Raw genomic sequence first — 144,179 nt, forward strand, 5'->3', positions numbered from 1 at the left:
GGGATGCAAACCACATGACTGAGCAACATACCCTCTTTGAGTCCTGCTAATATTTTCACCCCCCCAACAATTTTTACCCTCTCAGTTAGCTTTACTGCTTTCAACTGATAGTTTAATTGCATCCTATTCTTCAGTTAACAATGATACAAAGTATCAACAATGTATTCCAGCTTTGTCTCATTTCATAAAGCATTTCAGTGTACAGTGATGGATTTTAAGATAAACCATGGCAAAACTTAAACAGTAGGCAAAAAGGCCCTTGAGTGTGTTGGAGAACAGAGAAGCCTGGAGATGCATGGCTCCCTGAAAGTGGGATCACTAATGGACAAAGTAGTGAAGGCATACACCTGTATGGGATTCTTGCCTTCGTTGGATGGGGCATTGAGTAGGGATGTCAAGTTACAGCTGTTCCAGATGTTGGTGAGACCACACCTGGAATAGTATTGTGAAGATTTGGTTGCCATTCCAGAGGAAGGATGACAGGGTGCAGGAAAGTCTCTCAAGGATGTTGCAGGGACTGGAGGGCTTAAGTTATGAATAAAGACTGGATAAGCGGGGACTGTGCTCTGGAGTGAAGGAGGCTGACCTTCATGGACCAAAATTGCATTCCATGTTAAAATTAGTAATTTTTAAAAAAACAATTCTATGTTCTAATAATTTTGAAAGAATGATTGTGTCACAATTATATCTCGATATTTACGTCAACAATATTTTTTTTCAAAACGTTCACTTCCTGAAAAATAATTGGGGATTATGATAAACAACTTCAAGCTGAACACAAAGATAATTTCAGGTTTGCTCTATCACGTAGGAAGTTGGAGAAATATGAAATTGACTTTTATTGAATTTAATGTGTTTGATCACATAATGATACTGACAACAAGCTTTCAGGTTGACTGCACAGGGTTTGTCTTGGTTACCAATTTTACAAACGAAGTAGAGCTCATAGGTTTCCTTAATAAGGACAGTTATGCTGTGTCCTTGAGTCTTACGTGTAGATTTGCCACAGATGTAACAGAATATATCACAGCTGTCGCAACATTGATGAGATATTTTTACTGTATTGAATCTTCCTGAAGACAATATTGTATATACGTATGTAATTGTCAAATTTTTTGGACCACTTTTGGACAAAAAAAAGGGGGATATACTTTTATACACATCAAATTTTTGACCTTGTGAAGTACCTGGATCATTGAAGGTGTTGGGAGTTCAGGTGGACAGGACCAGGTGGTAAGTCTGCTGCTGGGGCATCGGGAGTAAGGTTGGGTGGGAGGCCAGAGCATCTGGAGTTTGGAAGGCCGGGCTGAGGATCCGCTGTTGGTAGCTCAGATAGGCAGGCAGCTGGGGTGTTGGGAGCTTGGATGGGTGGGTAGCCGGGGTGAGGATACATGGTCAGGAGCTCAGATGGGTGGGCAGCAGGGGTGATGGGAGCTTGGATGGGGTTTTGGGAGCTCCGGTGTTGAGGCCAAAAATAGAGGGGTTGACTTTGGTATGCTTCGAACAAAAACACCTGAATTTTGGAACAGAAAAGGGGGCATCAACTATTACAAGGTATGAATTATTACATGAGTATATATGGTAAATGCTATTGTTAAGTAGACTCACTGTGCTATTGCCTGAAGAACATGTGCATCAACATGCATTCAATTTATATCAATGTAATGCACAGTATCTGTATGTGTGAGCTGCTTTTATAACCTGTCTCATCTATCCTGACTAAGGAGGCCCAGGTTGTGATAGTACAGATTCTATCACCAATGTGTATATGTACAGATTGTAGTGTAGGATGACTGTGATTGGCCGAGAGCATAGCCACACTTACTGGCACATCTTAAAGGGTTGCTCCTAGCCAGACCAGGTCATTCTGGACTGGTCGACCTACATGTGATATGCTCCAGTCTTCTAGTTAATAAAAGCCTTGGTTTGGATCAACAAGCCTTTGATTCTTTTGACGTGCTCTACGCAGGTGTAAGGCAACATTTGCAAAGCAACTGCATTGAGTGAATGCCCATGCAGGCTTGGACTGACCAAAGCAACTTACTTTGTGGCAATATATATAACTTTAGCAAAATCAAGGAGTTGATTGTGGACTTCAGGAGCGAGTCAGGAGAACACAACCCAGTCCTCATCGAGGGCTTAGTAATGGAAAGGGTCACAAACTTCAAATTCCTGGGTGTTAACATCTCCAAGGATCTGTCCTGGAGTCTCCATGTTGATGCAATCATGAAGAAGGCTCGCCAACGGCTATACTTTGTGAGGTGTCTGAGGAGATTCGGTATGTTATCAAAGACTCTCAAAAACTTCTACAGGTGTACTGTGTAGAGCATTCTGGCTGGTTACATCACTGTCTGACATGGATACTCCATATATTAGGACAAGAAAAAACTCCAGAGGGTTGTTAACTCAGCCTGTGACATCACAGGCTCCATCAAGGACATCTACATAAGACGGTGTCTTAAAAAAGCAGCCTCTACCCTCAAAGACCCCCGCCACCCAGACCACGTCTTCTTCACTCTGTTACCATCAGGGAAAAGGTACAGGAGCCTAAAGATGAGAACTCAGCGACACAAGGACAGCTTCTTCCCCACTGCCATCAGATTCCTGAATGAGCGATGAACCAAAGACACTGCCTTACTTTCCATGCACATTATTTTAATTTTTTTCTATATTAGCATTGTAAGATTGTTCACAATATGAACGTTTGCTCTATGAAAGCTGCTGCAAAACATTGAATTTAGTGACTTGTTCATGACTATAAATCCTGATTTTGATATACTAGTAAAATATGACAGGAAATCACAAAACTAGGTAATATCTAACAAATAGAATGTGATAGGAAGCAGTTAAGGTGATCAGCAGGTCAAAATCTATAAAATACACCCAAAAATGTTTAGAAAGCAAAATTCTCATTGTCCAGTGTATCCAGCATACTTGGACATTATGAATGAAGATAAACCTTGATGTCTATCATTTTTTGAGGGGCGTAGATGAGGTGGATCATCTTAGTCTTTTTCCAAAATAGGGGAGTCTAAAATCAGAAGGCAGAGGTTTAAGGTGAGAGGGAAAAGACTTAATGGAACCCTGAAAGGAAAGTCTTTCACACAGATGCTGGTGGCTGCATGGGACAGGCAGGCAGAAGAATTGTTATAATTGGAAGATTGAGAAGACATTTTGGGCAGATTCATGCAAAGAGAAGGTTTTGAGGAATATGGATGTCATATTGGCCCAAGGGCTTTTTGTTATGCTGATTACTTTAAGAATCTCTTATCGCTCTGTCATTATTTACATGCTTGTAAAATAATTTGGGGTTCACTGTTACGTCGATTGTCTTTGTTCTCATGCGATTCATTTGACTGCTATTTGTTGCTTCTTTCTGTTTTTCTCTCTCAGATATCACTGGAGTTTTTTTCTGCAGTAGAAAAAGACCATTTCAAAGGTGAGGCACCCATGCACAATAGGTTTCTCTCCCTTTATCCAGCAAACATCCACAAATGTGTTAGCTCTGCCACGGACTCCAGACTGCCTGAGTTCTTTTTCGAGGATTTGGAGGCCTTGTTGAGTTTCATCATATCCTCCATCCCCAAGGAGGCTCTGGCTTTAATTTATGTGTCACTTGTGGGAATGGACTTGACCTGAGCTGCAAAATCTTTCCCACTCATGTTCACCCATGGTTCTGTGACAATTTTCCATGTCACTCTTACAGGATAGGAACCCATAGTATTGACCACCCCTTCCCTCCACACATCCTGCTTGACCTGCTGAACTCTTCCAGCAATTGCTTTTGCTCCAGGTTCCAGTATCTCCATTCCCTTTGTCTCCTTTGGTTCCATTTTGCCTCAAAATTAGAATCTGCCTCTACCTTGAAATTAGCCCTCTTGTAACTTTTGAAATTCTCCTACAGCACTTATTGACTCTGATCTTCTTTACCAATCCCAACCACATGCTCCATGATTGTTATGGTTAAGTATGCTTGGATATTGACACATACAGCATAGATGGAGATAGATTTGTGAACATCAACATTTATTCAAATTTAACATTGTTAAAAGAAAATAAATCATTTTAACATGGAATGGAATTTTGGTATACTACAAACAATAACATATATATGAAAATATATTTAGATCAGCATTGTTACAATGCAAAGTTCAGTTAAATATAGAACTGAGAATAAGGCCTCCTTCAGATTCCACATAGCTGCAATGCAGATATTTGTTCATGAGATCCACTGGTTTTCAACCTTTTTCTTTCCACTCACATACCACTTTAAGTATTCCCTATGGCATAGGTGATTTGTGCTTAAGTGAGTGGGAAGAAAAAGTTTGAAAACCCCTGTTTTAATCATCCCTCATTGACTCGTCATGTGCATGGTTTCATAGCTCCAAAGGAAATGGGCCAATGACATTTTTTCTCAAGCCAAATAATTCAGTAGCAATCGGGTCTAGAGCAGGGGTTCTCAAGCTTCCCTTCCCACCCACATCCCACCTTTCTAATCACAGAGCCCCGATGGCAGAGGGATGACTTCAAGTGAGTGGAAAGAGAAAGGCTGAGAACCACTGAGCTCGCAATAGTAATTTGCAGCATCACCCAGGAGATGAGAGGCAATTCAGGAGAATAGAATTCCCACCATTTCAGGGGCACTTTACCAGGAGAATACAAGATGTAATTTCGAAAACCTCACTCACGATGCGATTCAACTCGAGTACATAATAATGTAAACATACATAGAAACAACCAACACCCTTTAAAACGATGCAAACCTTCCTGAACAAGAAGACTCCAAACAGCACACCACCGACATTCCTTTATAAAAGAACTCAGGTAGCTCTGCATGTAACAATAGGCAGAAAACCACCTTGTCAGCTGTCAGTCCAGGTAGGTACCATTTTAGCCATCTACAAATATGTACATAATTTAAAATTAAATAATCCATATATTAAAAAGAGTGTCCATCTCCTTCAACGAAGAGTCGTCGGTGTTATTTTCTTCCATAGTAGAATACTGCTTCATCCCAGAGTTACATCCCGAGCGGTTGATTGGCTTCCCTTTGCCTCCAGTCTGGGCCGAGCACCCGCTCTACCAGGGTCTCCAGAGGGCCGTCACCTCGGCTTTCACGTCCGTTTTGGCGACCGACTGGTGAGGAGGGGGACGGGCGAGAGAGGCTGGGCCCACGGGAGCTCTGTGGAAATGGTTCGCCAGTTTCTTCTGAACGTCCGCCTTGCTCTCCGGGGAGAAGGTAAAATGCTGTATCTCCTGCAGGCAGCGCGAGTATCCCTCCTTGAAATTCTGAGTGAGATTCTTGTTACACGTCACTGTGGATGAGAGAGCAAGGAGGGGGTTAAGAGGGGTGTTTAAGGAGTAACTTACACTGCAAGAATCTAGGCATTAAAAGTTCCTTTTTACTGCAGCAATTCACCCATCTCTTCAACCAATATTTAAAGCCCGAGGTACCTGCAAGCATCCGCTGACTGTGAAGTTTCAGGTAGTTCACGGTCATTTCCAGGATGTCAGCTTTCTCCATCTTCATGTTGGACTCTCCATTCTGAAACTCCTCGCCCAGTAAAGCCCTGAGTTGACCGATGCTGCTGTTTATTCGATCTCGGCGTTTTTTCTCGATAATTGGCTTCATTAACTGGAAAAGGGTGCAAAAATCAACGTGAGCGACACCGAACCTGGAAACGCGTCCCCCTTGGTTACAAAAAACCACGAAAGCCACTTACTTTGTATTTTTCTTTCCGCGTGGCTCTTTCCGCCGAATATTCTTTGGGGACAGCGCCAGACGTTTGAGGAGCCATGCGTTGTAGGAGGAGGAGGAGGAGGAGGAGGCCACCGCCGCCGCCGGGAGCAACGTTGGATCGCCGTGTGACTCGCTTCGGTCAGAGCATCCTACTGGGACAAGCGCCACCCCCGCCTCTATTTATACCGCCTCTTGTCCAGAAGGCAGCGTGTGCCTGCATTTTCGCGGTGTTTCCCACACTCTGTGGCCAATCATTACGGTTAGAGTGACAGCACAAGCTTTTCATTTTCTAAATGCTGAATTAAGGACCTTTTTTTTAAAAAAAAAGCTTTTGTCTGTGATCGTCTCTGAGGACCATCTGGACGACACGCATGACACAGTAAGTCAGAGGAAATTACTCTCATCGGAGGTTACAGGAGCCTGGGAAAGATTCTCCCGTCATCGCTGAGCGGGGGAATTCTATGCCTGTCCTGACACCGCTGGGCTCATTCCAAAATAATCCCCACGTTGGCTTTGAAGCAATAAGACCGATGTAATCACAAATGTTCTCGCGTGGACGAGTGTCAACTTTGAGCACACGAACTTGAAATAAATTTCAAAATAAGACTCTTCCTGTGAAATGCTAATTTCGAATGATCGATCTGCCTAAGATTATATTCGTTCTCAAGGAGTAATCATTCAGATTATGGTGATTTCAAGCGAGTTGCGGATTTTATTGAAAACTTCTTTCCAACTCTCCCCGGCCCCAGCAGAACTTTAAATAAAAATCAGTGCTACTCCAAACCAATCCTGGTTCAACCAATACGTTATCCAACCATTCATTGATAGATCCAACTTTATCCAGCTTTCTTCATCGACAGATGGGTAGCAGTTGCAACGGAAGTTAACCTAGCTTTGTTGCTGGATTACTGGACCACTGGGCCAGAGACACGAGTTCGAATCCCATCACAGCGGCCAAGGAATATAAATTCTTGGATTTATTTCATTCTGTGAAAGGAAGGCGAACGCTTTTAAGAGAGATGGGCTACGGGATATTCCACGATAATACGTTCTTTCTTACCCGCTCTGGACCACATGTGACTCCAAACCCACCAAATATAGTTCAACTGTCCCCCTAATTCAGGGGTAATCGACAAGGGGTTGTGAAGAGAGCCTTTGGCATATTGCCCTTCATAAATCAAAGTACTGAGTACAGGAGTTGGGATGTTATGGTAAAGTCGTACAAGACATTGGAGAGGCCAAATTTGGAGCCTTGTGTGCAGTTTTGGTCACTTAACTACAGGAAAGAAATCAATCAGATAGGAAGAGTGCAGAGGAGATTTACTAGGATGCTGCCCGAACTTCAGGAATGGAATTACAGGGAAAGGTTAAATAGGTTAAGACGTGATTCCCTGCACCGTAGAGGAATGAGGGAGATCAACAGAGTAAATGTAGGTAGGTTTTTTTCCCCACTAAGGGTAGGTGAGATACAAGCTAGAGGACGAGTTAAGAGTGAAATAGGAAAAAGTTTAGGAACGAGCTGAAGTGGTGAATGCAGGCTCAATTTTAACATTTAAGAGGAATTTGGACAGGCACATGGACGGGAGAGGTATGGAGGGCTATGGACTGGGTGCAGGTCAATGGGACTAGGAAAAAAGGGTTGGGCACAGACTAGAAGGGCCGAAAGGGCCTGTTTTCTGTTCTGCAATTGATCAATGGCAATAAATGGCGGCTTTGTTAGCGGTATCCACGTCCATAAAATTTTGGAGCAAAATATGGCCATTCAGCCCATCCACTCTGTTCTGCCATTCAATTCATTTCTTTTTCCTGTCAATCCCATTCTTTTACCTTCTCCCTATTACCTTTGACGCTCTTACTAATCAAGAATTTATCAAATTCTGCTTGAATTATACCCCAAAGACACCCGCCTGTGGCATCGAATTCTTCCGATTCACGAAGAGTCCTTCTGAGTCCACCCACGAATAAGTTAGAAGGAAACGATTTGCAAGCATACTTTGAACGCATACAAGATAATATTTGGTTGGACACGTAAAATAAAAAGGATAAACAATTCAGCAAAACAGATTCTAGCAATTTCTGAAGCATAGTTGCAGTTCAGCTTTGTTTTGCTGGAAATAATTTGAATTATGTTCAGCAGAAGTAAGCCATTCGGCCCGTCATGTCGCCCCGCCATCCCATCACGAGCTGATTCCATTCTCCCACTCCCCTGCCTTCTCCCCTTAACCTTTGACACCCTGATGATTCAGATACCAATCAAGCTCTGCCTTAAATTCTCCTCACGATCTGGCCTCTTCAGTCTCCGGCGGCAGCAAATTCCAGAAGCCTACCAACTCTTTAGGCAAAGCAGTTCCTCCCCATCTCTGCACTAAACGGGCGCCCTTCAATCCCGAGGCTCTCTTAGACTTCTCAACCACGGGAAACAACTTTGCCACATCTGCTGGAGCACCCCCCCCCCCCCGCCCCCTCCAATTCTTCTGAACTCCAAGAGCGGGCAGTACGATATGTATTCATTTGATCAGCTAAGTACATTTGGTGACCGACAAAAAGACGGTTAATGCACCCTAACTCTATATCAGAATAACCCCCAAGAGCATCACGAAGACAAATTTCTCTTCCCCCCACCCCCTCCTCCCCCAACATAGATCTCTCTGTCGACTGGCACATTCCTTCTGCAAAGGGACAGGGCCTCATCTGTTTCATTATAAGGAAATAATAAGCCAGTGAATTTGTTGGTTCTGAAACGCAGGAAATAGAAAACAATCCAGTTTTCGAAAGGCATATTGCCCGAAACTTTCCGTAGTGGGTGTTTCCCCGCATCGTGACAACTGAGATGTAGTTGGCAACATCATCAACATGAAACAGTTGTACAAGTAAATATTTCTCTTCAGAATGTGTTTGAATGTACTTAATCAGTAGGACTATTTAAATGAAGTTCTCAATTATATAGTTAAATTGATGGATGGATTTGTGTGGGACTATAAATGTGTGTGTGGTTGTGTGTCTGTGTCTGTATCTGTGTGATTTTGTGTGTGTGTCTATGTGTGTCTGTGTCTATCTGTATGTGTGGCTGTGTGTGATTTTGTGTTGTCTGTGTGTGTCTGTGTCAGTATATGTGTGTATGGCTGTGTGTGATTTTGTGTGTGTGTGTCTGTGTCTCCCTGTCTATGTGTGTGTGGCCACTGAAACCGGTTCTGGAACCCGAGGCAGGATTAACGAGGGGTTTTCACGCTCTGCCTGGAGGTTGACAGCGGGCAGGACAGGAAACGATGTGGCGAACATGGCAGAAGTGATTGATTCATCATGGCAAATTGACGATGGCTAATAAAAGCATTGTGTGTGTGTGTGTCTCTATGTCTCCCTGTCTATGTATGTGTGTGTGTGTGTGTGGTTGTGTGTGTGTTTTCGAGAGGCCGCAATATTGTATCCAGTCGTGGGAAAGTCGCTTGCTCTGCGACATAGTATTTTGTCAATGTTCCGGATCCATTTCACCAAATGTTCTGCATCTAGTGTCCGAGTAAATGACATGAGCCAAGTCTCCGCTGAAAAACACCAGCTGCATGCGTTCTCTTTGTTTCTTAACACGTGGGAAAGAGGCAAATCCCGCGATCTCAGCGCCGCCCATAATATCTGGGGTCAGATTAACAGGATGAACAGCTATATTACACAGGAACACCTGCACGGATTTTTTGTGTGTGCGTCAACAGCTAACACCACTTAATTCACCTGTATTAATTTTAATGGATCAACGCGACAACAAATCACACCTTCAAATGTTGCAGGCTACATTATTTCATAAAGCCCACTGCTTCAATGCAGATTGGAGTTGTCTATTATTTCAGTATCATATTTTCCCTTTGCGTCTTTGAATTCAGCAAATCATTGAGGTGGCTGCGATAATCCGGCGCAAATTGATACTCAGCGAGGCAGCTGCTGGGTACGGCAGGTGAAACACTCCAAGCATTTTGGAAGGAGATCTAACGAAGGCTCAGAGTAACCCACCCCCGTCAGAAGCAGTTGGCTCGACAAAATGACAAAAGAGTCTGGAAGTAATCCTGGTTTCCAGTCTGGGACGGCCACTGAAACCGGTTCTGGAACCCGAGGCAGGATTAACGAGGGGTTTTCACGCTCTGCCTGGAGGTTGACAGCGGGCAGGACAGGAAACGATGTGGCGAACATGGCAGAAGTGATTGATTCATCATGGCAAATTGACGATGGCTAATAAAAGCATTGTGTGTCTCAGCGCGAACTGGCGTGAACAACACACGCATGCATGTTTTCGGGATGAATTGGAGGAATCAGAGGCGCTTGAAACGTGTTGCTTTAAATCAGTGGTTTTCAATCGTTTTCTTCCCACCCACATCCCACTTTAAGTAATCCCTCTGCCTTCGGTGCTCTGTGATTAGTAAGGGGTTGCTTAAGGTGGGATGTGGGTGGGAAGGTTGAGAATCACTGCTCCAGACGCGATATTTTGCCTGAGAAGCATTGTCATTGGAAGGGAGAGGGGGAGCCAGGAGGGGTTTGGGGGGAACCAGGGGCTGTGGAGGGGGGACCGGGGGAGAAGGGGAAGGGAAAAAGCGAATGGAGGTGGGGGAGGGGGGAGTTGTAGCGTGAATAAAAGCTCTCACGACTGGAGGGAGATCAAACATAACTGAGGATAGGGTTTAACAGTAGTTTTTAGAAGGGTTCTGGGTTTCGGCGGGAAACCAGGGTGACATGTGGGCAGAGGGGGGCGGAGCCAGGGCCAGCCATCGGCACAACACCCTACCAGTGAATCCCAGTTCACTGCATTCTCTCCTTCCTGTATAATTTCGGGTCTGTGAATGAAGACAGAGAACATGGGGTTAGAAACAAGTGGTTAAAAAAAAATACAGTTATTTACAGATTTAAGCAGTCTAGGGGTCTGGAGATCCTGGTGGAGCACCTTAGTACTCAGGGGGCCTTGGGTCTCCTGGTCCTCTTGAGAGGGAGGAGAGGCGGGCTGGGTCTCCAGCTCAACGATGGAAAGGGATGCACTTTCCTTCTGAACTGGATCCCCCGAGGCCCTGACTGGGAGTGGTGAGATTGAGGTCTATAGCTCGCAGGGCACCTGAGGCAATGCACCCTCTGTTCTAGTGGGTGCCAGGTCCCTGATGGAGACAGTGTCCTCCCTGCCATCCTAGTACTCCACGGGGTTGGTTTTGCTTCTCCTCATGTACTTCTTAAGAAGGACTGGACCAGGAGTAGTGAAATAGGCTGGGAGTGTAGTTCCCAAAGCCGACCTTCTTTTGAAAGTGAGTAGGAGCTCATGAGGAGTAGCGTTGGTCATGGTAAATAGTAGTGACCGGATAGAGTGGAGCGTCATGGGGAGGACATCCTGCCAGCGTGGGTCTGGAAGGCCTTTTGACTTCAGGGCCAGTTTGACAGCCTTCCAGACTGTGGTGCTCTCCTTTTCAACCTACCCATTCCCCCAGGGATTGTAGCTGGTAGTCCTGCTGGATGCGAGGAAGAGAGAGAGAGAGAGAGAGAGAGAGAATGTAAAGAAGATAAGGGTGAGACAGATGGGAGAGGGAGAGAGAGTGAGAGAGAGGTAAAACCCACATCCCATACTTTTGTTTTTCATTCTGGAAGGCTGATTACGAACTCCTTATTTGGCACAGACAGAGAAAGACTACTAACCATTGGGTAAGAGACATGACCCTGGTTAGCGAACCCCAAGTGAATCCAAAGAAACCTATACTTGTGTGGTGAAAGCTCGCTTGAATGTTCTGGAAAACTGGAAGTTAGTCTGTATAACCCACAATCCACGAGGCAGACTATTTTGTGGTGAGACGAGCTGCTTGTGGCAGTGATTCTGACTGTAATGGAGTCCTCATGCTTTGCAAAATGAATTCAAACAGCACAGTGAAATTATGCAGTTGTGTTTATCAATGAACCTCTGGTCCATTTTAAAATTGAAGTGCCAGTTAATGAAGTAGACAAAGGTGACGTAGTCAAACAATAATCATGGCTTTTATTAGCAGAAACTAATGGTACAATAATGAAAGACAATGGGTGTGTAGACAGTTATACCTAAGGGGAGTGTCTTTAATGGTAGAGATAAATCATGGCCAATGTCAATAAAGCAAGGCTAGGCAAGTGGAAGACTGACAGCTCAGCATAGATTCACCACCCATGGTCTCTCCTTCTCTATTTCCTCTTGCTGAAGCTGCTCTGTAAATATTTTGCTCACTTTCACCTTAGTTACTATCTTCCTAAATGATCCTGTGAGCTGTTGGAAATCTCACCACATTGTACACTCTATGCAGTCACTTCTATTGGATCTCTCCCAATTTACATTTCTAGCACCATCTTGCTAAAGAATTATACCTACACAAATTAATGAAATTATAATCAGATTTCAATGGTGCCATATTACACACCTTCTTTGTTAGATCAAAGTAGGTGGGCATGTTTGGATCCTCCAGGAGGGTTTGCAGTTGGTTAACTGATCTGTAAATCGAAACACAGAATGAATTGGAAATTATTTATCAAGTTCTGAACAGTCTGCTGAATGAGTAAAATTCAGAATCAGAATTTATTGTCATGAACAAGCCATGAAATTCGGGGTTTTGCAGGAATGTCATAGAGCAAACATTCACATTATAACCATCTTATGACATTGCTATAAAGAAATAAAAATAGTGCACAAAAAGCGAGGCAGTGTCTTTGTTTCATTGATTATTCAAGAATCTGATGGCAGCAGGGAAGAAGTTGTCCTTGTGCTCGTCTTTAGGCTCCTGTACCTTTTTCCCAATGGTAGCAAGTGAAGAGGGCATGGCCTGGGTGGTGGGGATTTTTTTTTAGGATTTAAGATACCACCTTGTGTAGAAGCCCTTCACAGAGTGAAGTCTGGTGCCCATGATGTCGCAGGCCAAGTTAACAACCCTCTGGAGTTTGTTGGCTGCTGACCCATCATCTGTTATGTGTTGTGCGCTCTTTTTTATGTGCTTGCTCCCCCTAATGTTAGAACCTGGCTATGCCACTGCTGTCAATCAGCACGTGTGCTCAAGGAGCCAAGTGGCCGAGGCTAAACCCCAAATTGTGCCTTAGGTGATGCCATTGCAGGGGACACATTCAGTCTCTTTACTGATGTTTATATTCATATGTGGGGAAAAAAAATATTTCCTCGGTGTAAACTCAGGACACTAGCCTCCAGATTATTGCCCTGTGCTTTAGAAAATGCTGCCATTCTGTGGATATCTTACTATAACCTGTGAAGCCTTGAGGTTGAACTGTGTTGTTGAGTTCATTGCTGTTGCCACCCCCCTCCCCACCCTCCACATCTAAAGGAAGTAAAACGTGAAAGTCTGGGACACCGTGGTAGAAGTAGAAACACAACACAGGGGAAACTCAGCAGGTCAAACAGAGTCTTTTATAGAGAAAAGGCAAAGGTGAACATTTCGGGCTGAAGCTCTTCGCCAACCCTGTTTGACCTGCTGAGTTTCTCCAGCAGTGTGTTTTTACCTCCACATCTAAAACTGGAAATGTGGGTTGGAGGTAGGTACTGTGTTGATGGGGGAGAAGGAAGAACCAAGTTGCCCAGTTTCTCCTTTCTTTCTTGCATTCTCTGAAAACCTTGAGAATTTTAGAGCAAGATTTGCTCGCCTTGCTTTTTGCTACGATACCACCACACATTTTTCCACTGATAAATGTTGCAGTCAATACACTTCTCTTATATTCCGCCTAGTTTAATATTCTCAATCTCAGTCATTTATCATTTGCTTATTATTTTTTTCTAATCTTCAGCTGCTTGACAGTCTCCCAAACTCACTTAATTCCTTCAGCACTTGAAAAACATCAACTAAATTAATTGTGAGGAGTCACGTGATGGAGTAATGGCCGGTCAGGGAATTCCAGCCCTCTCACGAAAAGTTTTAAAAAAAACACACAAAGCACAAAGGTACAAGATTAAAATTTATAATAAAGTAAAAATAAAGGTGAGAAGAAAATGGCAGCGAAGAGAGAAAAGTCAAAAACAACGGGAAGAAAAGAGGAAGAAAGAATGTAGGAAGAAGAAGGTGAAGGCCTTACCTGTCCGAAGAGGCCCGCCGTGGAGAAAGAAGCGCGCTCCCTCAGGTCAGTGGAGGTCCCGGGCTCGGGACTACAAAAATGGCTCGCAGAGCCGAGTAAAAGTGCGCAACCGCGCATGAAAAAAAACACACTGACGGGAGGGGGGAACAGCTGCGGAGTCGATCTCCGCAGCTGAGAGAGACATCTGCAGCACAGCAGCAGGTGCAGAACACAGACAATAACGACAACAAGAAAGAAGAGGGTAAAAAGAAAACAAGGAAACAACAGATGGTCAACCCAGAGGAAGAAGAAGAAGAACAGAAAGAAATGGAAGAAGAAGAGAAAGGCAAGACAATGGATGTATCTTTTTTAAAGAATATATGGAATCAGTGAAAGAATGGCAATTACAAGAATTTAATGAGATAAAAAGAAGAATTAAGAATGCAGAAGAAAAAATGAATAAAATAAAAATGGCCATGTCAGAGATAGGAAAAAGAGTGGAAAATATGGAAGAACGAGAAACAATTGTAGAAATGGAAGTAGAGGAATTAAAAGAGAAATTAGAAGAATCTAATAAAAAAGTTAAAGAGGCACATGAGCTGTTAGCTCAGAAGATAGATATAATAGAAAACTATAATAGAAGAAATAATATAAAGATAGTGGGCCTTAAGGAAGATGAAGAAGGCAAGAATATGAGAGAATTTATAAAAGATTGGATCCCCAGGGTCCTAGGAAGACCAGAATTACAGGAAGAAATGGAAAAAGAGAGGGCACATAGAACTTTAGCCTCGAAACCACAACCGCAGCAAAACCAAGATCCATTTTAGTAAAATTCTTAAGATATACAACAAGAGAAAATATATTGGAGAAAGCAATGAAGAAAGTAAGAGAAGACAAAAAGCCACTGGAATATAAAGGTCAAAAAAATTTTTTCTATCCAGACATAAGTTTTGAACTCCTGAAGAAGAAGAAGGAGTTCAATACAGCAAAAATGATCTTATGGAAAAAAGGATATAAATTTATGTTAAGGTACCCAGCGGTACTTAAAATAATTATTCCAGGGCAACAAAACAGACTATTCTCGGATCCAGAGGAAGCAAGGAAATTTGCAGAACAACTACAATACAAGCAGAGAGATGAAGACATGTAATGAGAGTAAAAATGACCACGAACTATATGTATGTGTGTAAAGGGGTATATGTGTGTATATATATAGTGTGTTTTATATCGGAGTGGCCTTCTCCTATGCAGGTTTCTTACCCGGGCTGGAGGGGTCTGCCTCCCCTCCTAGGTCGGTCCAAACTGCCCGGACCAGAGCCGAGGCTGCCGCTGCTTTCCCTGTGCCCGGACTGGGGCCGCCACCTCCAACTCTCTGCCCGGACCGGGGCCTCCTCCTGCCTCACTCGACCGAGGACGGGGCCGCCGCATCCCCCTTGCTCCTGCCCAGCTCGGGGCCGCCGCTGCCTACCCTCTGCCCGGACCGGGGCTGGGGCTGCCGCTGCTCTCCCTGTGCCCGGACTGGGGCCGCCGCCTCCACCTCTCTGCCCGTACCGGGGCCGGGGCCGCCGCTGCTCTCTCTGTGCCCGGACTGGGGCCACCGCCTCCACCTCTCTGCCCGGACTGGAGCCTCCGCCTGCCTCACTCGACCGAGGTCAGGGCCGCCGCCTCCCCTTTGCCTCCCCCTTGCTCCTGCCCGGATCGGGGCCACCGCCGCCTACCCTCAGCCCGGACCGGGGCCGGGGCCGCCGCTGCTCTCCCTGTGCCCGGACTGGGGCCGCCGCCTCCACCTCTCTGCCCGGACTGGAGCCTCCGCCTGCCTCACTCGACCGAGGCCGGGGCCGCCGCCTCTCCCTTGCTCCTGCCCGGATCTACGATCCAAGGACCTCGCTGCCACGTCCCAGCTTGCTTGGCCATGGCACACGTGGTGTAAAGTGTGGGGCCAGTACTGCGCACACTGCACTCCACCTAAAAGCTCCTTTGCGCAGGCCCGAGGACAGGTTCACGTCCTCCCCCTCCACGTCCTCCCCCTCAAAAGATGCTCACAAACTCAAGCTAGCATGCTGGAACATCAGAACCATGCTAGACAAGGCTGACAGCCACCGACCTGAACGTCGGTCTGCCCTCATTGCACATGAACTCCTCAGACTTGACATCAACATAGCCGCTCTCAGTGAAGTCCGCCTGGCAGATGTAGGCAGCCTCCAAGAACGCGGCGCGGGCTACACACTCTACTGGTCTGGCAAGCCTTTGGATGAACAACGCCTATCTGGTGTAGGCTTCATGGTCAAGAACTCCATTGCCTCCAAACTCGAAAACCTTCCGACAGGCCACTCGGACCGGATCATGTCCATGCGACTCCCCCTTCAAAACAAGCGTCGCATCACCCTCATCAGTGTCTATGCTCCAACCCTCCAGGCGGAACCAGCAGAAAAGGACAAGTTCTACACTGATCTGCGCAACCTCATTCAACGCACCCCTACAGCCGACAAGGTTGTCATCCTTGGCGACTTCAACGCTCGCGTCGGCAAAGACTCAGAAACCTGGCCAGGAATCCTGGGCAAGCATGGCGTAGGCAAGTGCAATGACAATGGGCGCCTCCTGTTGGAGCTCTGCGCAGAACAGCGGCTTGTCATTACAAACACCCTTTTTCAGCAGAGGGACAGCCTTAAGACTACCTGGATGCATCCCCGATCCAAACACTGGCACCTCGTGGACTACATTCTGGTGCGAGAAAATGACAAACGAGATGTGCTCCACACCAGGGTCATGCCCAGCGCGGAATGCCACACTGACCACCGGCTGGTTCACTGCAAGCTCAACCTTCACTTCAAGCCAAAGCCCAGGAACAGTAAAGCCCCCAGAAAGAGGTTCAATGTTGGAAACCTGCAGTCAGACGAAGTGAGAGGAAACTTCCAGGCAAACCTCAAAGCAAAGCTCGACGATGCAATCCGCCTCACGGACTCGTCCCCTGAAACCCTCTAGGATCAGTTGAAGACTACCATACTGCAATCCACTGAAGAGGTACTGGGCTTCTCCTCCAGGAAAAACAAGGACTGGTTCGACGATAACAACCAGGAAATCCAGGAGCTGCTGGCAAAGAAGCGAGCTGCCCACCAGGCTCACCTTACAAAGCCGTCCTGTCCAGAGAAGAAACAAGCCTTCCATCGCGCATGCAGCCATCTTCAGTGCAAACTCCGGGAGATCCAAAATGAGTGGTGGACTAGCCTCGCCAAGCGAACCCAGCTCAGCGCGGACATTGGCAACTTCAGGGGTTTCTACGAGGCCCCTCACCCCAAGTCCAAAGCCCGCTGCGCAGCTCAGACGGCAAAGTCCTCCTCAGCGACAAGATCTCATCCTCAACCGATGGTCAGAACACTTCCAATCTCTTTTCAGTGCCAACCGCTCAGTCCAAGATTCCGCCCTGCTCCAGCTCCCTCAACAGCCCCTAAGGCTAGAGCTGGATGAGGTCCTCACCCAGGATGAGACATATAAGGCAATCGAACAACTGAAAAGTGGCAAAGCAGCAGGTATGGATGGAATCCCCCCAGAGGTCTGGAAGGCTGGCGGCAAAACTCTACATGTCAAACTGCATGAGTTTTTCAAGTTTTGTTGGGACCAAGGAAAACTGCCTCAGGACCTTCGTGATGCCACCATCATCACTCCGTACAAAAACAAAGGCGAGAAATCAGACTGCTCAAACTACAGGGGAATCACGCTGCTCTCCATTGCAGGCAAAATCTTCGCTAGGATTCTCCTAAATAGAATAATACCTAGTGTCGCCGAGAATATTCTCCCAGAATCACAGTGCGGCTTTCGCGCAAACAGAGGAACTACTGACATGGTCTTTGCCCTCAGACAGCTCCAAGAAAAGTGCAGAGAACAAAACAAAGGACTCTACATCACCTTTGTTGACCTCACCAAAGCCTTCGACACCGAGAGCAGGAAACGGCTTTGGCAAATACTAGAGCGCATCGGATCCCCCCCAAAGTTCCTCAACATGGTTATCCAACTGCACGAACACCAACAAGGTCGGGTCAGATACAGCAATGAGCTCTCTGAACCCTTCTCCATTATCAATGGCGTGAAGCAAGGCTGTGTTCTCGCACCAACCCTCTTTTCAATGTTCTTCAGCATGATGCTGAACCAAGCCATGAAAGACCTCAACAATGAAGACGCTGTTTACATCTGGTACCGCACGGATGGCAATCTCTTCATTCTGAGGTGCCTGCAAGCTCACACCAAGACACAAGAGAAACTTGTCCGCGATCTACTCTTTGCAGATGATGCTGCTTTAGTTGCCCATTCAGAGCCAGCTCTTCAGCGCTTGACGACCTGTTTTGCGGAAACTGCCAAAATGTTTGGCCTGGAAGTCAGCCTGAAGAAAACTGAGGTCCTCCATCAGCCAGCTCCCCACCATGACTACCAGCCCCCCCCCCACATCTCCATCGGGCACACAAAACTCAAAACGGTCAACCAGTTTACCTATCTCGGCTGCACCATTTCACCAGATGCAAGGATCGACAACGAGATAGACAACAGACTCGCCAAGGCAAATAGCGCCTTTGGAAGACTACACAAAAGAGTCTGGAAAAACAACCAACTGAAAAATCTCACAAAGATAAGCGTATACAGAGCCGTTGTCATACCCACACTCCTGTTTGGCTCCGAATCATGGGTCCTCTACCGGCATCACCTACGGCTCCTAGAACGCTTCCACCAGCGTTGTTTCCGCTCCATCCTCAACATTCATTGGAGCGCCTTCATCCCTAACGTTGAAGTACTCGAGATGGCAGAGGTCGACAGCATCGAGTCCACACTGCTGAAGATCCAGCTGTGCTGGGTGGATCACGTCTCCAGAATGGAGGACCATCGCTTTCCCAAGATTGTGTTATATGGCGAGCTCTCCACTGGCCACCGTGACAGAGGTGCACCAAAGAAGAGGTACAAGGACTGCCTAAAGAAATCTCTTGGTCCCTGCCACATTGACCACTGCCAGTGGGCTGATATCGCCTCAAACCGTGCATCTTGGCGCCTCACAGTTCGGGGGGCAGCAACCTCCTTTGAAGAAGACCGCAGAGCCCACCTCACTGACAAAAGACAAAGGAGGAAAAACCCTACACCCAACCTCAACCAACCAATTTTCCCCTGCAACCGTGTCTGCCTGTCCCACATCGGACTTGTCAGCCACAAACGAGCCTGCAGCTGACGTGGACATTTACCCCCTCCATAAATCTTCGTCCGCGAAGCCAAGCCAATGACAGATATAGTGTGTATACATGAATGTATGCATATTTAGAGGAAAATATATAGAGTATAGACAAGATTAATAAGGGAGGGAAAGGGAATAGAGGAAATAAGGAGGGAATTAAAAGAGTGACCTTTGTTACATATGAAATTGAAATCTTTTCTGGGGGGGCTGGGTGGGGAGGAGTTACGGTCACTACAAAATCAGTTGACGTTTGCAAGTGAATTCGCAAATCCAAATGGAGAGGGGAGATGTGGTTGCCCGACAAGGGATAATGGGCAACTCAGGAGGGGGAGGGGAGAATGGGGTTAAAGAAGTTTTAAATAGGAGAATAAGGAAAATGTTTGATGTCTTATAAAGTGTTCAAAACAAGAAAGCAGAAATGGATAAGAAGGAAAGGTGATGATGGAGAAACGGAAAGGGAAGATAAACAAAGTATGAAATGGCTACACTGAACTATATGACTTTAAATATTAACGGAATACATAACCAAATTAAAAGGAAGAATCTGCTAAATTTACTGAAAAAAGAAAAAATTGACATAGCATTTGTGCAAGAAACACATTTAACTGAATTGGAGCACAAAAAATTAAAGAGAGATTGGGTAGGACATGTAACAGCAGTGTCGTATAATTCAAAAGCAAGAGGAGTAGCTATATTAATTAGTAAAAATATGCCAATTAAAATAGAAGAGGAAATAATAGATCCAGCAGGGAGATATGTAATGATAAAATGTCAGATATATTCGGAGTTTTGGAATCTACTCAATGAATATTCACCTAACGAAGAGGATCTAAAGTTTATGCAAGATATTTTTTTGAAGATAGCAGATACGCAAGGGAACATATTAATAGGAGGGGATTTCAACCTGAATTTGGATTCAAATGTGGACAAAACTGGGAAAAAATTTACAGAAAGAACAAAGTAACCAAATTTATAATTAAATCGATGGAAGAAATGCAACTTTTGGATATATGGAGGAAACAACACCCAAATGAAAAGGAATATTCATATTACTCGGGTAGACATAAAACGTACTCAAGAATAGACCTATTTTTGTTATCAGCTGGTATGCAAAATAGAGTAAGAAAAACAGAATATAAAGCTAGAATATTATCGGACCATTCACCCTTGATATTGACAATAGAGTTAGAGGACATCCCTCCAAGAATGTATAGATGGAGATTAAACTCCATGCTACTTAAAAGGCAGGATTTTAGAGAATTCATTGAAAGACAAATTAAAATGTATTTTGAAATAAATACGGAATCAGTGAAAGATAAGTTTAAACCATGGGATGCAATGAAAGCGTTCATTAGTGGGCAAATAATAAGTTATGTAACCAAGATGAAGAAGGACTATAATCAGGAAACAGAGCAGTTGGAAAGGGAAATAGTAAATATAGAAAAAGAATTAGCAATGAAGGAAGATACAACTAAAAGAAAATTGGCAGATAAAAAAATAAAATATGAAACACTACAAACATATAAGGTGGAGAAGAACATAATGAAGTCAAAACAGAAATATTATGAACTAGGGGAAAAAACGCACAAATTTCTAGCATGGCAGCTTAAGACAGAACAAGCTAAGAAAATGGTATTGCCATCAAGGAAAAAAGACAAAGAAATCACATATAATCCAACGGAGATCAAGGAAAACTTTAGAGAATTCTATGAACAATTATACCAAACTGAAAACGAAGGGAAAGAAGGGAAAATAGATGATTTTTTAACTAAAATTGAACTACCAAAATTACAAATAGAGGAACAAAATAAATTAACAGAACCATTTGAAATAGTAGAAATACAAGAGATAATAAAAAAATTACCAAATAATAAAACACCAGGAGAGGATGGATTCCCAATAGATTTCTATAAAACATTTAAAGATTTATTAATTCCTCCCCTCCTGGAAGTAATCAACCAGATTGATAAAACACAAAGCTTACCAGATTCATGTAAAACAGCAATAATTACAGTAATACTAAAGTAAGGGAAAGATCCACTCGCACCAGCGTCATATAGACCAATATCATTACTTAACACAGATTATAAGATAATAGCTAAACTATTAGCAAACAGATTAGCAGAGTATGTACCTAAAATGGTAAATCTAGACCAAATTGGATTTATTAAAAGAAGACGCACAACAGACAATATTTGTAAATGTATTAACTTAATTCATGCAGTAGAAGGGAGTAAAGCGCCAACAGTAGCAGTTGCTTTAGACGCAGAGAAGGCCTTTGACAGAGTAGAATGGAATTATTTATTCAAAGTATTGCAAAAATTCAGTTTACCAGAGAAGTATATTAATTGGATTAATTGGGCAATTGGCAAAAGTGACAGTAAATGGATATATATCAAAGCAATTTAATTTAAGCAGATCAACAAGGCAGGAATGCCCACTATCACCCTTATTGTTCGCGTTAGCTATAGAACCACTGGCAGAATTGATAAGAACAGAAAATAATATAAAAGGGATAAAAATAAAAGACAAGGAATATAAAATCAGTTGATCTGCGGATGATGTTAAAGTATACTTAACAGAACCAGAACTATCAATAAAAGAATTATATAAGAAATTGAAGGAATATGGAGAAGTGTCGGGTGACAAAATTAACGTAAATAAAAGTGAAGCAATGCCAATGAATAATGCGGATTTCTCAAAATTTAAGAAGGAATCACCATTCAGATGGCAAATGCAAGCAGTTAGATACCTAGGTATACAAATAAATAAAAATCTCGGCCATCTATATAAACTCAATTATTATCCACTAATGAAAAAATTACAGGACGATTTAGAGCATTGGAAAGATTTACCATTAACACTAATAGGAAGGATAAACTGTATTAAAATGAACATTTTCTTAAGGATATTATACCTATTTCAGGCATTGCCAATACAGTTAACAGAGAAATTCTTCAAGGAGTTAAAGAAAATAATAAGGAAATTTTTATGGAGAGGGGGGAAACCGAGGATAGCACTAGATAAATTAACAGAATGGTATAAACAAGGAGGCTAACAACTGCCAAACTTTAAAAATTATTATAGAGCCGCACAATTAAGATACCTATCAGATTTTTATCAAACAAGGGAAAAGCCAGATTGGACTAGATTAGAATTAGATAAAATAGGGGAAAAGATACCTGAACACATATTATATAAATGGGATGAAAAATTGGTACAAGGTAGGAGTTCTCCAGTATTACATCATCTCCTCAATATTTGGAAGAAGATTCATGTAGAAAGGAATAAAACAAATTACCAATTACCAAAACTAATATTGACGCAAAATAAGTTACTCCCTTTTACAATAGATAACCTTTCCTTTAGAGAATGGGAGAAAAAAGGGATCAAAAGAATAGAAAATTGTTTTTCAGGAAATAGATTATTATCCTTTGAACAAATGAAAGATAAATACAATATAACTCAAGATCGAGTGCTGGCATATGACCAATTGAGATCCTACTTGAAGGACAAATTAGGAAGCAGTCTGAGGTTACCAGAGGGAAGTAACTTTGAATATGTGATTACAGATACAATGATAATCAAAAGATTTATAACAAATATGTATATTAAACTGCAAGAAAAGGAGAATGAGGAAATAAATGGTAAAACTAAACAAAAATGGGAACAAGATTTAAATATAAAGATAAAAAAGGAAACATGGGAGAAGTTATGCTCTGGAACGATGAGAAATACAATAAATACGAGGTTACGTATGATACAATATAACTGGATACACAGGCTATACATTACACCTCAAAAGTTAAATAAATGGGACCCAACAGTATCTGATAGATGTTTTCGATGTAAAAAAGAAATGGGAACAACAATTCATGCAATCTGGACATGTGAGAAAGTAGAAAAATTTTGGGAAGATCTAAACCAAATATTAAATAAAATTACAGAAAACAATATACCAAAGAATCCAGAGATCTTCCTCCTAAGTAACATAAAAAACAAAGAATTTGGAATTGATTTGGATGGTGCACAAAAAAGATTTGTTAAGATAGCTCTAGCCGTAGCAAAAAAATGTATTATGTCAACCTGGAAATTGGAAGATAATTTGAAAATACAACAATGGTATATAGAAATGAATAAATGTATTCCATTAGAAAAAATAACATATAGTTTAAGAAATAATATTGAAATATTTGAACAAATATGGGAGCCTTACATGAAACACAATAGAGAAAACCTACCGGGGACATTCACTATCTAAATTAACGAAAGGAGAAGGAAATAAAAAGAATTGACTCAGTGGAATTTCTTGTTTATTTTTATTGAATGACAACATTGTTTGACTGGTTTAATGTATCTTAGATTTTGTACTTTAAATGGATGGGGGGAGGTAGGGAGGGTGGGATGGGAGGAGGGAGGGGGAGGAAATGGCACTGTATATATTTGAAAAGGAAAATGTATGTATCATGGTCAATGTGGTTTATGGTGTGAAAAATAAATTTTTTTAAAAAAAATCTAAATTAATTGTGAGAATGTAAATTCCTGCAGTTTAGCCTACGTGAGTGAACTAACTGTTATATATAAAGGAAACTTGGGACTATTTTATGCTGGAGCATGAACACTGTAAGACTGTAAGAGCCTTATCATACTTGAGTGGTGAGCATGCTCAGTGAGACACATTGTAAGAGCCGCATCACATTTGAGTGGTGAGCATGCTCAGTGAGACACATTGTAAGAGCCGCATCACACTTGAGTGGTGAGCATGCTCAGTGAGACACATTGTAAGAGCCGCATCACACTTGAGTGGTGAGCATGCTCAGTGAGACACATTGTAAGAGCCGCATCACACTTGAGTGGTGAGCATGCTCAGTGAGACACATTGTAAGAGCCGCATCACACTTGAGTGGTGAGCATGCTCATTGCGACATTGTATCAATACATGACCAGTACCTGATGTGAGTAAAGATTTGTGCTTCTAAACTTATAAGGTTTTCTTAGTATTTATTAAGACCTCCGATGGTACAACCGAGGACATAACATTAACATCCAGCATCCGGGCAACCAGTGATGTAAATCAGAATCAGGATTTATTGTCATGAATAAGCCACAAAATTTGTTGTTTTGCGGCAGCATCACAGTGAAAACATTAATATAAACCACCTCACAAAATAGATAAAAATAGTGCAGGAAAATGAAATCAAAGTAAGGCAGTGTCTGTGGTCCATTGATCATTCAGGAATCTGATGGCAGTGGGGAAGAAGCTGTCCTTGTGCCGCTGGGTGCTCGTCTTTAGGCTCCTGGACCTTTTCCCCAATGGTAGCAGAGTGAAGAGGGCATGGCCTGAGTGGTGGGGGTCCTTGATGATAGAGGTTGTTTTTTTAAGACACCACCTCCTGAAGATGTCCTCACTGAGTTAACAACCTTTTGGAGTTCTTTTCTTGTCCTGAGCGTTGGCAACCAGAATGCTCACTTGTAGAAGTTTTCGGGAGTCTGTTGACATACCAAATCTCTTCAAACACCTCACAAAGTATAGCTGCTGGCGAGCCTTCTTTGTGATTGCATCAATGTTGAGACACCAGGGTGATCCTTGGAGATGCTGACCCCCAGGAATTTGAAGGTCTTGACCCTCTCCACTACTGAGCCCTCAATGAGGACTGGGTCATGTTCTCCTGACTTTCTCCTGAAATTCACAATCATCTCCTTGAGTAAAATGTTGCTGTTGTGTCACCACAGATTTATCCTCTTCTTTATTGGGCTTGATTGACAGACTGGTGTTCAATTCACCAGACCATCAACATGGCAAAGGAAGTATTCTCTGGAGAACTTTGGTGCCAATATGGACTTTAGGTTGTGCGACGAACAATTTTCAGAGCATTGCCACCATCAATCATCCAAACTGGTTGTTGAGCCTTCATTTAAAAAAAACTATTCCAATTTATTGTCAGAGAACATACATGACAACACATACAGCCCGAAATTCCTTTTCCTGCAGACACAGCAGAATTACCACTAATTGGTAGTGTGGAAAAAAACTGTACACAGTGTAAACATGTAAGCAAAGAACTGTAAGCAGATAACAAATGTAAACAAACTGACTGCAATACAGAGAGAATTAAAAAAAAGAAAATCAATAGCATGCACAAGTCAGAGTCCTTAAATTAGTCCCTGATTGAGTTTGTTGTTGAGGAATCTGATGGTGTAGCAGCTGTTCCTGAACCTGGTGGGGTGAGTCTTGTGGCACCTATACTTTTTTCCTGATGGTAGCAATGAGAACAGAATGTGTGCTGGGTGGTGTGGATCCTTAATGATTGCTGCTGCTCTCCGATGGCAGCATTCCCTATAGATGTTCTCAATATTGGGGAAGGTTTTGCCTGTGATGTCCTGGGCTGTGCCCACTATGTTTTGGAGGGCTTTACCCTCAGGAGTATTGGTGTTCCCATACCAGACCGTGATGCAGCCAGTCAGCACACTTCCCACCACAGCTCTGTAAAAATTTGCCAGGGTTTCTGGTGTCATACCAAACCTCCACAAATTCTTGAGGAAGTTGAGGTGCTGACGTGCTTTCTTCATGATACCATTGGTGTGTTAGGTCCAGGAAATATCCTCCAAGATAGTGACTCCCAAGAATTTAAATTTGCTCACCCTCTCCACCCCTGATCCCCCAATGATCACTGAATTGTATCCCTCTGGCTTTCCCTTCCTGAAATCAAAAATCAGCTTCTTGGTTTTGGTGACATTGAATGCAAGGTTATTGTTGGGGCACCGTCCAGCCAAGTTTTCAATCTCCCTCCTGTCTGCTGACCCATCCCCTTCATACAGGCCACTTCCATGGTATCAGCAGCAAATCTGTAGATGGTGTTATTGTCGAACAAAGCTGCACAGTCGTAGGTGTAAAGCGAGTAGAGCAGGGGGCTAAGAACACAGCCCTGTGGTGCTCCACTACTGATGGAGATTGTGGAGGAAAAGTTCTTACCTATCCTCCCTGATTGTGGTCTGGATGGGAGGAAATCCATGACCCAATTACACCGTGGGGTGTTCAGTCCCAGGTCTTGGAGTTTGCTTATAGGGGATGGTGGTGTTAAATGCCAAACTGTAATCGATAAAGAGCATCCTGATGTATGTACTTTTGCTGTCCAGGTGTTCCAGGGCTTTGTGTAGAGCCAGTGAAATGGCATCCGCCCCATAGACCTGTTGCTATGATAGGTGAATTGGAATGGATCCATGTCACCCCTCAAACAGGAGCTGATGACGATGATGCATTATTAAACTTCTGTTGTTTCTCTTTCCTCAGGTGCTGCCTGATCCTTTGAGTATTTCAAGGCTTTTTTGTTTGTATGCCCAAAATTTCTGCGGTAGGTTCTCAAAACACCCAGTGTTGTGCAGGGGTTGTGGACCAAGTAGAAGTGGCGAGTTGCCGCTTATTTGGCAGGGAATTTTTTTTTAAACTTCCAGTCGCATCAGGAAAAATTCATTTCATGTTAGCCTATTAAAATCCAACGATGCAACTGGGATCTCAAGCATTTCCAGCGTGATGGATGATCGGCAACCTGCAATGCTAACCCCACTTTACCTTCAAAGTGTTTCCTCGAAGTTCAAACATTTCCAGCTTTGATTTCCGGGTAGAAAGCACACTCAGAAGTTACCGCTACACCCCTGTCACATGGCATAAACCATACAACTGAAAAATACGTGATCATTCCCCACGATCTCAATGGAAACACATTCGTCATTGCTACAGATATCAAGTGCCTGCCCACTTTTGCAACTGCGCAGGATGAAAATCTTTTTGCTGACAAAACACTTCATTCAATAAAAAACAGCATTTATTTATTGGTGTTATTTCCATGAATGGAACAGGTATGTAACGTCTTGTGCTGGATACAGAGGCGCTTCAGTTCTTCCCAGAGTTTTCCTCTTCCAGCCCTGACTTACCATTGTCAAATCCTTTTGCAAACTCAAAACCAAAACTTGCACCTAAAATTCAGAGAGATTTGAATGGGCGTGGGCAGTTCCACATATTAGAACATTTATTGCTGGGATGTCCTCCCTCTCTTAACCACTTAATTCCTCCTGCCTGTAGGCCTGTGCTCTTCCCCTGGCAGGAAGTTACAGGTGGATAAGGGAGGGAGAGCAAACCGTTTTGCACCCTCCTCTCCCACCCCCAGGGCTGAATTTCACCTCATGATGACTAGCTTGAAAATTAAACTTCCAACTTTCAGAGAAGTATTTCCCCACTCCTTTGTCATACGATCATTAGGTATGGGACCAGGAGATACATTCCCGGTCATGGACTCGCCTCTTACCCAGAACTCCCCAAATAGGCAGACAATTCCTTAAATTTATTTGGTGAGACTGGCTCTGCTGCCTTCCTGGGTAGAGAATTGCACAGATTCTACTCTCTGGGAAAAAGCAGCTCCTCCGCATCTTAGGATTCTTTTATTGCTCCTGACCGTACCTTTCTCTTACCATTTCCCATGCTTAGTCCAGTGAGATTTTTTAACCGAATATTGTAGTGCTTTAATATTATCATGGCTGTAGAATAAACATATTAAATCTCATAAATAGAACCTGCTTAAAATTAGGAATAATGGTAGTAAAATAGAAAAGTCTGCAGATACCGTGATTGAAGTAACACAAAGCTGGAGAAACTCAGCTGGTCAAACAGTGTCCTTTAAGAGTTAATAATTTAGGTGGGGATTGCTGTTCAGTGCAGAGACAGTAATTGAATAGGGAGTGCAGGTGGGAGTAATTAAAGGAAACTGGTTAGGATTGGACAGTGCTAGTGGTCACATTGGGTAGTGTATTAAAGTAAAGGAAAGGTTTTTGGGAGTGACAGTGAGTGAGTGGGAGCACAGGTTGAGGACGAGTCACTGCACATTAAGGTAAGATAGTCTTTATTACTACTTCATTGGGGTAAAGGATGAGTGTTAGGGCTGTGTGTTGTTGGGAGTGCCAGATGTGGGAGGTCCTGGAGTCTTCCAGACTCCTGGATGTCCATATCTGCATGAGGTGTGTCAAGCTGCAGATTCTTAGGGACTGTGTTAGGGAACTAGAGCTGCAGCTTGATGACCTCAGGCTGGTTAGGGAAACAGAAGAAGTCATAGATAGGAGTTACAGCCAGGTGGTCACGCCAGGGCCATGGGAGGAGGAAAGGTGGGTAACAGTTAGGAGAGGGACAGAAAAATGTAAGGTGCCAGAGAGGAGCCCTATGACTGTAACCCTCAGTGTTAAGTATGCCTCTTTGAGTACTGTTGAGGAGGACATCTAGTTGGGGGGAGCAGGGTGAGTCACGTGATGGAGTAGTGGCCGGACAGTGAACTCCAGCCCTCTCCAGAAAAGTCGGAAAAAACAAAAGAAAACACAAAGGCACAGAAATAAAAGTTAAAGAAAAGTGAGTATAAAGGTGGAAAGAAGATGGCGACAAAAAAAGAAAAATCGAAATCAACGGTAAGAAGAGAGGAAGAGAAGACAACGGAGGAAGAAGGAGAAGGCCTTACCTGTTCGAAGAGGCCCGCGGTGGAGAGAGAAACCCGCTCCCTCAGGCCGGTAGAAAGTGGACTACAAAAATGGCTCGTTGCGCCGAGAAAAAGTGCGCAACCGCGCATTAAAAAAAACACACCGACGGGAGGGGTGACCAGCTGGGGAGTCGATCTCCACAGCCGGCAATGACAGCTGCAGAACACCTGCAGCAAGAAGAGAACACAGAAGACAATGAAAACAAGAAAGAAGAGAAAAGGGCAACAAAGAAACAACAGATGGCCAACCCAGAGGAAGAGTAAAGTGAAATAGAAGAAGGGAAAGGCAAGATAAAGGATATACTTTCTCTTATTAAAGAAATCATGGAGTCATTTAAAGAATGGCAAACACAGGAATTTAATGATTTAAGAAGAATAAACAACACAGAAGAGAAAATGAATAAAATAGATATGACCTTAACAGAAATGGGAAAGAAAATGGACAAGATGGAAGAGCAGGAAGCAGCAGTAGAAATGGAGGTAGAGGACTTAAAAAAAGAAATTAGAGGAATCTAATAAAAAAGTTATAGAGACACAAGAACTGTTAGCTCAGAAAATAGATATAATGGAAAACTATAACAGAAGAAATAACATAAAGATAGTGGGCCTTAAGGAAGATGAAGAAGGCAAGAATATGAGAGTTTATAAAAGATTGGATTCCTAGGATGTCCAGAACTACAGGAAGAAATGGAAATAGAAAGGGCACATAGAGCATTGGCCTGTAAACCACAACCACAACAAAAACCAAGATCTATTTTAGTAAAATTCCTAAGATATACTACAAGAGAAAAGGTACTGGAGAAGACAATGGAAAAAGAAAGAGAGGGCAACAAGCCACTGGAGAACAAAGGGCAAAAAATCTTCATTTATCCAGATATAAGTTTTGAACTCCTGAAGAAGAGAAAGGAGTTCAATACAGCAAAGGCGATTTTATGGAAGAAAGGGTATAAATTTATACTAAAGCATCCAGCGGTATTGAAGATATTTATTCCAGGACAACAAAACAGACTATTCTCGGATCCAGAAGAAGCACGAAAATTTGCAGAACAATTACAAAATAGACTGAGGGATGAAGACGTGTCTTCTTCTCTTTGGCTTGGCTTCGCGGACGAAGATTTATGGAGGGGGTAAAAAGTCCACGTCAGCTGCAGGCGCGTTTGTGGCTGACCAGTCCGATGCGGGACAGGCAGACACGATTGCAGCGGTTGCAAGGGAAAATTGGTTGGTTGGGGTTGGGTGTTGGGTTTTTCCTCCTTTGCCTTTTATCAGTGAGGTGGGCTCTGCGGTCTTCTTCAAAGGAGGCTGCTGCCCGCCAAACTGTGAGGCGCCAAGATGCACGGTTTGAGGCGTTATCAGCCCACTGGCGGTGGTCAATGTGGCAGGCACCAAGAGATTTCTTTAGGCAGTCCTTGTACCTTTTCTTTGGTGCACCTCTGTCACGGTGGCCAGTGGAGAGCTCGCCATATAATACGATCTTGGGAAGGCGATGGTCCTCCATTCTGGAGACGTGACCCATCCAGCGCAGCTGGATCTTCAGCAGCGTGGACTCGATGCTGTCAACCTCTGCCATCTCGAGTACCTCGACGTTAGGGGTGTGAGCGCTCCAATGGATGTTGAGGATGGAGCGGAGACAACGCTGGTGGAAGCGTTCTAGGAGCCGTAGGTGGTGCCGGTAGAGGACCCATGATTCGGAGCCGAACAGGAGTGTGGGTATGACAACGGCTCTGTATACGCTTATCTTTGTGAGGTTTTTCAGTTGGTTGTTTTTCCAGACTCTTTTGTGTAGTCTTCCAAAGGCGCTATTTGCCTTGGCGAGTCTGTTGTCTATCTCATTGTCGATCCTTGCATCTGATGAAATGGTGCAGCCGAGATAGGTAATGGCGGAGGCCCCGGTCCGGACAGGGAGTGGGAGACGGCGGCCCCAGTCCAGGCACAGGGAGAGCAGCAGCGGCCCCGGCCCCGGTCCGGGCGAAGGGTAGACGGCGGCGGCCCCGATCCGGGCAGGAGCAAGGGGGAGACGGCGGCCCCAGTCCGGGCACAGGGAGAGCAGCAGCGGCCCCGGCCCCGGTCCGGGCGAAGGGTAGACGGCGGCGGCCACGATACGGGCAGGAGCAAGGGGGAGACGGCGGCCCCGGCCTCGGTCGAGTGAGGCAGGCGGAGGCCCCGGTCCGGGCAGGGAGTGGGAGGCGGTGGCCCCAGTCCAGGCACAGGGTGAACTGCGGCGGCCTCGGCCCCGGTCCGGGCAGTATGGACTGACCTAGGAGGGGAGGCAGGCCCCTTCAGCCCGGGTAAGAAACCTGCATAGGAGAAGGCCACTCCGATATAAAACCTACGACCCAAGGACCTCGCTGCCACGTCCCAGCTTGCTTGGCCACGGCACACGAACCATGGGTGTAAAGGGTGGGGCCAGTACTGCGCGCACTGCACTCCACCTAAAAGCTCCTTTGCGCAGGCCCGAGGACAGGTCCACGTCCTCCCCCTCAAATGAAGACGTGTAATGAGAGTAAAAATGACCACGATTGATATGTATGTGGGTAAAGAGGTATAAGAGTGTATATGTATAATGTGCATACATGAATGTATCCGTATTTAGAGGAAAATATAGATAGTATAGACAAGAATTAATAAGGGAAGGAAATGGAATAGAGAGAATAAGGAGGGAACTAAAAGAGTGACCTTTGTTACATATGAAAAGTGAAATCTTTTCTGTGGGGGCTGGGTGGGGAGGAGTTGCGGTCACAGCAAAATCAGTTGACGCTTGCGAGTGAATTCGCAAACCCAAATGGAGAGGGGAGATGTGGTTGTCAGACAAGGGATAAAGGACAACTCAGGAGGGGAAGGGGAGATTGGGGCTAAAGAAGTTTTAAATAGGAGAATAAAGAAAATGTTTGATGTTTTAGGAATGTTGTCTTATAAAGGGTTTAAAATAAGAAAACAGAAATGGAAAAGGAGGAAAGGTAATGATGGAAAAACAGAAAGGGAAGATAAAAAAAGTATAAAATGGCTACGTTGAACTATATGACTTTAAAAATTAATGGCATACATAACCAAATTAAAAGGAAGAAACTGCTAAATTTACTGAAGAAAGAAAAAATTGATATAGCATTTGTGCAAGAAACACACTTGACTGAATTGGAGCACAAGAAATTAAAGAGAGATTGGGTAGGACATGTAACAGCAGCATCGTATAATTCAAAAGCAAGAGGAGTGGCTATATTAATTAGTAAAAATGTGCCATTTAAAATAGAAGAGGAAATAATAGATCCAGCAGGGAGATATGTAATGATAAAATGTCAGATATATTCGGAGTTTTGGAATCTACTCAATGTATATTCACCTAACGAAGAAGATCAAAAGTTTATGCAAGATATCTTTTTGAAGGTAGCAGATACGCAAGGGAACATATTAATAGGAGGGGATTTCAACCTGAATTTGGATTCAAATATGGATAAAACTGGGGAAAAAAATTAACAGAAAGAACAAAGTAACCAAATTTATAATTAAATCAATGGAAGAAATGCAACTTTTGGATATATGGAGGAAACAACACCCAAAAGAAAAGGAATATTCATATTACTCGGCTAGACATAAAACATACTCAAGAATAGACCTATTTTTGTTGTCAGCTAGTATGTAAGATAGAGTACGAAAAACAGAATATAAAGCTAGAATACTATCGGACCATTCACCCTTAATATTGACAGTAAAGCTAGAGGACATCCCTCCAAGAATGTATAGATGGAGATTAAACCCCATGTTACTTAAAAGGCAGGATTTTAGAGAATTTATTGAAAAACAGATAAAAATGTATTTTGAAATAAATACGGAATCAGTGGAAGATAAGTTTATACTATGGGATGCAATGAAAGCATTCATTAGAGGGCAAATAATAAGTTATGTAACCAAGATGAAGAAGGACTATAATCAGGAAACAGAGCAGTTGGAAAGGGAAATAGTAAATATAGAAAAAAAATTAGCAATGAAGGAAGATACAACTAAAAGAAGAGAATTGGCGGATTAAAAAATTAAAATATGAAACACTACAAACATATAAGGTGGAGAAGAACATAATGAAGACAAAACAGAAATATTATGAACTAGGTGAAAAAACACACAAAATCCTAGCATGGCAGCTTAAGACAGAACAAGCTAAGAAAATGGTCTTGGCATCAAGGAAAAAAGACAAACAAATTACATATAATCCAAAAGAAATTAAGGAAAACTTTAGAGAATTCTATGAACAATTATACCGAACTGAAAACTAAGGGAAAGAAGGGAAAATAGATAATTTCTGACTAAAATTGAACTACCAAAACTACAAATAGAGGAACAAAATAAATTAACAGAACCATTTGGAGTAGTAGAAATACAAGAGATAATAAAAAAATTACCAAATAATAAGACACCAGGAGAGGATGTATTCCCAATAGAATTCTACAAAACATTTAAAGACTTATTAATTCCGCCCCTCCTGGATGTAATCAACCAGATTGATGAAACACAAAGCTTACCAGATTCATGTAAAACAGCAATAATTACAATAATATTAAAGCAAGGGAAAGATCCACTCTCACCAGCGTCATATAGACCAATATCTTTGCTAAACACAGATTATAAGATAATAGCTAAACTATTAGCAAACAGATTAGCAGAGCATGTACCGAAAATGGTAAATTTAGACCAAACTGGATTTATCAAAAAAAGACGCACAACAGACAATATTTGTAAATTTATTAACTTAATTCATGCAGTAGAAGGAAATAAAGCACCTACAGTAGCAGTTGCTTTAGACGCAGAGAAGGCCTTTGACAGAGTAGAATGGAATTATTTGTTCAAAGTATTGCAAAAATTCGGATTAAAGCATTATATAAGGGACCGTTAGCGAAAGTGACAATAAATGGACATGTATCAAATCAAAGCAATTTAACTTAAGCAGGTCAACGCGGCAGGGATGCCCACTATCACCTTTATTGTTTGTGTTAGCTATAGAACCACTAGCAGAATTGATAAGAATAGATAATAATATAAAAGGAATAAAAATAAAAGACAAGGAATATAAAATCAGTCTATTTGTGGATGATGTTGTAGTGTACTTAACAGAACCAGAACTATCAATAAAAGAATTATATAAGAAATTGAAGGAATATGGAGAAGTGTCGGGTTACAAGATAAACGTAAATAAAAGTGAAGCAATGCCTATGAATAATGCGGTTTTCTCAAAATTTAAGAAGGAATCTCCATTTAGATGGCAAATGCAGGCAATAAGATACCTAGGTGTACAAATAAACAAAAATCTCGGCCAACTATATAAACTCAATTATTATCCACTAATGAAAAAATTACAGGACGATTTAGAGCATTGGAAAGATTTACCACTAACACTAATAGGAAGGATAAACTGTATTAAAATGAACATTTTTCCAAGGATATTATACTTATTTCAGGCATTGCCAATACAACTGACAGAGAAGATCTTCAAGGAGTTAAAGAAAATAATAAGGAAATTTTTATGGAGAGGGGGGAAACCGAGGATAGCACTAGATAAATTAACAGAATGGTATAAACAAGGAGGCTTACAACTGCCAAACTTTAAAAATTATTATAGAGCCGCACAATTAAGATACCTATCAGATTTTTATCAAACAAGGGAAAAACCAGATTGGACGAGATTAGAATTAGATAAAACAGGGGAAAAGATACCTGAACACATATTATATAAATGGGATGAAAAATTGGTACAACATAGAAGTTCTCCAGTATTACATCATCCCCTCAATATTTGGAAGAAGATTCATATAGAAAGAAATAAAACAAATTATCAATTATCAAAACTAATATTGACGCAAAACAAGTTACTCCCTTTTACAATAGATAACCTTTCCTTTAGAGAATGGGGGGAAAAAAGGGATTAAAAGAATAGAAAATTGTTTTTCAGGAAATAGATTCTTATCCTTTGAACAAATGAGAGATAAGTACAATATAACTGGAGATACAGCGCTGGCATATTACCAATTGAGATCCTACTTGAAGGATAAATTAGGAAGCCGTTTCAGTTTGCCAGAGGCAAGTAACCTTGAATATGTGATTACAGATACAATGATAATCAAAAGATTTATAACAAATATGTATGTTAAACTGCAAGAAAAGGAGAATGAGGAAACAAATGGTAAAACTAAACAAAAATGGGAACAAGATTTAAATATAAAGATAAAAAAGGAAACGGGAGAAATTATGTTCTGGAACGATAAGAAATACAATAAATACGAGGCTACGTATGATACAATATAACTGGATACACAGACTATACATTACACCTCAAAAGTTAAATAAATGGGACACAACAGTATCTGATAGATGTTTTCGATGTAAAAAAGAAATGGGAACAACAATTCATGCAATCTGGACATGTGAGAAAGTAGAAAAATTTTGGGAAGATCTCAATCAGATATTAAATAAAATAACAGAAAACAATATACCAAAGAATCCAGAGATCTTTCTCCTAAGTAACATAAAAAACAAAGAATTTGGAATTGATTTGGAGGATGCACAAAAAAGATTTGTTAAGGTAGCTCTAGCCATAGCAAAAAAATGTATTATGTCAACCTGGAAATTGGAAGATAATCTGAAAATACAACAATGGTATATAGAAATGAATAAATGTATTCCATTAGAAAAAATTACATATAGTTTAAGAAATAATATTGAAATATTCAAACAAATATGGGAGCCTTACATTAAATACAATAGCGAAAACCTACCGGGGACAATCATTACCTAAGTTGATGGAAGGAGAAGGAAAGAAAAGAATGGACTCAGTAGAATTTCTGGTGTATTTTTGTTGAGTGACAACATTGTCTGACTGGTTTAATGTATCCTAGATTGTATACCTTAAATGGATGGGTGGGGGGGGGTGGGTTGGGAGGAGGGGGGGAGAAAATGTCACTGTATATGTGTGAAAAGGAAAAAGTGTGTATTATGGCTAATGTGATTTATGGTGTAAAAAAAAAAAAAAAAAAAAAAAAAAAAAAAAAAAGTTGGGGGGAGCAGTAGTGGCTGTGCCTCTGGCACGGGGTCAGCCCCTGTAGCTCAGAAAGGTAGGGAAAGGAAGAGGAGGGCAATAGTGGTAGGGGACTCCATAGTTAAGAGGACAGATAGGGGATTCTGTGGATGCAGCAAGGAGAACTGGATGGTGGTTTGCCTCCCTGCTGTCAGGGTCTGGGATGTTGCTGCTCCTGTCCTGGATATCCTAAAGTGGGAGGGACAGGAGCCAGAGGTCGTGGTACATGTAGGTACCAATGACATAGGGAGGAATAGAGAAGAGGTCCTAAAAAGTGAGTACAGGTAGTTAGGTAGGGAGTTAAAAAGAAGGACTGCAAAGGGGGTAATCTCCGGATTACTCCCTGTGCCATGTGACAGTGAGAATAGAAATAGAATGAGGTGGAGGATTAACACGTGGCTGAAGGGGTGGAGTAAGGGGCAGGGTTTTAAGTTTCTGGATCACTGGGACCTTTTTTGGGGAAGATGTGACCTGTACAGTAAGGATGGGTTACACTTAAATCCCAGGGGGACCAGAATCCTGGCAGGGGTATTTGCTAGGGCTACTCAGGATCCTTTAAACTAGAATGTTTGGGGGGAGGGAGCAAAATAGTACAGAGCAGTAAGGAGAAGGTTAGAATGCAAACAAAGAAAGTTTGTAGTAAGTATTTGAATATGGATGGGCAGGTGATAGAGAAAGGAAATGCTCTGGAAGAAGATGAAGGGCAATTAGCAGGAAAAGGAAATAATGTTGTTATTAAAGATGAGGGAAAACAGGGATTAAGAATTGGGAAATCTCTGAAATTCATATATTTTAATGCCAGGAGTATTGTAAAAAAGGTGGATGAGCTGAAGGTGTGGATTGATACTTGGAAGTATTATGTGGTAGCGATTAGTGAGACATGGTTGCAGGAGGATGTGATTGGCAGTTGAATATCCCTGGGTTTCGTTGCTTTAAGTGTGATAGAGTCGGCGGGGCAAGAGGAGGTGGTGTTGCATTGCTTGTCAGGGAGAATATTACAGCAGTGCTTTGGCAGGATAGATTAGAGGGCTCGTCCACGGAGGCTATTTGGGTGGAACTGAGGAGTGGGAATGGAGAGGTTACACTTGTAAGGGTGTATTATAGACCACCCGGAGGGGACCGAGACCTAGAGGAGCAAATCTGTAGGGAGATAGTGGATATTTGTGATAAGCATAGGGTTGTAATTATGGGAGATTTTAATTTTCCACATATAGATTGGGAAACACATTCTGTGAAAGGGCTGGATGGGTTAGAGTTTGTGAAATGTGTGCAAGATAGTTTTTTTACAATATGTAGAGGTGCCGACCAGAGAAGGAGCAGTGTTAGATCTACCGTTGGCAAGTGGGATGGGTCAAGTGACGGAGGTTAGTGTTGGCAAGCACTTCGGGTCCAGTGATCATAATGCCATCGGCTTCAATGTCATTATGGAAAGAGATAAGTCAGGGCCAAGGGTTGAGGTTTTTGATTGGGGGGAAAAGCTAGATTTGAGGAGATACGAAAGGACTTACAGGGTGTGCATTGGGACAATTTGTTTTATAGGCAGGATGTAGTAGAGAGATGGAAGTCTTTTAAAGATCAGATTTTGAGAGTGCAAAAGCTTTATGCTCCTGTTAGGTTAAAAGGAGGGGCAAAAGGTTTGAGAGAGCCGTGGTTTTCAAGGAATATTGGAAACTTGGTTCGAAGAAAAAGGGAGGTGTACATTAGGTATAAGAAGCATGGAATTAAGGAGATGTTTGAAAAATACATTGAATGTAAGAGGAATCTTAAGAGAGGAATCAGGAAAGCTAAAAGAAGGTACGAGGAGACTATATCAAGCAGGGTGAAAATTAATCCAAAAGGGTTCTACAAATATGTTAATGGTAAGGAAAGCGAGAGACAAAATTGGTCCCTTAGAGAATCAGAGGAAAACTGTGTGTGGAGCTTAGAGAAATGGGGGAGATATTGAACAGTTCCTTCGGTATTCACCAAGGAGAAGGATATTGGGATATGTGAGATTTAAAAAAAAAAAAAGCAAATTGGGTAAATATGGAGAATATAGTGATTACGAAAGATGTAGTGTTAGGGCTTTTGAGGAATATAAAGGTGGATAAGTCTCTGGGACCAGACGGGATCTTCCCCAGGACATTGAGAGAAGTAAAGGAGGAAATAGCAGAGGCTCTGACGGTAATTTTCCAAATCTCATTAGAGATGGGGATAGTGCCGGAGGATTGGCGTATTGCGCATGTGGTTCCGTTATTTTAAAAGGGTTCAAGGAGGAAGCCTGGCAATTATCGGCCTGTAAGTTTGACGTCTGTGGTAGGTAAATTAATGGAGAAAGTTCTTAGAGATGGTACTTATAAATATCTGGATAGACAGGGTCTGATCAGGAGCACTCAACACGGATTTGTGGGCGGAAGGTCCTGTTTGACCAATCTGATTGAATTTTTTGAAGAGGTGACTAGGAATGTGGATGAGGGTAGCGCGGTGGATGTTGTCTATATGGACTTCAGTAAGGCCTTTGATAAGGTACCACATGGAAGGTTAGTTAGGAAGGTGCAGTCTTTAGGTATAAATTTTGAGATAGTCAAATGGATTGAACATTGGCTGAAGGAGAGAGGCCAGAGAGTGATAGTGGATAATTATCTGTCAGGTTGGAGGCCAGTGACCAGTGGTGTGCCTCAGGGATCTGTATTGGGCCCATTGTTGTTTGTTATATACATTAATGATCTAGATGATGGGATGGTGAATTGGATTAGTAAATATGCAGACGATACTAAGATAGGTGGAATAGTGGATAATGAAGAAGGTTTTCAAGGATTGCAGAGGGATTTGGGCTGCTTAGAAAAGTGGGCTGAAAAATGGCAGTTGGAATTTAATGCTGATAAGTGTGAGGTCCTTCATTTTGGTAAGAAGAATCAGAACAGGACATGCGTGGTAAATGGGAGAGCATTGATGAATACAGAAGGGCAGAAAGATTTAGGAGTAACGGGTACATCGTTCCCTGAAGGTAGAAACTCGTGTGAATAGGGTGGTGAAGAAGGCTTTTAGTATGCTGGCCTTTATCAATCATTGCATGGAATATAGGAGTTGGGAAGTGATGTTGAGATTGTATAAAGCATTGGTGCGGCCTAATTTAAAGTTCTGTGTGCAGTTCTGGTCGCCTAATTATAGGAAGGATATAAACAGAGTGGAGAAAGTGCAGAGAAGATTTACCAGAATGTTACCTGGGTTTAAGCAGGGAGAGATTGGGCAGATTAGGTCTTTATTCTTTGGAGCGTAGAAGGTTGAGAGGGGATTTGATAGAGGTATTTAAGATTATGAAAGGGATAGACAGAGTGGATGTGGATTGACTATTTCCGTTAAGAGTAGGAGAGATTGAAACAAGAGGACATGAGTTAGGGGCAGAGGTTTAGAGGTAACATGAGGGGGAACTTCTTTACTCAGAGTGGTAGCAGTGTGGAATGAGCTTCCGGGAGAAATAGTGGCGGCAGAGTCAATTTTATTATTTAAGCAAAAGTTGGACAGGTATATAGATGAGAAGAAGGTGGAGGGTTATGGTCATTGTGCAGGTAGGTGGGACTAGAGAGGAGTGTTTGGTTCGGTGCGGACTAGAAGGGCCTAATGGCCTGTTTCCGTGCTGTAATTGTTATATATGTTGTGTAGCAAAGATAAAGATACAGAACCAATGTTTCTGGCTTGAGACCATCAAGGATTGAGCAACATTTAGGCAGGTTCAGGAACAGTATGGTTAGAGGGAGGGGCAGGGGGAGGAGCACAGTCCCACAGACAGGAGATAATAGATGGATAAGGGAGGAAGGGCACATCAGCAAATGGGGGGGGGGGGGGGGAGTCACGACATGAAAGGAGAGGGAAAGTGGTGGAGAAATGGAGGAAAGAAGATAGAGATTTGACGTAGAGAGGGAGAACTAGGAGTAGAAGTTGATGTTAATGCCATCTGGTTGGAGAGTGCCCAGACAGAGGTGTTGCTCCTTCAATTTATGGGTGGACTTGTTTGACAATACATGAGGTCATGGACAGACATGTCAGCACTGGAGTGGGATGCAGAATTGAAGTGGTTGGCCACTGAGATCCCTGTCACTGATGTGGACTGAGTGATGTTGCTCAATCTCTCCAATTAGAGAAGGCCACACTGGGAGAACTGGATGCAGTAGATCACTCTCGCGGATACACAAGTGTACACAAGTGAAGTGTTTGCTTTACTTGGAAGGACACTTTTCCTACCACAAGATAGAAACACATGATCCTCCGTAATTTCTGTCACCTACAGCATGATCCCACCACCAGACACATCTTCCCCTCTCTTCCCCTCTCCACCTTCCTTAGGGACCACTCCCTCCGTGACCCCCTCATCCATTCATCCCTTCTTATTAATCGGCCCCTTGGCACCTTCTCCTGAGGCCACAACAAGTGCCACATTGTGTTCACACCTCCTCCCGCACCAACATTTGGGGCCCTAAAGATTTACAGTGAGCCTCGGGGTTTCCAACTCAAACTCCAGTACTGAACCCCATAGAACAATTACAATACAGAAACAGGCCCATTCAGCCCTTCTAGTCTGCGCTGAACCATTTTCTCCTAGTACCACATCCAGTCCATAGCCCTCTATACCTCTCCCATCCATGTACCTGTCCAAATTCTTTTTAAATGTTAAAATTGAGCCCATATTTACCTCTTCATCTGGAAGCTTGTTTTACACTCCCACCACTCTCTGTGTGAAGAAGTTCCACCACATTCCCCCTAAACTTTTCTCCATTCATCCTTAACCCATGTTCTCCAATTTGTATCTCACCTTTACTCAGTGGAAAAAGTCTATCTACATTTACTCTGTCTATACCTCTATCAAATCTCCCTACATTCTTCTACACTCAAGGGAATAAAGTCCAACCTGTTTAGCCTTTCCTTGTAACTCAGTTCCTGAAGTCCGGGCAACATCCTAGTAAATCTTCTCTGCACTCTTTCTAACTTGCTGATATCTTTCCTGTAGTTAGGTGACCAAAACTGCACACAATACTCCAAATATGGCCTTACCAATGTCTTATACAACTTTACCATAATATCTCAACTCCTATATTTTGATTTATGAAGGCCAATATGTCAAAAGCTCTCTTAACAACCCTATCTACCTGAGACACCACTTTCAGGGAATTATGTTTCTGTATTCCCAGATTCCTCTGTTCTACTGCAGTCCTCAGTGCCCAACCATTTACCATGTGCGTCCTTTCTTGGTTTGTCCTTCCAAATGAACATCACCACTTGTCTGCATTAAACTCCGTCTGCCATTTTTCAGCTTATTTTTCCAGCAGGTCCAGATCTCTCTGCAAGCTTTGAAATTCTTCTTCACTGTCCACAATGCCTCCAATCTTAGTGTCATCAGCAAACTTGCTGATCCAATTTACTACATTATCATCCAGATCATTGATAGAGATGACAAACAACAATGGTCCCAGCACCGATCCCTGAGATCCATCACTAGTCATAGGCCTCCAGTCTGAAGCAATCATCCACCACTATTCTCTGACTTCTCTCATCCAGCCATTGTCACATCCAGTTCACTACCTCACCATGAATACCTAGTGTCTGAACCTTCCTGACTAACCTCCCATGTGGGATTTTGTCAAAGGCCTTACTAAAGTCCATGTAGACAACATCATTCATCAACTTTCCTGGTAACTTCCTTCAAAAACTCTAGATTGTTTAAACACAACCTACCATGCACAAAGCCATGTTGATTATCCCTAATCAGTTCCTGGCTATCCAAATAATTGTATATCTGATCTCTTAGAACACCATCCAGTAATTTACCTACCAAGATTACTTCTTAAACAATGAGACAATGTGAGCTACCCTCTAATCCTCTGGCACCTCACCTGTGGCTAAAGACTTTTGAAATATTTCTGCCAGAGGCCCTGAAATTTCTACATGAGTCTCTCTCAAAGTCCGAGGGAATATCTTGTCAGACCCTGGAGATTTATCCACCCTTGTTTACTTTAAGACAGCAAGAACTTCCTCCTCTTTAATCTGTATAAGTTCCATGACCTCACTGTTTATTTTCCTTACTTTCTCACACAGCTGTAAACTGTGTGTGGGGTGGGGGGGAGTGCTGCCCAATTAACCTACACCCCCCCCAGTACTTTTCAAATGGTGGGAGGAAACCAGAGCCCCCGGGGGAAACCCACGCAGACACGGGCAGAACGTACAAACTCCTCACGGACAGCGCAGGACTTGAAGCCCCTTTTGGGGGTGAGGTGGTGGGTACAGAATAAATGGAATAGAGATGATCCCGGGATCAAATGGATCATGAGTAAAACACCGTGAGTGTAGTAAAAACACAGAATGCTGGAGAAACTCAGCTGGTCAGTGTCCTTTATGCAGCAAAAATAATTATGCCTCATCAAACTGGCCCATTTGCAAATGTATTTAAGAAAGAAAAATCGTCCTTATTACACAAATGGGCCTTCAATGCATGAGATTTACATGACCATTGAAAACGTGCATTTCCCTTCCGTCCGATACCAGGTGAACACTTCCAAAGAGGCACGTGGGTCAAGAACAGAGTGGAGTTTAATTCGGTCTAAATCAATGAGGTTATGAGAGATGAGTAAAACTAATATGAAAATATGAAAGATGAAGAAAACTAGTATGGATATATGTGTAATGAATAAAGCCAGTATGAATAGGATAAGGATAGATAATAGAATGTAGGAAGTAAAGTTGGTCTGAATAAGATAAGGGTCTTCTAGCCTTAGACAGAATTAGCAAGTTCTGCATGTAAGAAGTTAGTAAGCCCTGAGAGTCGGGAAGGTGTGAATAAGGACAATGACATGATGGGACACCGACAGGATACCCCCTGGTCCTCCAAGTTCACAGAAACAGCACATAGGCAGACAGGATTGCCTAATGCCAAACTCATCCAGGAGGCAGAAGAATGTAAGGGGGAGGGTACTTCTGCACTGAAATAAACTGTATAAAAGTTGGATGAGCCCCAGTGTATGTGTGTATTCCCAGGGTAAGGGGAAGCACCCAACTTTGCATTGTTGTATAATAAATGTTCTTTGTTCTCAATTTTTGTCTCGAGCAAATTCTGTGAAGGTACTTGTTTCTCACAAGGTCCTTTGATTGAATTCTGATTTATGATCAAGTGAAGAAGTGCTTTCTGAAGCTATTTTTGTGTGTGTGGAACTAATGTGGATAAGTGAAGGGAAGAAACGTCTTGATGTCATTTTCAGCGAACTGTTGCTGATATTGTCGATATTTGTTGTTGTTATCGATTGCGGAGGGCGGCGCGGATTCAGGTGCAATATCATGTTCCGGAAAACCACAGGAGGTTCTCGGGCATCCAATTGGCTCTGCTCTTCGTTCCCCCAAGAACAAAACTGTTACTTCCCTGCAACCAATCAGATGTCCCGAAAGCAAACCATTGGAATGCTGCAAGCGCACAGACAGCACGGCCCTGCCTCGCTGGGGACCAGGAACGGTGACAAGGTTTCAGCTCCAAAATCAGTGAAGATTTTTGAAAATGTGTCCACAACATTTGCCCCCTTGGCAAAGTTCTCGGTGGGTGGTTGCAGATGACGAGCGCATGAGTCAGTCTCCATTCTGATAGTAACCCAGGATCAAATGGCTTCTCTCCTCGGATTTTTAAAGGGAGTAGTTGAAAACTTTAGCAATTAAAGTTAGGAAATGCATATTTCATTAGGAGAACTCCCTATATCATTTCTCCACTAAAGGAAGATTTTTTTGCCATGTCAGCCAGACATCTATTAATTGAAAACTATGTAATTAAACTTAATATGGTGCACTTTTTTTTCAACAAGGGCATGACCTGATTAATGAAGCATTGGATTTCTTGAGTAATATTTACATTTAAAGGTAGGTAAATTCAATGGATATTGGAGCTGGAATTGGATGAACTATGGATCATTTGGAAGGCTGAGGAGAGTGATACAGGAGTTGCAGGGAAACAATCACATCAAGGAGACAGGAGGAAAGAAGCAGGGTGAGGGAAAGGGAACAGGAAGGAAGTTCAGGGCCATTCCCCTCAATGACACATATGTCATTTTAGACACTGTCGAGGGGGACGACCAACCAGGGACAAGCTGTGGCAGGCAGGTCTCTGCCACACAGACCGGTCCTGTGGCCCAGAAAGGGAGGGAAGTGGCGAGATGTAGTGACAGGGGATTTAGTAGTGACGGCAACAGGTATGAGCTTCTGTGGAAGAGTTTGAGAATCCCGGATGGTATATTGCCTCACTGTATCTGATTGAGTTCACAGCATTCACAAGAGGGAGGGTGAGGATGTGGGGACCAATGACATTGGTAGGAAGGGTGAGGAGGTCCTGCAAAGAGAGTTCAGGGAGTTGGGTGCTAGGTTGAAGGATGGGACGTCCAGGGTTGTGATCTCAGGATTGCTATCCATGCCATGTACCGATGAGGTTAGAAATAGGAGGATAATGCAGCTTAACATGTAGCTAAGGACATGGTGCAGGAGGGAGAGTTTCAGGTTTCTGGATCATTGGGTTCTCTTTCAGTGACGGTTTGCATCTAAACTTAAGGTGGATACTCTGGGAGAACAAACTAGATTTCCAGTGGAACGGGAACCAGAGTGGCAAAGGAGGAAAAAGATGAATATAGAGACAGAAATCAAATGGTTGTCCATGATGGAAATCATGTCCTATTTCAATGCAAGGAATGTAGTAGGAAAGGCAGATCGGCATGTGGAATAATGACATCGTGACCATTAGTAAAATTTGGTTGCAGGAGGGGCAGGACTAGCAGCTCAATGTTCCGGGGATGCACTGTTGGGCATGTGAAAGTGTGAGATGGATGAAAGGGGGACACGTGACATTGTTCTGCAGAGAAGATATCATAGCTGTGCTCAGACAGGACTCTAGGGCTCGTCTGCTGAGGCTTCCAGGTGGAGCTAAAGAACTGGAAAGGTATGACCACATTACAAGTCAGCGAGAATTGGAGGAGCAAATCTGTAGGAAGTTAGCGGACAGCTGCAGGAAACATAAAGTTGTGAAGGAAGGTGACAAACTTTCCACATTTTGACTGGACTCCCATACTGGCTGGCTTGGAGTTTGACAAACGTATTCAGGAAAGTTTTCTAAATTAATATATCAATGTTCCAACTAGAGAGAGTGCAATAGTGGATCTCCTATTGGGGAACGAGACAAGACAAATGACACAAGTATGTGTAGGGGAACATTTTGGGTCCAAATTTATTATGATTGCACTCACAGCAGCGAAAAAGTGCATCATGATAACTTGGAAAATGGAGGCAACCTTAAAAATACAACAATGGTACATAGAAATGAACAAGTGTTTCCATTAGAAAAAATTACCTACAATCTAAAAGACAAATATACTTTATTTTAACAAATTTGGGAACCATACATAGAATATGTTAGAAATTGCTGATTTCAGACCTCTATCTCTTAAAATGATACAAGTACTAAAATATTTAAATATAGAAATATGGACAACACAAGGTTTTTTTTTTCTTCTTTCCTTTTTTGTGTTCTTTTATTGTTCATTTGTTTTTTCTTTGATTCTAACTTTAAGTTATGGGGGTGGGGAGGGTGGGAGGAAGGGGGAAATGAAAAGGAAATGTCACTGTGTATATTTTAATGATCAACACTTGTGTATATATTATTGATACAGTTCATGGTGCAGTAATAAATAAAAAAAAAAAAATTACCAAAACAAACCCCAAGCTATTCTATCAAACCTCAAGGGAGGCCAGTGCAGAAATTGCAGGGGCTCTTGTTAGCCAGAAGTGAGGTGCAGAAGGATTGAAGGGCAGCTCATATGTTTCTGTTTTTTTTTTAAAAAAGCTCTGAAAATAATCCAGGGAAGTATAGGCCGATAAGCCAGCCTGACATAATATTAGGTGCATTGTTAAAACATGTTCCAAGACATCGGATTTACAGGTATTTGGTCAGTCAGAGACTGATTGGCGATAGTCAACATGGCTCTGTGTTTGGTAGGTCATGTTTAAGAAATCTTAGAGTTTTTAGAGGAGGTTATCAGGAAAGTTGATGAAGGAAAGGCTGTGTATGTTGTTTGAGGTTAGTCAAGAAGATACAGTAACATGTTATTCATTGTGTGATAGTAAACTGGATTCGACATAGGCTTTACGGGAGAAGCCAGCGAGTGGTAGTGACTGATGGCCTCTTGGCTGGAGGCCTGTGACTAGTGGAGTGCCTCAAGAATCAGCACTTGGGACCATTGTCTTCTATATAAATAACCTGGATGATTATGTGGTAAATAGGATCAGCGACTGCAGATGACCCAAAGATTGGAGGTGTAGTGGACAAAGTTCAACATTCAAAGTTCAGATTTATGTCACAGTACATACATGACATCACATAAACCTGAAAATCTTATACCTGGGGTCAAAGCAGAACTACCACTTGTCAGTAGCGCAAAAAAAGTGTACACATTGAAACAAATAAAGAAATGTAAACAAACTGACATTGCAATACAGAGAGAAAAGCAATGAAGTTCAAAAGTAAGAGTCCTTAAATGAGTCCATGATTGAGTTTGTCATTAAGGAGTCTGGTGATGGAGGGGTAGCAGGTGATCTTGAACCTGGAGGTGTGAGTCTTGTGGCATCGATACCTCTTTCCTGATGGAAACAGTGAGAACAGTGTATGTTAGGTGGTGTGGATCCTTGATGATTGCTGACGCAGTGTTCCCTGTCGATGTTCTTGATAGTGGGGAGCGTTTTGCCTGAGATGTCCTTGGCTGTGTCCACCACATTTTGCAGGGCCTTACGCTCAGGGATATTTGTGTCCCCATACCAGACCATGATGCAGCTGGTGAGCACACTTTCCACCACACATCTGCAGAAATGTGCCAGGGTTTCTGGTGTCACACCAAACCTCCGCAAACTCCTGAGGAAGTAGAGACACTGATGGGCTTTCTTCACAATGCCGTTGGTGTGCTGGCTCCAGGAAAGATCCTCAGAGATAGTGACACCCAACAACTTAAATTTGTTCACCTTCTCCACTTCTGATTCCCCAATGATCACTGGATCGTATACCTCTCGCTTCCCCTTTTTTTAAAAAATGTTTTATTTTTCACACTATGAACCATACTAACCAAAATACACACAAACATTTCCCTCTTGAATATACACAGTGTCATTTTCTCCCCTTTTCCCCCTCCCTCCTTCACCACCCCCCCCTTCTGACCCACTCATCATTCAACTTATATGATACATTAAACCCATTAAACAATATCATCACACAATGAAAATAAACAAGAAATTTGTGTCTTCTACTTTTACATACTGGGTCAGTTCATTTCGTCTTCTCCTGTCATTTTAGGTGGTAAGAGGTCCGCGGTAGGACTTCTCTGTTGTGTTCCATGTACGGTTCCCAAATTTGTTCGAATACTGTGATGTTATTTCTTAAATTATGTTATTTTTTCCAATGGAATACATTTATTCATTTCTATGTACCATTGCTGTATTCTCAGGCTATCTTCTAATTTCCAGGTTGACATAATACATTTTTTTGATACAGCTGAGGCTATCATAATAAATCTTTTTTGTGCTCCATCCAAATCGAGTCCAAGTTCTTTACTTCTTGAAGTCAACTAATCAACACCTTGGTTTTGGTGACATTAAATGCAAAATTGTTGTTGGTGGACTATTCAACATGCTTTCAATCTCCCTCTTGTATGCTGACACTGAGGAAGTCCTTCAAAACTTGCAAAAGGATCTGGACCAGTTGGAAAATGGGCTGCAAATTGGCCAATGGAATTTCATGCAAACAAGTATGAGATGTTGTATTTTGGAAGGCCATACATGGTAAACGGTCATGGACTGAGGAGTGCCATTGAACAAATAAATATGGGAATACAGATACATAATTCCCTGAAAGTGGGATCACAGATAGTTAAGATCATTAAGATCTTTGGCATATTGGCCTTCATATATCAAAGTATTGAGTATAGGAGTTCAGATTTTATGGTAAAGTACCTTTGTGTGGTAAAATTTGGATTATTATGTGCAGTTTTAGACACCTAACTACAGGAAAGTTATCAATAAGATAGAAAGAGTGAAGAAAAGATTTACTAGGAAGTTGTGACTTGAAGAACTAAACCTCAAGGAAAGTTCTTTAGGTCTTTATTCCCTGGAGTGTAGAGGGGAGATTTGATAAGGGCCTGCACAATTATGACGGGAATAGATAGAGTAAATGCAAGTAGGCTTTTCCCACTGAGCTTGGGTGAGATCCAAACCCAATGATATGGATTAATGGAGAAGGGAGAGGTTTAGGGAACAGCTGCCCTGAAATGGTGAATGCGGGCTCGTTTAACATTTAAGAAAAATTTTGGAAAGATACATGAATTGGAGAGATATGGAGGGTATGTATTGGGTGCAGATCAGTGGAACTAGGAAGAATAGTAGTTCTGCACAGGTTAGAGGGGCCAAAGCATCTGTTTGTTTAGTGCTGCAATGTATTATTTATATCGACCTCTAAGATTCACCCAATAAAGTCGTTTATGTTCATTAAAGAGGCACATAGTGGAACTGAAGGCAAAAATATTGACATGTGGAAACGGGAGACAAGGAAGCCAGAAAGTCTGCCGACACTGGAGTCACCCAGCAGGTTCTGCAGCATCCATTGGGAAATACGTGTGGGGCCTGGGGATCCAGCCGAATGATTGGTAATCCTTTACTTCCCACGGATGCTGCGGTTCCTGCTGAGTTTCTCCAGCACCGTGCGTTTATTGGCCAAAGAATGAACGTTTGTCAGGAATGTGGTGTCTGCTGCAAGGATCCTTTGGCCAGTCATGAAGCCATTAGTTTCAAGTTAATTATGGAAAGGAGGCCGACCGATGGGCGATGTCCGAAGTGCTGCAGATGTAACAGCAAATTTGCAGTGTCTAGAGATAGACTTTGTGGTCAGGTGCTGTTGAATCCCGAGTATTAGTCAGGATGGGAGGAATATTTGAAGATTTTCCGAAGAAATCGTACAACACGTCGCTTTTTCACAATTATGGCCGCCGGAAGTAATAGCGCACATCGCGGACCATTGCATTACCGCAGAACACCGCCAGATGGCGCCAGGGTACAGGTTATATACACGGTGGAACAGAAACAAAGAAGGGAGATCACACTCCTAACCCCCACTTGATCTCCTGTTTCCTGCTTATTGAAATATTACTACATGTATTACTATTAATGCACATGGGGCAAATATGAAGGTACTTTCCACTTTTGACCAAGAATGGTCAAATTAGGGATTTGCTCGACAAATGTATGTGACACAGTATGAAAAATTTTATGTAACCTGTGGTGAGATATATTACCAGCTGCAAAAATCTTGACTCGTGTAAACCCCTTGTAAATGACTTCAAATCCTTCAAGTTTTACTCTCCAAAAATGAAACTTCTGAATTTTTCTAGTTTACATCTCGTTGCAGGCTTGGTTAACATGCCAGCCACTGTGTGGGTCAATACAGAAGGACCACTCTGCCCTTGTTCAGCTGATCTCTGATTAAATGAGAACGGAAGTCAGTATGCTTTGATCTCTGCTGATTGACCAGATTCTTGGAATCTTCAAAGATCAAAACTGGTTCATTCTGGCATCCCTCAACATTGTCACCCAGAAGTTGTCAAGTACAAGCTTTTTTGCACTGTGGCTGCCAAAGCAAGATACTCTGCCTCACACGATGAAAGTGCTACTGTGGGCCATTTTCTAGATTTCCAAGCTATCAGGGCTCCATTCTTGGTCAAACTAAAGCAGCGACTACGCCTATCATCTGTGGATGAGGCCCAGTCTGCATCACTATAGCCTATCAATCTAAGGCCGCCTTCACATTTTCTGTAACAAAGTTCACAGTTCAGTGTGCCTTTCAAATATCTCAGCACGTGTTTTGCAGCAACCCAGTGTTCTTTCTGTAGTTTTGACAAATACTGGGAGAGCCATGTTACTATCCAACAAATGTTTGGCCATGTGCACGTCATTGCATAGATCGGCTACCAATGACCTCCCGGTATTTTCCAGGGTCAACTTTGTCTTCACCATCATAACCCTGACCACCAAGTTTCTGTTCTGATGGTGTAGACCTGGGTTTGCTATCGCACATGCCAAACCTCTCTAGTACCTTGAGGAAATCTCTACTGGTTCATCTTTATAACACCATCTGATTGTGCAAAATCTAGGCCTAGAAAGTATGACAACTGATCTAAATCTTTCATTTTGAACTTAGCTTTCAACATATCCTTGGTTTCATTCAACACCTTTTCACTGCTGGATGCTAGGATGAGGTCAACAACCCATACAAGTATTACAAACCTGTCAGTATCAGACTGTTTGATGGAATTATTCCAATTCCTGCCAGATTGTTTCAGTCTGTAAAGTGACTTGTTCAATTTGTACACTAACTTTTCTCCATTCTTCGGAGGATCTTCAAAACCTTCTGCCTGTTCCATGAAGATCTCACAATTGATAAGGAGCATTCAAATGGGCTGACTTGACATCCATTTTGTGCAGGACTTAGATAATTTTGAGCCACAATCGGCATGAGTGTTTGCAGAGATGTGAGATTTTCAGTGGGAGAAAATGTCTCCTGAAAATCAATACCTTTGGTCTGACTGTACCCATTTGCTACAAACCTAGCTTTGAATGATTGAGTGCCACTGGAATCTTCTTTGATAGTATATATGCATCGACCCCCCCCCCCCCCCTCCTTACTGCAGTCCTGCCTTCAGGCAGTAGAGTCAATGTGAATGTACTATTCCCCTTGAGAGATTCCATCATTCATAGCCATTTCCGAATTTTTACACTCATGAGAACTCATCATTTCACTGTAGGTTTGATGAAAAGCTGACAGACACCCTGTAGCAGTAATTGATACTACACAACATTTGATTATCTTCAAACTCTCTCTCATAGTCATCCAGGTAGGCTGGAGGCCTTCTCTGTCTCGCTGGGTAGACTGTATACTATGTTTGGGAGTTTTCCCTTTTCCTTCTGACTCCTGTGATTGGGTATTTGAAATCTCCTCTTTAACACAGGTCGCCTCACTACCAGGCTGAATGGGAACAACCTCAGGTCCTACAACATCTGTATTGCTACCCCTTATCATTATAAAATCATTATCACGTTCAAGTAGTTCAACATCATTTGCATCTCTCCTTGGGAATTTGACAACCCAGTGTTTCATGACCTTTCTGGTTTCTGGGAAATGGACCAAGTATGCTGGGCTTGACTTGTTGTACCCCACAAAAAACGCCCTTCTCGCATCTTGTATCCAGTTTCCTTTTCTCTTGCTTGTAAGCATAGCATTCAGACCCAAAAAATTCTCATCTTAGCCGAATTTGGCTGTTTGCCGGTCATAGTAAAGAACGGGGTTTGTTCTAACCTGTTACTGTAACACCTGTTTCTAATATGCGCTGCTGTAGCATAGGGCCACAATTCTTGAGGCAATCGAGCCTGAATCAAAAGATACCTGCCCATTTCACAGGGTGCGCCATTCCCTCTCAGTGGTCCCATTTTGGTGAGGGGAGTAAGGAGCAGAAGTTTCATGGCGAATCTTGTGCTTTGTTAGAAGTGCCTCAAATTATTTTCAGGTGAATTCCGAACCGTTATCGGACTTCATGCATTTCACCTCCCCCATATGGGGCAGAATCCGCCGGAAATTCTCCGTGGCTTTACAGGGCCAACCTTGCTTTTCAAGAAGTTCACAAACACCAATCCCGAATCGTCGTCTGTAAAGGCTGCAGCGCACTTGAAACCCTCAAATGACTCTGGTTCAATCAGACCAGCCAGGTCTGTGTGGACCCACTCTAATGGGACAGACGAGTGTGCAGCAGGCTTTCGACTCCTTCCTTGGGTCATCTTACCAAGTATACATACACTACAATCACTTCATCCCACTTACAACTTTCTAGTTTCAAAATTACAATGACCGAGAATGTTGTGCCACTCTTGTATGTCACAGGTGCAACTGACAAACACCTCCGAGCCAAAATCAGCTTGTCATCATTACAAGTAGTGAGTTAATAGAATTTACCAGCCTTCTCACTTGCAAACTTTGTACCGACTTTGTACATTAACTCAGCTGCATTAGGCTGAAATGTCACACTCGCTCTCCTGTCAGTAGCAACCTGGACGGAGAAAATACCTTGCGGAAAAGACGGAACGCGTTTTTTAGGGTGGCCTTAATAGGGGTTCCTTCAGCGTCCACAATTGCAATGTTCACCCCTTTTCTGCGCAAGATTATTGGCTTGGATACCGTTCGCGAGCTCAGTAACGTGTTCATCAGGGCGGAATGTCTTGTCAACCGTGGCAAATGTCGACCCATCTGCAATAATGTGCGCGGTGACGCCACAGTCCACCAGCAGTTTGTGGGAGCGTGTAGAAGGTGCCTCGGCGACTGTGCACAAGTTTACTTCGCAAATGTTCGTCCTCTCCGTCGACGACTTGGCTGACCTTGTCTTTTACCTGAGCTGCGATTTTCCCCTTTGGCTTTTTGCGACCCGTGTTGTGTGAGGAAGTTTTGCAATAACTGCCCCACAGTTTACTGTTCTTTGCTTTGGCTCCGAGCAATATGGCCCTTTTGACCACGTGTGAAGCAAGAAATGTCCTTGGGCTGACTGGGTCTGGTGACCGCAAGTTTTCATGTTCATAACTGTGTCGCAGGTTAGAACAAACCCTGTTCTTTGCTTTGACCGGCAAACAGCCAAATTTGGCTAAGATGAGAATTTTTGGGGTCTGAGTGCTATGCTTACAACGGCTCGACACCGTTCAGTCTCCTCAAAGTTGCATAAGCTCTATTTGGAATTCAGTGAAAGTCTGTTATTTTTCCCTCTGTGTCACAACCACCACGAATGGCTCGAAGGGCTCGGGTCGCCCCAGGGCGATGAGCAAACTGGCCGACACAGCCCGGAAAACGCGGTCAGCGACCGATTGATCATTGGGCCGAGCCAACGATGTGGTGACTCTTGACTTTCCAGAGCCACGATGATGCTGTCTCTACATTTTCAACGCTTTCCGGCCATCGTCAAGCATCAGAGATGGAGAGACTTCGGTCATCGAGAGATCGCATCAGTTCTGCAAAAGCCGCCTCCTTCCTCTCAGCGTCGACGGCGAGGACCGTGTCCTTCAACTTCTGGAGTTTCATGGAGCCGAGCAGTTTAACTCTTCATAATTCCGTTCATCCCATCGAAAACAAGGCGTGCTCCCCTTCCACTAAGAAGCCCTCTGGGCCCATTGCCTTTTGAATCCCGGGTATTAGTCAGGATGGGAGGAATATTTGAAGGTTTTCCGAAGAAATCGTACAACACGTCGCCTTTTCACCATTCTGGCTGCCGGAGGTCATAGCGCACATCGCGGACCCTTGGAGTCCCGCCGAAGACCGCCAGAGGTTACATCCACGGTGGAACCGATCACACTCCTAGAAGGTGCACGAAAAAAAAGCTGCCCTTTGGTGATTCTCCCAGGGGCAACATTTTGAAGGATTAGTTGCAGTGAGAACTCTTAACCACACACTCCCTTTACCGGTCTGGAACGAACCAGCGGCACATCTTCGAATGCAGTTCCTGCTCCAGGCCTTCCACCCCCACCAACAGTGAAAGGAAGAGGTTTCAAGTTCTGCAAAACAACGACGAACCAATGTTTCAAGGGTCATTTGCGATCTGCGACTTTAGTTGAGTCGCAGAGGGACTTCTCCCACAGGAACAGGTCATTTTGGCCCACGAACCTGTGCCGTCCTATGTTTTGGAGCCCCCGTGGAAAACCCAGACAGGCACGGGGAGAATGTACAAACTCCTGACACATCGCGCAGCATTGCACTAACTGCTACACCAACCCCGCCAAAATGGGCTTCTCACATCTGTTGTGCAGTCAATCGGAGAACTTGACTCAGAATCATTATGCAATTAAACATAAGGCATTGGTGAGGCCAAATTTGGAATACTGTGTGCAGTTTTGGTGGCTGAATTACAGGAAAGATATAAACAGTGTAGAGAGAGTGCAGAAGAGGTTTGCAACCCTGTTGCCAGGGTTTCAGGCTTTGAGTTACAGAGAAAGGTTGAGCAGGCTTGGGACTTTATTCCCTGGAACAAGGAATTATGAAGGGGACAGATAGAGCCAACGTGGATAGGCTTTTTCCACTGAGAGTGGGGGAGATTCGAACAGGAGGCCATAGTTTGAGAGTAAAAGGGGAAATGTGAGGGGGAATTTCTTCACATGGTGGAGGTGTGGAATCAACTTCTGACAGAGGAGGTAAGTTGGATAGGTATATGGATGGGAGAGGTATGGAGAGTTATGGGCCGAATGCAGGTGGGACGAGGTGGGAGAAGATTTTCAGCATGAATTAGTAGGGCCGGACTGGCCTGTTTCTACACTGTAAATGGTTATATGGTTAAATTCAATAAAAGTTCATTTAATGTTTCTCCAAACTTGCTATGTGCAACAGCAAATTTGAAATGATCTTGTGCTCAGCTTGAAGTTGTCTATCATAATCTACAATGGATTCTCATGCACAAACCTCTTGGGGGAAAAAAATTCTCCAGTACACTTGATTGTTGAAATGTAAGCACCATGGAGCTTTATGATATTTCGATGCCCCTTTTTCACAGAACGGGGTTTTCAAAAACATTTCATTTTGATTCAAAACGCCAATTCCTGCTGCCTTGATACTCTGAATTCATCCAGTAGGGTGTGTTTAGTTTAAGATTACAGCACCTGTGATCTGCTGCATGTCTCCAAATTTAAAGACATTTAAATGATGCCACGTTCAGCGACACCTAGAAAATATCTGCTATTAAACGTTTATTCTGAAGGGCGATGAGCTCCACTGCTGGACCTCGAAATTAGACGCAACATCATGCCAGGCCAAAATGCTGTTGATCATGTGGAAGAGCACACATACAGTTCGTTCTGCAGAACAGTGTTACATTCAAGAACAAAGGATATGTTTCCTGCAACCAAAAAGATGTCCCAAAAGCAAAGCTGATATGATACGCCCATACTGCTCTTCCTCGTAGGAAATAGAAACAGTGTTTTAGCGTAATGACTTTCCACCGCAGTCCTCAAAATCAATTTTCTGCGAGAATATACCCAGGTTGCTGTGGGAAAGGAGGGGGAGATAGCTGGGGCAGTAGCCATGATCTTTGAATTCTCCTTGGCCACAGGGGAGGTGCAGAGGACTGGAGAATGGACACAAGTGTTACAATCAAAGGTAAACCTATGGAACACACGAGAGACAAACAAATTTCAGATTTATTGTCAGAGTACATACATGATATCACATACAACCCTGAGATTATTTTTTTCCTGTGGGTGCAGTAGAACTACCACTAATTGGTAGTGCAAAAAATAAACTGGACACAGCATATACATGTAAACAAAACATTGTAAACAGATAATGAATGTAAATAAACTGTGCAATACATAGAGAAAGAAAAGAAAATCAATAAAATGCACAAGTAAGAACCCTTAAATGAGTCTCTGATTGAGTTTGTTGTTGAGGAAAAATGACAAATTTGTTTAATAAGGTAATAGGGAGAATCCTGGGAATTAATGAAAGGTTAACCTGAGATCGGTGGTGTGCAAACTTTTGGAGAGGATTCTTAAGGATATGGACATTTGGAGAAGAGGTGTCTACTCAGAGAAAGTCGGCAAGGCTTTGCCTAATTGAGTTTTTGAGGATGTAATAAAATAAATTGATTAAAGTAGGGTGGTAGATGTGGTCTATATAGATTTTAGTAAGGCATTTGACAATGTTTCCATGAGAGAATCATTTTTAATGTGTGCATTAAAAATTAGCTTGCTTGTAGAAAGCAGAGAGTAGTGGATGGAAAGTATTCTGTCTCGAGGTCAGTGACAAGTGGAGTTCAGCAGAGATCTGTTCTGGGATCTCAGCTCTGTGATTTTTATAAATAACCTAGATGATGAAGTGGAATGATGGCTCACTAAGTTTGGGGACGATATGAAGGTTGAAGGAGTTGTGGGTGGTGCTGCAAGTTACATAAGGATATAGACATGATGCAGATTTGGACAGAAAAGTTGAAGGTGGGGTTCAATCTGGATAAGTGTGAGGTGATGCATTTTGGAAGGTCAAACCTGAAGGCTGAGTACAGGGTAATGGTTGGATACTCAAGAGTATGGAGGAACAGAGGGACATTTTGGTCCAAATCCATACATCTCTCAAGTTGGTGGGCAGGTTCATAGGATAGTTAAGAAAGTCTATAGAATTTCTGGGCTTCATTAATGGGGTATTGAGTTGAAGAGTTGAGAGGCCATGTTGCAACTCCATAAATCTCTGGTGAGACCACACAAAGAATTGTGTTCAGTTCTGGTTGCCTCATTACAGTGTGACAGAGTATTTAGAGGTGTTTTAGGAAGGAATTGTTAGAGCAGGTTACACACAAACATTTTAAAACACAGAATATTTGCAGAACTTTTGCAGAGTGCTTTTTGCAAAAAGAGCAACAAAGTTGCAGCATTCAGCTTCCCTGGGAGAGCATGTGATTTTTGCAGGGAGAGAGAACAGTTTTGCTCTCAGAGAGGGAGGGTGTGAAACAGAGAGAAAGGAGACAGAAATCAGTTTCAGAAGGACAAAGCTTGAAAACTTTTGGAAGACTGCCTGGTCAAAGGAGAAGACTTGCTGTCTGAAAGGTGACCTGAAAGAAGGAGCATCATCTGGAGAACCCTGAAGGGGGCAGGCTTTGTCAGCAAGACTGATTAAACAGGAATCAGGTGCGGATGTCCTGGATCAAAAGGAATCTCTCTCTGAAGACCAACAAGAACCCTCCTGAGTGGTAACCATTTGCCTGTTAAACACCAAAGCCTGGTGAACTCTATTAATGCTAACTTCTGTGCACAGTACAAGAATTGCCTGTAACCAGTGAGATTGGACTATGATGCAAATAACTTTTCTAAGCTTATATGCACATTACACACATCTGTGCTTAGTATTAGAGGGGGGGATTAAGTAGGTTAAGTAAGTTTATAGTGATAAAGTTTAATTCTGTTTTCTTGTTCAAATATAATTTAATTTACTTACTTTAGTTTAAGTAACTCTGTGTTGTGGTGCATATCTATTGCTGCTGGTTTTTGGGGTCCTCTGGACTCCATAACAATAGGAAGATTTTGGAAGCTGTGCAGAGAGTGCAGGTTTACCAAGATTGCCTGGATTGGGAAATACATTTTGAGTCAAGGTTAGCAGAGCTGGGACTTTTGTCTTTGGAATGAAAAAGGATGAGTGGGGACAAGAGGTCAACAAGATTCTGAGAGGCACAGATAAGGTGGACAGCCAGTGCCTTTTCCCCAGGGCAGCAATAGCAAACACCAGAGGAAATCTCTACAAAGTGAAAGGAGGGGAGTTTAGGGGAGCCATAAGGAGTAGGTTTTCTACATAGAGAGTTGTGGGTGCCTGGAATTCCTTGCTAGGGGTAGGGTGGAGGCTGAAACATTAGGGGCATTTAAGGGACTCCTTGACAGGCACATGGATGAAAGAAAAACAGGGGTTATGAGGTAGGAAAGGTTTCATTTTTGGCAGGAATATATAGGTTAGCACAACATCAAAGACCAGCTTTTATTATGCTGTAATGTCATTGTTCTACATTTTACTCTGAAAACCAGTTATTTTGAAGGCAGATAATGTTTCTAAATCTTAAGCCCACAGCACGTTGTGGATTAGCGATGTGCCAGATGGATTAAACTCACTAGTTGCATGTAACTTCAGCAAAGTAAGCCTCCAATAAACCGGCCCCAATGTGGAGGAGAAATAACCCTCCAGCATCAAATAGCTTCTCCCCTTGGGCTTTAAAGGGACCAGTTGAGAACTTGGGTGATACACTAGCACATCCTTTCACTGAGAGACGATCGTAGAGCTTGAGAGCAGCCGTAGGGCTCAAGCGCAAAATGTTGGTTATGTAACTTTATTTTTGCCACAATGAATGTTTAACCTGCTGAGTTTCTCCAGCATTGTGGTTTGACATAATCTTTCACTATTCATTACATTTTGGAAATACATATTTATTGGGAGAACTGTTCATGTTAATTACCAACCGTAAATAAAATAAATGTGGCATTCCAGTAATTTCATATCATGTCAGCCTGGGTGAAACACTGCAAGTTTATAATTAAAAATAGAACACAACTTCAATATAGGCCAGTAAAAAATAAGCTTGACTGATGAAGCAAAAAGAACTTCTTGCACTTTACAGAGTATATCTATGGATCTCTCAGGAGCACCTAACAAAGTCCTTTGTGTTAATTAAAGAGGGACCTTGTGGAATTGAAGTCAAAATATTGACATAAAAAGGCAAAGCATGGAAATTGATCAGGATTTGGCTTGTGAAATGGTGAAAGATGGCAGCATAATGTCGTGTAGAGGGACACGACATTGTAATAAATCACAAAACAAGTCAGTTTGCAGTTGCGTCAGGTAATCAAGAATACAAAGGGAATGTTAGCTTTAATTGCAAGAGGGATTGAATTTAAGAGCAGGAAGGATCTGTTGTAACTATAGAGGGTACTGGTCACACCTGGAATACTGCATGCAGTTCTGGTCTCTCATTTGAGAAAAATATAGACTGGCTTCGGTGCTGATGCAGAGGAGCTTCACCAGAGATTAGAGGGTTAGGCGGTAAAGAGAGATTGCACTACCTGGGACAACATTTGCTAGAATTTAGAAGAATGAGGAGTCTTATTAGCACTAAAAAGGAGGTCATGCTTTTCCCAGAAAGTAGTGTATCTGTGAAACTCTCTGCTCAAAGAAGCAGAAAAGGCATCCTCATTAAATAGGAGTGAGATAGATTTTTGCATAGTAGTGGAATTCATGTCAAATCCCCTTTATTGTTCATACCATGCTCGCACAGTAAAGACAAGATAGCATTTCTCGAGGACCACGGAGCGCATTTACATAAACATAATTAGAATAGAAGTTAAACACATTAAAATATGAAGACATATACAGTAGCAGTCCACAGTGCACTATCCACATCTGTTCTGAAAGTTCAGGAGCCTGATGGCTTGGGAGAAAAAACTGTTGCCCAATCTGGACGTGAGGGCCCGAGGGCTACCAGACGGCAGAAGGGAGAACAGTTTACGTGAGGGGTGTATGGGCCCCTTCACAATGTTTATTGCCTTTCGCCTGCATCAAGTGTTTTCGATGTCCTTCGTGATAGGAAGGGAGCCCCCAGTGATCTTTTCCACTGACTTCACTATCCTCTGCAGGGTCTTGCTGTTCGAGGTGGTGCAGCTTCCAAACCAGGCGATGAAGCAGTTGCACAGGATGCTCTTGATACATCCTCTGTAGAATGTAGTGAGGCTGGAGGGTGGGAGATGGGCTTTCCTCATCCTTCACAGGAAGTAGAGGAGCTGTTGGGCTTTCTTGGCTAGGGAGCTGGTGTTAAGAGACCAAGTGGAATTCTCTGCCAGGTGCACTCCAAGGAACGTGATACTCTCTGACCTCAATGGTCGAGATCTTTTGTTTTATTAATGTTCAAATACAGGTTGCTGGCTCGGCATCAGTCCTTTGGCGACTGCACCTCATCTCTGTATGTTGGCTCATCATTCTTACTAATAAGCCCCACCATGGTCAGGTCGTCAGTGAACTTGATGATGTGGTTCCAGCTGTGTTTGGTTGCACAGTCGTGGGACAATGGAGTGAACAGCATTGGACAAAGCCCTGGGTGGGGTTGGGGGAGGAGTCGTGCTCAGTGTGATGGCCTTGGAAGTGTTGTTACCGACCTGGATTGCTTGATGTCTCCCTGACAGGAAGTCAAGAATCTCATTGCACCGGGAGGTGTTTAGACCCACCAAGCTCAACTTCCTTATCAGGTACTAAGGCACGATTGTGTTTAGGCGACTGGGAAAGGCGACTACAAGTAGCTGAATCCATGGCCAAATCAGCCGCGACTGAGATCTACAAAGAATAATGGCTTGAAGAAGAAATGTTGCATGAAAATAATGTAGTAGATCCAGTGAACTGCCAATAGTCAGGCATGCATAGATTCTGAGATCAGCTGGGAAGAACTCCGCATTCCACATCAAGGAGATGAATTCCCACCAGAATATTTATTCTTCAGATTTTACTCAAAAATAAGAATTTTCTTGGCTCTTGATCCCTTGCAAATCATATAATATTGCCCAGCTTGCCGAGCTGGGATAGGGTCAAAATTACATTTCACATTCTTCTGTGTGATAGTCATGGGCAGAGAATTATTTGAGAAGACTTTTTAAAATGATCTTTCATGAGGGCACTGATTGTCTCTCTCCAATAGACAGGTTCAATTGCATTCTTTTCAATCAACCTGTTAGTGCTGTTGGATTCTATCATCTGGTCTTTGGACTGTGTTGTTTTTGTGGAACGCTGCATTTTAGTATCTGAATATCGATTTTTACAGTATTTTCCTTCAGAAGAGAGCTCTTACATCGTGGATCTTTAGTCACTCTCATCAAATTATCCTGATGTGTTTTCTGGTGCAGAAATGAACAGCCTCTTCACTGATTTTAATTATAGTGTAGATCAGTGCAGTCTCTGGATGCTGTTACGAGTCCAGAGGACCCCAAAACCCAGCAGCAATAGATATGCACCATGACAAAGGGTTACTTAAACAAAAGTTGCTTTTAATTATCTTTGAACATGAAAAGAGAATTAAAGTTTAACTTATCTCTATTGACTACTTAACCCCCCTCTAATTCTAAGCGCACATTTATATATGTGTATATAAGTTTAGAAAAGTTATTTGGTTTACTGTCCAATCTCACTGGTTGCAGGCAATGTCAAAACATCATTCAAGAGGGTGAACCCTCGCAAACAGTCAGCTTTGATGGTGTACCAGATAGGGGACTGAAAATCTGTGGCAACCAACTAGCCGGAGTGTTCATGGACATTTTCAACCTCTCATTGCTGCAGTCAGAGGCTCCCCACACCCTCCCCCCATTCCCCCCCCCCCCTGCTTCAAAAAGGGATAATTGTTCCGGTGCCCAAGAAGAGTAATAGGAGCTGTATCAACAACTATCAGCCAGTAGCACTAACTTCTTCTGTAAGGAAATGCTTTGAGAGGCTGGTCATAGCCAGAATTAACACGTACCTAAGCAAAGGTCCGGACCAACTGCAATTCCCCTATCATCACAATCGCTCTACAGCAGATGCAATATGGCTGGCTCTCAACTCAGCTCTTGATCACCTTGAAAACAGCAACACCTACATACGGCTGGTCTTCATCAACTACAGCTCAGCCTTCAACACCATTATTCCCTCAGTGCTGGGCAAGAAGCTTCAAACACTGGACCTCTGGATTCTGGAAGACCACAGTCAGTACGAATTGGAAACAATGTCTCCTCCTCACTGACTATCAACACACATCCCCAAGGATGCGTGCTTAGTCCACTGCTCTACTCATTATACACCCATGACTGAGTGCCCAGGCATAATTTCATTGCAATCTACATTTATCGATGACACCTCAGCTGTTGGCAGAATCACAAACAGCAATGAGGAAGTGGACAGAAGGGAGGTAGATCAGCTTGTTGAATGGTGTAACGACAACAACCTTGCACTCAACGTTAGCAAAACCAAGGAGATTGTAGACTTCAGAAGGAAGTCAGGGGAACATGACCCAGTCCTCATCAAGGGCTCAGTAATGGAGAGGGTCAAGAACTTCAAATTCCTCGGTGTCAACATCTCAGAGGATCTGTCCTGGAGCCTCCATATTGATGCAATCACAAAGAAGGTTTGTCAGCAGCTATACATTGAAGAGATTTGTATGTTACTGAAGGCTCTTGAAAATTTCTACAGGTGTACCATAGAGAGCATTCTACCTGATGCATCACTACCTGGTATGGAGGCGCCAACTCTCAGGACAAGAATAAACTTCAGAGGGCAGTTAACTCAGCCTGTGACATCACAGGCACCAGACTTCACTCCATCGAGGACATCTACATGAAGCGGTGTCTTAATTAAGCAGCCTCTATCCTCGGACCCCCACCACCCAGGCCGTGCTCTCTTCACTCAGCTACCATTGGGGAAAAGGTACAGGAGCCTAAAGACGAGCACTCAGCGGCACAAGGACAGCTTCTTCCCCACTGCCATCAGATTCCTGAACGATCGATGAACCAAAGACACGGCCTTACATTTTGTGCACTAGTAATTATATTGTTTTATAGTAATGTTGTAAGATGGTTATAATATGAACGTTTAAACTGTGATGCTGCCATAAAATACCGAATTTTGTGACTTCTTCATGACAATAAATCCTGATTCTGAAGTATTTTAGTCCAGCTATTCTCAACATTTTTTCATCTATCCCCACACCACCAAGACTCTGTTCAAGGTTTATGGGCCCCATTCCCCATGAAACTTATCTCTTTCTTCTTTCTTTCTTTGGCTTGGCTTCGCGGACGAAGATTTATGGAGGGGTATGTCCACGTCTGCTGCAGGCTTGTTGGTGACTGACAAGTCCGATGCAGGACGGGCAGGCATGGTAGCAGCGGTTGCAAGGGAAAATTGGTGGGTTGGGTGTTGGGTTTTTCCTCCTTTGTCTTTTGTCAGTGAGGTGGGCTCTGCGGTCTTCTTCAAAGGAAGTTGCTGCCCGCCGAACTGTGAGGCGCCAAGATGCACGGTTGGAGGCGATATCAGCCCACTGGCGGTGGTCAATGTGGCAGGCACCAAGAGATTTCTTTCAGCAGTCCTTGTACCTCTTCTTTGGTGCACCTCTGCCTCAATGGCCATTGGAGAGCTCACCATATAACACGATCTTGGGAAGGCGATGGTCCTCCATTCTGGAGACGTAACCCACCCAGCGCAGTTGGGTCTTCAGCAGCGTGGACTCGATGCTGTCGACCTCTGCCATCTCGAGTACTTCGACGTTAGGGATGAAAGCGCTCCAATGGATGTTGAGGATGGAGCGGAGACAACGCTGGTGGAAGCGTTCTAGGAGCCGTAGGTGGTGCCGGTAGAGGACCCATGATTCGGAGCCGAACAGGAGTGTGGGTATGACAACGGCTCTGTATACGCTTATCTTTGTGAGGTTTTTCAGTTGGTTGTTTTTCCAGACTCTTTTGTGTAGACTTCCAAAGGCGCTATTTGCCTTGGCAAGTCTGTTGTCTATCTCTTTGTCTTATCTCTATTGACTTACTTAACCCCCCTCTAATTCAAAGTGCACAAGTGTGTAATGTGTATTTAAGTTTAGAAAAGTTCTTTGGTTCACAGTTCAATCTCACTGGTTGCAGGCAATTCTTGTACTGTGCACAGAAGTTAGCATTAATAAAGTTCACCAGTCTTTGGTGCTTAACAGGTTACCACTCAGAAGGGTTCTTGTTGGTTTTCAGAGAGTTTTCTCATTCCTGCACAGTCTCTCCAGTCTTGCTGACGAAACCTGCCCCCCTTCAGGGTTCTCCAGATGATAACCTCTTTCTTTCGGGTCACCACAGAGTTCTTTCTGTTTCTCCTTTTTCAAGGGAAACACCAGACAACCAGTCCTCTCCTTTGACCAGGCCATCTTCCAAAGCTTCCCTCAGTCCCTCTGGAACTGAGGTCTGTGTCTTTCCTCTCCCTCACTCCCTCCCTGAGAGCAAAGCTCTGCCTCTCCCTCTGCCTGCAGAGATCACATGCTCTTCCAGACAGCCACCTGTTTTCCAGACAAAGCTGCTGCTGTATGTTGCTACATTGTTGCCTCTTGCAAATAACAGTCCATCATGAGTCTGTGAGCACTGGGCAAAAATTCTGTTTTAAAGTGTTTGTGTGTGACCTGCTCTAACAAATCTTTCCCAATTTCTCTCCCAAACTCTATATACACTGTCACAATGCTTTGTTGCTCCTACTGATGAGGGCTTTTTCAGTTATAAAATATAGATTTTTCCTGAAGTAGCCTTCTAAGCCTACTTTGAGACCTCATTGACAGAAGCGAATATTTAGATAATGTAGTGCTCAGATCAGCAGTAATTGGTATTGGCCATTAACAGTGCTATGGGCATCCGCAACAGTGCAAGTGGTGCGACACCCTAGCAGACAAACGCAGCTTCGAAGGTGCCAGTGCTTGTACAAATGGAGTTTCATTAAAGTCCAGTACTTATCTCTCTGCTCCGTCAACACATTGGTAATGACAAGATGTCTTTCCAAGTATTAATCTTCTGGAGGGATCAGGTGTTCTATGAAATCTCACACTTCATGATACATTAGGGTGACAGGGTCGGCCTCACGATCAGTGCAGTGTCTTTACAGCGCCAGCGATTGGGACCGGGATTTGAATCCTACACTGTCTTTCAGGAGTTTGTACATAAGACATAGGAAGTAGGAACAGAAGTAGGCCAAAAATGGCCCATTGAGCCTGCTCCGCCATTCAATAAGATCATGGCTGATCTAATTTATGACCTAACTTCACCTACCTGCCTTCCCATATCCCCTAATTCCTCTATCATGTTTTTCCCCAGGGCCCCAGTTTCCTCCCATGGGTGGGAGGAAAGAGATGGGGGGTGGTGTAGGGTAATGGGGTGTAAATTGGGCAGCATGGACTCATGGGGCTGAAATAGCCTGTTACCGTGCTGTATGTCTAAATGTAAAAATTGAACTATTTTCATCCCAAGGTCCATCAACTTGTTTTGTGGAAGTGAAAGCATTTAATGCAGATATAATTGCTCATATGAAACCTAAAAAAAACCCCCACAAAATAGAACAGTTATAGTTGTCAAGCCATAGAGCCCTCAAGCATGGAAACAGGCACCCAGGATGAGCTTGTCCTGGCCTCTTTAGTTGGTCTTATGCTCGTATTTGACCCACTCAAATCCCCTAACATCCTATTCTCCTCACCTTATCGTCTTAGATTCTCCCATTGCAGGGAACAGAGGGTCACTATTCACCTTATCAACAACCCTTATGACTTTGTACATTGTCAGAAAGATCCTCTCTCAAAATCCTTTGATTTAGGTAAATCATATCTTGCTTTTCCAGTCTTTTTTCAATAACTCAACTAGGTATAATCCTGGCAACAACATTATAAACCTCTCTGGGCTCTATCCAACTCTATAATCTTGCCAAAAGCTGGGTGAATTGTCCTTTCTTTCTGATTCTATCAATCATTTTAGTAATTTTATTCACCTGAACATTTTACATGATGCTATCGGCCCTATCTCACTGTTATCAATAGAATGGGCAAGAAGGGGACTTCAGTGGCCAGGGTGATGGTTGTGGGAATTGTAATTACAAACACTGCTCAGGGAAACTAGTAAAGCCCACTCACCAGTTATTGATCAGGCTGGAGGACAGTGAGGTAACCGGTCTAACGTGGATAGGTCCCACAGAGTGAATGGTGACGATCTGGGGATAGTGATGGAGCAGAGAGATCTGGGAGTGCGGGTGGTCAAAAGAGCGTTTGGCATATTGGCCTTCATCAGCCGGAGATCTGGAGAGGCCACGTTTCCTGAGGCGCCATTTAGTGCAATGTATTCAGTCACAAGCTGGAAAGTTGATTGAGCTGCGTCACGAAATGATGGAGAGCGTCGAGGAACGCGGTATCATTTGTGTTTAACAAATTCAGGTTGTTTGATACATACAGACATACAGCACGGTCACGGGCCCTTTCGGCCCCCTATCCTAATCGAATTTCAACCTCGGTATGTTTCGAACGGTGGGAGGAAACCGGAGCCCCCGGGGAAAGCCCATGTAGACAAGGGGAGAACGTACCAACTCCTTACAGACAGCGCGGGATTCGAACTCCCGTCCCGATCGCCGGCGCCGTAAAGGAGTTGCGCTCGCTCACCGCGCCGCTCTTTATCTCGTGTTATTTCATCGCCATTTTCTGCTTCTTCATGTCAAATTTACCAATCTGAACTACATTTGCCGTGTTTGCTTCGCTCTCTTTGTTTGAACAGGAACCGAGAATTGGGAACCTTCCAGCGATCTATTATGGAATTGGGAAGCTTTGAGTGATCTTGTGGAATTCGGAACCTTCCAGCGATCTATTATGGATCTGGGAAGCTTTGAGTGATCTATTATGGAATTGGGAACCTTCCAACGATCTATTATGGAACTGGGAATCTTTCAGTGATCTATTATGGAATTGGGAACCTTCCAACGATCTATTATGGAACTGGGAATCTTTCAGTGATCTATTATGGAATTGGGAACCTTCCAACGATCTATTATGGAACTGGGAATCTTTCAGTGATCTATTATGGAATTGGGAACCTTTGAATGATCTATTATGGAAAGAACTACAACCTCCACTTCGGCAAAATACACGAATCAGACGGCCTCTACTAACAGTGCAGTCAAAGTTCTCTGTTCTAATAAGTTCATCGCATTCAAATTTAATGAAAAATTATATTAATGCGAGGCCAGTGGCCTCAGTGCACCGCGCCTTCCACGTCTTTCTCTCTCAGCTACATTCGTACTTCAGGAAAAGTCTTGAGCTCACCGTCTTTCTCCTTCTGTGGCGAATTTCATCCTGCCTTGTATTATCCAATCACCTTTTCCTTTCCTGACTGAAATGTCCCTTGTATAGTGGAGCCTAACAAAGAAGAGGGAAACTGCGGACTTTAACCTCTGGTTCAGCTGATACTTTTTGACAAGGGCCAATTCGTCATCCCATCAGCATGTTGGTTGCCACGCGTATGCGTGAACACTCGGGTTTGTAATCAGTACTCATCCGCCCATATTTATCTCTCGTTTTATATTCCCGCAAATTATTCTTTACGATAAATTCCTTTCTTCCGGGGGGAACAGGCAAGCCGAAATAACGATTTCATCACTCTGCACAATCAAAGCGACATTTTAGGTTCTGGTCTCCAGATCATCCAAACAATTTTCCCATCAATAAAATATTTAAAGCATGAAGTTTGTGCTTCTCGTTGATACAACGGTTTGTAATGGGATTACATTTCTTAGGGAAGCTGACAAAAACGTTTTGCTTGGTGTATCTGCTCTCTCTGGGTGCCGTGCACAATTTAAGTCTGGCCGATAGATTGTAAACGCAGCACATTAGCAACTCATATAATTTCTGTTTGAACTGTTGTGCCAATATTTAATTAAAAAGATGGAAAATGTTTGTCTTCGTATTTCGGAATCTAAGCTCGTAGGTTGAGGACTTTTTTGAGTGAAACACGGCAGGCTGGAGACACTGTGATTGTAGTAAACACACAGAAACGCTGGAGGAGCTCGGCCCGTCTTTATATCTCAAGAACTGCCTGCCTGGTCGATGCTTCAAAATTCAGATTTAGTGTTAAGACACCAGGTTTCAATTCAATATCTGGTGTAGAATCTATGCGGCAACCGGCGCCTCCCGCGGGGTTGATCGCTGTGCTCCAGGCCACAACAAGCCCCAATCTCAGGTCATGCGTTTGTTCCTGCCGTCCCTGAATTATCTCGTATTGAATGACAGAGGGAATAGATGTGTCCGAAAGTAAAGCGGCCACTGTTTTGTGCATTTTTAAGTAGCCAGAAATTCAAAACCAAACCCCATCAAACAACTGGCAACATGTAATTGATGCCAACCGGCACCATGATTTGCCTTAATCAGGTGACATCCAGCCCCACGATTCATAAGCGAGTCGAAAACAAGCTGAGAAGCCACTTCAGTCAGAAAATGTGACCTTGCTTTAACACCAGTCAATTGAAATGGGTTGTTGCATTCGGGTGGACAGTGTGTTGGTTATTTGCGTGACTTGTGACTTTAATCGGCACTTAATTTCTTCCGTGGGAAGTTTCGCTGATGTTTTCATTGCAAATTATTGAACTGAACGAGCTGACTCCTATTTTGTAGATTTAAACGCAGAAATTACAGTCAGTCAGTCGCGTTCAACGACCATCGCGCTGGGACAAAACGATCCTGCACTAGGCCTGGGGCCAGTTTAGAGAATGACAACGTTTACTGGTCATCATCTTCATGCTTCCCGGTTCTCGTCTGTTTTTGGTCCAGCAAGAGCAGCGTGAGACGAGGTCTGGGAGTTTCAGGAAGGTTCCCCGGCTCCGGATCGGGCAACAAGGGATCTTTCACAATATTAAACGTACAATCGGTGGGCGCCGCAGACTATCATTGCGCCATAATATTGGGAAAAGGAACAAGGTTGAGTGTTGGCAGTAAGTAAAATATATTCTTTCTGAGATGACGTGTGAAAATAATTAATTGAATTACAGTGGGCAATTTGTTTCTCCGAAAAGTTTCCTTCCTGGAAACAGTGGGGATTATGATCGACAACTTCAAGATGAACAGAAAGATAATTTCAGATTTGCTGCATCGTGTTGGAAGTTGGAGAAACATTGGTTTAACTTTGATTGAATTTACCGTCATCTTGACGCTGGCACATGACGTTAGTTGAACCGACCCAAAATGTTTTGCCGTTGATTTTTCGTTTGTATTCAGGCCCTAATAAGCTTTTCCTGGTTAAACCTTTCACCATGTTCGTTGAGCAGCAGAGAACTCCAAGTGCAAATGCAGGAAGTGAATTTTCAGAGACATGGTTCTGTGTGCTTGAGGTAGACTTAAAATATGGCAGGAAATCACAAAAATAGGTGGGATCTGTTTTGGGGCGACACGGTTGGCGTAGTAGTTGTAGCAATGCCTTTATAGAGCCAGACCAGATTCTGAATCCCACCTGTCGGTACCGTCTGCATGGGGTTTCCCCGGGGGCTCCAGTTTCCGCCCACTGTTCAAAATGTACTGGGGGGGGGGGGGTTGTAAATTAATGGGGTGTAAATCCGTGCACGGATTTGTGGGCCGAAATGGCCTGTTACAGGACTGCAGATCTAAATTTGTTTTAAAATCTATAACACTTGTAAACTGATGAAGGAAAGGTTGGCGTAGTGGGTGGCACAATTAGCCTAGCAGTTAGCACAACGTTGTTACAGCGCTAGCGATTGGGACTGGGGTTGCAATCCCGCTCTGTCTGTAAGGAGTTTGTACGTTCTAACCATGACTGCGTGGGTATCCCCTACAGCTCCTGTTTCTTTCCACCGTTTGAAAATGTACTGAGGGTTGTGAGTTTTTTTAAAAAAAGGTGTAAATGGCTTATGACAGAGCTGCACGTGTAAACATAGAATATGGACAATGACAGCACAGTACAGGCATTTCTGCTTTCGATGTTGGACCAACCCATATTCCATTTAAAAAAAACACTAAAACCTCCCTCCCCCGTAACCTCTATTTTTCTTTCATCCGTGTGCCTGTCTGAGAGTCACTTAAATGACCCTAATGTTTCAGCCTCCACCACCATCCCCGACAATGCATGCTAGGCACCCACAAACAACTCTTGTGTATATTTATTTTTTTAATCTTACCCCTGACGTCTCCTCTAAACTTCTCTCCCTTAACGTTTTACACATGTCCTCTGGTGTTTGCTGATCCTGGCCTGGGAAACAGGCGTTGGCTGTCCACCCTATTTATGCCTCTCATAATCTTGTAGCCCTCTGTCAAGTCTCCTCCCATCCTTCTACACTCTGAAGAGAAAAGTCCCAGCTCTGCTAGCCTTGCCTCATAAGAATTGTTTTCTAATCCAGGCAGCGTCCTGGTAAATCTCCTCTCCACCTTCTCCACAGCTTCCACATCCTTCCTATAATGAGTTGACCACAACTGAACACAAAATCCCAAAGCATTTGAGCAACATTCAGAATCATATGGCCTTGGATTTTCTGTTAGCAAAACAAGGTGGCACGTGTACCATTGTCGGTTCTGACTGTTGCTAGTATATTCCTAATGTAACCACTAATATTTCTGTTATTATTCAGCATGTTTCGAATTCTGTTCGTGAGCTCCAGCGTCTGGGTATTGTGGCCAACAAGGATAGTTTGAGCCTTGGTTGGAATCCTTTTTCATGGTTAACTGGTACATTTGGGGGGTTGGGCCACACTATTCTCCGTTGGTTGCTCCCTTTATTGCTTGTTTTTGTGATTATTGTAGTTTTGATTTCTCTTTTACGCTCTTTTTGTACTCTTATGCTTGTCAAGTCTCGTGTCTGACAGCCTGTGATCAAGGGGTGGAATGTAATGGAAGATTCATAAATTAGATCAGCCATGATCGTATTGAATGGCAGAGCAGGCTTGATGGGCCATTTTTGGCCTACTCCTGTTCCTACTTCCTATGTTCCTATATTCTAACCTGCTTTTTTAATTTGCAGCTCTGGGTTCTGCAAGGCTAAGAACCTGCTTGTTTTTAGAATCAGCAGACATAAGCTAAATTCCACCGAGGTGCCAGAGATGCTGTTATCTGAAGAAAGGACACCTGTGTACCAAGAACATTTAATCTTCCTGCTTGTTTTGGTCACAGACTGTCAGAAACCTAGCCTTGATGCAAAATAAACCATTGTATTCAAAGTGATAAGCTGAAAATTATATTATTTGTTAGTAGTCTAACATGCTAGCTTGCTCACTTATCTTTCTTGCTGTGCTGGGAATAGGTGCTTGGGTAAGCACTTTTTGGGTAATATAAGCCATGGTCCCGCTGCTGAAGTTTGAGACTCTGAGAGGTGACATCTCTCAGCAAGAAGAACTTCTAGAGTCCAGCCAATGTCCCAGTCAGGGGAGGTGGAGAAGCTGCTACCGGCGCCCTGACAACCTACTACAAGTGTGCAGTCATTGCCTCGCTTCGGCAGTTGGGACCAGTCCAAGTGTTGATAAGTATAGTTGGGAAGGGCTTGCATATTGTAGTGTGAAATCAGCATTTGAATTTGTAATAAACTTTTGTATAATCTGAACTACTCTCGGTGTGTGTGTCTATTTTCTTTCGGTAGCTCAAACACTGACCAATCTAAAACGAACAAAGTGAGAGGTACAAGTTTACCCAAGACAGTGATCTTTAAGGTAAAGGTTCCATTATTGGAACATAATACTATATTTAGAATGTAACATACATGAAATTCTTTAACATTTTGTCTACTGTGAGGCAGACTGAGAGCCACCACTTCGTTCAGCGCCCCTCACAAAAACCTACAGAACCTGGTGTTCCCAGGTAGTCTCCCCTTCCAAATACTGAGCCTGCTTAGCTTCTGAGGTGTATTCAGGCTATTAGCAGCTTTGTAGAGATTTGTAGAGTTGCAACATTATCTCTCTACTCCTGAACTCAATCCCCCTATTAATGAAGCCCAGCATCCCATCTGCCTTTCTTCTTAACTATCCTATCAATCTGTGTGGCGACCTTGAGGGATGAATGGATTTGAACTGCAAGGTCCCTCTGTTTATCCACCCTCTTAAGAAACTGACATTTAATCCTGTATTCAGTCTTATGGTTTTTCCTTCCCAAATGCATCATCTCGCACTTATCAGGATTGAACTCCACATGCCACTTTTCAGCCAAATTTTCATCCTGTCTCTATCCTCTTGTAACCTTCAACAACCTTCAGCTCCATCCACAACTCCTCCAACCTTCATATCATTCGCAAAGTTACTGACCCATCCTTCCACCTTTTCATCCAGGTCATTTATAAAAATTGCAAAGAACATGTGTCCCTGCGGCCCCTCCACTAGTCACTGACCTCCAGGCAGATACTTCCACTTTTACTCTTTGCTTTGTTCCTGCAAGCCAATTTTTTTTAACCATACAGCCAAGGTTCCACTGATCCCATGCCTCATTACTTTCTGGATGAATCTCTTATGGGGGAACTTGTCAAATGCCTTGCTAAAATTCATGCAGATTACATCTATCATCCTATCCTTATCAATTTCTTTTGTTACCTCATCACAAACTCAATTAGGCTCAGGAGGCATGACCTTCCCTTCACAAAGCCACACTGATGATCCTTGAGTAGACTGAGTTTCTACAAATGCTCATAGATCCCATCTTCATTCTTGTAATCCTTCTGTTCTCACATACGCATAGAACATCTTGGGGTTCTCCATAATCCTACATGCCAAAGCCTTCTCATGCCCCCTTTGATCTCTCCTAAATCCTTTTTTTTTAAAGCTCCTTTCTGGCTATATTTCTCTTGAGCCCTTCCTGTTTCTGCTTCCTATATCTAACATATGCTTCCTCCTTCCTCTTGACTAGTTGTCTGACCTGTTTCATCAGCCATGGTTCCCTTTTCCTTGTCCCACTGGGACAAACCTATCCTGAACCCTACACAAGTGGCCTCTAAATTTCCTCCACATTACGTTCTCCACAAACGTTGGTTTGTTACCAATTTACTCTCACCAGTTCCTGCCTCATCCTATCACAATTTTCCCCTTCCTATTTAAGCAGTTTCCCATTTTTGTCTGATTGCTTTCACACAATCTGTGAAGAGCAAAGCAGGGTGGTCATTTCAGGTTCTCGACACCAGGGCAGGCCTACTCTGTTAAATTCATTTTTCTCTCTACAGAAGCCACCTAAATGGTTGGGCACTCTTTGCATTTTCAGTTTTGATGTCAGAATTTCAGTAATATATACGAATGGTATTTCACTCTGCAACAAATAGCTGATTTCTTGAATGTAATTTGGTCCAATGGTTGGTCTAAATTTTGATTTGAACCATTTAACCTCTTTATTTTGAAAAGATTCTCTCTCATTATTTCAGTCATTTGAAGTACCCGAGGCAACTTTCAGCTTCCATGTACTCTCCAAGGAATCATGGGCCAGGAACAAATCGGGCGACCGTCAAACATTGAAGTTGCAGCCCAAACTTGGAAATCCCAGAGAAAATGATTCTCTGCATCTTACCTTTACACATCTGTGCATATTCCCTTCTTTATTTGGCCCCGCACTTCTTGAACTTCAGTGTTCCTGAATAATGTGTCCAATCTTTCCTATGTTTCATCAGAACCCATGCCAACCAACAATCGCCATGTGCTGAAGGGGATTCTTTATTTTTTATGATGCATTAGTTACCACGCCAATAATGTCAAATTATTGTGTCCTCGTGGTATTTTTGTTTCATGAAGTGAAATCCATTGTGGAAGGAAGCATGAGAAGAGTCAACAATGCAAGGAAACAAGACAATATGGAAAAGGAGTCCCCCACCATCTCCAACGTAATTATTCAGGCTGATGTGTTTCACCAGTGCCTGTCTTCTTCTTGAGGTAGGTTAAAATGAGTATTTCTCAGTTCTAGTTCTAAAATGGCAGAGTGGTTAGTTGTAGAAAGTGTGCACCAGCATGTCGATAAGGTTGATGAGATGACAAAACGGAGATGTTTCTTCTGTGGTTTCTCTTACCATTCATGGGATCACTGTCCAGCATGTGAGGCTACTTGTAATAAATGTGCCAAGAAGGAGCACTATCCCTGGGTGTGCAAATCCAAGGCTTCACCAAGCTCAGTGGCCACAGTGGTCAATTCTCATGTAATGTGCCACAAGGACTCGCTCAAGCCACAACCTTTGTGACTAAGTGGGAAAAGGTTAATGCTCTGTTGGATTCATGCAGCACTAATAGTTACATTAGCGAGGAAGTCATACAGAAACTAAAACTAGAGGTTCACCCATCCAGTAAAGACTGACTCAGAAAACTTTAACCACTACTTCCCAAGGATATGTAGTGGTTGACCTAACTGTTAGTCTTAATAGCCAGTCATACACTGCCACATGACTTGGTGTATTGAAGGACCTAGGTTCTGACTTAATACTTAGCCAGGATTTCCATTGTCAGCATCTGAGTGTGAATGTGAAGGCGGAGGACCCTTGTCTGAGCTAACTGTGAATGGTGCTGATCAGTACTGAGCACTGACAGCAGCAAAAATAGAAGAGCCATCCCTTTTCTCAAACCTATCACCAAGCTGTAAACCCAATTGCTGCCAAATCGAGATGCTTTAACAAAGATGATCAGGACTTCATTGCAGAGGGAATTCACCAATTACTTTCAGAAGGCATAATTGAGATGTGCATATCACCATGGCGAGCCCAAGGGGTAGTGGTGAAGGATCTTGCCCACCGACACAAGAAGCGAATGTGTGTGGATTATTCACAATCAATCAACACATGGAACTGGATGCTTACTCTTTGCCAAGAATTGACAGAATGGTGAATGAACTTGCCAAATATAGTGTGTTCTCTTCCTTTGACCTGAAAAATGTCTACCATCAAGTGTCACTGAAGGAGTCAGATAAGAAGTATACAGCTTTTGAAGTCAATGGACGTTTATACCAATTTTGTAGGATTCCATTTGTATTCACAAATAGGGTAGCTGCCTTCCAGTGGGCTATGGATAAGTTAGTTAGAGAAGAAAAACTGCAAGGTGCCTTCCCTTACCTCGATAATATAATTATTGGTGGACTTGATCAAAATGTAAAGAAATTCATAAAGACCATCCAGCCAAAATCACCTAACACTTAATGACCATGGAGTCTGTGATTTCCATTAATGTCTTTGGATACTGGGTGGGGAAAGGTATCTTTTGGCCAGATGCTGAAAGACTTTGCCCACTACAAGAGCTTCCTCCACTAGAACATTTGTGATCATTAAAAAGGGTATTCGGGATGTTTGTTTATTATACCAAATGGATTCATGGGTTTTCTAACAAGATTCAACTGATGGTAAATACAGAGAAGTTTCCAATGGAGGAAAAGGCCCTGAATGCCTTTAACTTACTAGAGAGAGAGAGAGAGAGAGAGAGAGAGAGAGTTGGAGGAAGCCACCCTGCAGTCAGTGGATGAAAACTTACCCTTTGAGGTAGAGTGTGACGCATCTGATGTGGCTAAGAATAACTTTGCAATATTATGTTTTCCCCACCTAAACAAAAAAAGGCACTAGCAGTATCAAGGAACTCTTTTCAGGACTACTCCCATCCATATTGATTGGGAGGTTTTGATACATAACCAGAGCTCATTAGTTCTCATGGAGCTGTTTCAACATCCTCCACACTGTGTGAATGTGAAGGCGGAGGACCCTTGTCTGAGCTAACTGTGAACAGTGCTGATCAGTACTGTGAGGACAGCCTGTTGCATTCCTTGCAAAGACACTACAAGGAAGTGAACTGCTCTACCACATTGTAGAGAAAGAAGTGATAACATTGAGGCAGTGCACAAATGGAACCACTGCCTGACATGACACCACTTCAGCTTGGTTACTGATCAGAGGTCAGTGGCCTTTATGTTTGACAGTAAAAAGCATTCAACAATAAAGAATGAAAAGATTCAAGAATGGAGATTGGAACTTGCAGCATTTAGTTACACAATCAAGTACTGTCCTAAGAAAGAGAATGTGGTCCTTGATGCTTTTAGTTGGGCGTACACTTGTTCAGCCTTTACTACCCCCACACTCGCTGACATTTCCAATGGACTTTGTCATCCAGGAATAACTCGACTGCTGCATTTTGTTAGAGCAAAGAATCTCCACATTTCTACAGAAGATGTCAAGAAGACTTGTGCTTCATGCAGGGTCTGTGCTAAACGAAAGCCTCAGTTCTACCACTCACCAGGAGGGATTCTTATCAAAGCCACAAAAGCTATTGATTTCAAGGGACCCTTGCCCTACAGCTTCATGTTACCCATATCCACTTGCAGTAGTTGATGAGTACATGTTTCCCCTTTGCCTTTCCATGTCCCAATATTCACTACAACAGTGATCAGATGCCTGGATCTGCTATTTGGCATATGTGGAATGCCAAATTACATACTCTGATTGAGGCACAACCTTCATGTCCAAGGATCTTAAAGATTATCTCTCCCAGAAGGGGTTTGCCACAAGTCATACTACCCCATACCACCTAATCAGGAATGGACAGGTAGAGGTTCAACAGCATCATATGAAAGGCAGTCAGTTTGGCCTTTATATCACGTAACTTGCTCAAGAATCATTGGGAACTGGTGCTTCGCAAGGTACTACACTCCCAAATATTGCTGTTGTGTACAGCAACAAATACTACACCCCATGAATGTTTTTTTTTTGCATTCTAACTGCCGCTCACCCCATGGGAATTCACTGCCCTCCTGGCTAATGAACCCTGGACCTATACTACTAAGAAGATTGGTGAGGAGTAACAGCAGCCCACTTGCAGATCAAGTTGAACTCCCAGTAATCCAACATATGCAAACATCAGGTACCCAGATGAAGGGGAGTCCACTGTGTCTGTTCGTGACTTGGCACCTTGTGCAGGAACTCGGGTAATCCCCACATCTCCGATTGTGGAACAAGATAAAAGAAATCTGGTGAAGCCAATACTTGAGGAGGAGGAGGAATATGTGACGTGGCACAGTGTGGAGGATGAAACAGCTCCACGAGAACTAATGAGCTCTGGTTATGTATCAAAACCTCCCAATCAATATGGATGGGAGTAGTCCCGAAAAGAGTTCCTTGATACTGCTAGTGCCTTTTTTTGTTTAGGTGGGGAAAACATAATATTGCAAAGTTATTCTTAATTATGAATGAGCATGCATTTCATATTTAGCTGATCCTGGCTGCACTGCTCCTCAGGTCACCTGATCTCTTGCTCTAATCAGCTTCTTGCTGCTGCCATGCTCTTTTAAAAATTCTAATTGCTTTGCAGAACTATTAGCTTTGTTTTCTTCCCATTTAGATTGTATAGGGTGTAGAATAATGAGCATAAATCCACTTATGTCAAATGTATGAGCCAAATAATTTTAAAATCTAATTTTCGGACAGTAATTATAGGATTAAGTTGAGTGAAGTTTGGAAAGCAGCCCCGTGTTTTTCATTCTCAAAACACCTATGATTTTTTTAATAAAAAGAGATGCAATTTTCTACTCGGGTTGCCGGTGTAACGCGATGTAGCGCTGCAGACTCTTCTGATCCAAGGACCCGAGTCCGCGTTGAATCCCGGCTAGTTGGGGTTTGCATGTTTTTCCTGCCAGTCACGGCGAGGCTCTCCTCCCATAGCCTAAAGGCACGCAAGTGGGTTAATAACTTAAATGATCCATGACTGCAGGGAAGTGGTTCGAAGAGAGAAGTGGTTGTTAACAGACGTGCATGAACAAAAGACGGCTGCATGAGAAAAACTGCAACACCTGGGTGGCCCTCCTGGGGTCCAGGGGCGATTATTGGGGCAAAGGTGATGGCCAAATCTCTGCGTAAGGCAGAGAAACCAAGATGAGTCACGTCCTTGTATTCATGTATACATAAATAATGTTGGTCTCTCCAGTTCTTAAACTATAAAAATGAAGAAAACTCCTGTATAATTTCGGATTTGTCCCAACACCCTCAATGCACACAGCAGCTGGACTCCCAGAACAGCTTTACTACTTTGAAGCGGGTTTTGCTGCATTGGAAGTATTAAGGTCAACTCTTACCCGCGACTTCTTTTCAACCAGAACCTCGGACCCCCCTGCCGTCTTCAGCAGACGAAGTCCGCGAAAAAGGGCTGGTGTGTTTGGCGAGTGAGTTTAATCCGGGCGCTGTGAACGTTGAGTGAACGACCGAGCGCTAAGGAACGGTGTTGAGTGCGAGCAGTTACCAGACTCAGCCTCAGACTGGAAGGTAAACCACCGTTACTGTGCCTTTTAACCACTGCGGGGAAGTGGTTCGAAGAGAGAAGTGGGTATTAACAGACGTGCATGAACAAAAGACGGCTGCATGGGAAAAAAGTGAAACTCGCGCAGCCCTGCTTAAAAAATATAGCGTGAACTCAAGTTGTATTTGATGACGGAAATTTGTTGAGACTGCTGAGAAATTTTTATCACCATTGGTTTATTGTACTTGATTAAAATCGAGATAATAGATTCGTATTAATTAAAAATGGCACTTGGGCGGCGTTATTGGTCTGTTCACCTTGAACGCCGTCCTAGTGATAGAATGCCATCGTTGATCGAAACCTCCAGTTTAATTCACACACGGTTCATCCAACTAAGGCAACCCCGTGTCGATTATGTCCCTTGCATCTGACGGACAAAGCCAATCAACCCATCTGAATTGCAAACCGACTTCCCTTCGTTCTGTTCTGCTCCAGGAAGTTCAAGTATTCTTTTGATGCTCGTTTTCCCCTTGGGACTGATCCCAGTTGCGATCAGACATCGCCCTGAAACTGCAGTAAGACTCGCCGAGCTGGCACGTCGCACAGCGCGGATCCTCTGGGCACCAGGTGGATGTCAGGAAGGGAGCTGGCGATGTTAATCACTTCGCGACAGCCTGTTCTCCATCGGGTCCTGCTCTCCACCGTGCGGCGCCCACTTAAACCGGCGCGGGAGGGGAAGCGCCAACGCAGACCGGGTCTGAGCACAACCTTAGTCTTCGCTCCAGGGCTTCGTCCTAACAAGCTCCGACACGTTGAAAAGAAGTTGCAGTTTCTTGCTGGATGTCTTTTAAAAAAAAGAATCAGCTCCTTCCTGAACAAGCACAGGAACCGATTCATTTATTGAAACAGCAGAAGAATTAAAACCCACGGGGCGCCGCACACTCAAGAGGAACAGCTCAGAAAACCTCCATGAGCTGGGAGCATCCAACTTCAGCGCACAAAGTGGTCCCAAGCTCCAGAGATCGTAGAAGGAGGAAATCGCCACCTCTCAACCTGGCTCCGTGACGCGCATTTTTAACAGTTCGTTGCTCGGCATCATTCTAGATCGCAAGGAAATGAACTTCTTTGGGAGATTTTAATAGTAGTGCCCGATTATTCTCACAGAACTAAGTCTCCAGTGTTGGGGCTGGGAGGAGGCAGGATGATGATAGCCATCGGTTGCCAGAAAATCAAGGATATCTCGGTATTTTCAGGACTATAATGGAAATCACACATGATATTGTAGAAATATATGCTTACTTTAAAAAAAATTAAATATCCCGTCAAGGAAATTAGCAAAACGGCTTTCGCCTCCTTTCTGTCCACGACCTTTGTGAAATGGAGCTCGGCAATCCCATGTAACAGGAGTCCACGCGGCTTCTCCCAACCCAACCGCAAAAGCCCCTTCTTCTTAGCATTAAAAAGGCAAATAAAGGAAAGGCAAACCACGAGAAACTGGAGGGTCCATCCATGGTCAGAAATGGCCAGACATTCAAGCTGCCGTGTAAAATGGAATTAATTGCCCGGTTAACACCCCACTCACGTGTCCGACCCGGTCAGTGTGGTCCAAATCCAACTGGGTCCCTGACCTACCTCAGAGGTTGTCAGGGAGCTCAGTTAAACTTACCGAGGATGCGTGCACTGGCGGCTTGAAATTGAAAATGGCCGACCCGGTGGTTCCAGTGACGTCAGTGCGTGCGTGCGTGCGTCACCGGGCTGCATCCAATGACTGAAGCATTTACCTGACAGTACTACAGCTTTGCGGAAACTGCCAAAATGTTTGGCCTGGAAGTCAGCCTGAAGAAAACTGAGGTCCTCCATCAGCCAGCTCCCCACCATGATTACCAGCCCCCCCACATCTCCATCGGGCACACAAAACTCAAAACGGTCAACCAGTTTACCTATCTCGGCTGCACCATTTCATCAGATGCAAGGATCGACAACGAGATAGACAACAGACTCGCCAAGGCAAATAGCGCCTTTGGAAGACTACACAAAAGAGTCTGGAAAAACAACCAACTGAAAAACCTCACAAAGATAAGCATATACAGAGCCGTTGTCATACCCACACTCCTGTTCGGCTCCGAATCATGGGTCCTCTACTGGCATCACCTACGGTTCCTAGAACGCTTCCACCAGCGTTGTCTCCGCTCCATCCTCAACATCTATTGGAGCGCTTTCATCCTTAACGTCAAAGTACTTGAGATGGCAGAGGTCGACATCATCGAGTCCACCCTGCTGAAGATCCAGCTGCGCTGGGTGGGTCACGTCTCCAGAATGGAGGACCATCGCCTTCCCAAGATCGTGTTATATGGCGAGCTCTCCACTGGCCACCGTGACAGAGGTGCACCAAAGAAAAGGTACAAGGACTGCCTAAAGAAATCTCTTGGTGCCTGCCACATTGACCACCGCCAGTGGGCTGATATCGCCTCAAACCGTGCATCTTGGCGCCTCACAATTTGGCGGGCAGCAACCTCCTTTGAAGAAGACCGCAGAGCCCACCTCACTGACAAAAGGCAAAGGAGGAAAAACCCAACACCCAACCCCAACCAACCAATTTTCCCCTGCAGCCGCTGCAACCGTGTCTGCCTGTCCCGCATCGGACTGGTCAGCCACAAACGAGCCTGCAGCTGACATGGACTTTTTACCCCCTCCATAAATCTTCGTCCGCGAAGCCAAGCCAAAGAAGATTGCAGCACAGCAGAGTTGCTTAGCCAGGATCTGAAGATCATTTCCTTCCTGTTCGCCATTTGGACTGATTTGTCACTTCCAGTGAGTGTGAGGCAGAGAAGCAAAGAGAGTTTGAGAGAGAGGAGGAGTTATACCTTCTGGTCCTAATGAGAGGTCAGGTTAGCCCCTCCATTTGATGAGGAAAGTTGCTGAGAGTTTAAAGTGGCCAAAGGACCATTGGACCCTCATGTTACAATGCATGATGAAAGGGAAAGCTTAACAGGCTTACTGTGCCTTTAAAATCGGACAAGCTTCTGATTATGACACTCTAAAGCAAACTGTGCTTAAGGTTTATGAATAGCTTCCAGAAGCTTATTGTCAAAAATTTAGGAATTTAAGAAAATCAGTGAACCAGTCTGATATGGATTTTGCATAATGACAAAGCTTTGTGCATATCAGCAAATATAAATGATGAGCATAATAGACTGAGAGAGCGAGTGTTAGTTGATGAAATTAAAAAGTGTGTTCCAGTGATATAAAAGCATGTTTAGATGTAATGGGAGTGGAAACCTGGCAGGAATCTGCTAGATTAGTGCAAGTAGGCCTTAACCCACAAGGCTAAATTTGTACCAATTAGAACTTTCCAAAGGGATAATATGGACTATCTAAGTAAGTCATAAAATAAATCAGGAAGATGAAGGGAAGCAAGAAAAGGAAAAACCTTTGTGTCCCCTTTGCCACTGTTGTAAAAAAAACCTGGTCACGTGATAGCATATTGTCTGAGCTGAGAGAAAAGGAGGCAGCACCAGACTCCTGTATTCAAAGAGATGGAAAACATAGAAGTCAAAAGGGATTCAAACCTGCTGGTAACATTTGGGATAAATAATTTGGGTTTTGGTAAAGGAAGTGTCTCATCATGCTCAGTGGCTACATGACATCATGTCATGTTTAAACTTAGTGAAGATTAGTAACAGTGAAAATCCTTCGAGATACTGGGAGTGACCAGTCACTCAAGTTGGACAGTATTTTGGAGTTTGGTGATGAGGCTGCCACAGGTGAAATAAATTTGATTCGAGGTCTGGGGGGTGATCCAGAGTTGATACCTCTGCACAGGATAATGTTGAAATCAGAATTAATTGATGGACCTGTTACGATATGGATCAAGTTTACCAGTGGAAGGGGTCTCATTATTATTAGGAATGACCTTGCAGAGGATAAAGTTGTCCCCGTGGTGCAGTTGACAGCTAAGACAGTCATTCATGAGACAAAGACAAATATGGATATCTATCCAGCCTGTGCAGTGTCTCGAGCTATCGCAAACATTTATGATGTGTTGTTGGGAATAAGAGAGGCTCCCTCAGATAAAATTTTTAAAGTCTAGGAATAGGACCAACAGCTTTTAATTCCTGAAAAAACTTGAAATGTAATTTTCAAATTGGTTAAATACCTCTTCTTTATGTACCTGCCATTCTCTCCTACAATTTAAGGTAGTCCATAGTCAAACTATCTCATTTTTATGTAGATGTATTTCTTTGTTGTGATAAATGCAACAATGGAGATGCTTCATTAATTCATATGTTCTGGACACGTAGAGTCTTGGGAAATATTGGAATGAAGTATTTCAAACTTTCTCTGCACTTTTTAAAGTTAATTTTAAACCATTTCTCTTAACTGCTTTATTTGGATTTGTTGGAGAGAGTAACATAATGGTTATGATATCTGAGTGACATGTATTAGCTTTTATTTCTCTTATGGCTGGGTGGGCGGTGTTGCTCAGAAGGAGGGACATTACCCTGCCTCATCATGCTCAGTGGCTACATGACATCATGTCATGTTTAAACTTAGTGAAGATTAGATGCTCAATTTCTGATTTGAATTTAAATTTTCAAACTCCGTGGGGACTCTTTTTGAATTACTTTTATAATCCTTGATTTGTTTAGAAATGTAGAATAATGAAGTAATTTATCATCTGATAAGAATTGTGCCTTTCTTTTTGGGCAAACAGCTTCTTTCTTGGTAGTGGATATAGATTTCCTTTTTTATAATGAATTAATATAATATCAATTCAATAAAATATGTTTGATTTAAATGTGGACCTTTGAAATTATATGAGTTAAGTGTAATGTATCTTTTTGAATTTTAACCTATATCCATATGTACTCTGTAATTTTGCTGTGAAATTTCAATGTAAATAAAAATATTGAAAAAAAGAGCTATGGCCTAAAAGCTTGCCAGTGCAGATGGTGTTGTGTTGACTGATTTTACAGGGACTGGAATCTGTGATAGTACAAAACCACATTTAGGTTGTAAGGATTGGCCAAAGCCTTTACCTCATTCTTTGTTGGACCAGAGTTCTGGTGTTAAACCCGAGTGTAAGGATTTGTAGTAATCCCTAAAAGAGTTTAGAGCAGGGCAGAAAGAGATCCCGATCCTACTGAAGAGAGAGATACAGCTCTCTCTGATGATGAAATTAAGAAAGTGCCAGTTGGATATTATTTAAAGGAATGGATGTTGATGAGGACGTGGAGACCCCCTTAGGATACTGCCAGTGAAGAATGGGCAGTTGTTCACCAGGATGTAGTTCCTGAAGCCTTTAGGGATGAAATTTTAACCTTGGCCCATAGCACACCCTGGGGTGGTCATCCTGATGTAAGGAAAACTATGTATAGGATTTTGAAGCAATTCTATTGACTGCGTTTAAGAAAAGATGTGACATTTTGCTGGACCTGTCACATTTGTCAAGTTGTGGGTAAACCCAATCAGGATCCCCCACTGGGTCCATTACAATCCATTCCTGCTTTTGGTGATCCCTTTCTAAAGTTGTTGGCCCATTGGCCAAGAAGAAAGCTGGGAATTAGTATATGTTAATTGTCATGTGTACAGAGTCCAGGTTTTCACAAGCAATACCGCTTGGAAATGTTAAAGCTAAAACTGTCAAAAGCTCTTACAAAATTTTTCACTTGAGTTGGTTTGCCTAAATAGATTCAGTCAGACCAGGGAGGTAATTTCATGTCGGGGCTGTTTCAGCAGACCATTTACATATTGGGAGCTAACCAGATTACGTCTCCTGCATATCATCCAGAATCTCAACAGATCTAGAAATAATATGGCAGTGTGCATTACTGCAGCAGCTCATGCTGCTTCTTTGTGGTTTGTTGTGTGTGTTTTCCTGAGTGTGTGTGTGTGTTTGTGAATGTCAGTTTTGGATGGGCAAGTTCTACCAACAGCTGGCAGGTCCTTCTAAACCTGTGGGCCAGCGTATCAGGGTTGCAGTGAGTGCATTTCTGCACTCCTGCAATGGGTTGGTTGCCAGGGAGCAGAGGGCCACAATACAGGGATCATATTTTGGTTGTCTGCCAGTTGCTAGTGGTGTTCCTCTGGGGTTGGTGTTGGGATCACTTTTTATGTTGCATATTAATGGTGAAGATTACAGAATGAATGGCTTTATGTCCAAGTTTGCAGATGTAATTTTTCGGGATATAAACTGAACTTAAATAAAAGTGAATTATTCCCTTTTAATGGATGGGTTCCTATTTATGATAGCTTGCCTTTTAAAATAGCTAGAGACCATTTTATATATTTAGGGATTAAGATTACTAAAAAACATAAAGATTTGTTTAGGACTAATTTTTTCCCTCTATTGGACCTGATCGGCAGTTTACTTACCAATTGGTCACCATTATCCCTATCCATGATAGGCCGAATTAATGCTATTAAGATGATGATCTTACCTAAATTTTTATATATATTCCAAGCTATACCTATTTTTGTTCCTAAATCTTTTTTTGATAAGGTCGATTCTAAATTGTCCTCGTATATCTGGCAAAACAAGAATCCTAGATTGGGGAAAAAATATTTACAGAAATCTAAACCAGAGGGAGGGTTGGCATTACCCAACTTTAGAATTTATTACTGGGCAATTAATATTAGTTACTTAAGGTATTGGTTGAATTATTCAGAATTATCTCTAAATCCCCATTGGGTAAATTTAGAAATTAAACTGATACAAAATTTTTCAATTAGCTCTATTTTGGGAGCTGCTCTCCATTTTACTCTTACTAAATTATATAAACAAATTGATAATCCAATGGCTAAACATACACTACGTATATGGTTTCAATTCCGGAGATTTTTTGGCCTAAGTCATTTTATCTTGGAAACTCCTATTGTACTAAATTTCCTTTTTCATCCCTCATTAATTGATCAAGCTTATTTACTCTGGAAAGTTAAAGGTATAACATGCTTTTCGGATTTATTCTTGGATAACTCTTTCATGTCATTTGAACAATTATCCATGAAATATGATTTACCTCGATCTCATTTCTTTCGATATTTGCAGATTAGGAGTTTCTTAGTTTCGACTTTACCCTCTTTTCCCAATCGGGAGACTACGACTGTTTTAGAGGATATACTATATTCAAAATTCCCTCCAAAAGGTGTGATATCTAAATTATATAATATAATTACAAAAATAAATTCTGGGACTTTTGAAAAGTTTAAAAATAATTGGGAAAGAGAACTCAACCTTCATATTTCCAATGAAAATTGGAATAAAATTCTGCGACTGGTAAACTCTTCTTCTCTATGTGCAAAACATTCACTAATACAGTTTAAAGTTGTTCATAGAGCTCATATGTCTAAAGATAAACTCCATCGCTTTTATTCTCATATCGATCCTATATGTGATAAATGTCAATTGGAAATAGCTTCCCTTACACATATGTTTTGGTCCTGTCCCTCTTTACAGAATTATTGGAAGGAAATTTTTTCTATTATATCTACTGTTTTGAATATTGATTTACAACCACATCCCATTACTGCAATTTTTGGATTACCTATGATAGATTTGACTTATTTATCTCTTCCTGTGGATCGTATGATTGCTTTTCTTACACTAATGGCTAGAAGATCTATATATTGAATTGGAAAGAGGTTAATTCTCCCACTGTTTTTCAATGGTTTACCCAAACTATACTATGTTTAAATTTAAAGAAAATTAGAAACTCTGTCTATGAATCCCCTTCTAAGTTTGAGTTAACCTGGCGACCATTTATTCAATATTTTCATTTGTGGTGAGTTGATCTGGCTCTGTTTTCTTTCTATGATTATGTATGATAATTGGGCTGTAAGATGAGATCGGAGTGATCGGCGTGGTTTAGCTATATCTGTAGGTTTTTTTTGTTTTTTTTAAGTTTTTTTAATTCAGATTTGTTTTTTCTTCTTTTTTGGGGTTTTTTTTTCTCTTTTTTCATATATTGTTATTAATTATATCTTTTTTTAGAGATAGTTCACACTCTAAACTGATCTAAAAATTTTTTTATGATATATTTTTATTCTGTAATATTATTGTTTAATATCTCTGTATTAATTCATTACTTACTATGTATTTTTTATATCTCTTTGAACTGTATGTGTTTATAAATAATAATAATAATAAAAAGATTGAAAAAGAAAAGAAAGAAAGGAAAGTGTCACATACTTGGACATAAAAAATAAACAGGAAGACTATTTTCCAAATGGGGATAAAATAGAAAATACCCAGATGTAAAGGGACCTGGGAGTCCTCATGCAGAATAGCCCGAAGGTAAACTTGCAGGTTGAGTCGATAGTTAAGAAGGCATTCATTTCTAGCAGAATAGATGCACTGTTCAGGCTTTATAAGGCACTGGTGAGACCTCACTTGGAGTATTATGAGCAGTTTGGGGCTCTTCATTTAAGAAAGGATGTTGGATAAGATTCATAAGAATAATTCCGGGAATGAAAGGGTTTTCACACAAAGAGTTCTTGGCCTGTACTCGTTGGAATTTAAGAAAATTGGGGTACATCTCATTGAAACATTTTGTATGTTGAAATGCATGGACTGAGTAGATGTAGAAAGTTTGCTTGCCATGGTGGGAGATTGTAGGACAAGAGGGCACATCCTCAGGATTGAAGGTCGACTGCTTGGAACAGAGATGAGGAGGAATTTATTTAATCAGAAGTTGCCGCATGTGGAGGGGGCGTGGCAAGATGGCGTAGGGAGCGGACGTGCATTCCCGGTCTCCCCCAGGCAGTTATATAAATACCCGTTTTAAGAATATTTCTTTTCTGCTAAAAGTCTTTGTTTTGTTTATCAATTGTTTTTAGTTTAAAATGGCAACAAAGATTAAGGAAAATAGAGTTCAAATACAGAACAAAACTACACTCTCCGACTTTGGAAGAAACTCGGCCTTCTTGCCTAGACAGAACCACAGAGTCAAGGCTGGAATTTTCTTAAGAACGGAGCTCATTAATTGGACTGTCGGATAAGCTGGTCTTGGACACCCCTCTGAAAGATGGTGATGAATATTGATTTGAAATGTTTTATGAAGATAAATTGCAGTAATTGGCATTGGTTGCCCGTGAGTTTTAAAAATCCAGATAACATTAAAGTTTATTAGTGATTTTTTTTGGATGGAATATCGGAAGGATGAATTTATTATCTATAAATACAGAACAAAATTACATTCTTTGACTTTGGAAGAAATTTGACCTATTTGCCCAGACAGAGCCGGAGTTGGTGCTGGAATTTTCTCAAGAACAGAACTTATTAAAGTTGATTTCGGACTCCTTTTTGAAAGATGGCGACGAATATTGATTTGAAATATTTGAAATATTTTCTGAAGATAAACATATATATGGAACTCCTTGACCTGCAATAAGGTTTATCAGTGATTTTTTTTTTGGATGGAATATTGGAAGAGTGAATTTTTTATCTGTGAGTATGCATACATTGCAAACAGATTTTAATAGTTTTGAAAAGGTTTTTTTTAAACTAAACAACAAGATCAGTTTAATATTGAGAAAATTGGAAAAAACAGAAACTTTATTATTAAATTTGGAAATTCAGTAGAAAGAAACTATGAACAAGATTGATGATTTATAAAATTAAAGTCGAAGGAGCAATGTCCAAGAAGAGTTAAAAATTTTGAATAAGTTTTCTTGAAAATAAACAATAATTTCAACTTAACATTGAGAAGATTGACAAAGTGGAAAATTTGGTATTAAATTGGGAAACACAGAAGAAAGAACTTATGAATAACATTGATGCTTTAGAAGATCAAGACCGAAGGAATTATGTTCAAGAAAATTTTAAAAGATTTGAAAAAAACTTTTTTTGAAAGTAAGCTACAAATTCAATTTGAGACTGAGAAGAATGGAAGATTCGGTGTTGAACTGGGATGTTCAGAGGTGTTTTAATTCAGTGGATGAAATTCAGGAAGACTTTAAAAAAAATTTTTAAAAAACTTTTATTGATTGTAAACAATGCTTAACTCAGTGTTGGGAGGGTGGAAAGGGTGCAAAATTTAATATCAAGTTTGGATTTTCAAAAAAAAGAGTTTATGAATAAGATTGGTTAAATTGATGGACCGGGGTTTTATGGATTTAAGAAATGATGATTTTTCGGTTTATACGTGTATTTTGTCTGCCTGGGGGGGGGGGGGGAGGGGGAGGGAGTGGTACTTCTGCTCCCGAAAGTCATATGCCACTTGTGGTTTATACCACACCCGTTTGGGTTTTTGGGAATTAACCACCACAAGGTGGTTTCCTAAGGGGTTAGGGGAGGTGGGGGGGGGGTGAAAATTTGAAAATTATTTAGTATCTATTATGTAATATTATACTAAGTCAATTTGTAATGAATGTATGGAGATACTATAAATAAATTTCGAGAAAAAAAAGAAGTTGCCGCATGTGGTTGTGGAGGCCAGGTCATTGGGTTTTTTTATGGTAGAGATTGATAACTTCTTGATGAGCCTGGTGATTATCAGTTATCCCGAGAAGACCAGGCAGTATCTGCTGCCCTTTCCCCCTCCTGATTTCCCCTTTTGTTTGCTCTCATTTCAATTCCTGAAGCACCTCCAGCTATACGTATGATTCCAGCTGCTTAAACCTGCCCCAGACAACTTCAGATAAGTGAAACCTGGTGGGTTAAATGGTTAAATGATGGTGATTGTATTGTAGAATCTTTGCTCTGGTTCAATGGATTTGCAGACTGTCATCTCAACCTGAGAAATGTAGTTAGCATTGGGCAGGTCATTAAATGCATTGACTGGTCTTTATTAAAGTGGTTGTGAAGACCAAGCAGTAGTGCTGAGTGGACAAAATGGACCAGCTCATTAAATGGCAGGACACACTAGATAGGAGCCTAAAATAGGCCATTCAGCCTATCTCTTATGGTCTTACAGACATGGTCTACCACTACTGACCCTCCTCCCAAATGCTGATCTTTCCCACCAACAGTCAGCCTGCAAGAATGAAGCTCAAAGCAGTCTTCAATTTCTTTACACGTTGGTCACTCAATATTAATCACGTCTCGCAATTTGCAGGCCGGCATGGTATCCCAGGTGCAAGTGATCTTTTCTACTCAAGACAAGAAGGGAAGAGCTGACCATGGGAGAATGAATAGGAAGGGAGAATGAATAGGAAGGGAGAATGAATAGGAAGGGAGAATGAATAGGAAGGGAGAATGAATAGGAAGGGAGAATGAATAGGAAGGGAGAGGTATAGGACCACAATGTTGGCAGCGCATTGCATTCACATTGAAAAATATATGCCGTCGTGATTTCGGAGAGTTAGGAAATTGAAACTATTAGGGGCAACAGGCAGGGAACCCAGGTTCCTCGTGAAACACCGTGGAGATAGGAGACTCTAGCCTCTTAGGATGAAGAGTAGAATCAGCATGTATCTTTGCAGAAACTGTTTTTCTATGATGCGGTGGGATGGGATGAGGGCAGCCATGAAATTCAGAGTTTCATACAGGAATTCCATTTTCTTACCAATCAAGGATGCTCATTCTTTTAGGATTGAAATAAATTCGGATGGTTCATAGAAAATCCTAGTGGCAATGCAGATTTTATAGAACTTTTCGCTTTCGGCATTGTGCTCTTTCACAATGTTATAGGAGATTAGGGGAATTTCCACATTCATCAGCTGTCTTCTACAGTCAACCACCAGCAGTTTATGCTTGTTCTAATTTTAAGGCAAACACAAGCCAAAAGTGAAAATATGCATGTTTAAAAATCCTGGAACGACACTAAAAGAATCCCTATCCACCTTGTTATGTTTGGAGCGTTAATTGCTTTTGTGTGTTGCATGTTGCTGACAACATCTGTAATTCATTTTTATTGTCCTAGAAAAGGTAATATGAGCTGCTTTCCTGAACTGCTGACACTTTTATGGTGTAGGTGAGTGTCAAAAATGAATGTGTTGTGGTGGCGCACATCTCTTGGAGTGAACCAGCCCCACTAGTATCGCCGTGTTGGTGGGGCAGCTGCAGGAAAATGTCGCCGCCAGGGCCTGCTGATTGCCTTGTGGCTTAGGCCACAGCTCGCTCCCCGGGCAATGTGGTGACATCACCGCCACGTGGGGTGGAACTCCCGTTGGCTTTAAAGGTGCGCGCATGAAATTCAAATAAACAGTTCAACTGAAATCTCCACCGTGTCCAGCGGTGTATTTCTGTGTGTGTAGCAGCCGCTACATTGGTGACCCCACACAGCCCAGATGTTATCTGGTGTCCAACCATGGATTTGTCGGTGATCAGCGCTGTCTTCATGAAACTCCCTCTTCTCCCCCCCGCCCCACCTTTTTGGACCCATCGACCTTGCATGTGGTTCAGGCAGGTGGGGGCACATTTTCATCGCAGGCAGATCACCTTGGACTTAACCATGTGGTGCGTGCGCACAATGAGGAAACTGCGGCCAGAGTCGACAACCTAATCCATGATCCTCCAGAGGGCAAGTATGTCGCCCTCAAAGTCCTCCTCCTTTGCACCTTCAGTCTCTCCCATTGGCAGCATGCAGCCAGGCCTGGGGTCAGAGCCCAGTCCGCTCGCACTGCCAGAAGAACACAAACCTTGCCTGATGTTTGAGCAAGCCTTCCTGGAACAAATGCCGCAAGACATCCTGCTCCTACTAGTGGACGATGACTTCTCAGGCCACAGCCCGTGCCGACGAGCTGTGGAGAACCAAACGGGAGAACTAGGCTGCCATGAATCGTCACCCGGCCTTCGGACCATGAATCATGTCACCCGCCTTGGATCCAGCCGACCACAGTCCGCCCCCAGGCAGAAACCAGAGGAGCACCAAACCACCTGGTGTTTCTACTGACATTCACAAACACATACCAACATGCCAGGGAAATGTCCAGGCCAGCCGCCGCTGATGGCTGCGATGGCTGGCCACACGAACGGCCTCTTACACGTGGTCGACAAGGCCAATGGAATGCGTTACCTGGTGGACATGAGAGGAGTTGAGCATGCTTCCCCTGACTGCCCTCGAATCCCACACGAGACCCTGTGGACAGCGAATGGCAGTGACATAAAGTCCTTCGGCAGATGGACCATTCAGGTACACCTCGGGCCAGGCAAATCCCGCATCTGCTGGTCACCGTGAGAACTGCGCTGCTAGGAGCCGATTTCCTCAGAGTGCACAGCCAGCTACAGGAAGGTGGCGTGGTGGGGGCTGGCTCTTGCCTTGTGGCTTAGGCCACAGTTCGCGCCCCGGGCCACGTGATGACGTCGCCGCTGCGCGGGGGAGTGGGGGGGGCGGAACTCCCGTGGGCCTTAAAGGGGCACGCGAAATGCAAATGAACAGTTCGACTGAAAGCTCCACCGAGTCCTGTGAGATGTGTAGCAGCCGCTGCAGTGGATGTATTTCCCGGGACTGAAGTGAAACCTGGCTGTTCCCGGCTGCTTCCTGTCCTTGCCCTTTCTTGGTAGTAGAAGCCGTAGTGTGGGCTGAGGTTTCCTGGACCAGAAGCAGCAATTCCTTTTAAAGATGGTGCACTGCGGCCATTGGAGAAATGAAGGTTTAACAATAAATGGTGAACCACTCAAGCACATTGCTTTAAATGTAGACATACAGCATGATAACAGGCCCATTCAGCCCAGGAGCCCGTGCCGCCCAATTGCCCTATAAACCCCCACCCGGTACGTTTCGAAAGGTGGGAGAAAACCGGAGCGTCTGGCGGGAAAACCCTAGGCGGTCACGGGGAGGACGTACAGACAGCGCGGGATTCTACTATTTAGTTAGCAATATTTATATTTATATACTCGACAGCATCGAGTCCACGCTGCTGAAGATCCAGCTGCGCTGGATGGGTCACGTCTCCAGAATGGAGGACCATCGCCTTCCCAAGATCGTGTTATATGGCGAGCTCTCCACTGGCCACCGTGACAGAGGTGCACCAAAGAAAAGGTACAAGGACTGCCTAAAGAAATCTCTTGGTGCCTGCCACATTGACCACCGCCAGTGGGCTGATAACGCCTCAAACCGTGCATCTTGGCGCCTCACAGTTTGGCGGGCAGCAACCTCCTTTGAAGAAGACCGCAGAGCCCACCTCACTGACAAAAGGCAAAGGAGGAAAAACCCAACACCCAACCCCAACCAACCAATTTTCCCCTGCAACCGCTGCAACCGTGTCTGCCTGTCCCGCATCGGACTTGTCAGCCACAAACGAGCCTGCAGCTGACGTGGTCTTTTTACCCCCTCCATAAATCTTCGTCCGCGAAGCCAAGCCAAAGAAGAAGAAGAAATTTATATGTGTACTGCGTCTAAGTACCCATGCAATGTCTACATATGTGTCTGGATGCTCTCCCACCGAAGAAACGCTGCTTCCTCCTGTGAGAGATAAGTTAAACTGATATAAAAATATGAAGATGAAGAAAGCTAGTATGGATATATGTGTAATGAATAAAGCCAGTATGAATAGGATAAGAATAGATAATAGAATGTAGGAAGTAAAGTTAGTTTGGATAAGGGTCTTCTAGCCTTAGACAGAATTAGCAAGGTCTGCATATAAGAAGGTTGTAGCCCTGAAGGTGTGAATTAGAACAAAGGCAGGTTTGTGAATAAGGACAATGACATGATGGGACACCGACAGGATACCCCCTGGTCCTCCAAGTTCACAGAAGCAGCACATAGGCAGACAGGATTGCCTAATGCCAAACTCATCCAGGAGGCAGAAGAATGTAAGGGGGAGGGTACTTCTATACTGAAATCAACTGTATAAAAGTTGGGTGAGCCCCAGTGTATGTGTGTATTCCCAGGGTAAGGGGAAAGCACCCAACTTTGCATTGTTGTATAATAAATGTTCTTTGTTCTCAATTTTTGTCTCGAGCAAATTCTGTGAAGGTACTTCTGTTTCTCACACTCCGCTGTGTTTATGCAATTCAACGAGAGTAATGAACTTTAGTGGCTCTGTCGAGGTTCAACTCAATTCTTCGGGGAAATTTGTGGCAATTTTTCACAGATTAAGAATTCCCACACAGGAATGTCGGGCGTAACTGTGATTAGTTAAGGGTCAAGTGAGGGCGGTGGGAGGGAGGGAGATGAAACGAGCTTGAACTCTATAGAATGGATCACTGTAAATTGGAGGCAATATTGATACTGCTCACGTTGACTCTAATAATGTTGATTACTGTTTGTTTGGGAAATTATAATTTAAAAAAACCCAGTACGTGTGGGTGGGAATTGCTACTACCACGAAGGTAATGGATGCTTTTCCACAAATGACTGCATTGATTCCTGAGTGGTCCAATTTTTTTCTCTGTTTACCCTTTCTTTTCTTATATAGGAATAAAATATTTTGATATTTAATGTTATCTGCCGCCCTTTCTCCCTCTTGATCCCCCCTTTTTTTAATAGTTCTTATCTTAATTCCTGAAACTCCTACAGCAATGCGTATGATTCCAGCTGCTTAAACCTGCCCCAGACAACTTCAGATAAGCGAAACCTGGTTAAATGATGGTGAGTGTGTTGTAGAATCTTTGTTCCGGTTCAATGGATTTGCAGACTGTCATCTCAACCTGAGAAATGCAGTTAGTGTTGGGCAGGTCATTAAATGCATTGAGTGGTTTTGATTAGAGTGGGTTTGAACAACGGAGTTCCGATTCAACATTAATGTTATCAAGTGCCTATTTGGAACCCATATCTTGACGTTATAGTTTCAATTACAATATTTGAGGGAGGAAGAACTCAGGCAGACCCGAGTAAGCTGCCCCCAGAATGTGGTGGTAGAAATGGTTCCATTGCGAAGATATCCTTATGCGCTACGGCAAAAGAGTAATTCAGCGAAGGCTTTCCACGAGAGCACTTGTCCACTGGCAAACTCTATTGAGAGCAGGTTGTTCTGACTCGTAGTCATTTCTGACGATGATTGTGTTGTGACAGAGTTGAAACATTCAAGCAGAGACAAATGCAATGAATGGGAATGGAGTTTTAGAAATTGAGACGGGGGGTGGGTTTGTGCGCGCTGGAATGTCGTGGCCTCAGAGAAGCTCTGGAAATGTAGCAATTTCCATCGTTGGCTCGAATGGTGCCCCAGGCGGAAAGTTGGATGATTTGCCACGGCCACAGTATATTGATTTCAGGACGGAATCAAGGAACGATACGTTGGAAGGAAAAGCGGGAGGTGCACAGCGAGTCAGCCAGCGTCCATGGATAGACGTGACCAGTCAACCTTTTGGGTCGGGACACTTTTCCATTTCTGCAGATTCCAGCATCTGCAGTTTCTATCATGGTTCATTGAAGCATAAATTAGGCCAGCGGTCGGCTGCATCTTTGATTAAAATCCGTCAACAGTTGTGCTTAGAGAAATTATGACGGAAATAGAAGCAACTGGGAAAATATATGCTCCAGGGGTGGGCAACCTTTTAAATTTTTAGTAGCAGGCCATTTCAGCCCACGAGTCCGAGCCGCCCAATTGACCTCATGGGCCTGTTACCGTGCTGTATGTCTTCATCAAAGAATAAAAGTTTGTCCACCCCCGTAGGCTCTTGGTACATGGGTTCCATTTCGTTTGCTATGTAATAACTTGCAAAGCTACTTCGACTTAATTTAAGGACATAGGGAAGGCAAGTCAGGAATTCTGGCTCGAATTTCCGAAAGCTGTTGAACATCGGAGAGGTTCCTGTGGAAAAGAGAAAGTTGTGTTTGTTTTTTTAAAATGAAGTTAGCCACAGATTGATGAGGGAGATACCCTTTGCAGAAAGAAATACGAGAACTCGTCTCAAAGATTAGATCACAAGGCATTCAGTATAGCATTCGGCACTTTTAAACGACATATTCTTGCTCCAAAATTCTTGGTGAATCTAATTTAATCGCTTTCTTGAGCAAATGAACCCAGGAATGAAGGGATTGAGTTCAGAGCTTGTGTTGATCTATTTCCAGTGCAACGATCGTCACCAGCTTGCACAAAAAGTCCGTTGGAGCATTACCATCCAAAGTGGTTATATTTATAAATCACACAGACACAAATAAAACGATGTACCAGAGACGAATATTGACGTTCGAATATAATTTTGAATTAAGCAGATGCATGGCAGATGGCATTTCATCATCATCATGGCCCATCCCTTCGCGAGCAAAGATGAACACGGTGCCTTGTAGCTCTTCTGCCCTCAGAGAACTTTTTGTTGGCACATTGTGATGTGCCACTGTGAATCGCGGAATGCCATGCAGTGCGATTTTTTGCGAGGTCCTCTCAGTCAGTATGGTTGACATGGAGTGACTGGAGATTGCACTTGATTACATCTTTGTAGCAAAGATGTGGGTGGACAACAGGACGGGGAACATCTGGTAGCCCACCATAGAGGACATCTTTGGGCAATCAGCCATCCTCTATATGGACAATGTGGCCAGCCCACCGCAGGCGGCGAGCGTGGACAATTGAGTAGAGGTCTATGCTTCCAATCTTCTTCAGGACTTGGATGTTTGTGACTCTGTCACGCCATGAGTAGCTTAGGATGGATCCGAGGCAGCGGAAATGGAATGTGTTAAGGCAGTGTTCTTGCTTTCTGTATGTGACCCAGGATTCACATCCATGGAGAAGAATGCTCAGCATGCAGGCCTCATAGACTCGGATCTTCAACTTGGTGAACGTGGGCACGGAGGCGTCCGAAGGTAGTGGATGCTTTTCCCAGGCGTGTGTCCAGTTCTATGTCAAGTGAGTTCATTGTTGTTATGGTGGAGCTCAAGTAGCAGAATTTCTCTATGTTGGCCAGCACTGACCCATTGATGGTAATTGATGGAGTGTTTTGGGTTTGTTGGCTAAAGACGACTGTCTTGTCCAGGCTGATTTTCAGACCAAATTCAGTGCTGGGAGATGCAAATGCATCACACAACGCTTGCAGCTCTGGCTGAGAGTGAGCCATGAAGGCAGCATCACCTGCATAGAGCAGTTCTCGAATCATAACTCTTCTGATTTTGGTCTTTGCCCGAATCCGTGACAGATTAAAAACTTTTCCAGAGCTCCTTGTGTGCAGGGCTATGCCTGAAAGGCATGGCGCAGAAGAGCAGAGAAGTTAAACAGAACTGGAGCAAGTTCGCAGCCATCTCGAGCCGTCGAATGGGATAATGGTCTGCTTGTTGTGGTGGAACTAGACGATGATGGACAGTAGTGTGTAAGGGCAGCCAAGACATTTTAAGACATGGAATAGGTCTGAATGACTAACTTAGTTATAGGCCTTGGTGAGGTCAATGAAGCACACATAGAGGGGTTTGCATTGTTCAATACATCTCTCTTGCAGATGGCGGAAGGTGAAGACCATATCGATAGTTGATCGAGATAGTTGAAAGCCACATTGGTGATGGTTTGCAGGCAGGTGAGGATTGATGGTAGAGTATCTTGCCTACAAGGCTGAGCAGTGAGATGCCACGGTAATTGTTGCAGTCTTGATGGTCACCTTTGTTTTTGTAAAGGGTCACAATGTTCGCATCTCACAGATCTTTGGGCATGCCGTGGTGGAGCCAGCAGGTTTTGAATAGTGTTGTGAGCTCAGAGACCAGCGCTTCGCCGCCAAGCTTTAAGATTTCTGAGGGGATACCATCGATTCCAGGTGATTTATTATTTTTCATGCAGTGGACTGCTTTTCTGACATCAGTGATGATAAATTCAGCATCTAGCTCCACTAGAACAGGTAGTTGTGGCAGGGTGTTGCCGATGATATCAGGGTCCACATCAACTGGCATTTACATCGAAGAAATCCAAAATCTTTCACGAGTCCGAAATAAATTAATTTCACTTGACTGTGGGTGGTTGAACACAATAGTTAATCAACTCCATTCTTATCCATTGTGTGACTAACCTGGTTACCAGTCTTGCAATTCACCTCTTTCCAGTCAGTAAGTTAAAATGTAAACTGTAGCTACAAAAGGCAACGACACAATTAATTCCCCCCCCCCCCAAGAATGACCGATCAACCAAATAAAGAGATTGAAATCGATAACAAGCAACAAGTTTACAATGCACGTCTGACCAAAAGTAGATTGATGGTAGAAATGCTGGGGATAAGAGCGTCAAAACAGACCAAAATGGACACAATTGCTGGGAATAAAAACTCCAAAGAGACTGTTGGTACTCATCAGATTAAAAACGGTTGCTTAGAATCAACGAGGGAACAAATAATATTCCCAGCATTGTGGCAGGGAAGAAAACAGATGAAAAATGTATGAAGAAAATGGAAGATTCAACTTTGAACACAAAACACCCATACACAGAACATGCAACATTACAGCATAGTACAATGTGAACCGACTTCACATCGATAACCCTTTATTTTTCTTACATCTATGTGCCTATCGAAGAGTATTTTGAATGTCCCTATTGTATCGACCTCCACCAGCACGCCTGACAATCCATTGCAAGCACTCTTTGCAAAAAAAATTACTTCCTCCAATTACCTGTAAAAGGTTTTTTAAAAAAATTCTTATTTGCCCTGTTGACCCGGGAGATAGGTGCTAATTTGATTGTAGGCAACATATCTATTTGATCTTTCTCTTTTCAAACTTCATGAGCCGGCCATCCCATGTCAACCTCTCAGAAGGTGACGTCCCAGCTCTGCTCTATCGCGGATCACGGGGGAAGATTTGCCTGCGGGGAACAGAGTAACAGGCTGCCAGCTGGGCTGGGAAGGATGAGGTTGATGGAGTAGGTTTATACAGGTAGGGAAAACATTGTGAGCCGAAGGGCCCATGTTTTATTTGATGTTCTACCTTTTGAATGTAGACATTGTGACAGAGTATTTAGAGGTGGTTTGGGAGAAATTGTTAGAGCAGGTAACACACAAACATTTTAAAACACAGAGTTTTTGCAGGACTTTTGCAGTGCTTTTTGCAACAGACAAACAAAGTAGCAACATACAGCAGGTTGCTGCCGGGGAGAGCATGTGATCTTTGCAGGCAGAGGAGAACAGCTTTGCTCCCAGAGAGGGAGGGAGCTGAGAGAGAAGAAGAGACAGAGAAATCGGTTCCAGAGGGACAAGCTGGCAAACTTTGGAAGACTGCCTGGTCAAAGGAGGAGACTGACGGTCTGAAAGGTGACCTGAAAGAAAGAGAATCAGCTGGAGAACCCTAAAGGGGCAAGTTTCGTCAGCAAGATTGATTGGAAAGGAATCAGGTGCGGATGTCCTGGAACAAAAGGAATCGCTCTCAAAAAACCAATCAGAAACTCCTGAGTGGTAACCATTTGCCCGTTAAGCACCAAAGCCTGGTGAACTTTATTAATGCTAACTTCTGTGCACAGTCCAAGAATTGCCTGCAACCCGTGAGATTGGGTCTCAAAGAACTTTTCTAAGCTTATATACACATTACTCACACTTGCTTTTAGTATTAGAGGGGCGATTAAGTAAGTTAAGTAATGTTAAAGTTTAATTCTGTTTTCTTGTTCAAATATAATTAAAAACAACTTTTGTTTAAGTAACCCTGTGTTGTGGTGAATATCTAATGCTGCTGGTTTTGGGGTCCTCTGGACTCCGTAACAACATAAACATTGACACATTTTCATGATATTTCAATATTTGAAGGGGCGAGAGATTGGGTGTTATTGTTCAAAGTTATCTGGGTGTCCATTTCCTGAAAGCAAATGTGCCAATGCAACAATTCACTTGGAATCCAAATGGTGTTCTGTCTACGAAGACCAAAAAATTTACGCATAAAAACAGTGGTATCTTTCTGCATTTAAGGTCTCCCTAAGACCACACTTGGCCCTTTGCACAATTTCGTGCTCACTGCTTTAAAAGATCTTGTTGCACAATTAAGTCTAACCACTCGACGGTAGATTTGCAATTTCAGAAGAAAATGGATCACATTGCCTCGTGGCCTCTGGGGTTTAGAACGATGCAGGCAGGGTTTAGAATGACAAGGTGACTATTTCATGGGAACAAAACTAAACAGCATGGATGGATATTTTGAGTGGCCGAGGAGTCAGCAATCATGGGTGACATTCTTGGCACAGGAGGCAGAAACTGAGAACCAAACTTAGAGGTTTTCAGGACATTTAGGTTGGGTTGTGATTTTGGGTCATTGGCTCAAAACAGTGGTCTCGCACAATTGGCTCATCAGTCAGGCAAAAATACCAAACGTCCAATGAATCGTTGGATTTATCTGCCCTGTTACGAGTCAAGAGGATCCCAAAACCCAGCAGCATGACAAAGGGTTACTGAAACAAAAGTTGCTTTTAATTATCTTTGAACATGAAAATAGAATAAAACTTTAACTTATCTCTATTGACTCACTTAACCTACTTAACCCCCTTCTAATTCTAAGGTCACGTGTGTGTGATGTGTATGTAAGTTCAGGAAAGTTATTTGGTTCACAGTTCAATCTTACTGGTTGCAGGCAATTCTTGTACCGTGCACAGAAGTTAACATTAATAAATTTCACTAGGGTTTGGTGCTTAACAGTGTACTGACAATAACCACACCAGCCGTGCAAGTATAAGACAGCTTTAATAAACTAATATGTACATGAAGAGGTCTTGTCTCTCTGCAAGACAAACCTGGAAGGCTAGACTGTAGCTCTGGACTGCTTTATATACAAGGTCATCGGGATGACCTATGGTGACCTAGTGGTGTAATTACATATCACCACATTCATCCCCTCTTTAGAAAATTGTTATCCCCCCCTCCCCTGTCCTCCTTCCCTTGTTTGTAAGTTCATAAGTCCCAATTTTTTGTGGCTTCCGTTGCTTTCTGGACCTCCTCAGTAGTGGTATAGGGGTGGGGCGTGCTAGATGGCCATGTGGGCTGAGGATCCACTTGTATGGGATTAGGTCCTGCCATCAAGTCTATTTGTGGGGTGGGCGTATCCAAGGTCCTGATTTCGGGGTGGGTGGTATACTCCTCTGGGGTGACTCAATGGACAACTGTTCTAGTGACTGCTGCTGTACTCCTTGTTGATCTGTAGACATCTGTGTTTCCTCTGCGTTGTTCACACATCCGGCCAGCGTGAGATCCCTGGTGGCCACCGAGTCTTCTCTTCCATCTGGGAATGTGATGAAGGCGTACTTAGGGTTCGCATGCCTCAACTCCACTTGATCCACCAGCGGGTCCGCTCTGTGGGGTCTGCAGTGCTTCCAGAGGAGAACAGGTCCCTGTGTCATCATCCATTTAGGCAGCACTGTGCCCGTCGAGGCTTTCCTTGTGAAAGAAAAGATACGGTCATGTGGGGTCATGTTAGTGGCAGTACACAACAAAGAATGTATAGAGTGTAGGGCTTCTGGAAACACTTCTTGCAAACTAGTAACAGGCAGGTCTTTGTTTTTAAAGTCAAGAGGACCATTTTCCAGATAGTGGCATTTTCCCTTTCGACTTGTCCATTCCCGCAGGATTGTAACTTGTAGTGCAGCTGGTAGCAATCCCTCTCTCATGCAGTTACTGCTGTACTTCTGTGCTCATGAAAGCAGCACCCCTGTCTGTGTGTATGTAGTTCGGGTACCCAAATATACTGAAGATGAGTTGGAGACATTTTATAACAGTGGCTGCTGATACATCAGAACACGGGATTGCGAAGGGGAAACGGGAATATTCATCTATTATGTTTAGAAAATAGACATTTCTATTATTGGACGGGAGTGGGCCCTTTAAATCGAGGCTGAGGTGCTCAAAAGGTTTGGTAGCTTTTATCAGGGTGGCTTTGTCTGGCCGGTCAAATTGTGGTTTACATTCCGCACAGATGGGACAGTTCTTGTTCACTGACCTCACTTCCTCTACTGAAAATGGGAGGTTTTGGGTTTTAATGAATTGAAGCAGTCTAGCGACCCCCGGGTGGCCCAGCTCATTTTGCAAGTTCTGCAACTGGGATGTGTGGTTAAGGATGGCACAAGTGCCTCTGGACAGCGTGTCCAGGGGCTCGTTGAGTCTCCCGGGGTGGTATAGAATGTTGTAGTTAAATGTAGACAATTTAATCCCCAGCGCAGGATTTTGTCATTCTTAATTCTCCCCCTGTTCTGGTTATCAAACATAAAAGCCACAGAGTGAAGTGTTTGCATGCCAGATAATGTTGCCAGGGCCTTAATGCTTCCACAATGGCTAGGGTCTCCTTCTCTATTGCTGAGTGTCTTACTTCTGACCCCTGTAGGGTTCACGAGAAAAAGGCCACCAGTCATCCGTCTTGGTTTAGGGTGGCTGCCAGAGCCACATCAAATGCATCTGTTTCTACTTGTAATGGGATCGACTCATCTATGGACCGCATGGTAGCTTTAGCGATATGGTCCCTAATGTCCCTGAATGCTCTGGTGGCTACTGGGCACAGTGGGAAAACTGAGGCTTTTATAAGTGGGCGGGCCCTGTCGGCGTAGTTGGAGACCCATTAGGCGTAGTAAACAAACAGCCCCAAACACCTTTTAGTGCTTTCAGCGTGTGTGGCACTGGGAGGTCTAGGAGAGGGCACATACAGGCTGGGTCTGGGCTGATTTCCCCGTTCTGGACTATGTAGCCCAGGATTGGCAACTTCCTGTCGCTAAAGACGCATTTGTCCCTGTTGTACGTTAGGTTCCTTTTCTCGGCTGCCTTGAAGAAGTGTTTTAAATTCGTGTCATAATCCTCCTGAATGTGGCCACAGATTATCACGTAGTCTAAATAAGGGAACACCACTCATTTACTATTCAGTCCATTTCTCTTGAAACAGGGACACTCCATTGGTGACATCGAAGGGAAGTCGCAGAAATTGATACAGCCTGCCATCTGCCTCAAATGCCGTGTAAATGAGATCGCTGTTTCTAATGGCCAGTTGGTGATATGCTGCCTCCAGGTCTATGGTGGAGAACACCTTATACTGCACTATGTTGTTGACCATGCCTGCTATGCGTGGCAGGGGGTAGGCATTTAGTTGTGTAAATTGTTGATGTCTGGCTGTAATCCACTACCATGGGCAGTTTTTCTCCTGACTTTACTCCAACCACCTCGACTCTCCAGGGGCTGGTGCTTTGCTCTATGATTCTATGATGCCCCCCTGTAGTAGCCTGCAGACCTCTGTCCTAATGAAGGCTCTATCCCTTGGGCTGTACCTCCTGCTCTTTGTGGCTATTGGTGTGCATTCTGTGTTCAGGTGTGTGAACAGTGGAGGGGGTTCTATGTTCAGGACAGACAGGTTGCATTGTTGTTTCTTCGTAAGGCATAGTGGGGTGGGGGGGGGGATGAGGCCCATTGTCCACTATTGTAATGCTTTCTAACTGGCACTGAAAATCTAACCCCAATAGTACCAGGGCACAGAGGTGAGGGAGTACTAGTAATTTGAACCCTTCGTATTTTGTGCCCTTGATTTCTAGAGTAACCCTGCAAAACTGTTTTACCTCAGCTACAAGGCTGCTGGCTGCTAACAGGATCTAGTGCTCACTTGGGCATGTGGGGAGGGCAAGGCTGTTGACTAACCCCTGGTCAAGAAAACTTTCAGTGCTTCCAATATCTATTAAGCAATTTACCCTCACATCATTAATTTTGATCCACACAGTGGCGTCAGATAAATTGTGTGGACTCGCCTGATTCATATGTAGGGAAGCAAGTCTGGCATGTCCTTCGTGTCCTTCCATCTGATAGTGTGAGAGATGGGAAAATTGATCTAAAATTATGAACATGGAAGAAACTAAAATTCATCAGTTAATGGCTGTAACCAGTACAAACAGGATGAGCTTGGGAATTAGGATGCAGGAAAGCAGAGTCAGTATGATTAACATAAGAATCTTCTTTGTGACAAGAGCCACCATAAGACTAAGAAAAGGAATGGTAAGGTACAATAGAATGTAGGAAGTTGAGGTAGTCTGGATCAGATAAAGGTCTCCTAGCCCTAGATAGAAGTACCAAGTCCTACATATCTAATTAGCTAACCTTACACAGATTTATACATATTAAATTAGCCAACCCTAGACAGGATGAGCCAACTCTACATACCAAGAGACTGTAGCCCCGAGAATCAGGAAGGTGTGAATAAGGACAATGACATGATGGGACACCCACAGGATACCCCCTGGTCCTCCAAGTGTATTGAACTGCACGTAGGCAGGAAGGATTGCCTATGCCAAACCCATCCAGGGGCAGAAGAATGTAAGGGGGAGGGCACTCTGATACTGAAATCGACTGTATAAAAGTTGGGTGAGCCCCAGTATGTGTGTGTATTCCCAAGGTAAGGGGAAGCACCCAACGTTGCATTGTTGTTGTAATAAATGTTCTTTGTTCTCAATTTTTGACTCGAGCTATTTCTTTAAAGGTAAATTCTGTTTCTAACAATAGTACTCAGCGTCATATTCATCTCCTGAAGACTGTGTCCTCTGCTTTGTAGCATTTGTCCAAGATGGCTGGCTACACATGGCATTCTTCTTCTTCTGTTTGTCTGTGGAGAAAGAAGAGCTTTCCCGCCTCTCAGTAGTATGAGAATGGGCCTTGGCTGTGGCCTTGAGGCTCCTGCAGACTTTTCCATAATGCCCTTGTTTTCCACAGTTGGAATAGACATTTTCTCTGGCAGGGCAGAGGGCTCTGAGGTGCTTTATTTGTCCACAGAAAAAGCACTTGGGACCCTCAAGGTGTGCTGCTGCGGTGAATTCCTGTGAGGCAGCATTCTTTTCTTTTCGTGGGGCTAGAGAGTCCAGCAGTGTGACGTTTGTCCCAGCCCCAGGGTCCTGTGAGTACTCCTCCAATTCTTTCCTGGTGCTTTCTAAAGCTTCTGCAATAGTCTCTGCCTCATCTAGTCCCACCATTCCTTTCTCCAGTATTCGGTCTCATCTCAGTGGACCATATGCCCGCAACAATTCTGTCCCTAATAAGGTCCTCCGCATACTCCTGAGCTGATACTGCTTTAAAGTTGCAGCCTTTCGCCAGGTCTTTATACTCTCTATGAGAGTATAAAGTCTCTGGCAGACTTCCCTACTTGTTGTGACCTGGCCATGAATCTGTACCGGGAGTGGAGTTCACTATGCCCCTTACTGTAATGCCTCTTTAAAATGCTCATTGCCTCTTGGTAGGACCTGGCATCCTGTATAAGAGAGTAAGGGTGGTCTCCCAGCTGGGCTACCAGCAGCATTAATAGTTCTTTATCCAATGCCTCAGCACCCTCCACGTAATTCAGAAAGCATCTCTGCCAGTGGCTGAAGTGCGTGCTGGCTCCGGGATTTCTGGGGTCGAGCTCCAGCCTGTCTGGTTGCTAAGCCGCAGTCTCTGGTCCCTTAGGTGTAGCAAGGGTGGGCCCTGGGGTACTAGGAGCTGCTGGTAGAGCCTCTGTGGGGCTTGTGTCTGCTGGAGGACTTACCTGGGTGCTTGGGGCTGTTGGCTGAGTCTCTGGCTTTGGGGAATTTGCAGGAGGCTTAAGGGGGATCCCCGAGGTAGCGTTAGGTCTCCTTGGTAATGGAGAAACTGCTGCTGGGGGAGTGATGGTAGTGGTGTTCTGCTTTCCCTGGGTCTGGAGTGGTTGGGAATTCTGCACAAGGCGGTCAGGAACATGACTTGTGGAGATCCTTCCACCCACACTTGTAGTGGCCCTTTTCTGATCGGACCGGGGTTTAGGGTTGGCGGCACCTGTACCAGCGAACCCACGGGCAGGCAGGGCTCTTGGCCATTTCTTACCTGCCCTATCGTACTTCTGTGGTCTTCCCTGCATTCCACCACGATTCCAGTACAGCAGTTCCTCGCTGTCTCTGTCCTTGGAAGCACGTGCGTGTTAGTTGTCCCCAGATTCCATTCCTCAGCAAGTCTCCAGGTGGTCGGAAATGCGCTTTGGAGTAGAAGCAGCTTCCATCCTAGTAGCTATCATATTAGTTTATTAAATTATACTGACAATAACCACAACAGGAGTGTGAGTATAAGACAGCTTTAATAAACTATATGTACACTAAGAGGTCTTGTCTCTCTGCAAGACAAACCTGGAAGGCTGGTCTGCTTTATATACAAGGTCACCGGGATGACCCCTGGTAACCTAGTGGTGTAATTGCATATCACCACAAACAGGTAAATGTTTACCACTCAGAAGGATTCATGTTGGTTTTCAGAGAGAGAGTTTTTCTTGTTCCAGTACATCCACAACTGATTCTTTTTTAATCAGCCACTCCGGTGTCTTGTTGACGAAACTTGCCCCCTTCGGGGTTCTCGAGTTGATAACCTCTTTCTTTCAGGTCACCACTGAGTTCCTTTCTATTTTACCTATTCCAAGGGAATCACCGGACAGCTAGTCCTCTCCTTTGACTAGGACATCTTTCAAAGCTTGCCAGCTTGTCCCTCTGGATGTGAGTGCAAAACCTGTTTCTTTCTGCTCTCTGCCTGCAAAGATCACATGACCTTCCAGACAGTAAATCCTCTTTTCCAGACAAAGCTGCTACTGCCTGTTGTTACATTCGTTGCCTTTTCGCAAATAACAGTCCATCATGTCTCTGAGCACTTTTGCAAAAGCTCCTGAAAAAAAATCTGTGTTTTAAAGTGTTTGCGTGTGACCTGTGTGATAGTACAGATTCTATCACCAATGTGTATATGTATAGATTGAAGTGTAAGATGATTTTGATTGGCTGAGAGCATAGCCTCACCTACTAGCAGGTCTTAAAGGGTTGCTCCTAGCCAGACCAGGTCATTCTGGACTGGTCGACCTACATGTGATATGCTCCAGTCTTCTAGTTAATAAAAGCCTTGGTTTGGATCAACAAGCCTTTGGTTCTTTCAACGCACTCTACAACCTGCTCGAACAAACCTTTCCCAGTTTATCTCCCAAACGCCTCTGTATACTCTGTCACAGCCCTGTAAATGCTTTGTTGACAGTGACAGAATTTGCCTCTGTGAGCAGCTGAAACTCTAGTTTCTGTATCTCCAGCTCTTCCCAACCTACCATGTGTTGGTTAATTGCAGCCAATAGGAGACTCAATTTCTGCTAGAGGCGGGAGATTTGAAGGAAGTGATTGTGGGGAGCTCCTGCAGCTTATAAAAGGAAAACAAAATCTCAGGTGGGAAGTGAGGAACTCTGTGGTGACCTGGAAGAAGAGGTTATCATTTGGAAAACCCTGATGGGGCAAGTTTCTTCGGCAAGACACTGAGGTGACTGATGGAAGTAAATCAGTTTGTGTGGGTCCAATGAGCAACTAATCTCTTTCTGAAACTAACAAGGACCTTCCTGAGCAGTAACCATTCACTTTTAAGCAGCAAAACTTGGTGAAAATTTATAAAGGTTAAATTCTGTGCACAGTATAAGAATTGCCGGTGAACTCAGAGGAGTGAGAAGTGAGATTGGACTGTGAATCAAAGAACTTTCCTGAACACTTAAACATTACATACGCATGCGCTTAGAATTAGATGAGGGTTAAGTTAGGTTAAGTTAATAGTAATAAGTTTGATCCTATTTTGATGTTTACAGAAAATTTAAAGCAACCTTTGTTTAAGTAACCATGTGTTTGGTGCTGGGTTTTGGGGTCCTCTGGGCCCGTAACAAATGTCTTCCACAATTTTATCATAACATCCCAACTCCTATACTCAATACAGACATATTCTGTATAACACGGTTAATGCAAGTTCAGTGTTATGGAAAACTGCATTTTTCAAAGCATTATTACAATGTATTTTAATGTCATATGGTCCGATCATATAATTATTTATATTTTATCTAGAACTCTTATGAAAACATGTGGATAAAATATTTTAAAGGGATATATAACACTGGAAAATGACAAAGATCTTTATTGCTATAAGTGAAAATTGTTTATTTAAGAAAATGTTTGTCTAATATACATTAGTCTGCACTCCTTTGACTCCAGCTCCCCCTGCCTGTCTCCGGCAAACTCAGCCCGCAATGCCTGTCAGGTGAGGAGGGGATAGGTGTGAAGGTGGTCTCGGATCTGTGGAGATGCAGACACCTATCTTCAACTTGGGATGGTGAGTCCCCGAAGGCCAATATGCCAAAAGCTTTCTTTACAGCTCTATGACACTATTTTCAGTGAATCATATATCTGTATCCCCAGATCTGTTCAATTCATATAACATTAAAAGAGGTGCTCAAAGCTCCGAAGTGTATGAAGGTGTATGAAGGCCTAATATGATACATGCAAGGACATGGTGGAAACTAGAGAGATAATTGCAAGTGCCCTGGCTGAGATTTATCCAGAAGTCTGGATGGTGGCAAATGTTGAGACTCTATTCATGAATGACTGCAGGGACTAAGTTGCTAACTTATCTCAAGTTTTTAAAAATTTTTTTTACATTTTTCACACTATGAACCATATCAATCAAAATACACACAAACACTTCCCTCTTGAATATACATAGTGGCAATTTCTCCCCCCTTCCCCCCCCTACCTTCCCTCCCTCCTTCCCACCCCCCTCCAAACCCATTAAATATTCAACAAATACAATACAATAAAGCCATTAAACAATGTAATCACACAGTGAAAATAAACAAGAAAATTGTGTCATCTACTTTTACATACTGGGTCAGTTCATTTTGTCTTCTTCTCATTTTATCATTTTAGGTGGTGGAGGTCCGCAGTAGGCCCTCTCTGTTGTGTTCCATGTACGGTTCCCAAATTTGTTCAAATAATGTGACTTTATTTTTCAAATTATATGTTATTTTTTCCAATGGAATACATTTATTCTTTTCCATGTAACATTGCTGTACTCTCAGGCTCTCTTTTGATTTCCAAGTTGACATTATACATTTTTTTCCTACAGCTAAGGCTATCATAATAAATCTTTTTTGGGCTTCATCCAGTTTGAGGTCTAATTCTTTACTTATTATATTACTTAGAAGAAAGATCTCTCGATTTTTTGGTATGTTGCTTTTTGTGATTTTATTTAATACCTGATTTAGATCTTCCCAAAACTTTTTCACTTTCTCACATGCCCAAATTGCATGTACTGTTGTTCCCATTTCCTTCTTACAACGAAAACATTTACCTGATAATGTTGGATCCCATTTATTTAACTTTTGGTGTGTGATATATACCCTGTGTAACCAATTATATTGTATCATGCGTAACCTCGTATTTATTATATTTTTCATAGTTCCAGAGCATAACTTTTCCCATATTTCATTTTTTATCTTTATGTTTAAATCTTTTTTCCCATTTTTGTTTGGGTTTATAGCTTATTTCATCATTTTCCTTCTCTTGCAGCTTGGTGTACATGTTTGTTATAAATCTTTTAATTATCATTGTGTCAATAATAATTTTGGTAGTTGGTAATTTGTTTTTTTCCTTTCTAAGTGAATCTTCTTCCATATATTGAGTAAATGATATATTTTAAAGCAACCTTTAAAGGTTCAATCAAGACATTAATTGGTAGACTGTTCTGGAAAATTAGATCACATGGTATCTAAGGATAGGTAGCAAAATTGTTAGAAAATTGGCTTTGTGATTGAAAACAATGGATGATTAGGAAGGTTGTTTTTAGACTGGAGGTCTGTAGTTAGTGGTGTGTCATGGTGTTGGATATGGGGCCCATTGTTGTTGGTCATTAATATCAATGATTTAGATCAGTGGATTTCAAACTGCTTCCCTAAACTCAGATTCAACCTTAAGCAATCCTTATACGCCATAGGTGCTCTGTGATTAGTGAGGGGCCACTTAAGCTGCCATGCCATGTGAGTGGAAAGAAAGTTTGAAAACCACTGTTTTAATAGTCCCTAATTATCTCGCTGTGTGTACAGTTTCATAACTCCAAAGGAAATGGGCCAAGGACAATTTTATCAGGGAAAATATTTCAGTAATAATTGGGTCTCAAGCAGTGGTTCTGAAAATTCCTACCCACTCATAACCCACCTTAAGCAATCACTTACCAATCACAGGGAACATTTGGCGTCGGAATTGTTTAAGGTGGATTGTGAGTTGGTGGGGGGGTTGAAAAGCACTGATTCTGGTGCAAAGGTAAATTTCAGTGTCTTTGTATTGTAGAGAGTGAAGACTGTTTATCTAGTTTGTGGAAGATCGGTTGGGCAGGTGTGCAGAGGAAAGGCTGAAGAGGTTAATAAAGAGAAACGTGAGGTGTTGCATTTGGGAGGTCTGACTGGGTGAGGACGGACACAGTAAATGACAGCGATCTGAGGAGTGTTATAGAGCAGAAGGCCCTTGGAGTGCAAGTGCACAGTACCTTGAAAGTGGCGTGACGGGCAGATAGGGTGTGGTTCAAAAGGGTCTCGGCGCATTGGTCTTCATCATTCGGAATATGGAAGTTGGGGGGGTGGGGGGAATCATCTTACAAGACGTTAATAAGGTGGCATTTAACCTCTGTTAACCCTTGGTCAACGTGCGATAGAAAAGCTGTTAAGCTGAAGAGGATTCATGAAGGATGATGCCAAGACCCAGCGGCCTGAGCTCTGGGGAGTGGTTGAACAGGCTCGGGTTTATTCCTCGGAGTGCAAGAGGAGAAGGTAGATAAACTCATGAGAGGAACAGCTGGAGTCTTTTGCCTCGAGTGGGAGATTCCATAACCAAGCAGAGTGAGGGGGCAGAGATTTAACAGGAAACTGAGGTGTAACTCCCTTTACTCAGAGTGTGGTAGGTGTATGGAACGCACTGCCAGAGGATCTATTCGAGACAGCAACGCAATTGGGTAGGTACATGAAGCTAGTGAGCGGGCCCAGCGCAAGCAGGTAAGATCAGTGCGGGTGGGATAGTTTCGTGGGAACGGACAAATTGGGCCGAAGGTCCTGTTTTCACACTGTGACTCTGTCGCCTTCAACCTCACGTCTCCTGGTGATCTTAAAATAATACAAGAACGTTTGACTTCAAATGATAGGGCTCATTGACAAAACATAGAGCAGTTGGCAATTGAATATTTTAATTAAACTGACGAGGCTTCGCCACAATTACAAAGAGAAAGAGGTTTGAAACATTGTAAATCCCTTAAAGCACTATTCTCTGAAAGGCGCCTGCACATAGAAAGAGAGCACTTAGGAAACACTCCCTGCCACTTCAGACTATAAATAACTGCGCACCGAGCCCACTGGATCGCTTCTACACGCACCCTGATCGCTGGATGCTCCGTGTCAGCTGAGATCCGAGGGACTCGTGTGTCACCCCGCAAGTGTACTTTTCGTGTGAGTTCCACTCGGAGGTGGACAGGGTCAGATAACTGCTCAGGCTATAGGTCTGATCGGTGTCCCGGACGGCGCGGGTGGTCTGCACACCAGTCTTCACCGCCTCATCGTCCATACTCCATGAAACCTCCACCGATGCAGGAAAAAAATTGTTGATCAGACACACCAAAGTCGCCACCTGTCCTTCAGCGACCTGTTTGTCCGCCGGCGGGAGAAGGGAGACCGAAGGGCTGGACATCGTTCGACCTGTAATTGCAAAATAAAGAATCGCTTGTGTTAAAAAACAATATAATGAATTGCATATTGTCAATGTAACTCTCGGTTGCTTGACGTTCCCATAATGAGATAGCAAGTCGCGGGGTTGTCCCACACACCACAGATGTGGAGTGCCGCCCAGCTGCAGCGCCGAAGATGCGCTCTCAGCGACGCACAAGGTATCCCCACTGATCGGAGAAGAGCAACAGGAGAGATTAGCTCAATGTCCTACACAAGATTTATAGATCAAAGCATCAATAAAGCCGATTACTGGGCTACATTGCAGTGACCGAGACTGTGTTGTGTCAGAATTGGTTCCTGCTGTTGCAGATTACTCCAATGTTGAAGAAATTGCTTAGAGAAATTAATACCTTCTGAATCTAATCGTCAAATATTCAATTGTCACCATGAGGTTTCTGGGCGGGCTATTTTCACCTGGTCTCTTCTTCTGTGGCGGCCTCTCAGATAGCCAGTCGATAGGGGTGTCTCCCCTAAATCCCAGTGAAGTTCCCTTTGCACCGCAGATCTGTGCATTCCTGGACTGAGACCATTAATCCTCTCTAATTAGACTCTTTGCTTATTTACTCTGTGACCAAGATCCTGCTGTAATCTTAGGCAACCTTCTTCGCTGGCATCGACACCATCAATTTTACTGTAATGAACAAACTCATTGATTATGCCCCTTCATTCTCATCAAAATCGTTCATATTATGACAAACGGCAGTGGACCTGTCATCAAACCTTGGGGCACGCAATCCCGAAATCTGGAAAGCAACCATCCTGTCATTCCTCCAAGCCAGATTGTATCCAGATGGCCAGCTGTCATCTCAACGTCTAGGCCAGTCTACTAAGCGTTACCTTCTCAAAGGCTTTTCTGGGCGTTGAGAAGGCGACTCGAATCCGCCAATATCTCCTTTGTTTTGCAATATCGTCGTGCTTCAGGTATTGATTTGAGCCCTCGACTATCTCCTGTGACTCCACACAGAGTCCACCAAGCTCACCTGTTCTCTCCAGTTGCCCCGTATCCTTGACTTATTGATGTAATCTCTGAGAATTCTCTGTTACCTCTTCAACTGAAGATGGTCCTCCTCCTTCTACATTCCTTCTATACCCCAATGGATTTGTGGGATTCCAAGCTCCCTTTTCCCTGGCCTGGATTCCCCAATCCTTCTAGCCCTACCCTGCACTCCAGCAGTAAGTGTCTTTCCAACGGAGTCACATTCGCAACCACTTACCAGACGCTCCCAAATGTCCCACGTTATGAATTCCTATATATTAAACGACCCCAATTTAGGACTCGAACGTTATACATAGATTTAAAGCTTATAGAATTATGTCCACTGGTCTCAATATATTGGCGCCCCCACCACTTCCGAGCCTCGTGGCCCAAGACGAGGTTTAATCCTGATGCTGGAAAATAAACGGTGTTCGTTGTAAAATCGGGCTGAAGGAGAGAGCTGCGATTTTTGTGTCAATTAAGTGCTGAATTTCCATCAGCTGTTGAGGACAGATTAGTTCTCCCGGGCATTATTATCGGGATTTTTCCTGCACGGTATCTAACCCGTGCTGCTCCCGGTCCCGCCAGTGTTGACCGCGGCCGGTACAGAGAGATTCACTCCGTTTTTAAACGCAAGGTGATTCTGTCCTTGAAGTGTTTGGAAGGAGAATGTAAAGGAAAGATCTCTAATCTGCCGCGGACCTGTGGGGTATTTCTCAGGAGCCTTACTAACTTGTGAATTAATGTCTTCCGCGTCCAATGAAATATTCACGGAAAGTTAATTTAAGGATAACTTGCAGAATATATCTTCCTCCACATGGTCCTGCTCTGTTAAAAGTTCCCAGATAAGACATAGCACGCTTTCGACACCGAAGCAAAACCCTTCAAAACTCTCACACGAGGCACCGTTCCATAATCGAGGACAGTGAGGACCCGCTGCTGCGGGTCATGTTTCCAAATGCTAATAACCCAATATGAACTAACTTTCCGTTTCAAGATGGTGGGTAGATGCTTGTCGCAATGTACATTGATTGAATACAAACTATTAAACTGCATTTAATGCAATTTGAGAAAATTTACAAGACAACCCGAAAGAATTCAATGTTTTCGGGGCTTACAGAAACAGACCCGCTGCAATCTATGGTGAGCAGAGAGAAAGGGCAGCGTTTCTGTGTGTGTGTGTGTTTGTCATCGTGTACACGCCTGCACTTGCAATCCGTGGATAAAAAGCATTTTATAATACTCAAATACTTCCCTGGATAAACGCTCTTTTATAAAATGGAGGCAATTGCATTCTGATCTCTCTTTGTAACAGGTACGACAAGCAGGATACATCTATCGGGACTTTAGTAACAAGCCACAAATCTTGCTAGAGCCTTATATTTAGAAATAACGAACAACTGATGGTGATAATTTGGTCGGAAAAATTTCTGCTTCTTTTTTAAAATCAATATAACGAGTTCGGTTACATGGTTTATCTCAATTTAAAATTCTGTTGCTAAATTCTTCCAACCCGAACGGAACTAATTTCGAGGATATTTTTTTTAAAATCGGATTTGAGGATATTTGAGAAACTCCTGCTTTATCTGTGAACGGTTCTGATCGTCCAGCATCTCTCCTTTACCCAGTTGTCTTTTTTCCTATTTCGTTTCAGCTTTCCCCCTGTCTCGATGACGCCGAGAGTGGCGCAAATTTGAAAAGTTTGGTCAAGGATTTATTGGGATCCCGAAAACGGGAGAACAACGTTCACAGTTGAAAGGATTAAATTTAAACCCATCTTCCTGCTCATTGGTGGCGACATTCACCTTTATAAAGCAATTTGCTCCACAAGTCCCCAAACGTTACTTGTTGTAGGATTGCTCTCTGAGGTGCTTTAATAATGATTCAACCACGCGAATCCCTCACGCTGTTCACAATCTCTGCGTGAAGGCTGAGACTAATCACCAAACAGACCTTTTACTTCGAGATGCGTGCACAATTCATGTAAACACTTCATTTTGAGCTATAAGCCTCACATAGATGCATTTTAGATGCATCCAATAAAAATAAGCAACTTAACTGCACCACATAAAGTAAAAATTACTTACTGGAAACAGTCAATTTGGTGCCTCCGCCGAAGTGTAACGCGTTTGATGTCCACCAACCACAATAGTAATCGGCGAAGTCTTCCAATTGAACATTACTGATGGTTAAATACGCGGCGTTGTTTGACTGAGACCTTCCAGAGAATCTACTGGGAATTCCTGTTCCCTTTACCTCGCGGTTGAGATCGTGATAGAGGAGATATCGGGGAGCACTGTCGGGTTTCTGCTGGTACCATGCTATGTCACTGTTTCCCAACGTCGCCCCAGACACGCTGCACCGGAGCTTCACCGTTCCTCCTGGCTGGACAAACAGCGATTGCTCCTGAGTTAGCGTGATCTCCGCGTTTGAACCTAGAAATATACCCAATATGAGAAGGAGGGCGATCATTTACCTGCAAATAAAAACCCGCTCAAAAAATCCAAGCAGTATTGGACATTGACTTACCGACTGCACAGACCGTCAGCAGAGTGAAGACTCCGATCCACGGGGACATCTTCAATTCGGATCGCTGTGGATGTATCGTTTGCAGCCAGAAGTCGGAGTTTACCTGGTTTCTCTCTTTCTCTCTCTTATTCATACTCCAGATAGGGCATGTGATCAGAGACTCTTTTTAAATGCAAATTCGCGCTGACGTTTGGTTCCGGGGATGAGCAGTTGCGCCCAGGACGCCAAGGCGGATCATGACGTTGCACATAACATACAGAATGAACGTAACAAGCTGGCATTTCAACAGTACAGACACCGCCAGAGTGTTGCACTGCTCAATTACCTCTTTTTTAAATATTTTTTATTTTTCACACCATAAATCACATTAACCATGATACACACTTTTTCCTTTTCACACATATACAGTGCCATTTTCTCCCCCCCCCCCTCCTCCCATCCCACCCTCCCTACCTCCCCCCTCCCGTCCATTTAAGGTATAAAATCTAGGATACATTAAACCAGTCAGACAATGTTGTCATTCAATAAAAATACACCAGAAATTCCACTGAGTCCATTCTTTTCATTTCCTTTTCCTTCCGTTAACTTATGTCCCCGGTAGGTTTTCGCTATTGTGTTTAATGTAAGGCTCCCATATTTGTTCGAATATTTCAATATTATTTCTTAAACTATATGTTATTTTTTCTAATGGAATACATTTATTCATTTCTATATACCATTGTTGTATTTTCAAATTATCTTCCAATTTCCAGGTTGACATAATACAATGTTGTATCTTTCCTCTTACACGTGTCTAATATTAGTAACATGTATCATCGAGAATCCTTCCTTCCGACACGAGTCTGCTACATCCCACCGTCTGTAACTTAAGGTGTGTTCACACGTGGTTGTTGCAAAGAAGTAACATTTCATGCAGAATTCCAAAATGTTTGAGCACTGGAGTGGATTTGAAATGTCTCCTCCCGGCGCACTAACAGGGGTAAATAATACGATATACACACTGAAAACGTTTTCTTTAACACAGTTCAACAGGAGAATCGAAATAAGTTGGTTCTCAAGTTATTACCGTTCGCCACGTTGTAAAGCGTTCATTACTTTTTCGCTGTGTACCCTCGTTTGCGATTTGAAATAATTTGAAAGGATTCGTGTTAAAGTGGAGAATTGACCCGCATGTGGAAGATGAAAGCTTGACCCAAACTAGAGTGGTGCGCTTCATTTGTATAATCACGAGAACGCCAACAAGAGATATAATTGCAGTTGGGAATTTTTCTGTAGGTTCTGACGACGATTCGATTGGTGAAAGCGGTTAATTGACTAGATGTGGGCATCGGTAATGCGAAGAAATTGCGCCAAACATTGACAAGAGCCCTGGTCGAGCCCCAGCTGGTGATTATGTCCCTATGCATCATACATGTTTCACGTTGGTACTAATGGCGCAGAGAATGTACAGGGTTCTAACATCACTAAAACACACACAGCCGTGTCAGAGAGACTAGAGTCCCGCGGATTGATTTGTTCCGTGAACAGATGCTTGAATGAAGTTTGAGAGAGACAGACTTTTACAGGAAGGTGGCGTCGGAATGTAGTGACATTTTGCGGCTCCTCGCAGATCCTCTGCTTTCATGCATTATAATCGTTAACATTTCTTAAATCAAGGCTAAAGTACGAGCCGACCTGCATGAATCGCATGAGACAACTCTCTTTGGTGTAACTTGGTAAACGGGACAAGAAACGGTTCCATTTCCTCGGGGACGTGAAGCATTTCAAAGTTCGCTTCCAGCGAAGTATCGGGGGTGGTGGTGGGGGGGGGGGGGGGTCTTCCCAATGGAATCCGTGGGAACACACAAGGCACAGACATCAGGAATTGACATGAACTAAATGCTCCGCGGGAAAGTGTTCCGGATGTTGCTGGAAATTTTTTTCTGAACATAATGTTCCATGGGATAAATATTTGTAGGTGCTTAATTAAAATATCCTTGACGCCCTCCTGTTGTACACTCATTCAAGTCAAGGGATCTTCTGCACGATGGCTTTGTTAAGACGAGTCTGTTCCCGCTTAGAGTAGCTTATTCTTTACTGGTCCGGGCGGAAGGTGGGAAACCTCATGCCAGTCATCCAATTGCCAGCAAAAATGGCACAACGTCCAACCGACGGCATCTTTTAATTCAGTTAGCTGAATGGTCATACCTCACAATAAAAAACACGACATCTTTATTTATACACATACATAGATATTCTTTCTTCTCTTATTTATTTTTCTTTTTTGAGATGAGGGAGTGAGAGGATGTAGGAGGGCCTGGAGTCTTTTAGTCTCCCGGACGTCCATGTCTGCACTAGGTGTCGTGAGCTGCAACTTCTCAGGGACCGTGTTAGAGAACTGGAGCTGCAGCTTGACGACCTCGCCCTCGTCAGAGAGAGTGAGGAAGTCATAGAAAGGACCCAGGTGGTCTTATCAGGGCCACAGGAGGAGGAGAAGTGGGTCACGGTAAGGAGAGGGAAGGGGAAGAGTAAGGTGCTAGAGAGGACCCCTGTGATTGTAACCCCCAACAATAAGTTCTCCTCCTTGAGTACTGTTGGGGGGGGGGGTGAAAGCATCATTGGCTGTACCTCGGGCATGAGTTCGGCCTCTGTAGCTTAGAAGGGAAGGGAAAGGAAGAGGAGGGCAGTAGTTGTTGGAGATTCAATAGGAGGTCAGATAGGACAGGGGTGTCAAACTCAAATTCACGGAGGGCCAAAATTAAAAACTTGGACTGTTGAGGGCCGAACTAAATATTTATTGAAAATTTTCAACAACATCTGCATGTTTTCTCTTCTTTCAACATATGTAATGTTAAACTTTTTCTTATTAAAATAAATGTTTAATAATAGTTTTGGATAAACTCTTTCATTGTCATTGTCATTGGCCCATTTCCTTTAGCGTCTGAAACCGTGCACATGACGAGTCAATGAGGGATGATTAAAGCAGTGGTCTTCAAACTTTTTCTTCCCACCCACAGACCACCTTAAGCAATCCCTTACTAATCACAGAGCACCAATGGCACAGGGACGCGAGTGGAAAGAAAAAGGTTGAGACCTGTTGTATTGTGGTAACTCCACATCTGATTAGGTTAATTGTTAGGCAAGTGGTCAGAGAAGGACCCCCCACCCCAAGAAAGGCTTAAATCACAGGAACAAAATAAGCTTCCGTCTCACTGCTCCCAATCTTACACACAGTCCTGATGTGGAATGTGGGGTCGCAGTTCCACATTCACCCAAGTTCAGGTGCTGTCTGTGTGGAGTTTGTACGCTCTCCCCTTGTCTTGGACCAACAGGTCGGTCGCCTGACGAAGGCACCCGAATCCCCCGTTGAAACGCCAGCGTCCGGGGCGGTGGAGGAATTGGCTGAGAAGAGCGTGTTGCTCCCACCCCCCTCCCATGGTTGGAGAGGGATTAAACTGCAATCTCACGGCGCCGGGCTCGTCTCCAACAAAAGGAGCGGGAGGCAGGGTCCGCCGCGCACGGAGCGAGGGGGAAGGCATCGCCAACGAGACATTCGGTCCAGCGTCGCCGCTGAAGCGCAGACCCAGCGAGGATGGTCCCCAACTCCAGCCGTGTCTGTGTGTCCGGGAGCCGGGCGGGCTGAGTGCGGCGCTCCGATCCCTGGGATTCGGGACTCTGAGATCCCTCCACACCTCCGGCGTCTTCATTTTCACCTTCAGTGTGCATGCTCTATACTGGCGCGGCGGCCAGCGGGCCAACTCTAATATATATTTAATATGATCTTGCGGGCCAAATATAATTATATTGGCCCGCGGGCCAGAGTTTGACATGTGTGAGATAGGGGATTCTCTGAACTCGCTAAAGAGAACTGTGAGGTGGTTTGCCTCCCTGGTACGAGGGATGTCCTATATATACTAAAGTGGGAGAGAAATGAGCCAGAGATTGTGATACATGTCGGTACCAACAACATAGGGAGGAAAAGTGTGGAGGTCCTAAATACTAGTAGAGGGAGTAGGTAGGGAGCTAAAAAGAAGGAGGGTGAAGGGGGTCATCTCTGGATCACTGTCTGTGCCACACGACAGTGAGGGGAGGAATAGTATCAGGTGGAGGATGAATGTGTGGCTGAAGGGATGGAGAAAGCGGCAGGGATTCAAGATTTTGGATCACTGGGACCTTTTTTGGTTTGAATAAAAAGCAAGGCCTACATTTAATATAACAAACAAGGTATAAATGAGATGCTTGGAAAATCACATTGATTGTAAAAAAGAATCTTAAGAAAGAAATTAGGAAAGCTAAATGAAGGTATGAGGTGGCTTTAGCGAACAGGGTGAAAATAAATCCGAAGGGTTTTTACCAATATGTCAATACTAAAAGGAGAGTGAAGGATAAAATTGGCCCCTTAGAGAATCAGAGCAGACAACTGTGTGCAGAGCCAAATGAGATGGGAGAGATATTGAACAAGTTCTTTTCTTCGGTTTTCACCAGGGAGAAGGATATTGAATTGTACAGGATAAGGGAGGAAAAAGGAGTAATTATGGAAATTGTAGGGATCAGGAATGAGGGGGTATTGGAGCTTTTGAACCATATAAAAGTGGATAAATTGCCAGGCCCTGAGGGGATTTTCCCCAGGACCTTGAGGGAAGTCAGGGAAGAAATAACAAAGGCTCTGACAGTGATTTTTAAAAGTCAATAGAAAGGGGTGTAGTGCTGGAGGATTGGTGTATCACACATATGGTTTCTTTGTTTAAAAAAGGATCGAGGAGTAAGCCTGGCAATTATAGGCCTGCAGGTTTGATGTTGATGCTTGGTACGCTAATGGAAAATATTCTTAGAGATAATACATATAAGTATCTAGAGAGACAGAGTCTGATCAGGAATACTCAACATGGGTTTGTGCATGGAAGGTCATGTTAGATAAATCTTGTTGAATTTTTGGGGAGGTGACTAGAATGTATATAATGCAGTGGGTGTTGTCTAAATGGATTTCGGTAAGGCCTTCATTAAGGTTCCACATGGAAGGTTAGTAAGAAAGATTCAAACGCTAGGTATTAATTTTGCGATAGTCAAATGGGTTCATCAGTGCCCAGAAGGTAGATACCAGAGAGTCATGGTGGATAACTGTCTGTCAGGATGGAGGCCAGTAATAAGTGAAGTGCTTCAGGGATTAGTATTGGGTCCCTTGTTATTTATCATGTACATTAATAATTTGGATGATGGAGTGGTAAACTGAATTAGTAAATATGTGGAAAAATAAATTAAAACAGGACATATGCAGTAAACTGGGGGACATTGAAGAACGCAGATGAACAGAAAGATCCATTGTTCATCATTCTTTAAAGGTGAAATCTCATGTAGATCAGGTGGTGAAGAAAGCGTTTGGTATGCTGGCCTTTATAAATCATAGCATAGAATATAAGAGTAGAATTTTATCTGACCATTCATTGTTGTTGACCTTTTGTTTAGATACCGAGAAGGTAGCAAATACTTATCATTGGAGATTTAATGAGATGTTATTAAAAAGACGAGTTTATTAAATATATTAGGGAACAAATTATTTTTTATTTAAAAATGAATCAGGATTCAGTACAAAGTAAATTTGTTTAATGGGATGCTTTAAAAGCATATTTGATAGGTCAGATCATTAGTTATACAGCTAGAATTAAAAGACAATACTTGATTGAAAGTCAAAATTTGGAAGAAGAAATCGAAAAGTTAGAAAAAGAATTTCAGAAGAATTCTACTGAAGATAATAAGATCCATTTATCTAAATTAAAATTATGATATAATATATTGCAATCATATAAATATGAAAAAATGATTCAAAGATCGAAACAGCATTTTTATGAATTAGGTGAAAAAGCACATAAGCAATTAAAAATGGAACAAGCATCAAGAACAATTAATCCCATTAGGAAAGATTCAGAGATTACTTATAAACCTCAGGAAATTAAGGAGGAATTTTATAGATTTTATATCAAACTGTATACATCTGAAAGTAGACAAAATACTGAGCAAATTGATTCGTTTTTGGCTAATTTAAATTTGCCATCATTGAGTGGGAACGATATTAATGATTTTGATAGTCCTTTTACGGAATTGGAATTAAAGGAAGCATTGCAATCAATGTCAGGAGGAATTTCCCCAGGGGAAAGATGGGTTTACAGTAGAATTTTATAAAGGATTTAATGATTTGTTGTTTCTGGTTTATATGGAAGTTTTGAAGCAGGCAACTGAGGTGGGTTTATTTCCAGAATCGTTTTCGAGGGCGTTGCTTACAGTTATTCCAAAGAAAGATAGAGATCCATTAAAACTGTCTTCTTATCGACTAATATCATTATTAAACGTAGATTATAAAATTGTTGCGAAAGTATTAGCGAACAGATTGGCTAATTATTTGCAAAACTAGTACATGTTGATCAAGCTGGATTTATAAAGGCTCGATATTCAGTTGATAATGTCACTAAATTGATTTCTATAATTAATGCTGCTAGACAACAAGCTAACCAACGATAATGGTGTTAGAAGCAGAAAAGGCTTTTGATAGCGTTGAGTGGAAATTTTTATTTAAAGTTTTAGAAAAAATTCAATTTGGACCAACTTTCCCTACTTGGGTTAAAGCTTTATATACTAATCCTACAGCACAAATAATGACGAATGGTCTAATTTCATTGGCTTTTTGCACTATCTTGATCAACTAGACAAGGTTGTCCTCTTTCACCAGTGTTGTTTGCATTGGTAATAGAACCTTTAGCTCAAGCTGTTCGGCAAAATTTGGATATTAAAGGTATTAAAGTAGGTGAACAAGAGTATAAGATTAATTTGTTTGCTGATGATGTTTTAATATATCTAACACATCCTAAAGAATCTTTGAGGATATTGCAAAATTTATTACATCAATATGACATATTGTCAGGTTATAAGGTTAACTGGGAGAAGAGTGAAATATTGCTGATATAAAATGAGGATTATTTAGATTGTAGACAGATTACTACATTTAAATGGTCTGATAAGATTAAATATTTAGGAGTTATAGTTAATAAAGATGATCAAGACTTATATATTTTGAATTATATGCCTTTGTTGAATAAGATTAAAATTGATTTTCAGAAATGGAAAGCTTTGCTAATAACTTTGATTGGGAGAGTCTTTCTTTCTTCTTCTTCTTCTTTGGCTTGGCTTCGCGGACGAAGATTTATGGAAGGGTAAATGTCCACGTCAGCTGCAGGCTCGTTTGTGGCTGACAAGTCCGATGCGGGACAGGAAGACAGGGTTGCAGCGGTTGCATGGGAAAATTTGTTGGTTGGGGTTGGGTGTTGGGTTTTTCCTCCTTTGTCTTTTGTCAGTGAGGTGGGCTCTGCGGTCTTCTTCAAAGGAGGTTGCTGCCCGCCGAACTGTGAGGCGCCAAGATGCACGGTTTGAGGTGATATCAGCCCACTGGCGGTGGTCAATGTGGCAGGTTCCGAAGCAATTTTTTAAAGAATTAAATAAAGTAATTCAGTTATTTTTATGGAAGGGTAAATTATCTAGGGTCTCTATGCATAAATTAATGTGGTGGTATGAATGGGGAGGACTTCAATTACCAAATTTTCAAAATTATTATGAAGCAGCACAGTTGAAATTCATTAATAGGTTGTTTGATGTTCAACAATCAGCGGTCTGGACTAAAGATGAGTTGGATCAAATTTTTGAAAAATAAATGAGTCAATTTATTTATAAATGGGATCCTTTATTGTTATAAAAAATATAATTTACCAGTATTAAGACATATATTGAATATTTGGTATAAGCAGGATCAACTTTTAGGTTCTAAAGGGAAAATTTTGATTAAATCACCATTGTATCAGAATAAATTAATTCCATTTTCTTTAAATAATCCTTATTTGAAAAAATTGGAAATCAAAAGGAATTAGTATTATACAAGATTCTTTTGAGGCGGTTAAATTTTCTACATTTAATAGATTACAAATAAATTTGGTATTTCTGCAAATTCTATTTTAGTGTATTATCAAGTTCGAGATTTTTTTGCGAATACGATTTGGTAAGGAATTAATTTTACCAAGTCAATCAAAGTTTGAGATTTTAATGGTTGACAAGGAAATGAAAGGATTTATATCGGATATGTATAGGTTGTTGCAAGAAAAGATGGATAAAGTTGGGATAGATAGGATAAAAGAGAAATGGGAGAAAGATTTAGATATTGAATTGTCTTGGGACGAATGGTCAAATATGTGTATGGATAGTGTTACAAAATTAATTAATGTGAGATATAGTATGGTTAATTATAATTTTATTCATCAATTATATTTGACACCTGAGAAGTTGAAGAAATATGGATTTAGTCCAACAGATTTGTGTTTTAGATGTGAAGAAAAGACAGGCACTTTTGTGCATTGTGTATGGATGGACATGTAAGAAAGTTAAGCTTTTTTGGGAAAAAGTTATTAAATTTTTGAGAGACTTATTTACAATCAATTTGCAAATGGATTCAATTATGTGTTTATTGGGATATATAAATGCTGTTACTTTGGGATTGATTGATAAACAACAATTGGCATTTTTGCGGTTAGGGTTAGCGGTAGCAAGAAAATGTATAACGATAACTTGGAAAAATGACGTGGAATTGAATATACAAAGATGACATAATGAATTGCAATCGTGTTTATATTTGGAAAAATTAACTTACAATTTGCAAAATAACTACTCTTTTTTAATTAAAATGTGAAGTTTATATTTGGATTGTATGATTATTCATCTTAAGTAAGAGTTATGTAAAGAGCTGGCACATTGATTAACTAATTTTAAATGTATAATTTTTTAAGGCTCTGAGAGGTGAGGGAGGGAGTTAAGATTATGTAGTTAGTAGAGAGAGGGAGGGGGTGGGGGTTATTATAATCACCAGTATTATTTTTTTATACTTTTTCTTCTTTTTTATATATCTGTATTTGTATTTTCTTTTTTTGTAATATCTTGGAAAATTCTTAAATAAAAATTTTCAAAGGAATATAGGAGTTGGGACGTGATGTTGAGACTATTCAAGGCATTGGTGAGGCCAAATTTAGTGTACTCTGTACAGTTCTGGCTGTCAAATTATAGGAAGGATATCAATAAGGTAGAGAAAATGCAGAGGAGATTTCCTAAAATGTTGCCTGGATTTCAGAATCTAGACCTCAAAGAAAGATTGAGTAGATTAGGTCTTTATTCATTGGAGTGTAGAAGGTTGAAGGGGGATTTGATAGGGATATTTAAAATTATGAAGGGGATAGATAGAGTAGATGTGAATAGGCTCTTCCCCTTGAGGGTAGGTGAGATTGGAATGAAGGGTCTTAAGTTATGGGTTAGGTAGCAAAAGTTTAGAAGTAACATGAGGGGGAGCTTCTTCACTCAGAGAGTAGTGGCTTAGTGGAATGACCTTCCAGAAGAGGTGGTTGCAGCCGGGTCAATTTTGTCATTTAAGAGAAGGTTGTATAAGCGCATGAATGTGAGGGGATTGGAGGGTTATAGACAGGAAGCAGGTACGTTGGACTAGAGGAGATCACTTAGATGGGTACAGACAAGAGGGTCCAAGATGGCCTATTTCTGTACTGCAATTGTTATATGGTTATATGGATGAGAGTAGTTTGGAGGGTTATGAGCAAAGTGCAGGTAGGTGGGACTAGAGGAGATCATTTACATTGGTATGGACAAGAGGGTCCAAGATGGCCTGTTTCTATACTGCAATTGTTATATGGTTATATATAGACACACTTTCACTGTGATTTGGTTTATCTGAGATAGAAGAAAAGCAGCATATTAATGTATTTACCATGAATATTTATGAGCTACAACATAACCCCACAATCCTTGAACTCAATCCCCTGACTAATGTTGGCCAGTATATCATATGCCTTCATATCAACCCCATCAACCTACAAGGCAGCCTATAGATTTGGACCCCAAAGTCTTCCACACTGTTAGGAAAAGTGCCATTAACCATGTGTCCACCTACAAGTTTGGCTTCCAAAATGCAAAACTTATCTGCATTGAACTCCATTCGCCACTTTTCCACCCAATTCCATGCCATCTCAATCCCATTGTAACAGGTGCAACACTGCCTTGGTGGTGGAGTGATGTAAGAGTTGAGCATGGGGTGTCCATCAAACACGTTGTCTGCACTGTGTGGTGTGGAGCGTGTTGTGTTTTGTTGACTTACACTCATTCAGGCAATTTGAGAGCATGTGATTACACGCCTGACTTGAGCCCCGTTTCGAGGTTATGGGGTCAGTTAGTCACCACATGACACCGAGGCTCTGACCAGTAATTTAGCTAAATTGCCTGTATGGCTACTGTAGCTCAGTTTACAGTCAATGGTTCCCCAGGTTATTGATAATGAAGGATGGTAATGTAATTGAATGTCAGTGGGTGAAAACTAGATCATCTCTCGTTTGGTGTCATTCTTGTCTGGCAAATGTGAGTTGCAACTATTTCCAGCTATCTTTCACCCCAGGCCTTGACATTGTTCCGGCCTTGCTCGATTTGATGCGAGCTGCTTCATTATCTGAGGAATCAGAAATGCTGCTCAACCCTGTGCAAACCATCAGCGAACAAATCTTCTGCTGACCTTAACGATTGAAGGGGAGGCGTTGTCGAAACTGCTGCAGATGTTGGAGCCTGGGGCACTGCCCAGAGGATATGTCCTGTGTCTGAGATGATTGACCACCAACAGCCACATCTATCTCCCTTCTGGCTGGGTATGTTTCCAGCCAACATGAGAAGCTACTTCTCATTCCCATTGACACTTTTAACCAGGGGCTCTTGAAGCCATTTTCGATCATATTCCTGGTGGTGAATGGGCTCCTGGGGTGAAGAGAATACCTTTAAATCGGGTATTGAAGAAGCCTGGCGTTATTGGATTTAACAGAGGGAGAGATCATCTCATTGACCAGTGCAAGACAGACGATTGTTATGATAAGGTGGATGCTGAAAGGCCTTTCAACTGGCTATGAAACTGGCTCGGGGATTAGTCTCAAACACAATCTTCTCCGGAACTCCCGCGGGCCCATCTGCATCAATGGATGTGAAGGAAAGGTGGCCGTTTCCATCCGAAACTGCATCACATCAAGGATTCAGCTCTGAATATTGACCAATCTTTTCCTCACTGATGTTGCTTGTACCACCGGAATCTTCCAGCAGATGGCGCTCGGCTTCAGGTTCAACAACCCGCAGCCTCCTGTGTGTCTACAGCTCGGAATGAAAGAAGTGAAAACAGGGACTCTATTTATAACAGGGATTTCCAACATTCTGCTCAGATAGATCTGGGAGACCAGACATCCACGGTGTTACATGGCGAGACGATGAGATTTCACTTTTCCATGTGACTAACAGCAGGAACATGGCCAAGAGACATGGTCTGACTGGAGACAGGGGTGAGGCAGAGTGAAGTTGGATGGTCCTATGTTAATCCCCCTGCTGCGGTCTTTTGTTCACAGGTTGTTAGCTGAGACCAAAATTGTATTAACGCTAAAGAAGGAATGGATAAATCCATGAAATATTATATCCTTGCAGCAATGGTGAAAGGTGTCAGGTCGTAGATCACTTCATTGCAATTGAAGAACAGAACTTGGCGTTATGAAAGTTTTCGACCGAAAATGATAGATTCTTGCCTTAGATGGGTCTCGCCTTCTGAGCATTTTCGGCACTTGTTTCCACTACCTCCAAAGAATCATTTCGTCCACTGATCCAGTTCCACTATTCAATATGACCATGGGGAATCTAACATTCTCCCCACTCTGTCCCCTTTAATCAAAGACCTCGCAACCCTAAAAGTCGATACTGTCCTTGAAGCGATTCATTGAGTCTCTAAAGTTGAGAGTTCCAAAATATTCGTGATGATGAGACTCAAATGTATGTTCCTGAAATTTCAGAAATATTACCTCTTATTGCTTAAGATTGTGAGAATACAAGACACGATGCGGGAACTTGGCTATGCGTCCCATCGATTGCGCCCCACCGTTCCATCATGGCTAATTTTCTCTCCCTTTTAACCTCACTCTCCCCGGACCTTCGATTTAATTCCTGATCAAGTCCCTATCAACTTCACTTAAATATACTGACGACGGCCTCCACAGCCATCTGCGGTAATGAATCCCCTTGATTCACCACCCACCAAGCAAAGAAAATCCTCCCCAACTCTGTTCTGAATTGACGTATTCTGAGCATGTGATCCCCTGGTCCTCGGCAGCCCCAACAGAGGAAACATCTTCTCCAGGTCAACTCGCTGGAGGCCTTTTAGTATTCGACAGGGTTCAATGAGACACCCTTTCATTCTTTTCAACTCCAGCGAGCACAGTCCGAGAGTCATCAAACTATCCTCTTTTGACAACCCTTTCATTCCGGGATCATTCACGTTAACCTCCTTTGTTTTACAGAAGAGCCCGACATTGTTCACAGTACTCCAAGGACAGTTTTCCCAATAAAATGAAGCCTCAACATCCGCTTTGATATTCTCTCCCTCGCGACACGAATGATTTCACTTGCTTACCACTGACACTACATGCATCTTAGCCCTCAGGGATATTTGCACGAAGTATGTAAGTGTACTCGGGATTTCTGGACTCCTTGCCCGTTTAGAAAATTGACTGCCTTTGCTTCCTTCCACTGAAGTGAATGATCATTCAGGTATCCACACAGTATTCCATTTGACATTACCTTGACCCAACCACTAACCTGCCTAAGTCCTTTGCTCTGCATTTAATGATTTATCAACGCCAACTGTCCCTCTTCTGTCTTGTATAATCTTGGCCGCAAGCCACTATTTCGCCATTTAAATAATTGACAGACAGCGTGAAGATAAACGGTATTAACTTTCACACTTAGACTCTATAACCCCGGCAACATTCTAGTAAATTTTATCTGCACTCTCTCCAAATTCTTCCTAGATCCCTCTGTTCTACTACACTTCAGATTGAAGTAGTAAAATAGATTCAACAGTGGTTGAATGGAGATGCCAGAGAGGTGTGGTAGATAACTGTTTGTCAGATTGGAAGTGGTGTGCCTCAGGCTTCAGCATTGGGTCCATTACTGTTTGTCAAACATATTAATGATCTGGATGATGGAGTGGTAAATTGGATTAGTAAGTGTGCAGATGATACTATGATAGGCGGAGCTGTGGCTAGTAAAGAAGGGTTTCAAAGTTCGCAGAGGGATTTATGCCAGTTAGAAAACTGGGGTGAAAAACAGCAGTTGGAGTTTAATGCAGATAACTGTATGGTGTTACATTTTGGTAGGGCTAAATCAATGTAAGACATTCATGGTGAATGCTAGGATACTGAAAAGTGCAGTAGAACAGAGGGATTTAGGATGAATGATGTTCCCTGAAGATGAAGTCACATGAGGATAGGGTGGTGAAGAAAGCTTAAGGTATGTTGGCCTTTATAAATCAGAGCATTGAGTGTAGGAGCTGGGATGTTATGTTAAAATAGTACAAGGCATTGGTGAAGCCAAATCTGGAGTATTGTGTGCAGTTTTAGTCACCAACATATAGGAATGATATCAACAATATGGAGAGAGTTCAGATAAAATTTACTAGAATGTTGCCGGGATTACAGAGTCTAAGTGTGAAAGTTAAAACCTTGTGTTTTTAGTTAATTTTGTGCCTGTCTCTTTAAGACAACTATTGTTTGTAGTGTTACCATAGTGACCATGATGTAATATCTTCCCAGACTAATGGCCTGAGTCTCATTCTACAAGATGGAAAGGAAGCATGAGCATGAAACTTTTTTCTTTAAGTTTTTGTATCTCTTTAAATATTGGGTATCTCTTTAAAAGCCTTTTATATCTCTATCTATCTTTTGTATCTCTATCACACAATAAATACTTTGTTATTTATTATTATGAAAGTCTTAATCTGAAGCTATACAAAATGTTTATCCATTTTATCAACAAATTAAAACTATATCAAGTAGCAGAGAAGAGTTTGATTTGTTGGATTAAAGAGATTACAGATCACGATTTAGAAAATGATACTTTGAAATTAGGATATATTAGAATAAGGAAAGTGATGCTTATATTTTGATTCAAATTTTAAAAACTGTGAACTTTGTTTAGAAAAAGGCTCATAAAATTTGTCTAAAAGAATTAACATCTTGATTTAAAGCCAAGAGACATCCATGCTGTAGCAATAGAATATTCCAGAAGTGTTAAGAACCTGTCTGTGAATTGCCCAGTTTGAAATTGAGCCAAGGACTGGCCAGACACCTACAACATTAAAAAAAGATAAACCAGCTCTGGTAGCAGAATTGGCAGGAATCCCATAACATTGAGATAAGAGAGCTTGTGTGCAGGATCACAGAGACAATTCAGCCAAGCAGCAATTCTATTAAAGGGACTAAGTAAGATATAAAATTCATTTACAGTTTCCAGGAACCAGGAAAAGCCAGGGCAAAAGCCAGGTTGCTGTGTGAAGAACCCAAGGTGGATAAGAAGAAGTTTCATCATCTTCTCAAAGAACTGTTTGATTGTGAGTTGAGCCAGCAAGGGAGACCTCCTGGATCAGGAGGTTGGAGCCAGTAGCCAAAGAAGAAGCAGCTTCAACTAGCAAGCAAGGCACTGCAGGGTTCATTAGCTGACTTAAAAGTTAGTTCAACCAAGTGAAATGAGGAAGATAGAGACTCAGTCAGTGGTATCTGAAAGTTCAGGTGTGAATTCTGATGACAGTATTTCCAATGTTATAAGTGCAGGAAGATCTTCAAAGGCATCTAGAGCAAGTACAGCTTTGCGTGCTTCAAGCACATAATCTATGCATGCTAAGACTTAAGCAGACTTGGCTATTGTCTGTGCACAATAACAGTGGTTGGAGAAAAGAGGTTAGGGAGGTTCAAATGAGGAATCAGCAACTGAGGTTACAAATGGGTAGTGAAGAACAAAAAAGATAATTGAACAGAGAAAAGTAAAGACTTTAGCTTGAAGAACAATGTGCTATAAACATGGCCAAAGTAAAAGCATTAGCTTAGGCTTCAGCAAGATCTATCACTCAAAGTGAAATACCCAAAGGGCTTGCACCTAACATTCCAGCAGATCAATGGGTACTGCAGCCAGAAGAAACAAGTACACTTCAGCATGGAGCCACAGGTGGTGTTGCTCATGCTCGAATGTCAATGACCAATCCTGTTGAAAGGGCTAGCAACATTCAATCTCTTCTGAATGCACAACTTATGAATCTTCCCGAAAGGAGGGTATTTCAACCAGGCACAAGCATGCGAGTTGATCATACTCAACCATTGATGTCTCTTTGTGTTGCTGGAGAACCAGGGGCATCAAGGATCTTCACCAATGCCATCACTTACATACCAAGGATCTCCATCATTGCCATTACTTACAAATCAAGGTCCTACACCTATGGCAACCAGTTCAAGGTCCATTTCCTCCATTCACCTCAAGATAATTAGTCGCAAGCCATGGTGAACAAGACAATATAATATCACTCATAGCAAAACAAAATGAAATTTCTGCTATGTTAGCGCAGCAACAAGGGTCATATGGTTTTTAAATGGCGATCCATTACAATATCTGACATTCATGAAATCCATTGAACATCACATTGAAAGTAATACTGGCAGGGGCGTGGCAAGATGACGTAAGGATCAGACGTGCCTTCCAGTCCTCTCCTGACTCTATCTTATTGTTTTGTCTAGAAATGCCCGTTAAAATTCTTTAAAAGTTTAGATAATTTCAGTGCTGTTAATTTAACTTTTGATGGTACAATTGGTGGAAAAGAGCAAAAAAAAACGACAACAGATCATCAAAAAACTACATTTTCCAAAAGTTCAAGTTTTGGAGCCTACCTACAGGAAAGACACCGGGACTCAGCGTGAAATGGATCCCAGGAGAGAGGTACAGTGTTCGGATGTAGAGCTCTATGTTACATCGGTAGAGCCCCCTAAAGAGGGCGCCAAACAGCCTTTAGAATAAAGAGTTACTCAAAGGCATTTGTCAACTGCAGAGGTGGCGCTGCAAACTGCATCTTTTGAGATACAAGAACCTATATAACTTGATGTACTGGGAGAATTTAATACATTATGGACTGGGGAAAACCCCGACCAGCGTCCTCCAGTCATTGCTGGAGAGGCTGTGGCTGGGGTTTCCACACGCAGTCATACTACAAGGAAGGCAACCAGAATGAAGGAAGGAATAAAGATCATTTGGAGAAGAAGCAGGAATCTGTTGAGCCAAAATCTCTTCCAATTGAAAAGATTTTTGTGAATCTTGAATCTAAATTATCTTATACAATGCAGGGATTATTTAAGATTATGACTGAACTTGGTACTAGGTTTAATACTTTGGTGAAAATACATTCTCAACAGATGGCTGAGTTTGGAGCTTTTAAGCTTGAAGTGAGAGATAAATTTAATTCGTGTGAAGAAGATATAGACGAAATACGGGATCAAGTTTTTGATGTGACCAAAATGGTCGAAGACTTACAAACTCAAAATAAAAATAAAGATTGATTATTTGGAAAACCAATCCATACGGAACAATATAAAGATTATTGGTTTGCCGGAAGGTATGGAGGGACCAGACCCAAGAAAATTTTTTACTGAATGGATTCCGCAGGTGTTGGGTCAAGAACATTTCCCGGAAGGTATAATACTGGAACATGCTCACAGAGCCTTGCGTAGAAGACCTATTTCAGGTCAAAGTCCAAGACCTGTTTTGGTTCGTTGCTTGAATTATTACGACAGAGAAATAATTTTATGAGTGGCTATTAGAAATGCACAACAGAGAAAATCACCCTTGATGATTCAAAATAATCGAGTTTTCTTCTATGCGGATTTGAGTCAAGAAGTTATGTTCCAACGACGGGAATTCAATCCTGCTAAAGAGTTGTTGTGGAAGAAAGGTTACAAGGCAACCTTTAGATATCCAGCTGTTTTGAAGGTTTTTCAAGATGGTTGCCAACCAAAGTTCTTTGATTCTCCAAAGGAAGCTAAAGCATTTGCTCAAGAGCTGCCAATTACTCAGTTTCAACAGAGACATAGTCCGCCACGATCTCTAAGGAGACAAAAGATGGAAGAAAAGAGCCATGCTCCAAGAAGGAATGGTTGTAATGGTGACTCGGCAGTTGGAGCTGATTAAAAGAAGAGTTGTTCTTTATTTTTTCTAATTTTTTTTTTTAAAAAAGGGATATTAAATAATGATGATGTTAGTTTAAGATGAAGTGAGAGTTGGGGGAGAGAACTGGATAGGCACTATTTCCTGAAAGTCATCTGCTACGTGTGAGTTATCTCACACCCATTTTATTTTGGGAGTTACCGCATTGCGCGGTTTAGACGGGAGGGGGTATTTTTAACCTCCTACCCGTTTTTTTTTCCTTTTTTTTGTATTATTAGATTAAAGAGTGAAGGGGTTTAAATATAAAAAAAAGCATAAGAAAGTATTTGATTGTTTAAAAAACTAAAAATTGATGTGGTTTTTTTTTGTAAAGTTTATTCAGTAGATAAGGAATATCTGAAATTTAAATGTGAATGGGATGGATAAGTTTTTTTAAATATTTTTTCTTTAACTTTAAGGTGAAAGGAGTGGTAATTCTGGTGTATATTATTTTGCTATTTTAGTTATAGAATGAAGGGAATAATGGTGAAAGTTATAAATTGAATTATACAATTCTTAATGAGGCTTGAATTTTGTTTGTGGTTTATGCTTCATTTGTTGAAGATATAGATTTCATTGTAGATGTGTTTTTATTATTTGGATATCTGAATTTTAACGTAATGATTGGGGATATTTAAATGTGGTATTGGAGCTTTTATTGGATAACTATTCAAGAGTGAAAGGGAAAAAAGGTGGAAGAGTACTAAAATTGAATTGTACAATGCTTAATGAGGTTTGAATTTTGTTTTAAGATGGTGGTTTATGTGACTAATATGATGATAGATGTGAAGTTAGTTGATATTTGGTGAAGGTTTATCTCTATAGAGAAAGTTTTTTTCATGCTACAATTTTTTTAAGAATTGATTATTATTTAAGAATTTTTGATAGATAATGTTACTAACTTTACTAATTTTTCATATTAAGTTTGAGTTAAATATATGTTTCATCTTAACTCCGTTTGTTAAATATATGCATTTAAGTTTGATTTAAATATGTTTTTTAAATCTGATATCTTAGTATTAATTACTTTTCTTTTTTTTAGTATTTTAATCGGTTATGTTTTTGTTTTTTTGTAGTGGTTTTTTTTCTCACATATATTATTAACTTTATTAATTCTTCACTCTTTATTTTGGGGGGAAAGGGGGGGTTGGACTAATTTGAGTTGGGTTATTAATGTGTAATAATTATTGGGAAGGGTATAGTTTATTTAGATTACTGATATTGTATTGTAATTTTATTATTTTATTCTTAATTTTTTTTAATGTAATCCTATATGTTATTCATGTTATAAAATCTTAAATAAAGTTTTAAAAAAAATAAAGAAAGTAATACTAAAAATGCTAAACATCATCTGTATTACCTGGAGCAGTAAACTGGAGGACAGGTGAAGGAGTTAGTCAAAAGTTGCCAATATATGAATCCAGAACAAGGTTTTAAAAGGACAAAAGAATTACTGCATCATCATTATGGCAATGAACATAAAATCGCAAGGGCCACATCGACAAAATTCTTTCTTGGTCAGCAATAAAATTAGAGGACACAAAGGCTTTACAAGCCTATGCACTCTTTCTGAGAGGGTGTTGTAATGCAACGGGAAGTAGTGTACATTTGCAAGAGTTGAATTTGCTTGCTAATTTATCAATTATTACAAACAAATTGCCTTATAAGATAAAGGATTTATGGAGAACCAAAGTTGCAGAACTTAGGATGCTTCTGGAAGGGTCGCCACTTTTGAGGATGTTGTATTTTGAATGGGCATGTGCATGTTAATACTGTACCAGTATTTGGAAATATTAAGGATACTTCAATAGTTCCTAAAGATGTAAAGAAGTCTAAATCATCATCTCAACAGAAACTAAAGGGAAGTACCTTCATTACAGCTGTGTCAGATACAAGCACAGGAAAGAACAAGGAAACAAAGGAGAAGGAAGATCAAACTGTTCAGGAAAGCTGTTTGTATTGCAAAGATGAACATGCTTTAGAAAGATGTTCACGATTGGAGAAATTAACCTTTTTAAAGAAGAATGGATTATCTTTGGGCTGCTTTTGTAAAGGACACTTCAGCAAAACATGTAATAGGTAACTCAGTTGTGATATATGCAGTTTAAAACATCCTAAGTTATTGCATATTCAATGAAGTAAAGTTGAGAAGGTAGTCAAACAATCTGAATCCAAGACTATCGAGACAGTCAAAGAGGATGCTTCATCTTCGGTTCAGACAAATAATCTTACAAGGACTAGTGACAAAGCTCTCTCGATAATTCCTGTGTAGTTTAAAGCTAAAAAGGGGAGCTTCATACTGAAGACCTATGATTGGAGAAAAAGTTGCATGATGGAGAAATTAACACTTCTAAATAAGAATGGAATATGTTTTGGCTGCTTGTGTGAAGGACACATCAGCAAAACTCGTAAGAAGTGACTTCGTTGTGATATATGCATTTTTAAGCATCCCAAGGTACTGCATCCTCAATGAAGTAAAGTTGAGAAGGAAGTCAAACAATCTGAATCCAAGACTAAAGACACAGTCAGAGAGAATGCTTCAGCTTCAGTTCAGACAAACATTCTTACTGGGGCCGGTGACAAAGCCCTCTCAATAGTTCATGTGCAGGTTAAAGCTAAAAAGGGGAGCCTCATCCTGAAGACCTACACATTTCTTGATCCATATTATATTGAACTGTTAAATAATAAAAAAAAACTTAATCTTCATAGAAAAAGATCACAGGTCTTACTGAGGACAATCAATGATGAAAGGAACATTGAAACTAATATAGTTTCAGGTTTACAGATTTCTGGATTGAATAGCAATGAATTTTGTTATCTTCCAAGTGTATATACTCAGAAGACTATGCCTGTGAATAAGGAGAATATTTCCTATCAGGATGATATCAAACAGTGGGCTCATCTAAAAGATGTGTAATTACCTAAGATTGATGCCAAGGTCAAGGATCCAGTTGCAGAGTGAGATTCAGAAGCCCAGGGTTTGAAGCTTGCAGACCTGTACTGAAGGGATGAAGATGTTGCCAGATGAGCTGTAGTCAATGAAAAGTGGCCTGATGTACATGTAGCTATGTCTAGGTGATCCAGGGCTGAGTGGAGAGCTGGGGAGATTGCATATGCTGTGAAGTGATTGTGGCAGTAGGCAAATTGCAATGGGTCCAGATTTTACTTAGATACGAGTTAATTCTGGCCTTGCCCAACCTCTCAAAGCATTCCACCATAGTAGACATGAGCGCTGTTGAGTGATAGTCATTGGGGCAGTTCATTCTGCTCTCCTTGAGCACCAGTATGATTGAATTTCAATCCAAGGAAACAACCTTCTTTGCATCCCTGCCCTATTAAATATTTCTGAGTGTGTGGTTATCAGGACTGCACCCAGTACTCCAGTCGATGTCTCACCAAGTTTCTATAAATTGGAAGCATGACTTCCTTGCTCTTGTACTAAATGAAAAATGCAATTTTGTATGCCAGATAATGAAATAATTGCAGATCAGCATATGCTAACTTTAAGGAGGAAATTCAAGAGAAATCCTTCCTTTCATTTGGAAAATGCAAATGTCATGTTGGACATGATAGCCAAGGGTTACATGGAAAAGATATAAGAAGATATCTTGGAATGTAAAGATCATAAAATATGGTATTTACCTCATCATGGAGTTATACATCCACAAAAGGAGAAACTATGTGTTGTAGCGGCCGTGTAGCAGGCTGAGTTTGGCGCACAGTGCGGTATCGCGAACTGGTGTTTTAATTTCCAGCAACGACCATATGAGGGCCCTTTCTACGGGATTAAGAGGGATGGGGTTGTGTTTACTTTGGACATTGGGGGGCATTTGCAGCTGTTTAGTGTAGACAAACTCAAGCCTGCCCATGTGGATCCCACTGCACCCATTCAATGCCCCCAGCCCAGACAGCGTGAGCGTCCACCTAAGCCACATGCAACTGGTATTTTAATTTCTGGTGATGATTCTGGAATGGGGGAGTGATGTAGCGGCTGTAGCGGGCTGAGCAGGCGTACAGCATGGTATTGTGAACTGTCATCAGTGTGGTTCTGCGGGTGTGCGGAATCATAATACAGATGGCTGGATACTCACCTAATGAGCCGCATGCGAGAGATACTGAGTGCCGAGGAATGGCACGTTGATCTGCTGAGTCTCCTGGCAGAAGACGCGGGATGTTAACAAAGCTTAATTTAAACCTGCCGGTCCCATGGATCAGTAGCAAACACGTAGTGACTTCCCACCTTGTCCCGTGGAGCCCAGGACATGCAGTATATAAAAGAAGCCTGTAAACCCTGAATAAATCAGTCTCAGGTTGACTAATCTGGCGTGTGTTTTTGTATTACTTCAGTAGCTCGACCGTAGTAACTGGTACAGTGTAGTATTTGATTGTGGAACATCACTTCAAGGAGTTTCATTGAATTCTCAACTTCTACAAGGCCCAGACTTAACCAGTACTTTAATGGGTGTTCTGATAGATTTTGCAGAGTCTATTGTAATTGCTGCAGATATTGAAGCGATGTTTCATCAAGTGAAAGTAACATCAGAAGATCGTGATTTTTTACAATTGTTATGGTGGCCTAATGGAGATTACAATAAAAACATGATTGAATACAGAATGACAGTTCGTCTATTTGGAGCAAATTCGTCACCAAGTTGTGTAAATTTTGCTCTCGGGAAATGTGCTGAAGACAATGAAGAGCATTTAGTTCTCAAACTATAAACATCATCAGAAATAATTTCTGTTTTTTTTTTTGTTGTTTTTTTTTAAAAAAAAATTTATTTTTCACACCATAAATACATTAACCATGGTACACACTTTTTCCTTTTCACACATATACAGTGCCATTTTCTCCCCCCCCACCCTCCCTCCTCCCAACCCACCCTCCCTACCTCCCCCCTCTCGTCCATTTAAGGTATTAAATCTAGGATACATTAAACCAGTCAGACAATGTTGTCATTCAATAAAAATACACCAGAAATTCTACTGAGTCCATTCTTTTCATTTCCTTTTCCTTCCATTAACTTAGGTAATGATTGTCCCCGGTAGGTTTTCGCTATTGTATTTAATGTAAGGCTCCCATATTTGTTCGAATATTTCAATATTATTTCTTAAACTATATATTATTTTTTCTAATGGAATACATTTATTCATTTCTATATACCATTGTTGTATTTTCAAATTATCTTCCAATTTCCAGGTTGACATAATACATTTTTTTGCTACGGCTAGAGCTATCTTAACAAATCTTTTTTGTGCATCCTCCAAATCAATTCCAAATTCTTTGTTTTTTATGTTACTTAGGAGGAAGATCTCTGGATTCTTTGGTATATTATTTTCTGTTATTTTATTTAATATCTGATTGAGATCTTCCCAAAATTTTTCTACTTTCTCACATGTCCAGATTGCATGAATTGTTGTTCCCATTTCTTTTTTACATCGAAAACATCTATCAGATACTCTTGGGTCCCATTTATTTAACTTTTGAGGTGTAATGTATAGCCTGTGTATCCAGTTATATTGTATCATACGTAACCTCGTATTTATTGTATTTCTCATCGTTCCGGAGCATAACTTCTCCCATGTTTCCTTTTTTATCTTTATATTTAAATCTTGTTCCCATTTTTGTTTAGTTTTACCATTTGTTTCCTCATTCTCCTTTTCTTGCAGTTTAATATACATATTTGTTATAAATCTTTTGATTATCATTGTATCTGTAATCACATATTCAAGGTTACTTCCCTCTGGCAAACTCAAACTGCTTCCTAATTTATCCTTCAAGTAGGATCTCAATTGGTAATATGCCAGCGCTGTATCTTGAGTTATATTGTACTTATCTTTCATTTGTTCAAAGGATAAGAATCTATTTCCTGAAAAACAATTTTCTATTCTTTTAATCCCTTTTTTTCCCCATTCTCTAAAGGAAAGGTTATCTATTGTAAAAGGGAGTAACTTGTTTTGCGTCAATATTAGTTTTGGTAATTGATAATTTGTTTTATTTCTTTCTACATGAATCTTCTTCCAAATATTGAGGAGATGATGTAATACTGGAGAACTTCTATGTTGTACCAATTTTTCATCCCATTTATATAATATGTATCTTTTCCCCTATTTTATCTAATTCTAATCTCGTCCTATCTGGCTTTTCCCTTGTTTGATAAAAATCTCATAGGTATCTTAATTGTGCGGCTCTATAATAATTTTTAAAGTTTGGCAGTTGTAAGCCTCCTTGTTTATACCATTCTGTTAATTTATCTAGTGCTATCCTCGGTTTCCCACCTCTCCATAAAAATTTCCTTATTATTTTCTTTAACTCCTTGAAGAATTTCTCTGTCAGTTGTATTGGCAATGCCTGAAATAAGTATAATATCCTTGGAAAAATGTTCATTTTAATACAGTTTATCCTTCCTATTAGTGTTAGTGGTAAATCTTTGCAATGCTCTAAATCGTCCTGTAATTTTTTCATTAGTGGATAATAATTGAGTTTATATAGCTGGCCGAGATTTTTGTTTATTTGTACACCTAGGTATCTTATTGCTTGCATTTGCCATCTAAATGGTGATTCCTTCTTAAATTTTGAGAAATCCGTATTATTCATAGGCATTGCTTCACTTTTATTTACGTTTATCTTGTAACCCGACACGTCTCCATATTCCTTCAATTTCTTATATAATTCTTTTATTGAAAGTTCTGGTTCTGTTAAGTACACTATAACATCATCCGCAAATAAACTGATTTTATATTCCTTGTTTTTTATTTTTATTCCTTTTATATTATTTTCTGCTCTTATCAATTCTGCTAGTGGTTCTATAGCTAACGCAAACAATAAAGGTGATAGTGGGCATCCCTGCCGTGTTGACCTGCTTAAGTTAAATTGCTTTGATACATGTCCATTTACTGTTACTTTCGCTAACGGTCCCTTATATTAATCCAATTAATATACTTCTCCGGTAAACTGAATTTTTGCAATACTTTGAACAAATAATTCCATTCTACTCTGTCAAAGGCCTTCTCTGCGTCTAAAGCAACTGCTACTGTTGGTGCTTTATTCCCTTCTACTGCATGAATTAAGTTAATAAATTTACAAATATTGTCTGTTGTGCGTATTTTTTTGATAAATCCAGTTTGGTCTAAATTTACCATTTTCGGTACATACTCTGTAATCTTTTTGCTAATAGTTTAGCTATTATCTTATAATCTGTGTTAAGTAAAGATATTGGTCTATATGACGCTGGTGAGAGTGGATCTTTCCCTTGCTTTAGTATTACTGTAATTATTGCTGTTTAACATGAATCTGGTAAGCTTTGTGTTTTATCAATCTGTTTGATTACTTCCAGGAGGGGCGGAATTAACAAGTCTTTAAATGTTTTATAGAATTCTATTGGGAATCCATCCTCTCCTGGTGTCTTATTATTTGGTAATTTTTTTATTATCTCTTGTATTTCTACTATTCCAAATGGCTCTGTTAATTTATTTTGTTCCTCTATTTGTAGTTTTGGTAGTTCAATTTTAGTCAGAAATTCATCTATTTTCCCTTCTTTCCCTTCGTTTTCAATTTCGTATAATTGTTCATAGAATTCTCTAAAGTTTTCCTTAATTTCTTTTGGATTATATGTAATTTGTTTGTCTTTTTTCCTTGATGCCAATACCATTTTCTTAGCTTGTTCTGTCTTAAGCTGCCATACTAGGATTTTGTGCGTTTTTTCACCTAGTTCATAATATTTCTGTTTTGTCTTCATTATATTCTTCTCCACCTTATATGTTTGTAGTGTTTCATATTTTATTTTTTTATCCGCCAATTCTCTTCTTTTAGTTGTATCTTCCTTCATTGCTAATTCATTTTCTATATTTACTATTTCCCTTTCCAACTGCTCTGTTTCCTGATTATAGTCCTTCTTCTTCTTGGCCCTCTAATGAATTATTTGCCCTCTAATGAATGCATTCATTGCATCCCATAGTATAAACTTATCTTCCACTGATTCCGTATTTATTTCAAAATACATTTTTATTTGTTTTTCAATAAATTCTCTAAAATCCTGCCTTTTAAGTAACATGGGGTTTAATCTCCATCTATACATTCTTGGAGGGATGTCCTCTAACTTTACTGTCAATATTAAGGGTGAATGGTCCGATAGTATTCTAGCTTTATATTCTGTTTTTCTTACTCCATCTTGCATACGAGCTGATAACAAAAATAGGTCTATTCTTGAGTATGTTTTATGTCTAGCCGAGTAATATGAATATTCCTTTTCTTTTGGGTGTTGTTTCCTCCATATATCCAAAAGTTGCATTTCTTCCATTGATTTAATTATAAATTTGGTTACTTTGTTCTTTCTGTTAATTTTTTTTCCCAGTTTTGTCCATATTTGAATCCAAATTCAGGTTGAAATCCCCTCCTATTAATATGTTCCCTTGCGTATCTGCTACCTTCAAAAAGATATCGTGCATAAACTTTTGATCTTCTTCGTTAGGTGAATATACATTGAGTAGATTCCAAAACTCCGAATATATCTGACATTTTATCATTACATATCTCCCTGCTGGATCTATTATTTCCTCTTCTATTTTAAATGGCACATATTTACTAATTAATATAGCTACTCCTCTTGCTTTTGAATTATACGATGCTGCTGTTACGTGTCCTACCCAATCTCTCTTTAATTTCTTGTGCTCCAATTCAGTATGTGTGTTTCTTGCACAAATGCTATATCAATTTTTTCTTTTTTCAGTCAATTAGCAGTTTCTTCCTTTTAATTTGGTTATGTATTCCATAAATATTTAAAGTCATATAGTTCAACGTAGCCATTTTATACTTTGTTTATCTTCCCTTTCTGTTTCTCCATCATTACCTTTCCTCCTTATCCATTTCTGTTTTCTTGTTTTAAACCCTTTATAAGACAATATTCCTAAAACATCAAACATTTTCCTTATTCTCCTATTTAAAACTTCTTTAGCCCCAATCTCCCCTTCCCCTCCTGAGTTGTCCTTTATCCCTTGTCGGACAACCACATCTCCCCTCTCCATTTGGATTTGCGAATTCACTCGCAAGCGTCAACTGATTTTGCAGTGACCACAACTCCTCCCCACCCAGCCCCCCCCAGAAAAGATTTCACTTTTCAAATGTAACAAAGGTCACTCTTTTAGTTCCCTCCTTATTCCCTCTATTCCATTTCCTTCCCTTATTAATTCGTGTCTATACTATCTATATTTTCCTCTAAATACGGATACATTCATGTATGCACATTATACATATACACACATATACCTCTTTACCCACATATATGTAAATCGTGGTCATTTTTATTCTTATTACATATCTTCATCTCTCTGGTTGTTTTGTAGTTGTTCTGCAAATTTCCTTACTTCCTCTGGATCCAAGAATAGATTTTTTTCCCATAAGATCGTTTTCGATGTATTGAACTCCTTTCTCTTCTTCAGGAGTTCAAAACTTATGTCTTTTTACTTCGCAGTCTTTTGTACTCTCGTTACACGTCTTCATCCCTCAGTCTATTTTGTAATTGTTCTGCAAATTTTCGTTCTTCCTCTGGATCCGAGAATAGTCTGTTTTGTTGTCCTGGAATAAATATTTTCAATACCACTGGATGCTTTAGTGTAAATTTATACCCTTTCTTCCATAAAATCGCCTTTGCTGTATTGAACTCCTTTCTCTTCTTCAGGAGTTCAAAACTTATATCTGGATAAATGAAGATTTTTAGCCCTTTGTACTCCAGTGGCTTGTTGCCCTCTCTTACTTTTTCCATTGTCTTCTCCAGTACTTTTTCTCTTGTAGTATATCTTAGGAATTTTACTAAAATAGATCTTGGCTTTTGTTGTGGTTGTGGTTTAAAGGCCAATGCTCTATGTGCCCTTTCTATTTCCATTTCTTGCTGTAGTTCTGGACATCCTAGGATCCTGGGGATCCAATCTTTTATAAACTCTCTCATATTCTTGCCTTCTTCATCTTCTTTAAGGCCCACTTTTTTTTTTTTTTATTTTTTATTTTTCACACCATAAATCACATTAGCCATGATATACACTATTTCTTTTTCACACATATACAGTGACTTTTTCTCCCCCCCCCTTTCCTCCCAAACCACCCCCCCACCCCCCCCCCCCTCTCATCCATTTTAGGTATACAATCTAGGTTGCATTAAGCCAGTCAGACAATGTTGTCATTCAACAAAATTACACCAGAAATTCTACTGAGTCCATTCTTTTCTTTCCTTCTCCTTCCATCAACTTAGGTAATGTTTGTCCCCGGTAGGTTTTCGCTATTGTATTTAATGTAAGGCTCCTATACTTGTTCGAATATTTCAATATTATTTCTTAACCTATATGTTATTTTTTCTAATGGAATACATTTATTCATTTAAATTTAGTAGTTTCTTCCTTTTAATTTGGTTATGTATTCCATTAATATTTAAAGACATATAGTTCAGCGTAGCCCTTTTATATTTTGTTTATCTTCTCTTTCCGTTTTTCCATCATTACCTTTCCTCCTTTTCCATTTCTGTTTTCTTATTTTCAACTCTTTATAAGACAACATTCCTACAACATCCAACATTTTCCTTATTCTCCTATTTCTATCTTATTTATCCCCAATCTCCCCTTCACCTCCTGAGTTGTCCTTTATCCCTTGTCGGACAACCACATCTCCCCTCTCCATTTGGGTTTGCGAATTCACTCGCAAGCGTCATCTGATTTCGCAGTGACCGCAACTCCTCCCCACCCAGCCCCCCCAGAAAAGATTTCACTTTTCATATGTAACAAAGGTCACTCTTTTAGTTCCCTCCTTATTCCCTCTATTCCATTTCCTTCCCTTATTAATTCTTGTCTATACTATCTATATTTTCCTCTAAATACGGATACATTCATGTATGCACATTATACATATACACTCTTATACCTCTTTACCCACATACATATCAATCGTGGTCATTTTTACTCTCATTACACGTCTTCATCCCTCAGTCTATTTTGTAATTGTTCTGCAAATTTTCGTGCTTCTTCTGGATCCGAGAATAGTCTGTTTTGTTGTCCTGGAATAAATATTTTCAATACCACTGGATGCTTTAGTATAAATTTATACCCTTTCTTCCATAAAATCGCCTTTGCTGTATTGAACTCCTTTCTCTTCTTCAGGAGTTCAAAACTTATATCTGGATAAATGAAGATTTTTTGCCCTTTGTACTCCAGTGCTTGTTGCCCTCTCTTTCTTTTTCCATTGTCTTCTCCAGTACCTTTTCTCTTGTAGTATATCTTAGGAATTTTACTAAAATAGATCTTGGTTTTTGTTGTGGTTGTGGTTTACAGGCCAATGCTCTATGTGCCCTTTCTATTTCCATTTCTTGCTGTAGTTCTGGACATCCTAGGATCCTAGGGATCCAATCTTTTATAAACTCTCTCATATTCTTGCCTTCTTCATCTTCCTTAAGGCCCACTATCTTTATGTTATTTCTTCTGTTATAATTTTCCATTATATCTATTTTCTGAGCTAACATATCTTGTGTCTCTATAACTTTTTTATTAGATTCCTCTAATTTCTTTTTTAAGTCCTCTACCTCCATTTCTACTGCTGCTTCCCGCTCTTCCATCTTGTCCATTCTCTTTCCCATTTCTGTTAAGGTCATATCTATTTTATTCATTTTCTCTTCTGTATTCTTTATTCTTCTTCTTAAATCATTAAATTCTTGCGCTTTCCATTCTTTAAATGACTCCATGTATTCTTTAATAAGAGAAAGTATATCCTTTATCTTGCCTTTCCCTTCTTCTTCTATTTCACTGTACTCTTCCTCTTCCTCTTCTTCTTCCTCTGGGTTGGCCATCTGTTGTTTCTTTGTTGCCCTTTTCTTCTCCTCTTTCTTGTTTTCGTTGTCTTCTGTGTTCTCCTCTTGCTGCAGGTGTTCTGCAGCTGTCATTGCCGGCTGTGGAGATCGACTCCCCAGCTGGTCACCCCTCCCGTCGGTGTGTTTTTTTGCATGCGCGGTTGCGCACTTTTACTCGGCTCAGCAAGCCATTTTTGTAGTCCACTTTCTACCGACCTGAGGGAGTGGGTTTCTCTCTCCACCGCGGGCCTCTTCGAACAGGTAAGGCCTTCTCCTTCTTCTTCCGTTGTCTTCTCTTCCTCTCTTCTTACCGTTGATTTCGATTTTTCTTTTTTCGTCGCCATCTTCTTTCCACCTTTATACTCACTTTTCTTTAATTTTTATTTTTGTGCCTTTGTGTTTTCCTTTGTTTTTTCCGACTTTTCTGGAGAGGGCTGGGGTTCACCGTCCGGCCACTACTCCATCACGTGACTCCTCAAATAATTTCTATGTTGATTATTGTCTCACTTCAGTGGTTTCAGAAAAAGAAGCAACAAATTTTTTATCAAGTTAACAAAGATCTGTAATAAAGGAGGTTTCTTCCTTATGAAATGAATTAACAACTTGATTTAAAGTCAAGAGGCATCCACACTGTAATAATGGAATATTCCAGAAGTGTTAGGAACCAGTCTGTGAATTGTGCAGTTTGAAATTGAGCCAAGGTCTGGCCTGTGATCTTGAAAAGATAAGCCAGAGCTTTGGTAGTAGAATTGGCAGGAAGCCAAGATAATGTTATAGTAAATAACCAGGGATAAGAAAGCTTGTATGCAGAACCACACAGAGACACCCAGATGAAACTCTCTTAAGGGGACCAAGATACAAAATTTGTTTACAGCTTCCAGGAACCAGGAGAAGCCAGAGCAAAAGCCAGGTTGCAGTATGAAGAACCAAAGTTGGATAAGAAGAAGTCTCGTCAGGCTAAAGATCTCAAAGAACTGTTTGATCATGAGTTGAGCCAGTAAGGCAGATCAACAACACTTGGCAAGAGGTTGGAGCCAGTAGCCAAAGAAGAAGTGGCTTCAACTAGCAAGCAAGAAGAAAACTCTGTAAAGGCACTACAGGCCTCATTCACTGCTTAAAAGTTAGTGGAACTAGAACAGATATGTTGCATGAAAGAGCCATTGACAGGGTGGAATGGGAATATCTATTTACTGTGTTATAAAAATTTAATTTTGCTCCCCAATTTATCAATTGCATAAAATGTATATATTTATTTGCTACAGCTTCAGTTTTTACAAACTCAATTAAATCCAAACATTTTAAATTGCATTTTAGAACTAGACAAGACTGCCCTTTTAACCATTTGCTATTGAACCTGGTGTTGGAACCTTTAGCCGTGGGCTTTCAATAATTGGATGAAATTTCTGGAATTACAATAGCTGGAGGTGTCCATAAACTGTCTCGTTTTGCAGATGACATTTTGCTGTATGTATAAAACCCAAATCGATCGATTCCCTCTGTTCAATCTCTTCTTCAGCAATGTTGCCGATTTTCAGGATAATAGTTAAATTTGCAGAAAAGTGAGATGTTCATATTGGACTCTTCTAACTCTTTACATTCCTCTTTTCCTTTTAAAATAGTCAATAATCAATTTAATTATCTGGGTATTACTGTCACTAGGAAATCTAATAACCTGTATAAGGAAAATTTTCTTACCATACTGAGTCATAATAAGAAGTCCTTGACTCAAATCATGTCCTTGACAAAGGGAAATTACAGACAGTACCAACAAGGGAGTCAATTTAAATGGCCACAAGAGGGCATTAAATATTTGGGGTAAAGGTAGATAAGGATTTACGCAATTTATATAAACTCAATTATCTCCCTTTGCTCCGGAATATTGAGGAGGGCCTTGGTAGAAGGAGAACCCTGCCCATAACTTTGGTGGGCAGAGTTAATTGCATTAAAACGAAGGTGATGCCAAAACTACAGTATCTATTTTAGTCCTTTCCCATTTCATTGCCCCAGGGCTTCTTTAAGATGCTCAACAGATGTGTCAGAAAGTTCCTGTTGAATGGTAAAGTGGCTAGAATCTCCATTGAAATGTTGACTTGGGATTATAAATTAGGAAGTCTGAAATTGCTCGATTTTAAAAAATATTATTGGGCTACTCAGTTTGAGGGAGATGGTACCCCCTCCTGGGCACAAATTGGACTACACATGGTAGGAGAAAAGATAGCAGGAGAGTTTATATATAAATGGGACACTAAATTGATATCAAAGCAAACAGATAACCCCATATTAGAACATGTAGTTCAGACGTGGCAAAAAATAAATCAATGTATTGGAATAAAGGTGGGGATATCTTCTAAAGTGCCCTTGACCCAGAACAAAATAATACCCATGACTCTGGTTAATAAGATCCTGGACACCTGGTGCAGAAGGGGATCAGATATATTGAGGATTGTTATGAACAAAGGCAGCTCAGGTCATTGAACAGCTACTGAATAAATATAATTTGTCTAATAAAACTTTCTTCTGTAATCCTCAGCTAAGATCTTTCTTAAGGGATAATTTGGGACCATCTATGGCCCTGCCCATGTGTAGTGACATGGAGATTCTAATTCAAAGGGGAATATGCACAAGTTCATCTCTATGATGCATCTCTTATTCCAA

General features: G+C 41.9%; 2 protein-coding genes and 1 long non-coding RNA gene across 3 annotated transcripts; 1 reads left to right on the top strand and 2 right to left on the bottom strand.

Annotated features, from left to right (window-relative positions):
• Positions 1-4,074: 4,074 nt before the first annotated feature.
• LOC138760033 (transcription factor HES-5-like) lies at positions 4,075-78,547 on the bottom strand. The gene is made up of 6 exons (XM_069930459.1): positions 78,491-78,547; positions 12,139-12,208; positions 10,506-10,554; positions 5,724-6,727; positions 5,455-5,635; positions 4,075-5,315 (listed from the first exon to the last, which is right to left on the bottom strand). Exons 4-6 carry the CDS (start codon positions 5,796-5,798, stop codon positions 5,080-5,082), a joined length of 492 nt encoding a protein of 163 aa, XP_069786560.1. The 5' UTR covers positions 5,799-6,727; positions 10,506-10,554; positions 12,139-12,208; positions 78,491-78,547; the 3' UTR covers positions 4,075-5,079.
• On the top strand, positions 23,724-26,807 carry LOC138760032 (uncharacterized). The gene is made up of 2 exons (XR_011355346.1): positions 23,724-23,932; positions 26,269-26,807. It is a non-coding gene; the product is annotated as an uncharacterized lncRNA (long non-coding RNA).
• A 29,995-nt stretch (positions 78,548-108,542) lies between the features above and the next one.
• Positions 108,543-112,756, bottom strand: LOC138761479 (immunoglobulin kappa light chain-like). The gene is made up of 3 exons (XM_069933674.1): positions 112,600-112,756; positions 112,158-112,505; positions 108,543-109,064 (listed from the first exon to the last, which is right to left on the bottom strand). Exons 1-3 carry the CDS (start codon positions 112,730-112,732, stop codon positions 108,736-108,738), a joined length of 810 nt encoding a protein of 269 aa, XP_069789775.1. The 5' UTR covers positions 112,733-112,756; the 3' UTR covers positions 108,543-108,735.
• Between the last annotated feature and the right edge of the window lie 31,423 nt (positions 112,757-144,179).

Source organism: Narcine bancroftii, chromosome 4 (genome assembly GCF_036971445.1).
Source record: "Narcine bancroftii isolate sNarBan1 chromosome 4, sNarBan1.hap1, whole genome shotgun sequence".
Lineage (NCBI taxonomy): Eukaryota > Metazoa > Chordata > Chondrichthyes > Torpediniformes > Narcinidae > Narcine > Narcine bancroftii.

What these genes read in the sequence shown, in the direction of transcription:
- LOC138761479 (XM_069933674.1), bottom strand. Translation starts at nt 112,732, where the DNA reads ATGAATAAGAGAGAGAAAGAGAGAAACCAGGTAAACTCCGACTTCTGG. An exon ending in GCTGACGGTCTGTGCAGTCG is followed by an intron (nt 112,506 to 112,599) that starts GTAAGTCAATGT and finishes GTATATTTCTAG; the next exon opens with GTTCAAACGCGGAGATCACG. An exon ending in CACCAAATTGACTGTTTCCA is followed by an intron (nt 109,065 to 112,157) that starts GTAAGTAATTTT and finishes TTGCAATTACAG; the next exon opens with GTCGAACGATGTCCAGCCCT.
- LOC138760033 (XM_069930459.1), bottom strand. Translation starts at nt 5,798, where the DNA reads ATGGCTCCTCAAACGTCTGGCGCTGTCCCCAAAGAATATTCGGCGGAA. An exon ending in CGCGGAAAGAAAAATACAAA is followed by an intron (nt 5,636 to 5,723) that starts GTAAGTGGCTTT and finishes ACCCTTTTCCAG; the next exon opens with TTAATGAAGCCAATTATCGA. An exon ending in CAGTCAGCGGATGCTTGCAG is followed by an intron (nt 5,316 to 5,454) that starts GTACCTCGGGCT and finishes TCTCATCCACAG; the next exon opens with TGACGTGTAACAAGAATCTC.